Source organism: Neomonachus schauinslandi, chromosome X (assembly GCF_002201575.2).
Source record: "Neomonachus schauinslandi chromosome X, ASM220157v2, whole genome shotgun sequence".
Classification (NCBI taxonomy): domain Eukaryota; kingdom Metazoa; phylum Chordata; class Mammalia; order Carnivora; family Phocidae; genus Neomonachus; species Neomonachus schauinslandi.
The window spans coordinates 67951958-68096136 of NC_058419.1; the positions used below are offsets into that span (position 1 = coordinate 67951958).

The 144179-nt window shown below is 37.2% G+C and overlaps 1 protein-coding gene and 1 pseudogene across 3 annotated transcripts; one reads left to right on the forward strand and one right to left on the reverse strand.

Moving 5' to 3' along the window:
- Positions 1 to 35876: 35876 nt before the first annotated feature.
- CHIC1 (cysteine rich hydrophobic domain 1) lies at positions 35877 to 99281 on the reverse strand. Of its 3 annotated transcripts, XM_021685994.1 has the most exons (7): positions 99205 to 99281; positions 98995 to 99060; positions 83627 to 83681; positions 72559 to 72714; positions 38359 to 38415; positions 38044 to 38103; positions 36645 to 36695 (listed from the first exon to the last, which is right to left on the reverse strand). In XM_021685994.1, exons 1-7 carry the CDS (start codon positions 99279 to 99281, stop codon positions 36645 to 36647), a joined length of 522 nt encoding a protein of 173 aa, XP_021541669.1. The 3 variants fall into 3 exon arrangements, with proteins under 3 accessions (XP_021541554.1, XP_021541669.1, XP_021541610.1); XM_021685879.1 differs by having other exon boundaries at positions 35877 to 36695; positions 98995 to 99281; XM_021685935.1 differs by lacking the exon at positions 38044 to 38103 and having other exon boundaries at positions 98995 to 99281.
- Positions 70759 to 71028, forward strand: LOC110587769 (annotated as a pseudogene).
- Positions 99282 to 144179: the final 44898 nt, after the last annotated feature.

Consider the following 144179-nt stretch of genomic DNA (forward strand, 5'->3'; position numbering starts at 1 on the left):
AAATTGAAGATTTCCATGTCATTGTGGTCAATTACTGGAAGATTATTGTGATCCTTTATTGGTGTTATGTTTCCTTGATTTTACATGTTCCTTGAAGTCTTACATTGCTATCCTTGCATTTGAAGATTTTTTTTAATTTTTTTTATTTATTTCAGAGAGAGATAATGAGAGACAGAGAGCACAAGAGGGAAGAGGGCAGAGGGAGAAGCAGACCCCCTGCTGAGCAGGGAGCCCGATGTGGGACTCGATCCCGGGACTCCAGGATCATGACCTGAGCCGAAGGCAGTCGCTTAACCAACTGAGCCACCCAGGCGCCCCCTATCCTTGCATTTGAAGTAGTGGTCACCTCCTTCATTTTTTATTGACTGACTTCCTGAGAGAAATACCTTCTGTCAGTCTTGACAGAGATCCTGAGACCTTCTATGGATACAGCTCATACACACTTTTTGCTCCCTCTTGTGGCAGGATTCTTAAACTTGTACGCCTTCTCTCAGTTTTGCAATGCACCGGTCCAAGTTCTGGTTGCTTCCCTTTTGTTTTCCCATGGGTGGTGCTAAATGCCCAAATTTGTGGTCTCTCCTCAGCCTGCAGATTTGGGTCAGCTTTCTGCTTACTAGCCATCTGCCAAAACTCACTCTTGCTGCCATTTGGAGTATCCAGATGGTGCCAGCCACAAAGTGTGTGAGTGTGGCACATAGAATGCTGGGGTGCTCATGGAGGGATCTGCTCACTAGAAGTCACAAAGGGCACATTGATGGGCTTCCTGATGGAATCCATGATGTGGTTAGTAGGATCTTTGTCCCTTTGATACCTTCCAAGCCCTGGCTGCTGTTCTCTTAGCCACTCACCACCCTCCAGTTGTCCAGCTCATAATTCAGTACTCTAGGTGGAGTGAGAGAGAAATAGGCCTCTTTGGCAGTGTCCTGCACAGTGGTGAAAGCTGGACACTTATTCACCCACTTTCACTTTATCTTACAGGAGAAATCATGGGTCAAGGAGGGCACTCTTGGCATTGAACTGGGCCACCTTGGGTGAGGAGTGATGCTGATAGGTAAACTGAAGGGACTTCATTTTAGAAAAGTTCTATTTCTTCTGTTTCTCTGCTAAGTCCCTTTATTCATGTTCTATATTTTGCATCTGAGTAAACCAAAGAATCTATGTTCCCACTCCAAGAGGAGACAAGAAAATTAATCATTCTCCAGTTTTTGTCCTAGACCCCAATCACCTCATAATATCTAAGAAGGACCAGATGCCAAACATGTTCCAGGACATTAGCTTTGAAAAAACCATAGTCAAAACTGGCATCAACACCCACTACTTTTGGTGATTCATGGAATAACACTTATTGTTTACCTGACACTCACCTTTGATTGGACCTTACCCTGGATTCCTGACAGAACATGTATCCTGGACCTCTTTCCAATATAAACCCCTAACCCCAAGTGATGGGGAAACTCACATTTCCTTTTCTGAGTCTCCCAGACACTTTGTCTGCTATATGCAATCACTTATGCTAGTCAATAAATTGCTCTCACTTCCTCCTAGCTTGTGTTTGATTTCTATCATGCACAAAACCAAGGCTCATCTTGGCTGGTCCTGTGAGACCCCCTCTTGGTCCTAAGATGTGTCCTGCCTATGTCAGTGCAGGTAAAGTCAAACTGTTCCTCTTATCCTCTTCAACGCATCAAATGTCTGTTTTTCTTTTTTCTCCAACAGTGTGCTAGAACTTCTCTGCCGGACTCCTGGACTTCCACAGTCTCTCTCATCTGTGGATGATTGTACAACTCTCTTCTCCAGAGGTTTGCAGACCATGGTCTAGAGGGCCTGTGCCAGTTCACAGTACATTTCAGGGTCCAAAGCTGGGACTGAGGTCTGTATGCCTGTTACCTGACATATGGGTGGGTACAACTATTCTTGAGCCATCTGGCATATGGTGCTGGATCTCACAGGTCCTACAAAGGTACTTTTGTCCACGAATTGATGCCAAATTGCTGTTGTTGAAGGGGGTATACAAAAGAGGGACATCTTATTCAGCCATCATCCTGATATCACTCCCAGACCCTTCCCTTTAAATTACTTCGATGGGCTTTCTTTAATCCTAGATGACTTCTTTGTGTCTCTCTTTATTTTTTAAAAATATTTTATTTATTTATTTGACAGAGAGACACAGCGAGAGGGAACACAAGCAGGGGGAGTGGGAGAGGGAGAAGCAGGCTTCCCGCCAAGCAGGGAGCCCGATGCGGGGCTCAATCCCAGGACCCTGGGATCATGACCCAAGCCGAAGGCAGACGCTTAACGACTGAGCCACCCAGGCGCCCCTGTGTCTCTCTTTAAAGAATGACAGCTCCAACTGCTTGGTTTCTTACTTGGCCAAAAAGCTCTTGGATGTTTTACCAATACCACTAGCCACAGTGGTAAAAGGGAGGAATAAAAACATTAGCTTATGTCATATCTGCACTAGACATTAAGGTAATTGAATGATTCACTACGAGAATCAAAGATTTAGAACTACTTAAGATCTCTGACACCATCTTACTTAATTTTCACATTTGACTTATGAGAAAAAGAGGGGAAAGTATTCTCCTGGGTCTTCTGTCTCCAACCCAGGGCCCTTTTCATTATATTGCTTATATTTACCAAATACACACATGACAAGTATCTGGCTTCCATCTTGAAAAAGGAAAACCTTGGTTTTGGCACTGCTTTACCTAGGGGCTCCCACTGGGAACTTGCCCTATATTCTGGGATTTCCCTTTCCTCTCATCATTCATTAATATGTCCTTACCATGGGATCAGCTTTTCAGGGCTCTATTTGCTGCTTTTTCCAGGTGGAAAAGGTGTGTTAACAGTGCACCCTGTATTTATAATTGGTCTTCTGGCAGCAGTACCCTAAACTAGAAGAATGGTTAGTAGTATAAACTTCAGGCACTGTGACAGATCAGCAAGAGGGATATTTAGGGATAATGCTACCCTCTAATGGTTCTCAAATCATACTATGTGAGTGGTCTCATACTATGTGAGTTTTTACATCCAGGGCCAGAACTTATGAGGTAAAATAAAAAGATCTTTACAGTTGATAGTGAAATCATTCTCCAACCTTACCAGCCTTTCTCTCTCTTTAAATCTAGAGGCACATGAAGAATGAAAAATGATGCAGACTGTTTATCATATCTTGGGATGCCTCATGGACTTGTAGTTAAGTCACTTGATCTCAAATACCTTGCTTTCCTCAGCATGGTCTGATGGAAAGACCACTGGACTAGATGTTAGGAAACCTGGACTCTATTAATACTTCATTCATTAACTGATGTCATCACATTGGGCTCAAAACCTGACCCTCTTTAGGCCTGTTTTCTTACCTGCAAAATGAGGAAATTGGACAAGATAAGTGGTTATCAACCTTCTGTGAATCTGAATCACCTCACTTTAAAATACAGGTGAAACAATACAAATGCCTGATGACTACTTTCAAGAGATTCTAATTTTGGGGGGTGGGCTTAAGCATTGATATTTATTGTATTTACCAAGTAAATCTAAAAAGCTGAGGTTGAGAACCACTGCACTATATGTGATTCTGAGTTGACTCTCTCTCTCTCAAAAAAAGAAGTCATAAAGATAAGTGAAATATGTTCCAAAGTATTTCTAAAAGAAACACTAGGAACAGATTGTAAGGCAGAGGATAGAGCGAAAACAATGTGTGTATTATTTCAGTGGTGCTCCATTTTCCCTTCCTGTTATCTACTATGTGTCACACAACTTTCCTCACCTTCATTAAAATCTTCAACTCACCTTGTATGTAATATTTCATTTTCTAAACTCTAACTCTACTTTCCATATTGGCAAAATGGTAGATCTCTAAAACTTGAAAGTTAGGAGCAGAGCAGACTCTAGAGATAAAGTAAGGGAGGGGTCAGCTCACCTCTCAACAGCTTGCAGAATATTGCCACTTATGGCTCAGCATTTCCAGTCTCAGTCAGCCCTTCTTAAAATCCATTACAATCTCTCTTAGGTTCTAGATTCTATGCCAGACTGTGAAAGAGATCCAAGATCTCTGTGTAATATAAAGTAATAGGTATGAATTGACACATAATTTTATGAGTATGTACACATTGTGAAAATGCACAGAAATTTCCCAGTTTTCTTTTTTTCCCCTTCAGGCTTTCTTGCTTCTGCTGTGTACTGGCCCAGGATAAAAAACCAAAATGGAATGCTGGAGGCAAGGGAAACAAAAACAAAAATGAACTATTGGAACTTTTTCAAGATAAAAAGCTTCTTCACAGTGAAGGAAACAATCAGCAAAACTAAAAGGCAACCTGTAGAATGGGAAAAGATATTTGCAAGTGAAATATCTGATAAAGGGTTAGTATCCAAAATCTATAAAGAACTTATCAAACTCAACACACAAAAAACCAAATAATCCAGTTAAGAAATGGGCAGAAGAGATGAATACAGATTTTTCCAAAGAAGACATTCAGATAACTAAGAGACACATGAAAAGATGCTGAACATTATTCATCATCAGAGAAGTACAAATCAAAACCATGATGACATACTACTACACACCTGTCAAAATGGCTAAAATTAACAATACAAGAAACAACAGGTGTTGGCAAGGATGCAGAGAAAGGGAACCCTCTTACACTGTTGGTGGGAATGCAAACTGGTGCAGCCACTCTGGGATACAGTATGGAGGTTCCTTAAAAAATTAAAAATATAACTACCCTACTATCCAGCAACTGCACTAATAGGTATTTACCCAAAGGATACAAAAACACTGATTCAAAGGGGCACATGCACCCCAATGTTTATTGCAGAATTATCAACAATAGCCAAACTATGGAAAGAAGCCAAACATCCATCAACTGATGAATGGATAAAGAAGATGTGGTGTATGTATAGATAGATAGATAGATAGATAGATAGATAGATAGATAGATAGATAGATAGATATAGTGGAATATTACTCAGCCACCAAAAAGAATGAAATCTTGCCATTTGCAATGCCAAAGATAGAGCTAGAGTGTATTATGCTAAGAGAAATAAGTCAGTCGGAGAAAGACAAATACCATATGATTTCACCCATATGTGTAATTTAAGAAACAAAAGAGAAGAACATAGGGGAAAGAATGAAAAAAAAAGGAGAGGGAGGCAAACCATAAAAGAAACTTTTTAAAGACTATTTATATATTTGAGAAGAAGGGAGGGGGGAAGGGGCAGAGGGAAAGGGAAAGAAAGAATCTCAAGCAGGCTTCATGCTGAGCATGGAGACCATCGTAGGGTTCCATCTCATGACCTTGAGATCATGTCTTGAGCTGAAACCACCACCCAGGCACCCCAAGAAACTCTTAACTATAGAGAACTAACTGAAGGTTGTTGGAGGGTGGGGGAAGGTTGTTGGGGGGGTGATGGGTATTAAGGAGATCACTTGTTATGATGAGCACTGGGTGTTGTATGTAAGTGATGAATCACTGAATTCTACTTCTGAAACCAATATTGCACTATATGTTAAATAACTAGAATTTAAATAAAAATTTAAAAATTAAAAAAGGTAAATCAACACTAACATGAGCCTTACCTCTATCTCATCTGAATTTCTGTTGTGTCAATTTTAGAGCCCAAGGAGGCTGAAACAAGTCTGAAATTTGCTTGCAAAGATGTTAGGTGAATAGAGATAAGTAAGGGAGAACAAAGCAGCTGACTGGCCAATTAGAGGTTGCATAATTTTTTTTTTAAAGATCTTATTTATTTATTTTAGAGAGAGAAAGAGAGGATGAGTGGGGGAAAGAGCAGAGGAGGAGAGACAGGGAGGGAGAAAGAATCTCCAGCACACTTGGAGCTGGGTGTGGAACCTGACACAGGGCTTGATCTCACAACCCTGAGATCATGACCTGAGCCAAAACCAAGAGTTGGACGCTCAACCAACTGAGCCACCCAGGTGTGCCTTTTTTTTTTTTTTAAGATTTTATTTATATATTGGGCGCCTGGGTGGCTCAGTCGGTTAAGCGACTGCCTTCGGCTCAGGTCATGATCCTGGAGTCCCGGGATCGAGTCCCGCATCGGGCTCCCTGCTTGGCAGGGAGTCTGCTTCTCCCTCTGACCCTCCTCCCTCTCACGCTCTCTGTCTCTCATTCTCTCTCTCTCAAATAAATAAATAAAATCTTAAAAAAAAAAGATTTTATTTATATATTTATTTGAGAGAGAGAGTGAGCGAGCGAGTGGGGCTGGGGGGGAGGGGTAAGAGGGAGAGAAAGAATCCCAAGCAGACTCTGCACTGAATGCAAAGCCTGACATGGGGCTCGATATCATGACCCATAGATCATGACCTGAGCTGAAACCACGAGCTGGATGTTCAACTGACTGAGCCACCCAGGTGCCCCAGGGTTGCATAACTTTTTGACCCTGGGAAAGTGGCTTCACCATTCTAGTGTTTAGGGTTTTTTTGCTTGTAGAATGAGAGAGTGGGACTAGAGGATCTCTAAGGTTCCTCCTGGCTATAATACTCTAATTTCCAACATAAAGATAACCAGGATATTTCTGCCTTGTAAAAACCAGAGCTTCAGAATAGGGAAGGTAGCAAGGATTGAGAGCAGGAAATTCAGAACAGGTACACCAACGTGAGGTCAACATTAGTAGGAAGATCATGATTGTGGTGTGTGATCTTGGGTAAATCACTTTTCCTTTCAGGACTGATTTCCTCATCTTGATTTTTATTTTTATTTTTTTTTTAAGTTTTCATTTAAATTCCAGTTAGGTAAAATACAGTGTAATATTAGATTCAGGTGTACAATATAGTGATCCAACACTTCCATATAAGGCCTGGTGCGCATCACAAGTGCACTCCTTAATCCCCATCACCTATTTAACCTATCCCCCCACCACTTCTTTTCCGGTAACCATCAGTTTATTCTTTACAGTTAAGAGTCTTTCTTCCTTCCTTCCTTCCTTCCTTCCTTCCTTCCTTCCTTCCTTCCTTCCTTCCTTCCTTCCTTCCTTCCTTTCTTTCTTTCTTTCTTTCTTTCTTTCTTTCTTTCTTTCTTTCTTTCTTTCTTTCTTTCATAGGCTCCATGCCCAGTGTGGAGCCCAATGCAGGGCTTGAACTCATGAACCTGAGATCAAGACCTGAGCCGAAATCAAAAGCCAGACACTTAACCAACTGCGCCATCCAGGCACCGCAAGAGTCTGTTTCTTTGTCACTCTCTCCCTATTTTTTTTGCTTTCCTCATTTGTTCAGTTTCTTAAATTGCACATATGATTGAAATCATATGGTATTTGTCTTTCTCTGACTTACTGCATTTGGGAAAATACTCTCTAGCTCTATCTTGTTGCAAATGACAAGATTTCATTCTTTTTTATGATTGTGAGATATATCTGTCGAGGGACACATAGGCTGTTTGCATGATTTGGCTATTGTAGAAATGCTGCTATAAACATCGGGGTGCATGTGTCCTTTTGAATTAGTATTTTTGTATTCCTTGGGTAAGTGCCTAGTAGCACAAATGCTAGATATCAGGGTAGTTCTAATTTTAACTTTTTGAGGAACCTCCATATTGTTTTCCACAGTAGCCACACAGTTTGCATTCCCACCAACAGTGCAAGAGGCTTCCCCTTTCTCTGCATCTTTGTCAACACCTGTTGTTTCCTGTGCTGTTGATTTTCGCTATTCTGAGAGGTATGAGATGATATCTCATTGTAGTTTTGATTTGTATTTGCCTGATGATGAGTGATGTTGAGCATCTTTTCATGTGTCTGTTAGCCATCTGAATGTTTTTGGAAAAATGTTTATTCAGGTCTTCTGCCCATTTTTAATTGGATTATTCCTTTTTTGGATGTTGTTTTATAAATTCTTTATATATTTTGGATACTAACCTTTTATCAGATATGGCATTTGCAATTATCTTCTCCCATTCCATAGGTTGTCTTTTAGTTTTGTTGTTTCCTTCACCGTGCAGAAACCTTTCATTTTGGTGAAGTCCCAATAGTTTACTTCTGCTTTTGTTTCCCTTGCTTTGGGGCACCTATCTAGAAAGAAGTTGGTATGGCCAAAGTCAAAGAGGTTATTGCTGGGCGTCTGGGTGGCTCAGTTGGTTAAGCGACTGCCTTCGGCTCAGGTCATGATCCTGGAGTCCCGGGATCGAGTCCCACGTCGGGCTCCCTGCTCAGCAGGGAGTCTGCTTCTCTCTCTGACCCTCCCCCCTCTCACGCTCTATCTCATTCTCTCTCTCAAATAAATAAATAAAATCTTTTAAAAAAAAAGAGGTTATTGCTTTGTTCTCCTCTGGGATTTTTGTAGTTCCAGGTCTCATATTTAGGTCTTTCATCCATTTTGAATTTATTTTGGTGTAGGGTGTAAGAAAGTCCAGTTTCATTCTTTTGCATGTTGCAGTCCAGTTATCCCAACACCACTTGTTGAAAAAACTGTCTCTTTCCCACTGGATATTCTTTCCTCCTTTGTCAAAGATTACTTGACCATATAGTTTTTGTTGTTGTTGTTTGTTGTTTTTTTTTTTTTTTTTGAGAGGGAGAGAGAGTCGAGAGAGGGGGAGGAAGTATGAGAGAGAGAGGGAGAGAGAGGGATTCTCAAGCAGTTTCCACACCCAGCATTGAGACTGATGTGAGGCTCATCCCACAACCTTAGATCATGACCTGAGCCAAATCTAAGAATCGGCTGCTCAAATGAATGACTCACCCAGGCGCCCCTAGTTGTGGATTTATTTTTTCACTTTCTATTCTGTTCTCTTGACCTATGTTTCTATTTTTGTGCCAGTACCATACAGCTTTCTAATATAACTTGACGTCCAGAATTGTGATGCTTCCAGCTTTTCTTTTTTTTCCCCAAGGTTGCTTGGCTATTCAGGGTCTTTTTAGGATTGTTTGTTCTAGCTCCATGAAAAATGCTGCTGGTGTTTTGATAGGGAATGCATTAAATGTGTACATTGCTTTGGGTAGTATAGACATTTTGACAATATTTGTTCTTCCAATCCATGAGCATGGATTGTCTTTCCATTTCTTTGTATCATCTTCAGTTTCTTTCATCAGTGTTTTATGGTTTTCAGAGTAGAGTTGTTTCACCTCTTTGGTTAGGTTTACTCCTAGGTATATTATTGTTTTTGCTGCAATTGTAAATGGGATTGATTCCTTAATTTCTCTTTCTGTTACTTCATTATTGGTGTATAGAAATGAAACAGATTTCTGTATGTTGACTGTATATTCTATGACTTTCCTGAATTCGTTTATCAGTTCTAGCATTTTTTTTTTTTGTGGAATCTTTTGGATTTTTTATATAGAGGGTTATATCCTCTGCAAATAGTGAAAATTTGACTTCTTCCTTGCCTATTTGGATGCCTTTTATTTCTTTTTGTTGTCTAATTGCTGTGGCTAGGACTTCCAATACTATGTTAAATAACAGTGGTGAGTGTGGACATCCTTGTCTTGTTCTTGACCATAGAGGATATTGGCTGTGGGTTTTCCCATATATGGCCTTTATTATGTTGAGGAATGTTCCCTGTAAACCTACTTTGTTGAGGATTTTTCATCCAGAATGGGGCACCTGAGTGGCTTGGTCGGTTGGGTGGCTGCCTTTGGCTCGGGTCGTGTGGTCCTGGGGTCCTGGGATCGAGCCCCGTGTTGGGCTCCATGCTCAGTGAGGTGTCTGCTTTTCCCTCTGCCTCTGCCCCTCCCGCTTGTGCTCTCTCTCTCAAATAAATGGATGGAATCTTTTTTTTTTTTTAAAGAATGGATGTTGTAATTTGGCAAAACCTTTTTCTTTTTTAAAAAAAATTTCCTACATACAAGTATTTTTTAATATTTCAAGTTTTTACTTAAATTCTAGTTAACATATAGTGTAATGGTAGATTCAAGAGTAGAATTTAGTGATTCATCACCTGCATATAACACCCAGTGCTCATCACAAGTCCCCTCCTTAATACGCATCACCCATTTAGCTCATAGCCCTGCCCACCTCCCCTCCAGCAACCCTCAGTTTTTTCTCTATAGTTAAGAGTCTCTTTTATGGTTTGCCTCCCTCTCTTTTTTTCCCATTCTTTCCCCTATGTTCATCTTTTTTTTTGTTTCTTAGATTGCACATATGAGTGAAATCATATGGTATTTGTCTTTCTCTGACTGACTTAACTTTGCTTACCATAATACACTCTAGCTCCATCCATGTCATTGTAAATGGCAAGATTTCATTCTTTTTGGTGGCTAAGTAATATTCCTTTGTATATACATACCACATCTTGTTTATCAATTCATCAGTTGATGGATGTTTGGGCTCTTACCATTATTTGGTTATTGTTAATGATGCTGCTGTAAACACTGGGATACATGTGCCCCTTTGAATCAGTATTTTTTTATCCTTAGTGTAAATACCTAGTAGTGCATTTACTGGGTCATAGGGTAGCTCTATTTTTACTTTCTGAGGCACCTCCATACATATCCCAGAGAGGCTGAACCAGTTTGCATTCTTACCAACAGTGTAAGAGGGTCCCCCTTTCTCTGCATCCTTGCCAACACCTGTTGATTCCTGTGTTGTTAATTTTAGCCATTCTGACAGGTGTGAGGTGCTATGTCATCGTGGTTTTGATTTGCATTTCCCTAATGATAGTGATGTTGAGCATCTTTTCATGTGTCTGTTGTCCATCTGGATGTCTTCTTTGGAGAAATATCTACTCATGTCTTCCTTCCATTTCTTAACTGGATTATTTGTTTTGGGGGTGTTAAGTTTAATGAGTTCTTTATAGATTTTGGATGCTAACCCTTTATCAGATATTTCATTTGCAAATACCTTCTCCCTTTCTGTAGGCTGTTTTGTTGACTGTTTTGTTTGCTGTGCAGAAGGTTTTATCTTGATGAAGTCCCAATAGTTTATTTTTGCTTTTGTTTCCCTTTCCTCAGGAGACGTGTTGCTGAAGTTACTACAGCCCATGTCAAAGAGGTTGCTACCTGCATTCTCCTCTAGAACTTTGATGGTTTCCTGTCTCACATTTAGGTCTTTCATCCATTTTGAATTTATTTTTGTGTATGATGTAAGAAAGCAGTCCAGTTCATTCTTCTGCATATTGCTGTCCAGTTTTCCCAGCAGCATTTGTTGAAGAGACTGTTGAAGAGAGAATTGGATATTCTCTCTGCTTTGTCAAAGATTAGGTGACCATATAGTTGTGGGCCCATTTCTGGGTTTTTCATTCTGTTCATTAGTCTATGTGTCTGTTTTTGTGCCAATACCATACTGTTTTGATGATCACAGCTTTGTAATATAGCTTCAAGTCCAGAATTGTGATGCTCCCAGCTTTCCTTTTCTTCTTCAAGATTCTTTGGCTATTTGGGTTCTTTTGTCATTCCATACAAATTTTAGGATTGTTTATTCTAGCTCTGTGAGAAATGGGGGTGGTATTTTGATAAGGATTGTATTAAATATGTAGATTGCTTTGGGTATTATAAACATTTTAACAACATTTATTCTGCCAATCCATGAGCATGGAATGTTTTTCCATTACTTTGTGTGATCTTCAATTTCTTTCACAAGTATTCTACAGTTTTCAGAGTACAAATATTTTACCTCCTTTGCTAGGTTTATTCCTATGTACCTAATGGTTTTTGGTGCAATTGTTAATGGGATTGATTCTTTGACTTCTCTTTCTGCTGCTTCATTATTTGCTTGTAGAAATGCCATAGATTTCTGCCCATTTGTTTTGTATCATGCAAATTCACTGAATTTGTGTGCTAGTTCTAACAATTTTTTGGTGGAGTCTTTTGGGTTTTCTACATAGAGTATTATGTCATGTGCAAAGAGTAAAAGTTTGACTTCTTCCTTGCCGATTTGGATACCTTTTTTTTCTTTTTGTTGTCTGATTGCTGAGGGTAGGACTTCCAGTAGTATGTTAAATAATAATGGTGAGCATAGACGTCCCTACCTTGTTCCTGATCCTAGAGGAAAAGCTCTCAGGTTTTCCCCATTGAGGATGATATTAGCTGTGGGTCTTTCTATGTGGCCTTTATGATGTTGAGGTATATACCCTCTATTCCTACTTTGTTGAGGGTCTTTCATCAGTAATGGATGGTGTACTTTGTCAATGCTTTTTCTGCATCTATTGAGAGGATCAGTATTTGTTCTTCCAATCCATGAGTATGAAACGTTTTTTTCCATTTCTTTGTGTGATCCTCAATTTCTTTCATAACTGTTCTATAGTTTTCTGAGTACAGATCTTTTGCTTCTTTGGTTAGGTTTATTCCTAGGTATCTTATGGTTTTTGGTGCAATTGTAAATAGGATCGATTCCTTAATTTTTCTTGCTTTAGCCACATTGTTAGTGTATAGAAATGCAACTGATTTCTGTGCATTGATTTTATGTCCTGCCAAGTTGCTGAATTCTTGTATGAGTTCTAGCAATTTTGGGGTGGAGTCTTTTGGGTTTTCCATATACAGTATCATGTCATCTGTGAAGAGTGAGAGTTTGACTTCTTTGCCCATTCAGAAGATTTTATTTCTTTTTGTTGTTTGATTGCTGAGGCTAGGACTTCTAGTACTATGTTGAACAACAGTGGTGAGAGAGGGCATCCCTGCCATGTTCCTGACCTTAGGGGAAAGCTCTCAGTTTTTCCCCATTGGGAATTAATTTGCTGTGGGCTTTTCATAGATGGCTTTTATGATATTAGGGTATGTTCCCTCTGTCCCTACAATGTGAAGAGTTTTAATCAAGAGAGGATGTTGTACTTTGTCAAATGCTTTTTCTGTATCAATTGAGAGGATCATATGGTTCTTGTCTTTTCTTTTATTAATGTGATCTATCATATTGATTGATTTGCGATTGTTGAACCACCCTTGCAGCCCAGGAATAAATCCCACCTGGTCGTGGAGAATAATCTTTTAATGTACTGTTGGATCCTATTGGCTAGTATCTTGGTGAGTATTTCGGCATCCATGTTCATCAGGGATATTGGTCTGTAATTCTACTTTTTGATGGGGTCTTTTTCTGGTTTGGGGATCAAGGTAATGTTGGCTTCATAGAACGAGTTTGGAAGTTTTCCTTCCATTTCTATTTTTTGAAAAAGCTTCAAAAGAATAGATATTCTTTCTTTTTTAAATGTTTGGTAGAATCCCCCTGGGAAGCCATTTGGCCCTGGACTCTTGTTTTTTGGACGATTTTTGATTACTGCTTCAATTTCCTTGCTGGTTATTGGTCTGTTCAGATTTTCTATCTCTTCCTATTTCAGTCTTGGTAGTTTATAAATTTCCAAGAATGCATCCATTTCTTCCAGACTGGCCTAATTGTTGGCATATCGTTGCTCAGAGTATGTTCTTAAAATTATCTGTATTTCCTTGGTGTTGATCGTGATCTCTCCCCTTTCATTCATGATTTTATTAATTTAGGTCCTTTCTCTTTTCTTTTGGATAAGTCTGGCCAGAAGTTTATTGATCTTATTAATTCTTTCAAAGAACCAGCTTCTAGTTTCGTTTATCTGTTCTGTTCTGGTTTCTATTTCATTGATTTCTGCTCTAATCTTTATTCTTTCTCTTCTGCTTGGTTTAGGCTTTATTTGCTGTTGTTTTTCCAGGTGTAAGGTTCGTTTGTGTATTGGGGATTTTTTAAATTTTTCGAGAGAGGCTTGTATTGCTGTGTACTTCCCTATTAGGACCACTTTTGCTATATCCCAGAGGTTTTGAACGGATGTGTTTTCATTCTCATTAGTTTCCATGAATTTTTTAAAAAAGATTTTATTTATTTATTTGTCAGAAAGAGAGAGTGAGAAAGAGAGGGGGAGAGAGAGATTGGCTGAGCACAAGCAGGGGGTGGGGAGCAGCAGGCAGAGGGAGAAGCAGGCTCCCTTCTGAGCAAGGAGCTTGATTCGGGACTCAGTTCCAGGACCCTGGGATCATGACCTGAGCTGAGGGCAGACGCTTAGCCGACTGAGCCACCCAGGTGTCCCGGTTTCCATGACTTTTATTTCTTTAATTTCCTGGCTGACCATTCGTTCTTTAGCAGGATACTTTTTAACCTCCAAGTATTTGAGTTCCTTCTGAATTTCCTATTGTGATTGAGTTCCAGTTTCAAAGAATTGTGGTCTGAAAATATTCAGGGAATAATCTCAATATTTTGGTATCAGTTGAGACCTGGTTTGTGACCCAGTAGGTGGTCTATTTTGGAGAAAGTTCCGTGTGCACTTGAGAAGAATGAGTATTCTGTTGTTTTAGCATGGAATGTTCTGTATATATCTGTTAAGTCCATCTAGTCCAGTGTGTCATTCAAAGCTCTTGTTTCTTTGTTGATCTTCTGCTTAGATGATCTGTCCATTGCTGTGAGTGGGGTGTTGAAGTCCCCTACTATTAATGTATTTTTATCAATATGTTTCTTTACTTTGGTTATTAATTTGTTTATATAATTGGCGGCTCCCATGATGGGGGCATAAATATTTACAATTGTTAGATCTTGTTGGATAGACCCTTTAAGTATGATACAGTGTCCCTCTCCATCTCTTACTACAGTGTTTGGTTTAAAATCTAATTTGTCTGATATGAGGATTGCTATGCCAGCTTTCTTTTGAGGTCTGTTAACATGGTAAGTGGTTCTCCACCCCCTCACTTTCAGTCTGGAGGTGTCTTTAGGTCTAAAATGAGTCTCTTGTAGACAGCATATGGATGGTTTTTTTTTTTTTTTTTTTTTTTTATCCAAACTGATACCCTGTGTCTTTTGGTTGGAGCATTTAGCTCATTTACATTCAGAGTTAACTATTGAAACATATGAATTTAGTGCCATTGTATTGCTTGTAAAGTCCCTGTTTTTGTAGATTGACTTTGTTACTTTTGGTCTATGTTACTCTTGGGGTCTCTCTTCGCTTACAGTATCCTCCTCAATTTTTCTTGCAGGGCTGGCTTGGTGGTCACATATTCTTTCAGTTTCTGTCTGTCCTGGAAACTATTTATCTCTGCTTCCATTCTGAATGACAGCCTTACTGGATAAAGTATTCTTGGCTGCATGTTCTTCTCATTTAGTAACTTCAATATATCTTGCCACCCCTTTCTGGCCTGCAAGGTTTCTGTGGATAGGTCTCATGTTATTCTGATGTTGCTTCCTCTGTACATAAGGAACCTCCTCTCCCTAGATGTTCTCAGGCTAGCTTCTCTTTCTCTAAGATTTGCAAGCTTCACTATTATAAGTTGGGGTGTTGATCTATTTTTATTGATTTGGGGAGGGGTCCTCTCTGCCCCTTGGACATGAATGCTTATTTCCTTCACCAGATTAGGGAAGTTCTCAGCTATGGTTTGCTCAAATATACCTTCTAGCCCTCTCTCTATCTCTCCACCCCCTCAGGGATCCCAATAATTCTGATATTGGTTCACCTGAAGGCATCATTAAATTCTCGAAGCCTTTCTTCTTGGGCTATTGGTTGTCTTTCTCTCTTTTCCTCTACTTCCTTTCCATCAGCCTGTACTCTCCTCTAGATCACTTATTCTCTCTTCTGCCTCATTGACCCTAGTTGTTAGAGCATCCAGTTTAGACTGCATCTCATTCATAGCATTTTTAAGTTTGGCCCGGTTAGATTTCATTTCCGCCCTTAGAGATTCTGTACTGTCACTTTTGCTTTTTTCCAGCCTACCTATTAACTTTGTAATTGCTATCCTAAATTCCATCTCTGACATCTTACTTATATCCATATTGATTAGCTCTGTGGCAGAGAACATTGCCTCTGGTTCTTTCTTTTGTTGTGAATTCCTCTTTCTAGTTATTTTGCCCAGAGAAGGATGGGTGAGTGAATGAGCAGAGTCCAAAATATCAACCACGACCCAAACAAAATACACCCTAGAAAAATCTGAAGTGGTCAGAAGACCCAACAGAAAAGCAAACAAAACCAAAATGAAACAAAACAATAAAAAAAGGTAGGGGAGAGAGACTATAATCTCACAGGGTGGACAAAGCAGGGTGATCCACTTGTTCCTGATTGAATTTTGGTCTGTGTGTTAGAAGACACTACATCCCAAAATTGCAAAGAAAGCAAAACTTACATAGTTTATATAAGGGATATATATGTAATATATATTTTATATGTAATTTATATAATATATAAAAAATATATAATATATATAAAAATAAATATATATAAAAATATATATAAAATTGAATAGAGTGAAAAAAGGACTAAAATGAAGCCTATATCTATAAAATGTAGATGTAAAAAATAAGTTAAAAAACATCTTAGAAACATAATTTGGTAAAATAAGAATCTAGTTGAAATGGGAAAAAGGTAAAGAAAAAAAGAAATGGAATATTTTAGCCCGAAAGATAAACAAGTTGTGAGAAAACATCCATAGCTCAACATCCTATTTTCCCCTGGTGTTGGAGTTTTACAGTCTTGTGGAATCCATAAAGTTGTAATCCGCCTGTTCTTCCAGTCTGTCTTCTGGGGGAGGGGCCTGCTGTGCTGCTTCTCAGGTGTCTTTGCCTAGGCGGATTTGCCCCAACCCTTTTAGGAAGATAGGCTCAGTGGAAGCTGGGCCTCTGTGTGGCTTTTGTTCCCTGCAGGCTTTCTGCACCTCCTCAGAGGATCAGAGCAAAAATGGCTGAGCCCAGATCTCTAGCCCAGAGCTGAGACATCGTGGACCCCCTCTTCAATAAACCCTCTGGGACAAACAGTTTTCACTTTTGTGTGTGCCAAATTCTGCCGACTCTTGCAGTACGCACCCACTGCAATCCTTCCGTGGGGAGTCCCAGGGACCCGCCAGCGTTACTGCCCTTGGTGTGCCCTGGGACCATGAGTGGTTGCAGGCTCCTGCGTGCACCCTGCTCCACTGCTCCTGGGCCATGGATGGGTGCCCCTGTACTGTCCTTTCTGGGGCTGCTGCCACCCTGAGAGCTGTTGTCTTGTCATGGGCACAGCCATTTCACCCCTCCCAGGAAATGGTAAATAGCCTGTGCTTTCCAGTCCTTTTCAGGGTGCTCAGGCAAAGAGTGGACACCCGACTGGCCTGGTTCACGGTTTATGGCAGCCCAAGCTGAGAGTCCCTCCTGGGCTTGCTGACTATAACCAGTTTCGTTGCTCCACTGCTTGGGTACTCTATCAGTTCAGGCACCCCCATTCTTTCTGTGTCTCCTGAGATCCTGAGACCACAATGACTCACTTAGAATTCTGCCCTTTTCATCTCCAGATGTCTCTCACTGGAGCAGTTTTCTAAGGGTTCCAATTTTATGCTCTGGTGTTTTATTACTTTCCAGTGGCCAGCTTGTGGAGGCTTCCTCCCCCCTCCATTCATCTTCCAATATCTCCCTGAAAATTCACAACTCCGCACCTCCCACCTTGCAAAAAGCAATCGCTTTTCTACTTGCAGAGTTCCAGATATATTTTCTTAGATCTTAGGCTGAATTCATGGGTGTTCAGAATGGTTTGCTAGATATCCATCTAAATTCAAGGGACCAGATGAAATGAGGTCCCCTACTCTTCCGTCATCTTGCTGCACCTCTTGCATCTGTTAAGGTTTTATATTTCTTCCTGTTTCAGTTTTGGTAGTTTATACATCTCTAGGAATGCATCCATTGCTTCCAGATTGCCTAATTTGTTGGCCTATGGTTGCTCATAACATGTTCTTATCGTTTGTATTTCTTTGGTGTTGGCTATGATCTCTCCTCTTTCATTCATTATTTTATTTATTTGGGTCCTTTCTCTTTTCTTTTTGAGAGGATCACATGGTTCTTATCTTTTCTTTAAAGATTTTATTTATTTATTTGAGACAGAGAGAATGAGAGAGACAGAGAGCACATGAGAGGGGGGAGGGTCAGAGGGAGAAGCAGACTCCCTGCCGAGCAGGGAGCCCGATGCGGGACTCGATCCCGGGACTCCAGGATCATGACCTGAGCCGAAGGCAGTCGCTTAACCAACTGAGCCACCCAGGCGCCCTTATCTTTTCTTTATTAATGTGGTGTGTCACATTGATCTGTGAATATTGAACTACCCTTGCAGCCCAGGAATAAATCCCACTTCATCATGGTGAATGATTCTTTTAATGTATGTTGGATTCAAATTGCTAGTATTTTGTTGAGATTTTTTGCATCCATATTCATCAGGGATATTTGCCTGTAATTCTCCTTTTTAATGGGGTCTTTGTCTGGTTTTGGAATCAAGGTAATGCTAGCCTCATCGAATGAGTTTGGAAGTTTTTTCCTTCTATTTCTGTTGTTTGGAATAGTTTGAGAAGAATGGGTATTAACTCTTCATTATTTTTATTTTTTAAAGTTTTTTTTTTTAATTCTAGTTACTTAACATGTAGTGTAATATTGGTTTAAGGAGTAGAATTTAGTGATTTATCACTTACATATAACACCCAGTGCTCATCACAAGTGCCCTCCTTAATACCCATCACCCATTTAGCTCATCCCCCAAACACCTCCCTTCTAGCAACCCTCAGTTTGTTCTCTATATTTGAGACTCTTAGGTTTTGCATCCCTCTCTTTTTTCTCCCTTCCCCTATGTTCATCTGTTTTGTTTCTTAAGTTCCAATATGAGGGGAATCATATGGTATTACTCAGCAGAAAGAGAAATCAAAGAATCAATCCCATTATGTTTAGCATAATACACTCTAACTCCATGTACGTCATTGCAAAAGGCAAGATTTCATTCTTTTTGATGGCTGAGTAATATTTCATTGTAAATATATACCACATTTTCTCTATCCATTCATCAGTTGATGGATGTTTGGGCTCTTCCCATAATTTGGCTATTGTTGATAATGCTGCTGTAAACATCAAGGTGCATGTGCCCCTTGGAATCAGTATTTTTTTGTATCCTTATTATAAATACCAAGTAGTGCAATTGCTGGGTCATAGGGTAGTTCTAATTTTACCTTTTGAGGAACCTCCATAGTGTTTTCCAGAGTGGTTGCACCAGTTTGCATTCCCACCAACAGTGTAAGAGGTTCCCCTTTCTCTGCATCCTTGTCAACACTTGTTGTTTCCTGTGTTGTTAATTTTAGCCATTCTGACAGGTGTGAGGTGGTATGTCATCGTGGTTTTGATTTGCATTTCCCTGATGATGAGTGATGTTGAGCATCTTTTCATGTGTCTGGTATTAACTCTTTAAATGTTTGATATAATTCTGGGTAGCCATCTGGCCCTGTACTTTCATTTGTTGAGATATTTTTGATTACTGATTAAATTTCTTTGCTGGTTATCAGTCTGTTCAAATTTTTCTATTTCTTTCTGTTTCAGTTTTAGTAGTTTATATGTTTCTAGTAATTTCTCCATTTCTTCCACATTGCCCAATTTGTTGGCATATAATTTTCCATAATAGTCTCTTATAATGTTTTGCCTTTCTGTGGTGTTGGTTGTGATCTCTCCTCTCTCATTCATGATTTTATTTATTTGGGTCCTTTCTCTTTTCTTTTTGATAAGTGTGGCTAGGGGTTTATCAGTTTTATTAATTCCTTCAAAGAACCAGCTCTTAGTTTCGCTGATCTGTTCTACTGTTTTTGTTGTTGTTGTTGTTTGTTTGTTTCTATATCTTTTATTTCTGCTCTAATCTTTATTAATTCCCTGGCTGGCTTTAGGCTTCATTTGATGTTCCTTTTCTATCTCCTTTGGGTGTAATGTTACAGTGTGTATTTGAGACTTTTCTTGCTTCTTGAGGTAAGCCTGGATTGCAATATACTTCCCTCTCAGGATCATCTTTGTTGCATCCCAAAGGTTTTGGACTGTCATGTTTTCATTTTCATTTGCTTCCATGTATTTTTTTAATTTCTTCTTTAATTTCCTGGTTAACCCATTCATTCTTTAATAGGATGTTCTTTAACCTCCATGTATTTGTCATCTTTCTAAAATTTTTCTTAATAATCTATCCATTGATGTCTGTTAATAGATTGTTAATCCATTGATGGGGTGTTAAAGGCCCCTCCTATTATTGGATTATTATCAATTAGTTCCTTTATGTTTGTTATTGTTTTATGTATTTGTATGTTCCCATGTTTGGTGCATACATATTTACAATTGTTATATCTTCTTGTTGGAGTGTCTCCTTTTTGGTCATATAGTGCTTTTCTTTGTCTCTTTTTAGTCTTTGTTTTAAAGTCTAGTTTGTCCGATATAAGTATTCATACTCTGACTTTCTTTTGACATCCATTTGTATAAGAAATATTACTCTATCCCCTCACTTTAAATCTATGGTTGTCTTTAGGTTTAATATAAGTCTCTGGTAGGCAGCATACAGATGGGTCTTGATTTTTATCCATTCTGATATCTTATGTCTTTTGACTGGAGCATTTAGTCCATTTACGTTTAGTGTAATTATTGCCATGTATGTAGTGCCATTTTGTTACTTGTTTTTTGTTGTTGTTGTTGTTTCTGGAGATTTTTACTCTTTTTTTCTTGTCTTTGTCACTTTTGGCTTCTCCTTTGCACTCAGAGTCCCCTTTAGCATTTCTTGCAAGGTTGTTTTAGTGGTCATGAGCTCCTTTAGTTTTTATTTGCCTGGGAAACTCTTTATCTCCCCTTCTATTCTGTATGATATCTTGTTGGAGAGAGTATTCTTTGCTGTAGATTTTTCCCATTTAGCACGTTGAATATACCATGCCACTCTCTTCTGGCTTGTCAAATTTTTGTTGAGATGGGTCTTGTCTTAAGGACTTCTTTGGTCTTGCTGACTTTAATATTTTGTTCTTATCACTATATTTTGCAAATTTAATTACAATGTGTATTTGTGTTGGCCTGATTATGTTGATTATTGATATTACTATTATTTTAAAAGAGAGAGAGAGAGGCAGAGAGAATCCCAAGCAGGCCCCATAGCTAGTGCATGAGCCTGATGTGGGACTCAGTCTCACAATCCTGAGATCATGACCTGAGTCAAAATCAAGAGATAGATGCTTAACAGAGCCACCCAGCACCTCCCACTCCCAATTCTGTTGATTTTGATGTGAGTTCTCAGTATCTCCTGGACCTGGATGTCTGTTTCCTTCCCCAGATTAGGGAAATTTTCAACTATGATTTCCTCGAATAAATTCTCTGCCCCCTTTTCTCTCTCTTCTTCTTCTGGGACTCCTATAATAAGAATGTTATTACATTTGATGGAGTCACTGAGTTACCTAAGTCTGTTCTTGTGTTGTATAATTGTTCTTTCTTTCTTTTGTTTAGCTTCATTTTTTTCCATTATTTTGTCTTCTATGTCATAAATTCATTCTTCTGCTTTTTCCAGTCTACTGTTCATTGCTTCAAGCCTGTTTCCCATCTTGTTTATTGCATTCTTCATCTCTGATTCATTCTTTTTTAGCTCTTTTATCTGTGTAGTAAGCATCTCACTGATGTCTTCCATGCTTTTCTCAAGCCCAGTGAATCTCCCTATGATTGTTGCTTTAAGTACTCCACTAAGCATTTTAGTTATATCTTTTTCCCTTAGATCTCTGGCTGTGGCCTTATCTTGTTCTTTAAATTGGGATAAATTCCTCCATCTTGGCATTTTGTTCAAGTCTCTGTTTTTTTCTGGGTGTCAGAAAAGCCAATTACGTCTCCTACTCCTGATAGGAAAGAAGAGGTGATGTCATGCCCAAGGCCTGGCACTTCAGAGAGTGTCTCCATTGGGTGCTGCATGTCCTCTGGTGTTGTGTTTTGGCTGCCCTATCCTTCAGACCAGTTTTCTGTAGAGGCTCTCCTTGTCTGCAGTGGGCAGTGTTTGGTCCCTGGCCTGAGTATGGCAAGTTTTAACTGGGTATGCTCTGGTCTGCTTGTGAAATGAGACCTGACACCACTTCCCTGCAGAACTCTCTGGTTGGAAGGCACTGTGTGCAGGGGTTTGTGTTGTCTTTTGAGGGAGGGGCCTGACATGCTGGAACAGAGTAACCCGAGAAGGGCTGTCCTGCCAGAGGGTGGGTGGGGTTGTGGAGGTGGGTGGGTGGGTGGGGTGGGGTGGGGCCTGGTGTAAGCAACGTAGACAGCCAGGGTCAGCAATCTCCTGCTTCCTGCAGGTTCCTCTGTGCTTAAATTGAGGCTCAGGGGAGGAAAATGGCACAACCAGCTCCTTTGTTCCCCGAGAGGGGTCTCCATGAGTTATGCCTGTCAGGGTGCGCTCTGAGAAGAGCAAATAATCTCTCCGCTGTGTGTCCCAAGCATTTTTCAGATGGCTGTGTCCATGTTGTCTGCCCCTGGGTTGTTTGCCTGCCTTCTCTACAGGAGCAGGGCAGTGTCCTTCAGGCTCTATCCCAGCCAAGGCTGCTGACCTTTAAAACTCCAGGCTTTAATCTTGTTGGTTGCAAGAACTCAGGAAATTCAACCCCTTTCATTTTCCAAGCCATTGGCTTTGGGGAAACCTCCTTGTGCATTCCCCTGTGTGTTCCTCTCTCTTTCACCCTTCCCTGCAACCAGGGCTTCCCCTCCATAGCACCTGTGATCTGTTTCTCCCTATATCACATATCCGTCCTTCCTACCTTCTTAGATGTTGCCTCTTCTTTCTCTTTACTTGTGGAGTTTGTTCTGTCAGTCTTCAGGTAAATTTCTGTGTTATTTAGGGTGATTTGATAGCTACCTAGTTGTGTTTGTGGTATGAGATGAGCCCAGGGTCCTCCTACTCAGCTGCCATCTTCCCTCTCCTGATTTCCTTATCTTTAAGGTGGAGATAATAATGTCTGATTTACTTATCTAGACATCGTTTTGTGAGAATTGAGAGAAATTAGTAAAGAGAACTAATTTGAGAGAAGAGAAAAATCTGTAAAAGTGTTAAAAGTCCTTTAGATATGAAAGTGGTCGTTAAATATATAAAGTCCTGGTTAGATCACTCTAGTAAAGGGAAAGGAGTGAAAGCAAATGGGATTACAGAGCATTTTTGCTGTGTATTATGTATCCACTGCTTACAACCTATATACAAGTTATCTGTAGAGTAGCATTCTTAGATTCAAGGACATTTAGCATATCCCACATCTGGGAGTCTGCTTATTTCCAGGAAATGTGTACATTTAATTGGCCCATACTGACCCAACTATTGATCAATCTCCCTTATCTAATGCCTACTCTGTTCCCAATTCTGTACTAGGGACCTGAAATAGAAGAATTTCAAAATCTCAAATGTGCCTCCTTCCCTTGATGACATCATATTTTAACTATGGGGACAAGATACACTATTCCTATTTTTCATATAAAAAATTTGGATTTGTGGTGAAGTATACATGTTCCTATGGAGACATTGGAATAACTTTTTAAAATCTGTACTGTAATAAAAGAATCAGGATGTTTGGTTATAATACATGCAGAAATAGCATATGCTATATACTACTTAAGTGTGAAAGGAGTGAGAGAGTGCTACAAGGAAGATTTCTTTGATATAGGGTGGTCAAGAAAGTTTTCATTGAAGAAGCAAGATATATAAGCTTATGAAAAAGAGGGAGAGGGCATACTAAACATGAACACAGTGATTGTCAGAATAGCAATTGTTTCATATTGGAGGGAATCCAGTATTGGGCAAGAATTATTATATTCTTCCCATTTCATAAGTATATCAAAGACTTTAATTGATCTCAAAGTTAGAAAAGGGTAGAGCCAGCATTTGAATCCAAATAATCTGATTCGAAGTTCAGTGTTCTTTCCGCAAGGCCACTTTTCCTCTACTTCAGGTGCAAGATCTCATAGCAGTCTCCAAAGGCCGCCTATTCCTTCTTTTTCTACTCACTAGTCCATCATCTCTTTTAATCTTTATCTATAGTTTTGTTTTCCATTCTGTTGTAGTGCAACAGACTAGAAAGTGGAAAAGACCCATTGTATACCTAGAAAACAGATTTTAAAGTAGACTGTGAGTGTGCTGTAGGCTTAGTTGTTGGCATGTCTTGAGGAACTATTCATTTTCACAAGTTACAAATCATTTTTTTTTTACAAGAGAGAACATCTTAAAACCTCTTTACATGCCATGTCCCATTACCAATCTTTTCTATTAAACAACTAGACAATATGAGCATAAATTGTCTCTGTCAGATACTACTGATCTGAGGAGAAACTGGAACATAGGTGACACTGTTACTTATTTGGATCCAACAACACATATCCCTCCATTTGCCCTGTTCTTTATGGTAAGTCTTGACCTCATTTCTATCTTCATTACAACTTCTAGAGTCAGCCTAGGCCTGCTATGAGTGATCAAACCATTTCTCTTAATCTCATGGTATGGCATTCTGATATCTTTTAACCAGGTACTCATTCCTCCCAATTGAGACTTAATTCTGACTTGGTCCCTGAAATACACCAAAGCACATTATTCTTAGAGGCCAAGCCAACACTAACATGACTCAGATGAACTCAGTGGGGTGGCCAGTAGAATTCCCATTCTCATTTGTGGGCACAGATTTATTTGTTGACTGTTTCTATCACTTTGAGCAAACAAAAGTTTGAGACAGAGATGAATAAAAGCCAAGGTTGAGATAAAAGCCAAACTGAAAGACAAATAAAATTAAGGATTGTAAAACACAATAATTGATTACTCATTAAGCTCTTTATAGAGTAGCAGACTAACAGAGATATCGTGGAAAATGGGGCTCTGCATGCAGAGGTGTTCCCCTTCAAATATGGATGTTATGAGCATCCAGTTGAAAGGTTGGTTTATTCAAATTTTCCCCTTCTCTAGTCACTTCAAATAATCAGCTGGAGGAAAAAAGGTCCCAGAAAATTTCTTCTACATCCAAGTTTCAAGTCCTTGTTTATAATTCGTCACTCTTGCTCTTTGGCCCCCTTTATGTACATCCTATCTTAGCTTGTTGAAAATTCACTAATCCTTGGAGATTTCTCTTTTGAAAGCATTTGGAGTTCTCCTTTGATCTTCCTCTACCTTTCATTCTGATCATCTATGCCACTCTGATTATCTGCATTGCTGCCTACTTTTCATCTGTGAAAACCCTGATCAAACTCTAAGTACAGTTGGTCCTTGAACAACATGGGTTTGAACTGCACAGGTCTGCTTATAGATTTTTTTACAGTACAATACTATAAATGTATTTTCCTTATGATTTTCTTAATAACCTTTTCTCTAGTTTATTGTAAGAATACAGTATATAATACATGTAATGTACAAAATATGTGTTGTTTATGTTATCAGTAAGGCTTTCGGTCAACAGTAGGCTATTAGTAAAGTTTTTGGGGAGTCCAATTTATATGTGGAGTTTTGGCTGCATGGGGGGTTGGTGCTGGTACCTCTAACCCCTATGTTGTTCAAGGGTCAGCTGTATTTCAGGATGTTTTTTCAGAAAAGAGAAATGAGACATGACAGGGGCCATGCACATAATGGGTGTACAAAGAATGCCAAAAGAACTTGAGGAGTGACCCCAAGTAAAAAAGAACTGAGAAAGGACAACTACTTCTACATTGGCAGAGTTTCGAATGATCAACATTTTTTTTGACATAAGCAGCAGTAGACAATCCTGATGGAAGAATTAGATTAATTTATTCACCTATCAGAAGGCATAGATTGTGAAATTACTCTTCCACAGAAACAAAAGTACTGTGATTTGATATCTTCCCAGCCCTTTCACATGTTACCTTACTTAATCCTAACAATTCTGTTAGGTGTAACTATTTCTGTTTTACAAAAGAAACAAAAGCTAAGAGTTAAACTGCTTTCTCAGATTTGTCTAGTGGGGAATAGCAGGCAGGAAGCATACAGCCAGATTTACAATAAATGTAATATAGATACAGTGCTTCTTTCCCTGAACCATGGCTGCCTTTCCAGAATTGGTAAAGCAGGTAAGAGGCAGCCATTTTAGCAGAGTGAGAAATAATCCTGTAGGGACACAGAATATGGCATATAGTATGTTAGGAAGGGCCTTTTTCATAAGGTGAAATTTTAAAAGCTATCAAGGGAAGCAGTATATCTGACTGCTAAAAGATGAGAGGGTAATTACAGACTGACACAAATTGTATTTGCTGTTTTTTTACTGAGCTATCAGAGCTCTGTAAATCATAGAATTTGAAAGTCAGTGGTTTTCAAGGGATGAGGTGTCTAACACTGACTTTTTAAAAATTTTTATTTTTTTAAATTTAAATTCAATTAATTAACATATTATGTATTATTTGTTTCAGGGGTACAGGTCTATGATTCGTCAGTCTTATATAATACCCAGTGTACATTACAACACATACCTTCCCCAAAGTCCATTAACCAGTTACCCCATCCCTCTACCTTCCTCCCCTCCAGCAACCCTCAGTTTGTTTCCTGTGATTAAGAGTCTTGGGCGCCTGGGTGGCTCAGTTGGTTAAGCGACTGCCTTCGGCTCAGGTCATGATCCTGGAGTCCCGGGATCGAGTCCTGCATCGGGCTCCCTGCTCGGCAGGGAGTCTGCTTCTCCCTCTGACCCTCCTCCCTCTCATGCTCTCTGTCTCTCACTCTCTCTGTCTCAAATAAATAAATAAAATCTTTAAAAAAAAAAAAAGAGTCTCTTGTGGTTTGTTTCCCTCTCTGGTTTCGTCTTGTTTCATTTATTCCTCTCTTCCCCTATGATCCTCTGCCTTGTTTCTTAAATTCTACGTATCAGTGAGATCATACGGGAATTGTCTTTCTCTGATTGACTTATTTCACTTAGCATAATACCCTCCACTTCCATCCATGTTGTTGCAAATGGCAAGATTTCATTTTTTTTGAAGGCTGTGTAATATTACATTGTGTGTGTGTGTGTATACCACATCTTTATCCATTCATCTGTCGATGGACATCTGGGTTCTTTCCATCGTTTGGCTATTGTGGACATTGCTGCTATAAACATTGGGGTGCAGGTGCCCCTTCAGATCACTACATTTGTATCTTTGGGGTAAATATACAGTAGTGCAATTGCTGGGTCATAGGGTAGCTCTATTTTTAACATCTTGTGGAACTTCCATACAGCCACTCCACATACAGAGTGGCTATACCAGCTTGCATTTCCACCAACAGTGTAGAAGGGTTCCCCTCTCTGCTTCTGCACCAACATCGGTTGTTTCCTGACTTCTTAGTTTTAGCCATTCTGACTGGTGTGAGGTGGTATAGCACTGACTTTTAAGGACAGATCTGCAGAGCTGAGGATGGTGTCCTCATGCCCTTAAGTGGAGAAGCAAGGACCCTCTGTTCTATTCTTAGCTGCTGGGAATGCCAGTTTGAGCCTTCCAATTTTTGCCAGTATCCCACCCCAATTAGCATCTCTAAATAGTGTGTCTGTATTAATTCTTACTCTTAATTCTTCCCATCTATCCAGAGGAAGACAGAAATACTTTTTCTGAGTGTCATATCTCCCATGCCTCTCTTAAAGCAATTTTGGAATATACATCAAGAGCTATAAAGACTTCATATCCTTTCACCTAATAATTTATAGGAATCTTTCTGAAGGAAATGACCAGATTCAGGTGAAGATTTATGCATAAAAATGCTCATGAAGTCATTATTTGTAATAGTAAAACCCTGAAAACAGACTAAAGACCAAACAGTGGGAAGTTAGGGCATATTCAAACATTGTATTTCTATAACACCATAATTTAGTTTCAAAGACTACACATTAATATGGGAAAATATGAAACTGTAAAAGCAGCATACAATATGCACTCTAATTAAAACTTTAAAAAAATGCATTTACACATACACATAAAAACTTTATGTTGTAACATTTAAAACATTAGAATGGTTGTAGATGGTGGGTTATGGGAAACTTTTATTTTCTTCTTCATACTTATATTTTCTAGTGGAAGCCAATATTTTTATAATAAGGAAAAAATGATCTTAATGGCCATACTTTTCATCCATCAAACCATAATACAGATCCTAGTAAAGTAAAAACTTAGTTCTGGTTGTAGAATCTAAACATATTGAGTCTAACCTATTTTTAAAAAATGTTTTATTTGAGTATAGTTGACACACAATGTTAGTTTCAGGTGTACAACATACTGATTCAACTTCTTTATATGTTATGCTATGCTTACCACAAGTGTATCTACCATCTGTCACCATACAATGCTATTACAATATTATTGACTATGTTCCCTATGTTGTGCCTTTTATTCTAGTGACTTGTTCATTCCATAACTGGAAGCCTATATCTCCCATTCTTCACTCATTTTGCCCACTCCCCCAAACCCCTTCCCTCTGTCAACCATCAGTTTGTTCTCTGTATTTATAGGTCTGATTATTTTTATTTATTCATTTTTTTTGATTCTACATATGAGTGAAATAGTATTAACCTAATTTTTGTATTTTTTACAGAAGGGAAAAATAATAAATAGCCTAATTTTGAAATGTCTAAATTTTATTTTTTTATTTACTTAAAAGATTTTACTTATTTGTCAGAGAGAGAGAAAGAGAGCACAAGCCCGGGGAGCAGCAGGCAGAGGGAGAGGGAAAAGCAGGCTCCCTGCTGAGCAAGGAGCCTGATGAGTGACTCGATCCCAGGATCCCAGGATCATGACCTGAGTCAAGGGTAGATGCTTAACTGACTGAGCCACTCAGGCATCCCCTAAATTTTCTTTTTGATCAATATCATCTCGGTTCAACATATTGTGAAAAAAGAGAAACAATTACTAGTCCTATGTGAATAACAAAACATAGGATAGGTTTTACAGATTCCTACCTAGAATTCTTACCATGGTAGTGTCATCTTGGGCAGTATTACCCTTGGGAGATAACAAGGTAGGTGCTGCTTTGGATGTTTGACCAAACCTTTGTTGAAAAGCTATAAAGCAAAGATTAGTTCTGAAGTAATGTTTATCCTCCCTGCTTGTGGCTTGTTTCACTAGGTGGTCTTTGATGCCACTATTCTATTTGGAAGCCTGACCAGTTTCATAAACACTATCCATTTATCATACACAGACCTTCAAAGGCATAACAATTTGAAATACAATGTTATAGAATCATCTCATGGAAACTTAAAATGTCAGAATTAAATGAGGCTTTAGAGATCATTTGGCTCAGGAATTATGAAATCAGTAGGTCATTTGTTAAGAAAACAGTTCCCCTCCACCAAAAAAACTAACACCACCAAAAGCCCAAACAGCTCTCCCCACCCCCCCAACAATTTTTTAAAAAGAGTATATGGAGCTATCATGGTTAGTATTTTTTATCAATTTTGAAAGAGGCATGGGTTCAAGAAATATTTTGCTTTCTTTTTATCTGTATCATAACATAACCTGAGTTTTAGGGAGACAAGAGAAAATAGTAATGACCATGGCAAAACAAAGAGTAAATGCTCCCTCCAAAAGGGGCTGGCAGCTACTCAGCTCTAGCTAATTGTTCACATATGAAATTTATATGCAAACAATGAATCATGGAACACTACATCAAAAACTAATGATGTAATGTATGGTGATTAACATAATAAAAAAAACAAAAAAAAATAAGAAATTTCTCAAAAGAAGCCAGAAATCTGGATTTCTATGTGAAATCTCTTAATTTTAATTGCTGGCAACTAATTCAAAATGTGTGAAAAAAAGTTCTGCAAGTCAAGAAGACATGTCTGTTGGAGGAGTGGCTATATCTTAGTTTGCAACCTTGTTCTAACTCAACCTACCTGGGGATGATGTATAAAATCAAGCTGAGTGTCCTGATTTTTGCTAGAAGTCACTCAGGCAACAGAACAGGGATCACAATTCAGATTTATGGTAATTACAGCTGGAGAATTCTAGTATTCCCCAGATAATTTCCTACATTTAGGTAGGTAAATATCCTATACTGTGTTAAATATTATTTAATGACAGATACAAAGGCATGTGGCTTCAGCCCCCAAATTAGAAAATGTAATGTAAAAGTATTTTCCACATAGCACATCCTACTCCACACCTAAATAATTATCAATAAAAAGTATAGATTTTGCTCATCCATAAAGTTTCAAAAAATAATTTTAAAACAAAACATGAAACTTCCCCATAGGTTTAAGTCTGTCATCTCTGCTTTAACAGTTCAAAATTTAAAGTCTTTAAAAAATACTCAGTATAATTATCAAAGAAGATGGGAAACATTGTTTTTCTTATGTTACATTTTCCTGCTTTGCTGAATTTGCAAAAGTTTGGCATAATTTAAAAAAATCTAATATTGCATGCTAATCAGCTTGAGTAGTAAATCAAGTAGAAGATGTTAACACTTGAATTCTTTTAATAACAAACTGTTGACAAGAGAGTCAAAACTTTTGCCAAGTAGCTTCACATTTCAACATTTCTTTCACTAAAAAACTATGCTTATTAAGGTGGAATGCCACTTGACTTTACTTTTAATTTTATAGTTCACAGGAAGGCATGCAAAGTAGTTTAGAAACAAATTCCTACTTAGGCAAATACCAAACAATGGGCACCACAAAGGCCCCCAAAGCTAATACATAGCATGAATTATAGGATCAGGTACAATACTAGCAAATGAACAAAGAGGCAATATGCAAAATACAATTTTTTAAAGGAAGCCTTAAGTAACTACCTTAGAATGATGAGAAGGAAGAAAGGAAGATGCACCAAAGAACACACAATTCATTAACATAGATTTGCACTTTATTGTAATTTTGCATCCTGAGATAATAAAATTTTATATCTGACAAGTGAACAACAGAAGCAGCAGTGAAAGTTTCAGAGAGGCAGGTGTCCTTCATTTTGGCACAGCTGTATATAGGTTGAGTTCTTTCAGGGGAGTCACTCTCAAACTTGGGAGAAAAATAAATTCATTCCACAGGCTATGTAACAATACAAGATGCACGAATGTTCTTGGTTTGAATGGACATATCCACTTTTATTCTTTTCTGGTAAAGCTGTCCCAATAGGAATCCTCTGCCAAAAAGTAAAAATCCTAGGCTTTTCAATCAGGTGTTTTGATCAATGCCCATTTTCCAGCTACAAGCATTTCCTGTTTTTGCAGCTGAGATTCGTATTTGTATGTGGTTAGTCATGGAGGGCAAACTAGCTTGTAGATTATATAATTTCAGACATTTGTAATTTGTTCAAAGTTCAGGCATTAAAATAATTTTACAGTATCTGCTTACTAGAAAAATGGAAAATTAAGAAAATTAAGCCAAGATAAAAGCAACAAAATAAGCAGGAATAAAAGAGACATTTGAGAAATTATTGCCTAGACTCATAATGAGTTTATACACAGAACTACTTTAAGACTCAGAAGTTGATATTTACTCCAATGCTAGAACATATAACACTTTCCGCATTTGCAATCCTATGTGTGTATATGTAATTTACAAATACACACTCAAATAAATTAACTCAGTTATCCTGAAACAGAAGAGAACAGAAGGCAAATTCTAACCTGAAGTTATATAGCCCAATCTAGCCAAAACACAGACACACACAGACACAGACACACAGACACACACACACACACACACACAGTCTGGCATTTCATTATTTAGGGACTGGGTAAGTAACTTGTGGAGAAGGTCAAATAATCTTAGTTCCTTTATAAAAGTGGCTTCCAACATTTTCACCATAAGGATCCCTTTATTATTCCTTTTCCATGTTTTAAAGAATTTTATTTACTAAACTGCATGTGATAATAGGCTTTTTCATTCTTTTATTAATCAAAAGCAGAACTGTCATTCACAACTTCTGATCAGTGTGTGATAACCAGTGTTATGTTAGGCAGGACTGAAAAAATATCAACAAAATGCATGGAAATTCAATGTCTTAGTTGGTTTATGTGGCAGGAATGTGGGTAAATGTATGATTTCTAGTATATGTTTTGAAATATTAAAAACAGGTTCAAGGATGCCCCCACTGCTATCTTTATCTGTCCCAAGTCGGGAACCACTGGTTTACATCCACCTGCTTTTCCTCCCTAAGTCAAGTATTAACATAACACAATTACTCATGTTAACATATAGGGCATTAATAACAAAATTTACTACTGATAAAATAGATTAAATACAACACTCATTCTGTAGGGTTTGAAAAAGAAAACATAACAACATAGACTTAAAGGAATCTATTTAGAAATTACAAAATTATGATATCCAGTATATCTTTCAGTCAGCTTCAAAAGCACATTAATATATGAAAAAAATCCTCAATTCCCCTGTGAGGTAGGTCCAGATTATTGTCCCCACTTCCACAATGAGGACATGAGGTACAGAGGAATTAAGCAGCAGAGCTAAGAATTAAACCAGAAGTGATTTGGGTTTGAATTCCATACCACTTTTCTTTCCATCTAATATCAATTTTTTCCAACAGATCTTTTGAGGATATGGAACCTAGTAAGACACTGAAGCAGATATTGGATAGGATATGAAAACTTTTCACATCAATGTCAAAGTGGGTCCTCCCATATCTCCATTGTTGTCACAGTTATAATTCTTGCCTCGATACCAAATGCATAGTCAGATTTCACATATGCAAAGCCCACAGATCTTAGCCTTTAGTTCCTAGGGAAACTAAATTTATTTTTATTACCATAGAGGGGCTGAGGTCTAGCAGGTATCAGGTTCTTTGAGTCTGTGTGACATGAACACACATCAGCTAGGAGCCAGTTGGCAAATCAAACATTTACTGTGTGCAAGGCACTGTGAGAATTTCCACCAAGGGTAGTAGATCTGAGAAAAATCATTCTGGGATTCTGTAGACTAAAAATTTCCTAAGGATTCCTAGAATCACAGAATGTTAGTTTATCTCTAATTTTCTGTCCAGCCCTAGGTTCAACCCCATGATTTTACAGATGAAGAGACTGACATGTAATTTAAGTGGCTTGCCCAAAACCCATAATATTATTAGATCATTTCCTCATATAGTAAGAATTTGACAAAGTCCACAGGAAATGGAATATATTCTCAGGTTGCCATCATCAAAATGAAAAGCCGGCTCAGAATCAAAAAAGAGAAATTTGGGGCAAGATAAGGATATACATATCCTTTCTTTTTTTAGTCTCCATGTTACATGAACAAGTATTATTAATAAAATCTATTCCTTTTCTACGGAAAATTTCCCAATAGTTCACCATTTAAAGGAACCCAAACAATTGGACAACTGTTGCAAAATGAATTTTTTAAAGCAGAATTTTATAGCATAAAGAGGACTTAACTTCAATGAATTTAGGCATGTTATAATCAAATTAGCAAAATACATTTCCATATGTGAAACTGCTCCAATTAAACGAGTGTATATAATTTCTATATCCTCTTGGGTCAACATAGTTAATTCTGATGACATGTTTGGGGCTTTATGTTCAAGTAGTGAGGTTTGATTTTAAGTGGTGGTTTATTTGTAAACAAAATTAAAATGCTAATAATTTTTGAAAGCTCTAACACATTTGGAAAAACCCTATTTGTTCTCAGCCTTAAAAATGTTATGAACACATAACTTCATTCAAATTATGAAAAAATAAGAATACATTAAAAATGGTAGAGTGCTAAATGTTAACACAGATAAACACGTATTAGTGTTTATAGATCATAATAATATAAATAGTATGTACATTAAATACTTAAGTGGGTTTTGGTAGGGCTTCAATCAAAGACCATTGTTCTTCCAGAACCATGTTAAATTACATATTCACTAGCATTAGAATTATACCAGTTTTGTAAGTGATAGTCCTGTTCTGTAATATTTTATCACTAACATATATGATTGGGGGAAAACAAGGAAACAGTCTTTAAATAATAAATAGAAGAAATATAATATGCTAATGAAATAAATGAAATATTCTTGTACTTGAAAAGGATAGTTTTAAATCTAATGATCTGTCAGTTCATCCATTCTGTTTCCTTCAACATAAAATGTTATCTTTGTTCAAAAAAGACAAGGCACTTCTCCATCTACTTCTAATGTTTGACTACAATGATCTCTTTCTTAAATTAATATCGTGGGTAGGAGGGAACAAAAAGTAGTCGAAAAAGGTTAGGCCTTAATTTCATTTTATACATAATTTAGGTGTTTAAAGGGGCACTGGGGATGGACATGTGTAATGGAAAGTTAGAGAAGGAACAGTTTTAACTTGTAACTTCAAAGCTTTGTGAGATTTATACACTTTGGCAAATACATGTTATTTTCTCTGGAACCTACCACAGCAGGTTTCATAAAAGAATATCATGTAACAAAGAAATTCACAATTAGTTTCTTCAACCTAAAAACAGCTTTCATAAAAATATTCTACTAACTTGATAGAAATATCCAAGTATGTTCTATCCTAAGGATAAAAGAAAAAAAGGTCAATGGGGGAGGAATTAATGACCACACAGTGTGCTTTGTCATTTCATCATTCACTGCTGCCAATTTCACTGAAAACACCCCCTCCAAAGCACTCCAGAATACCCAACTGCTAAATAGCCCCTTACATAGGAAAATAGTTTGAAAAAGCAGTCATATAAGAAAGAAAAAAGAAAATTGGGTATTATCTGAGTGGTTCAAGAAAATAAGATGAGTCAACCAGCATAATGAACAATAAAATAATAAATTTAAAAGCAATTAGAGTAGGCTTTTAAATTAAGTTTACAAATGCTGGCAAATTATTTTTATGACAAATACTACTGTAACTTAAGTTATGTTCTGTCACCTTCAGATACACACTATTTTTGTCTCAATATTTGTTTCATGGAAACAATTCACCACTTCTTGCTGTTCTTTGAGCAAAACCAAGTGTGATTTATACATGCAGAAAAAGTTACAATGAACAAATTTTAAATACACATGGCCAAATTCTAAATATATAGAAAAAGATGAGATGTTAAGGACTGACACTTAAAATTGTTCTATCACTGCTAATTAGAAATTTTGTATTATTCTGGAAATCAATTTTGGTATTAAACAGTCACAGTTTGAAGCATAAACCTGATGATATTAGCTGGAGCATAAACCACAGATACAATTTTTCCCTGACCTTAGCTATAAAACAAGACATTTGGTATGCATTTTCAGAGGTTTCCACCTTGTCTATAAAAATACATATTTAATTTTGCAGCAGACAGACAAATGGTATTTGCAGGCACACATATTAAAAGTTAGAGATTCCGGGTGGCTTGGTGGCATGGGGGTAATGGGACTCTACAGAGGGAGGTGGAAAAGTGTGCGAACAATTATAGTCATATATCAAATAGTGTCTCTTTTTTCCCTCTTCTTTTACTTGTCCAGGACTATGGATTTCAAATTCGGCATAAATTTTAAAAGTGACTTTTAAAATACTGGATTTTGTATGAAGAAATGACTATTCTCTTCACTGGGATAAATGTTTATCTAAAAAATTTTTACTAAAAGTAGTAAGATGACAAATAGGGTATTATTGAGTCTCAGATTCTTTTAATTTATTTTTAGCAACAGGAATTACAAATTATGCCTATATACAGGCATACATTTGCAGTTGAATTAACACAACATAAAGCTTTATAATTATGTTAAAAATTCAAACTAAGTGTGGTATTCTCACTCATCTTGTGAAGAGAAAAAGAAAAAATAGGTACATATAAATGAAACGGCTACATGTGTGGGGAATTTTTAAACTAAAATACTTTAGTCTAAGTACTTGTCTGTCTAAGTACTTGTCTTTCTTCATTAATAATACCCAAATATTTAAAAAAGATTCTCAAAAAATAAAGAATATTTTTTATCAATTATGAACCAGCCACTATATATTCTTTAGGTACAGCTTCTCAATTAGCTCTCTCTCTTTCCCAGAGCAGAATATCAGAACTCCAAAAAGGGATTAGCAGTGGCTTTCATGAGGATCTAGACACCTCCCAAGACATGTGAAATCTTCAAACACTCCTTAAAGATCATAATTGTGTGTATTTTCAAATGAGGGAAAGGATACATAAAGGGAAATAAATAAGGACAGTGAAGCTGTGAAATGTGTCGGATGTCAAATGAATTTTTTGGAGGGTGGGAGTGGAGGACAACATGGGAATTACTGAATTAAATGAAAAACTAAGGTTCTTGGTTTCAGGTGCAATGCAGAATATCTCAGACAATGATTTCAATTTTAATCCACTCATTACAAAGGGCAATCCTGCCCTCCACCTGAAATTTTTAACAAACTCATTATGGCTCTGCCATAAAATAGCATGTTAACAGTCTATACATTCAAAAGGATGCTTGCAAACTTCATTCATATTAAAATCTATGCAGATTTGTTGGCAATACAGTAAGAGTAATATTACATTCTGTAAACCATGGCATATCACATTTTATGTTATGCAAAGAGACAATATTTACAAGTCTTTTAAGAGTTTAAATATTTTATCCACTAACATAAGTGATAATTTAGCAAAGTGCAGGACAAAACCAGTGCTATTAATTGCATGTCCTTTAAAAGCAAGTAAGAGTAAAACCATTTCTAAAAGCTACCAAAAGCTTATTTACTTATATCCAGGAAGGGATTACAGAGCATTAAGTAGCCTAGAAAAATGATGCATATTTAGAAACAGTGAGTATGAAAATAATAAGGCAGCATGCTCAGAACAAAATTTTGTTTTTGTTTTTTAAACACCGGCACTGATGTTTTATCTTTAGTGGCAACTATATATATACATACACGTCTCTGTGTATTTATTTAAAAATTGAGAGTGCAAAACACAAGCCTCATTTAACAAAAAAAAGATGTGCAAATTTTCTTCTTAAACCAACACAAATAAAAGAGTAAGGAGAATATTCTAAAGAATAATAATAAGAAATAAAGAATAAGTTGAACACAGCAAAGGAGACCATCTTCATTCCAAAATCATCTACAAGGCACTAAGGGTAGGAAATGACAAGTAACACAGAAGTGACTGAATAAAATTCCTCAGTCAGGTCGGAATATGGGATATTTTGGTAAGAATTCTATTAGTATTACCTGTAAAATAAAAACAAACAAGAATATATTGATAAAATAATTTTCATTTACTAGAACATATATAACCCAGAAAGTCTATGATCATTTTTCATAGGACTCTACTTTGGTCCTCTAGTATTAAGTAAGTGAAATATATAAAACAGTTACAAAGAGAATTTACTACAAGTTATCATTAGATTGGCAATTAAATCAAACTGGCAAACATAACTACTTATTGTAGCTAACAGTTTCTATGACCTAATCTATAATAATTATTTGTTTAGGTGCAGAAAAGCAAGCCCTCTTACATTATTATCTCCCTCTACACCCCTTCTCCCCTGCCCCTTTTTTTTTTGACAAAGTAGAAGGGATTAAAACTGTATTATACAGATTAGAAAAAATACCTTTATCTATATATTTTTCAGTTAAAGCAGCTGATATTGGTTATTACTATCTTTTACAAGTTATTTGTAAAAAATAATCAAACATCCAAATGAATTGATTAAAACATTTTAATTAAAGACGAAATATAATAATAAAAACCTAAGATATTTACAAACTTATACAAATTTATATACTAAATTTATATTTAATATTTTATTTATAAATTTAATATGTAAATTTATAATATATTTATAATAAATTTATAATACTCTATATAAGGTTTTATCTATAGTGGATTTTAGATTTGTGGTCATTTGCACATTCTTTCCCCTACCTATTCAAAGTGGAGAAAAATAACATAATAATCCTTATTTATGATATAGAAATGGAATGTTTATATAGTAAATCTATATATGTCAGCAATTTCAAGCTTAGATAAATTTCATATTCTTTTGAATGTTTATGATGCTGAAGTTATCACATTGGTTATATGTAAATTTGTGTTTTGTGATTAAGACTGCATAGCTTTCAGTAAAAAAAAAAAATAGAGCCTATCATTTCTTTATTGAAAATTAAGTGTTAGCTAAGACAAAAAGCCAGGAACATGAATTCAGAATTCAATTCCTATTTTATGCAAGTTTTGTCAAGATCACATTTAGAAATATTTTGTTCAACAGCAGCTGTGCTCATTACCATATGTGCTGGTCTGCACCTATGTGAAAAGAAGATTAAGGTTGTGCAATGTTTTCATTGCAGCATACTAGCTGAGATTTTTCTCAGATCTAAGTAATTACTAGCTTTCAAGATATTTTATGTTGGCTACAAATCTAAGGAAGATGGAAGGAAACCTCTATGTTCCAAAACTGACAGAAGTTTAGGCTGAGGAGAAAAAAACTGAGAAAGAACTGACAAATGATAAGCATAGTAAAATATAACATTTAGAATGGAATCCAAAGAAAGTAACTAAAAACAACTGCATACTTACATACTCCATCATATTGCTAGTTTCGCATTTCCTTTTAGTCAACTTCCAGTGCAAAGCAAGCTAAGAAAGTACAGTTAGGAATTTCGATATCAATTTATATTAATTATTACCTATAACATTTGAATAAATCACTGAGAACCATCCAGGAATAAGCATAAGACACATAAAATAGCGTTTAAAAGTAACTTGTAAAGAATATACATTAAAATTGAATATTCTCTAATCCATTCTTTCATGGCCTGAAAAATTCCCATTTTTTAAAATTTAATAATGCAAATATATAAGTGGGGCACTTATTTGCTTAAACTTTCTTACCTTGTGATATAATCTGTTATTTTCCCATTCTAATAACTTCTGAATTGATCTTCTGGTCTAAGAGGAAGAATCAAGACTTTGTTACAAGATGAAGAACTTTGTAAACTATGTGTATATTTTTCTGCTTGTTTGTAAAATCCAATTATTTTCTCTTCTTGTTTTTCCATTAGAAATCAGATAAAAAGCAATGTAACTGACAGAAACTGCGAAAAGAAGAGTAATATTTTGAGCAATTATTATACTGTTATTATAAGATCTCTCTTTCTCCCTCTTCACACACCCACATCCATGTATATGGGATTTTAATATATGCTTTTCAAAATGAAATATGTACAAATTGTTCTGTGTTGTGAGTCCGTGCACTGGACTACTGTAAAATCATTACCGATACAGCTAGTAGTCCACTTATGGACCTAATCTTGACTTTCACATGTCTTTTCATAGGGTTACTTTTTCAATATACATGTAATATGCTAAGTTAATCTGAGTCCTCACAGGATGTCTTCCTATAAGAGCTCCTAGCACAAATGCCTGGCATATAGTACTCAAGGTCTATAAGTTGAATAAAGCAAGCCAACATATATCAGAATTTCCACTGAGAAGAACATGTTAAAAACAGCTAGTCAGAAAACTTTATTTAGAGGAAAAAAAATATAAATGAGAAGCAGCACTGTCCTAAACAAGGGGACAGAGACTGAATTTCTCTATTTTGTAGGGAGGAAGAAAAGGTTGCAAAACTTTCAAAAAATTAAAGTAAAAGATAACTATGCATTTTCAACTCTTATTTGGAAGAGTTTTATTAGGCTTCTGATAAAGAAGGCACTGTTAAATTTTAAAATTACTCCTCAAAATTGAATGATTTACCAACCCGTATCTGAAATGATTTCCAAAGCACCAACCTAAGAAACTATTCTATTTGTTTAACTATGTTAGTTAACAATCAATGGCAATTGTATTCAGTTCATTCACAGTGGGCCAGAAAACAGCAACAATGCCAGCTAGAGTATCCCGTGGGGTTACTGTACTTGATAGAATCTCTAAACAAAATCAGATGGGTAACAAAGAGACTGAATTAGTAATTATAAATCTTTTCCCAAAGAAAAACTCAGGCCCAGATGGTTTCAATAATGAGATCTACCAAACAGTTAAAGAAGAAATAATACCATTAATATAAACACAAAATCAACAAAATACTAGCAAACTGAATCTAACAACATATGAAAAAGATTATACATCATGACCAAGTGTAATTTATCTGAGGAACACAAAAATAAATTGCTGCAATACATCATATTAATAGAATAAAGGACAAAAATGATGTGATCATCTTAATAGATTTAGAAAAAAGCCTTGGACAAAACCCAATATCCATTCATGATAAAAATCCTTAAAAAACTAGGAATATATGTGAACTTCCTCAACCTGATAAAGGGCATCTATGAAAAAACTACAGCTAATATACTTAATGAAGAAAGACTGTTTTCCTCTTAAGATCAGGAAAAAGACAAGAATGTCTCCTTCCACTACTTTTATTCAACATTGTACTAGAAAGAATAGTGTGGGCAATTAGACAAAAATAAGAACTAAAAGGCATCCAGCTTGGAAATGAAAAAATGAAACTGTCTTCATTTGCAGACATGATCTTGCATAGAGAAAACCCTAAGGAATCTGAAACCATGCTCCATAGGGTTAATGAAGCTAAAACTGTCACCAGCAAGACCCTCACTGACTATCCCTTCTTCACAAGAATGTTAGCCTTATCTTTTAGAGGCAAACAACAGGAAGAGCTCAGGTAGGCTTAGACCAGTTTGAGCTTGACTACGGACTCACACCTGTGCAGATGGACCATGGAGTGTCTGACAGTAACTTCTACCTCATTATAATATCTGCCCAAGGAGGAATACAAACCTCATTAGCATAACATACAATGCATGTACAGGCATATTTCCTAAATATGTGTATATGACCTTACACCTCTACATGCAATGACAAATCCCTCCCCCCCTTTCCGAATATTCATCCTATCCCTAAATAAAAGAAATCTATTTACCCCCACTCAGGTGTCATAGCTTTGGAAGTTATTCCCCATGATTTCCTTATTTGTTGAAGTAAAGTTTTGTGTGACAACTCCACCTGATGTAGTCTCTATCTGTAATTTACCAAGGAGTGAACTCACTTTAGTTATTAGGTTACAAATCCACTAAAACATTACTAGAATAAGTTCAGCAAGTTTGCAGGAAACAAGATTTTGATAGGTAGAATTCTGGCTCCCATGATCCTCACCTCCTGGAGTTACACCTATGAATGTTACATTATGTTGCAAAAGGGATGTTGCAGATGTAATTAAAGTTACTAATTATTTGGCTTTAAAATAGGGGGAGATTATCCTGGATTGCTTTGGTGGACCCAATGTAATCTCAAGGGCCCTTAAAAGTAGAGAACTTTTTCTGGCAGATGGAAGGACAGTCAGAGGGATCTGAAGCAAAAGAAGAACTCAAACCACCATTGCTAGCTTTAAGACAGGAAGGGCCACATAGAAAGTATAAGAAAGAAATGATTTCTGCAAAAATCTGAGGGAGTTTGGAAGCAAATTCTTTCCCAGAATCTCTAGAAAGGAATACAGACAGCCCTGCCAGCACCTTGATTTTGGCCTTGTGAGATCCTAATATGAGAACCCAAGTGAGCCATGCCCAGACTTCTGACTGTGAAATAATAAAAGTTATTGTTTTAAACCATTAAGTTTGTTACACTAGATAGAAAAATAATATGAGGCTCAACCCATAAAAAATCAATTGTATTTGTATACGCTAGTAATGAACAATCTGAAAATGAGAGTAACAGACCATTTACAATAGAATTAAAATATTTAGAAATAAATTTAACAAACGTATAGACTTGTAAAGTGAAAACTAAAAAAAAAAAACTGCTAAAATACATTAAAGAAGAGGTAAATAAATGGAGAGATATCCTATGTTCATTTATCAGAAGACTCATGAAATAGCATTCACAACAATGGTGCTAGGACAACTAGATATCCAAAAGAAAAATTATGAACTCAGACACCTATCTCACACCATGCACAAAAATTAACTCAAAATGGATCAAAGACCTAACCATAAGAGGTGAAATTTTAAAAACAATTATAAGAAAACATAGGAGTAAATCTTTGTGATCTTGAGTTGGGCAAAGCCCTCTTAGATTTGATGCAAAAAGTACAAGCAAGAAAAACTTAAAAGTGATAAATACAACCTAATCAAAATTAAAAATTTTTGTGTGTCAAAGATACCATTGAGAAAGTGAGAGCCCTTACAGAATGGCCATGTGAGGACCTTAGGGAAATCTCTTCCTTGTAGAAACAACTATTAAATTGATCACGTATTAGCAAAGGATACTCAATCAAATGTTCCTGAGATTGATCAAAAGGATTATAACAGACTGAGAAGTATTTATTCAACAAAGTTATGGACAATAGCTAAGAACATTAAGAGGCCTTGGTAATGAAGTTAGGTAATACTCCCACATCTCCATTGCTCTGCCTCGCAGAAGAACTATTTTAACAAGCTTGGGAGCTGTGTGGCAGGTGGTTCCTGATAGCTCCCAGCTCCCTGGAGTGAAACTGCTTTCCTGGGTAAGGGCAGCATCCACTCTCCTACTGCCAACTTCTGCAAAATAGGCAAAACAGTTGGTGAAGGGTGCAGTCCCCCTTTCTGGCACATATCTGTATTGTGGGAAAGCTGATATACTTGGCTTGACAACTGAGTGGCAGTTCCCATCTTCTCAGCTTCCTAGGGCAGACATATTCTGCATTGATTTGACAGATGGTGAATATTAGCAGATCCTACACTCCATGGCTCTGGGCTAAAAAAAAATCCACAGCTAATATTATACTAAATAAGAAAAAAATCATAAATCATAAAATTATACCAAAAACTGAAAGCTTTTCCTCTAAGACAGGAAAAAGACAATGATGCCCACATTTGCCACTTCTATTTAACACACTACTGGAAATTCTAGACAGGTCAGTTAGGCAAGAAAAGCAATAAAAGGTATCTAAATTAAAAAGGAAGAAGTAAAATTATCTCTATTTGCAGGTGATATTATCTCATGTGTAGAAAACCCAAAAGAATGTACAAAAAAATCTGTTAGAGTTAAACAAATTCAGCAGTGTTTCAGGATACTAAATCAACATTCAAAATTCAGTTGCATTTCTACTTTTTAAAAGATTTTATTTATTTATTTGAGAGAGAGAGAGAGAGAATGGGCCAGGGGGAAAGGCAGAGGGAGAGGGAGAACCAGACTCCTTGCTGAGCAGAGAGCCTAATATGGGGCTCGATCCAGGAACCCTGTGATCATGACCCGAGCTGAAGACAGATGCTTAACTGACTGAGTCACCCAGTTGTCCCCCAAATTCAGTTGCATTTCTATATGATAATGGTAAACAATTCAAAAAAGAAATTAAGAAAATAATTACATTTACAGTAGCACCAAAAAGAATAAAATAATTAATAATAAACTTAAGCAAAGAGGTGAAAGACGTGTGCACAGAAAACCACAAAGCATTGCTAAAAGAATTTAAAAACCTAGGGGCACCTGGGTGGCTCAGTCATTAAGCACCTGCCTTCGGCTCAGGTCATGATCCCAGGGTCCTGGGATCGAGCCCTGCATCGGGCTCCCTGCCTGGCGGAGAGCCTGCTTCTCCCTCTCCCTCTGTCTGCTGCTCTTCCTACTTGTGCTCTCTATCTCTGTTAAATAAATAAATAAAAATCTTTAAAAAAAAGAATTTAAAAATGTAAATAAATGTAAAGACATCCTGCATTCATGGATTAGAAGACTTAATATTGCTAAGATGACAATATTATCCAAAATGATCTATAGATTCAATGCAATCCTTATCAGAATCCCAGTGACTTTTTTGTAGAAATAGAAAAACATCCTAAAATTCGTATGGAATCAAGAAACCACGATTTAGACAGCAATCTTGAAAATGAAGAATATGAAGGACTCACATCTCCTGATTTCATAACTTAATACAAAGCAATGGTAACAAAAAAAATGGTGCTGGAATAAAGACAGATATGTAGACCAAAGGAATAGAATAGAGCCCAGAAATAAACTTCTGAATGTATATGGTCAACTGTTTTTCAACAAGAGTGCCAACCATTCAATGGGGAAAAGGAATAGTCTTCAATAAATGCTACAAGAAAAACTGGATATCCACATGCAAAAGTATTAAGTTGGACCCTAAACCTACACCATATACGAAAATTAACTCAAAATGGATCAAAGAACCAAACAGAAGAGTGAAAACTGTAAAAGTTTGTGAAGAAAACATTGGAGACAATCTTCATGACATTGGATTTTGCAGTAATTTCTTGGCCCTTGACACTGAAAGCACAGGCAAAAAAGGGGAAAATAGCTCAATTTGACTTCATAAAAAATAACATCTTTTATGCATCAAATGACACTATCAAGAGAGTGAAAAGATTATCTACAGAATGGAAGAAAATATTTGCAAATAATCAGAATATATAAAAACTCCCCCAACTCAACAACAAATAAACAACTCAGTTGCAAAATGAACAAAGTACCTAATACTAGAAATGGCCAACAGTACATGTAAAAATGCTTAACACAAGTCATTAGAGAAATGCAAAGCAAAATCACAGATACCACTTCACATCTACTAGAATGGCTATTATCAATAAGATGGAATATAGCTAATGTTGGTGAGGATCTGCAGAAATTGGAATCTTTATGCATTACTGATGGGAATGTAAAATGGTGCAGCTCCAGTGGAAAAGTTTGGCAGTTTTTCAAAAAGCTAAACAATTACCATATGTTTACATACTCTATTCCTAGGTATACTTCCCAAAAGAACTGAAAGTTTGGACTTGAACAGATATTTATATGGCAATGTTAAATGCAGTGTTATTCACGATAGACAAAAGGTGGAAAGAATTCAGGTGTCCATCAACTGATGAGTGAATAAACAATGTGGACTATGCATAGAATGGACTGTTATTCAGCCATATAAAGGAATGAAGTTCTAAAACATGCTATGACATGGATGAACCTTGAAGACATTAACCTAAGAGAAATAGTGCCAGGACAAATATGGAATTACCCTATTTATAAGAGATACCCTAGGATAGGCAAATTTGTAGACACAGAAAGTACATTAGAGGTTACCAGGGTCTGAGGGGAAGGGGAATGGGGAATTATTATTTAATGGCTACAGAGTTTCTGTTAAGGTAATGAAAAATTTGGCAATAGATAATGGTAATGGTTATACAACATTGTGAATGTAGTTAATGCCACTGAATGCTTAAAATGGTAAACTTTATGTTATGTGTATTTTACCACTATAACACATTTTCAGAAAAATCCAGTAAACACAGTAGAGACCAAGAAAGGATATCATTAACTGACCAAAATACAGGGAATTTCTGTATGATATAGATGACCCCGCCCTCAAAAAGAAAAACTGAACTTTAAAAAATTATTGCCTGACTGCAGACAGCTTGGTATGAAAGTATAGGAGTCTGAAAAAGAGACAGAGATGAATTTGAAGTAACTTTAAATATGCACAGCAAGGAGGACATATGCACCAAAAAAGGAATTAAGATTCTTACAATAAAGGAATATAATATGCCATGTTATGACCAGAAATAAAAAAAATGAAATTACGATGACAATGGCTCATTAAGTAGAAAATATCTACAAGGAGACAAATTATTAAGAAGAACCAAATGGAATTCTGGAGTTGAGGAATACAAAACTGAAATAAAAGAACACAAAGTAGATTTGAACTAGAAGAATGATCAGTGAACTTGAAGACAGATCAAAAGATAATATGTAATCTCGGGGCACCTGGGTGGCTCAGTCATTAAGCATCTGCCTTCGGCTCAGGTCATGATCCCAGGGTCCTGGGATCGAGCCCCGCATCAGGCTGCCTGCTCAGCAGGAAGCTTGCTTCTCCCTCTCCCACTCCCCCTGCTTGTGTTCCCTCTCTTGCTGTCTCTCTGTCAAATAAATAAATAAAATCTTAAAAAAAAAAAAAGATAATATGTAATCTCAAAGCACAGAAAAAGAGAATGAAGGAAAATGAATACAGCCTCAGAGAAATGTTATACATCATTAAGGGCACCAATATACATAGACTGGGAGTACCATAAGACAAGAGCAAAACAAAAGAAATATTTAATGCAATAATGGTGAAAACTTCTAAATTTAATGAAAAATATTTATCTACATATCTAGGAAGCTCAAGAGCTCCATGTAGGAATAAACCACAAGGAGAGCCATAGCAGATACATAATAGTATAATGTTGAAAAATAGAAAAATTGAAAATCATGAAAGCAGCAAGATGAAATGACTCATTACTTACAAGGAAACTATAGTAAGATAAGTAGCTGACTTCTGATTTGAAACAACGTAGGGCAGAAGGCAGTTGGATAACAGATTGAAAATGATGAAAGAAAAAAAGACTGTCAACCAAGAATCCCATATGCATCAAAATTAACTTTAGAAAATCAAGGTAATCCATTTAGGCATGTAAAGGCTTGGAAGTTAACTCTCCTGCCCACATATCAAGAAGAAAAAAAAAAACCCAAAACAACCTGAAACCAACTCCTCTTAGATTCATCAGAGAAGAGAGGTCATAAGACTGGAGAGATACACAGATGGATACAAATAAGCACAATTTACCAGGGTAGAAACACAGGAGAGGAAAACTCTGTGGGAACCAGGACTAGGGTAGCAGGACCTGAATTTGATGAATTGCTGGAAGCTCAGTGGGGACAAGTTTGAGAGTTAAAAATTCCCAAGAGGCCCAGTCTTGGGGAGGACCCCCACACTTTGAGTTTTATTACCAGGAACCTTATCAGGTTCTCACAGTGATTGGAGAAAAATCTCTTCAGCCTTCCAGTAGGGAAAGGGAAAGAACAGCCACTTTTAAATATGCCCAGAAGGGACACCTGGGTGGCTCAGTGAGTTAAGCATCTGCCTTCAGCTCAGGTCATGATCCCAGCGTCCTGGGATCGAGTCCCGCATCGGGCTCTTTGCTCAGTGGGGAACCTGCTTCTTCCTCTGCCTGCCGCTCCCCCTGCTTGTGCTCTCTCACTCTCTCTGACAAATAAATAAATAAATCTTTAAAAAATACGCCCAGAACATTCTGTTCTTAAAGACTGGTCTTAAGAGAAGCTATTGTACCAGAACCTGACCAATCTTGGGGAAGGGAAAGACCCAACTCCAGCACCCTCTAGCCTTCCTGTCTCACCTAAAGGGGAAAACAAAACAAAACAAAAACTGGGAAGCCCTTGTGAAGGGCACAGCTCAGGGGCACAGAGTCACTAAAAAACTTAGGCCAAATCATAGTACCACAGAGTAATTCCAAGTCTTCCAACACCTTACCACTACATCAATAAGTTTTCTTATAATACGGGAATACAACTGAAAGAACTGTCCATCTCAGACAATATCCAAAATAAATAAGTCCTATTGGATGAAAAGTATAGCATAAGAAATATAGTCAATAATATTGTAGTAACTTTGTATGATGACAGATGGTAAATATACTTATTGTGGTAATAAGCATTGTGCAATGTAGAGAATTGTTGAATCACTATGTTGTACACTTGAAACTAATATAACATTGTATGCCAACTATACTTCAAAAAACAAAAAATAAAAACAGGCAGAAAGTGAAGATAATTTCCCTACACTAGGGAATTTGTTAAATAAATTATGTTAGATTAAAAAACAAAAAAAGAAATCTCTAGGGAAATCTAAGGAAAAGAGGCCAGACAAAAACAAGGACAGTGGGGAAAGTTTAGCTGCCAACATTGACAACTACAGCAAACAGTAAATATAGCCAAATGCTTAGCCTGATAACATAAAATCTTATTTAAAGGCCTATTTACCTCAGTTTCTTTTACCTAGGACATATGTGTGGCTTTCAAAGAAAAAGTAGAAGTCATACTAAAAGATACCACAAGCATCAGAACCAGACATAGAAGTGGCAGAAATGTTGAAATTATCAGACTGGGAATATCAATCAACCAAGACTAATAAGCCACATGTAATGCAAAAGTGGACAACATGAAAGAACAGATATGGATAATGTTAGCAGAGAAATGGACAGATATAGATAATGTTAGTAGAGAAACGGCAACTGTAAGACAAATTCAGAAGGAAATGGTAGGAAGCCAAAATACCATAACAGAAATAAAGAATGCCTTTGATGGGCTCATCAATAGACTGGACATGCTTGAGGTATCAGTAAAGATTGAAGATATACCAACAGAAACTTTCAAAACTAAAATAAAAGGAAAAAAAAAGAAAAAATAAATTGAATATCCCAGAACTAGGGGCCAATTATAAAAGGAGCAATAGACATATAATAGAAATACCAGAAGGTAAAGAGGGAAAGGAACAGAGGAAGTATTTAAAGTAATAGTGACAAGATAATTTCCCCAAATTAACAAAAGGCATCAAACCATAGGTTGAGGAAGCTCAGAGAGTACAAAGCTAGAAACTCAAAAATCTATACCTAGTAATCTCATATTTAAACTGCAGAAAATCAAGGAAAAGTCTTGAACAAAAGCCAGAGGGAAAAATGCCTTACATATAAAGGAGCAAAATAAGAGTTATACAGACATCTCTTTAGAAATCATGGGAGATAAGAAGAGAGTTGAATGAAATAAAGTGTTAAAAGTATCCCCAACCTGGATTTCCACACCCAGCAAAGAAATAGACTTTTTCAGACAAAAATTTGAGGGAACTTGTCACCAATAGGAATGTCTTGCAAGAAATGTTAAAAGTTCTTCAGAGAGAAGGAAAATGCTATATTTAAGACACTTAGATCTTCAAGAAGGGTTAGAAAAGGAAAAAAATGAAGGTAAAATAAAAGTTTATTTCTTTTATTCTTGTTTTTTTAGTAAAAGTTTTTATGCTTCCCAATTTAAGGGTTAAATTGGGGTATTTCTCTTATTCTTAATTGATCTAGCAGGTAATAATTTGTTCAATAATAACAATGTATTCAATGATTATAGCTTATGGATAAGTAAAACAAATGGAAGCAATGTTATAAGGGATGGGAAGGAGGAATTGGAAATACTCTGCAAATAAGGTACTTCTACTACCTGGGAAATGGTATGGTGTTATTTGAAAGTGGTCTTATATATATATATATATATATATAACAAACTCACTTTAGTTGGCAACCCCCCAAAAAAAGATTAAAAAGTAGGATTATTGATATTCTAAGGGAAGATAAAAAAAATGATATCATACAAAATACTCACTTAAAACCAGACAAGACAGAAAAAGACTAGGAGACAAAAACAGGAACAAAGAACAAGAGCAATGAATAGAAAACATTAACGAACATGGTAAATATTAATCCAACTATATCAATAATCACTTTAAACATCAATGGTCTAAATACACTAATTAAAGATTGTTAGGGGATCAAAAAAAAAAGATTCAACTATGTATTGTCTATGAGAAACCCACTTTAAATTTAAATGTAAAGTCATACAGAAACTAAAAGTGAAGGGATGGAGAAAGATATACCACAGTAACACTAATCAAAGGAAAGCCGGAGGTACTTTAGTAATTTCAGACAAAGCAGACTTAAGAGTGGGGAAAATTATCAAATACAATGATAAAAAGATCAATTCTTAATATGTTATGGGCATATCAAAAGAGCATCAAACTATGTGAGGCAAAAACTGATGGAACTGCAAGGAGAAATAGAGGAGTCCACTCTTTTTTTTTTTTAAGATTTTATTTATTTGACAGAGAGAGACACAGAGAGAGAGTGAACACAAGCAGGGGGAGTGGGAGAGGGAGAAGCAGGCTTCCTGCTGAGCAGGGAGCCCGACTCGGGGCTCGATCCCAGAACCCTAGGATCATGACCTGAGCCGAAGGCAGACGCTTAACAATTGAGCCACCCAGGCACACCGAGGAATCCACCCTTGAACAAGTTGGAGACTACAACAGCCCTGTATCAGTAATGAATAGATCAAGCAGGCAGAAAGTCAGTAAAGACATAACTAAACTCAATAGCACCACTGATGAGCTGGATATAATTGACATCTACAGATTACTTCATCAAACAATAGCAAACAATTTTAGGATCCATTCTGGGTCCTAAAACACAACATATTTCAAAAAACAGAAATCATACAATACATACTCTCAGATAGTGGAATTAAACTAGAAATCAACAACGGAAAGGTAGCTGGAAAATTCCCACTTAAGAGATTAAATGGCACATTTCTTTTTTTGGGGGGGGAGGGGCAAAGGGGGAGACTCCCACGCAGGTTCCATACCCAAGCACGGAGCCCGATGCAGGGCTTGATCTCACAACCCCAAGATCATGACCTGAGCTGAAATCAAGAGTCAGATGCTTAAATGACTAAGCCACCCAGGTGTCCCTAAACAGCACACTTCTTTTTTTTTTTAATTTAAATTCAATTAGCCAACATCATTAGTTTCCAATATAGAGTTCAGTAATACATCAGTTGCATGTAACACCCAGTGCTTATCACATCACATGCCATCCTTAATGCCCATCACCCAGTTACCCCATCCCCCCACCCACCTTCCCTCCAGCAACCCTCAGTTTGTTTCCTATAGTTAAGAATCTCTCATGGTTTGTCTCCCTCTCTGATTACTTCCCAGTTTTCCCTCCCTTCCCCTATGATCCTGTGCGCTATTTCTTATATTCCGCATATGAGTGAAACCATATGATAATTGTCTTTCTCTGATTGACTTATTTCGCTCAGCATAATACCCTCCAGTTCTATCCACATAGATGAAAATGGTAAGATTTCAACCTTTTTGATGGCTGAGTAATATTCCTTTGTATATATACCACATCTTCTTTATCCATCTGTCGATGGACATCTGGGTTCCCTCCACAGTTTGGCTATTGTGGACATTGCTGCTATAATAAATATTGGGGTGCATGTGCCCCTTTGGATCATTACACTTGTATTTTTGGGGTAAATACCTAGTAGTGCCAATTGCTGGGTTGTAGGGTAGTTCTATTTTTAACTTCTTGAGGAAACTCCATACTGTTTTCCAGAGTGGCTAAACAGCACATTTATAAATAGTACATAGGTCAAGAAAGAATCTCAGGAGAAACTTAAAAATATTTAAAACTAAATACAAATGAAAACACAACTAATCAAAATCTGTGGGATGCAGTGAAAGCAGTGCTTAGAGGGAAATTCACAGCATCGAATGCATACAGTAGAAAAGAAGACCTAAAATCAATCATGTAAGCTTGTACTTTAGAAAAAGAACAAGTTAAATCCAAAGTAAAAAGAAAGAGGTAATACAAACTAGAGCAGAAATCAGTGAAATTGATAATAGGACTTCAACAGGGGAAATCAACAAAATCAAAAACTGGTTCTTTGAAAGATCAGTAAAAATAGTAAATTTCTAGCCAGGTTAACTAAGAAAAAAGAAGACAAAAGTTACTAATATCAGAAATGAAATGGGTTATCATTAATGATGCCATGAGTATTAAAAGGCTAATAAAAGGGGTGCCTGGGTGGCTCAGTTGTTAAGCGTCTGCCTTTGGCTCAGGTCATGGTCCCAGGGTCCTGGGATCGAGCCCTGTGTCGGGCTCCCTGCTCCGCGGGAAGCCTGCTTCTCCCTCTCCCATGCCCCCTGCTTGTGTTCCTGCTGTTGCTATCTCTCTGTCAAATAAATAAATAAAATCTTTTAAAAAAAGGCTAATAAAAGAATATTATTAACAACTCCATGCCCATGAATTTGATAGGCAAGATGAAATGGACCAATTACTTGAAAGATACAATTTACTAAAACTCACACAAGGAGAAATAGACAATTTGAATAGGCCTATATTTATTAAAGAAACTGAATCAATAATTAAAAACCTTTCCAAATAGAAACTCCCATGGCCAGGTGGGTTCATGGGTGAATTCTACCAAACATTTAAAGAAGAAATTATACCAATTCTTTACAATCTCTTCCATGAAACAGAAGCAGAGGGAATACTTCTTAACTCATTCTATAAGGCCAATATTACCCTAGTGCCAAAACTAGACAAAGATATTACATGAAAGGAAAACTGCAGATCAATATTTCTCATGAACATTGATGCAAAATTCCTGAATAAGACATTAGCAAACAAATACAACAACGTATATACCACAATAAGTGACCTTCGGTTTGGCAGTGAATTCTTAGCTACAACCCAAAGCACAAGGAATAAAAGAAAAAACTGGTAAGCAGGACTTCATCAAAATTAAAAACATCTATTCTGCAAAAGATGTTGTTAAGAGAATGAAAAGACAAGACACAGGCTGGAAGAAAATATTTTGAAAACAAATACCTGATAAAGGACTGGTATCCAAAATATATAAATAGTGTTTAAAACTTCACAATAATGAAACAGAATCCCAATTAAGATATGGGCATATGTCTGAAAAGAAAAATCTCAAAGAAGATATATAGATGACAAATCAGTACATAGAAAGATGCTCAATATCATATAACTTTAGGGAATTGCAAATTAAAAAAAAAGTGAGATACCACTACACACTTTTTAGAATGGTCAAAATCCAAAATACTGTTAACACCAAACGTTGACAAGGACAAGGAGCAACAGAAAGTCTTTTTTTTTTTTAGATTTTTATTTATTTATTTGAGAGACAGAGAGCAAGCGTGTGAGAGAGAGAGAGAGAGAGTGCACAAGCAGGGTAAAGGGCAGAGGGAGAATCAGACTCCCTGCTGAGCGGGGAGCCCAATGTGGGGCTCCATCTGGAGATTCCAGGATCATGACCTGAGCCAAAGGCAGATGCTTAACTGACTGAGCCCCCAGGTGCCCTGCAACAAAAAGTCTTATGCATTGCTAGTGGGAATGTAAAATAGTATAGACACTTTGGAAGAGGACTTGGCAGTTTCTTACAAAACTAAGCATAATCTTACTATATGATCCAGAAATTATACTCCTTGTTTTTTTACCCAAATTACTTGAAGTTTGCTGACACAAAAACCTGTACATAGAATGTTTGTAGCAGCCTAATTTATAATTGCCAAACCTTGAATGCAATGAAGACATCCTTCACTAGGTGGATGGGTAAACAAACTGTAGTACATCCAAACAACAGAATATTATTCAGTAGGGGCACCTGGGTGGCTCAGTTGGTTAAGTGGCCAACTCTTGATTTTGGCTCAGGTCATGATCTCAGGGTCCTGGGATCGAGCCCTGTGTTGGGCCCCATGCTCAGTGGGGAGTCTGCTTGAGGATTCTCTCTCCCCCTCTGCCCCTCCCCCCACTCATGCCTGCTTCTCTCTCTCAAACAAATAAGTCTTTAAAAAAGAATATTATCCAGCAAAAAAGGACCTATCAAGCCACAAAAAGACATGGAGAAACTTTAAATGCATATGGCAAGTGAAAGAAGCCAATCTGAAAAGACTACATCTAATATGATTTAAACTATATGACATTCTGGAAAAGGCAAAACTATGGAGACAGTTAAAAGTTCAGTGATTTTCGAGACTCAGAGCAAGATGGCAGAGGAGTAGGAGACCTGGATTTTGTCTCCTCTCAGGAATTCAGCTGGATGGGGATCAAACCAATCTGAACACGTACGAACTCAACAGGAGATTGAAGAAAAGAATAGCAGCAACTCTGAACAGAAAAGCGACCACTTTCTGGAAGGTAGGACGTGCGGAGAAGTGAATCCGAGGCGATATTCGGGAGGATAGACGGAGGGGAAGGGGGCCTCCGTTGGCCACTTCTGGCAAGTGATAGAGCCGTGGGGCACAAAATCGGAACTTTTAGAAGTCTGCTCCTCTGAGGGACATCACTCCGGTGGCTAAGCGGGGGGTGGAACCCTCGTGGGACAGTGTGGTCTCAGGACCCTCGGGGTCACAGAAAGACCGGGGGTGCCTGAATGCAGCAGAGCTCCCAGGTATCAGAGCGGGGAAGCCGGCTGCAGAGACGGAGCCCAGGCGCGGGCTCTCAGCTCGGGGTTGCCATAAACTGTGATCTGGGACACAGTCGGGCCCCTGCTCCTCCAGCAGGGACCCAACAAGCAGCAGATCCGGGGAGACTCACCTTCCTCCCCCGGGAGGAGAGGTGCGGGAGCACACCGCAGGATTCTGATGGGTTTGGAGACTCCACACGGGGTTGGGTGCCAGAGATAGAAACGCATGGTCACAGGCCGGGTGAGCACGGAGTGTGGCCGGAGACCAGGGAAACGGGAGTGACTGGCGGCTTTTCTCTGGGGGCTCACTGAGGAGCGGGGCCCAAGTTCTCGGCTCCTCTGAGGCAGAGATTGGGAGGCCGCCATTTTCACTCTCCGCCTCCAAACCTGTACGGAAAGCTTGAAGGGAACAAAAGCTCCGGAGAGCAAACCCGAGCAGATTACTTAGTCCGGACCCGGCAAGGGCGGGGCAATTCCGCCTCCGGCAAAGACATTTGGAAACCACGGCAACAGGCCCCTCCCCAGAAGATCAGCGAGAACAGCCAGCCAAGACCAAGTTTACCGATCAATGAGAACGGCAGAACTCCAGCGCTAGGGGAATACTGCACATAGAATTCATGGCTTTTTTTACCATGATTCTTTAGTCTTTCAAAGTTAATTTTTTTTTAACTGTCTTTTTTCTTTTTTCTTTTTTGAAGTTTTCGTTTTCCCTTTTTCAACCAACATCTTATCAATCCCTTTTTAAAAAAAAAATTTTATTTTTCATTTTTAGAGTCATATTCTATCCCTTCATAGTAGTTACCCGTATTTTTGGCATATATATATATAAGTTGTTCTCTCTTTAAAATTTTGAGATCGTTTCTTCTAACAGATCAAAATATACCCTAAATCTCTATTGTATGGTTTTTTTCTACTCCCCTGCCTGATCACATTCTCTCCCTTTTTTTTCTTTTTTTAAAATCCTCTTCTTTCTTTTTTCAAACAACTTCTTATCAATTCCTTTTATAAAATTTTTTATAATTTCCATCTTTACAGTCATATTCCATCCCTTCATCATATCAACCCTTACTTTTGTACATATATAAGTTTTTCTTTCTTTAAAATTTTGGGAGGCCCTTTCTTCTAACAGACCAAATACACCCAAAATCTACTGTGTGGCACTGATCTATATACCAGCCTGATCATATTTGATCACATTCTGTTTTTTTGTTTTGTTTTGTTTTGTTTTTGTTTGTTTTTATCTTTATCTTTTTCTTTTCCTCTTTTCTGTTCTTTTTTTCTTTTTCTTTTTTCTCTCTTTCCCTTTCTTTTCCCACTGCTTCAGGTCTTTTCTGATTTGTTTAGAGTATATTTTCTGGGAACGTTGTTACCCTGTTAGCATTTTGTTCTCTCATTAATCTATTCTCCTCTGGGCAAAATGACAAGACGGAAAAAATCACCTCAACAAAAAGAACAAGAGGTAGTACCGACTGCCAGGGACCTACTCAATACGGATATTAGTACGATGTCAGATCTAGAGTTCAGAATCATCACTTTAAAGATACTAGCTGGGCTTGAAAAAAGCATGGAAGTTATTAGAGAAACCCTTTCTGGAGAACTAAAAGAACTAAAATCTAACCAAGTCGAAGTCAAAAAGGCTATTAATGAGGTGCCATCAAATATGGGGGTGCTAACTGCTAGGATAAATGAGGCAGAAGAAAGAATCAGTGATATAGAAGACCAAATGATGGAAAATAAAGAAGCTGAGAAAAAGAGAGATAAACAACTACTGGATCACGAGGGCAGAATTCGAGAGATAAGCGATACCATAAGACAAAACAACATTAGAATAATTGGGATCCCAGAAGAACAAGAAAGAGAGAGAGGGGCAGAAGGTATAATGGAGCAAATTATAGCAGAGAACTTCCCTAATTTGGGGAAGGAAACAGGCATCAAAATCCAGGAAGCACAGAGAACCCCCCTCAAAATCAATAAAAATAAGTCCACACCCTGACATCTAATAGTAAAACTTATGAGTCTGAGAGACAAAGAGAAAATCCTGAAAGCAGCTCAGGAGAAGAGATATGTAACCTACAATGGTAGAAACATTAGATTGGCAACAGACCTATCCACAGAGACCTGGCAGGCCAGAAAGGACTGGCAGGATATCTTCAGAGCACTAAATGAGAAAAATATGCAGCCAAGAAGACTATATCCAGCTAGGCTGTCATTTAAAATAGAAGGAGAGGGGTGCCTGGGTGGCTCAGTCGTTGAGCGTCTGCCTTCGGCTCGGGTTGTGATCCCAGGGTCCTGGGATCGAGCCCCGCATCGGGCTCCCTGCTCGGCAGGAAGCCTGTTTCTCCCTCTCCCACTCCCCCTGCTTGTGTTCCTGCTCTCGCTGTGTCTCTCTCTGTCAAATAAATAAATAAATAAATAAATTAAAAAAAATAAATAAATAAAATAGAAGGAGAGATCAAAAGCTTCCAGGACAAACAAAAACTAAAGGAATTTGCAAACACGAAACCAGCCCTACAAGAAATATTGAAAGGGGTCCTCTAAGCAAAGAGAGACCCTAAAAGCAACATAGACCAGAAAGGAACACAGACAATATACAGTAACAGTCATCTTACAGGCAATACAATGGCACTAAATTCCTATCTTTCAATAGTTACCCTGAATGTAAATGGGCTAAATGCCCCAATCAAAAGACACAGGCTATCAGATTGGATAAAAAAACAAGACCCATCGATATGCTGTCTGCAAGAGACTCATTTTAGACCCAAAGACACCCCCAGGTTGAAAGTGAGGGGGTGGAAAACCATTTACCATGCTAATGGACACCAAAAGAAAGCTGGGGTGGCAATCCTTATATCAGACACATTAGATTTTAAACTAAAGACTGTAATAAGAGATGAGGAAGGACACTATATCCTACTTAAAGGGTCTATCCAACAAGAAGATCTAACAACTGTAAATATCTATGCCCCTAACATGGGAGCAGCCAATTATATAAGGCAATTAATAACAAAAGCAAAGAAACACATCGACAACAATACAATAATAGTGGGGGACTTTAACACCCCCCTCACTGAAATGGACAGATCGTCTAAGCAAAAGATCAACAAGGAAATAAAGACTTTAAATGACACACTGGACCAAATGGACTTCACAGACATACTCAGAACATTCCATCCCAAAGCAACAGAATACACATTCTTCTCTAGTGCCCATGGAACATTCTCCAGAATAGATCACATCCTAGGTCATAAATCAGGTCTCAACCGGTACCAAAAGATTGGGATCATTCCCTGCCTATTTTCAGACCACAATGCTTTGAAACTAGAACTCAATCACAAGAGGAAAGTCGGAAAGAACTCAAATACATGGAGGCTAAAGAGCATCCTACTAAGGAATGAATGGGTCAACCAGGAAATTAAAGAAGAATTTAAAAAATTCATGGAAACCAATGAAAATGAAAACACAACTATTCAAAATCTTTGGGATGCAGCAAAGGCAGTCCTAAGAGGAAAGTATATAGCAATACAAGCCTTTCTCAAGAAACAAGAAAGGTCCCAAGTACACAACCTGACCCTACACCTAAAGGAGCTGGAGAAAGAACAGCAAATAAAACCTAAACCCAGCAGGAGAAGAGAAATAATAAAGATCAGAGCAGAAATCAATGAAATAGAAACTAAAAGAACAGTAGAACAGATCAACGAAACTAGGAGCTGGTTCTTTGAAAGAATTAACAAGATTGATAAACCCCTGGCCAGACTTATCAAAAAGAAAAGAGAAATGACCCAAATCAACAAAATCATGAATGAAAGGAGAGATCACAACCAACACCAAAGAAATACAAACAATTATAAGAACATATGAGCAACTCTATGCCAGCAAATTAAATAACCTGGAAGAAATGGGTGCATTCCTAGAGATGTATCAACTACCAAAACTGAACCAGGAAGAAACAGAAAATCTGAACAGACCTATAACCACTAAGGAAATTGAAGCAGTCATCAAAAATCTCCCAAAAAACAAAAGCCCAGGGCCAGATGGCTTCCCAGGGGAATTCTACCAAACATTTAAAGAAGAATTAATACCTATTCTGAAACTGTTCCAAAAAATAGAAATGGAAGGAAAACTTCCAAACTCATTTTATGAGGCCACCATTACCTTGATCCCAAAACAAGACAAAGACCCCATCAAAAAGGAGAACTACAGACCAATATCCCTGATGAACATGGATGCAAAAATTCTCACCAAAATACTAGCCAATAGGATCCAACAGTACATTAAAAAGATTATTCACCACGACAGAAATACATGCAGAAAAAGCATTTGACAAAGTACAGCATCCTTTCTTGATCAAAACTCTTCAGAGTATAGGCATAGAGGGTACATACCTCAATATCATAAAAGCCATCTATGAAAAACCTACAGCAAATACCATTCTCAAGGGGAAAAACTGAGAGCTTTTCCCCTAAGGTCAGGAACGCGGCAGGGATGCCCACTATCACCACTGCTATTCAACATAGTATTGGAAGTCCTAGCCACAGCAATCAGACAACAAAAAGAAATAAAAGGCATCCAAATCAGCATCCAAATGGGAGAAGTCAAACTCTCACTCTCTGCAGATGATATGATACTTTATGTGGAAAACCCCGAAGACTCCACCCCAAAACTGCTAGAACTCATACAGGAATTCAGTAAAGTGGCAGGATATAAAATCAATGCACAGAAGTCAGTGGCATTCCTATACACCAACAACAAGACAGAAGAAAGAGAAATTAAGGAGTCGATTCCATTTACAATTGCACCCAAAACCATAATATACCTAGGCATAAATCTAACCAAAGAGGCAAAGGATCTGTACTCAGAATATTATAAAATACTCATGAAAGAAATTGAGGAAGACACAAAGAAATGGAAAAATGTTCCATGCTCATGGATTGGAAGAACAAATATTGTGAAGATGTCAATGCTACCTAGAGCAATCTACACATTCAATGCAATCCCCATCAAAATACCATCCACTTTTTTCAAAGAAATGGAACAAATCATCCTAAAATTTGTATGGAACCAGAAAAGACCCCGCATAGCCAGAGGAATGTTGAAAAAGAAAAGCAAAGCTGGCGGCATCACAATTCCAGACTTCCAGCTCTATTACAAAGCTGTCATCATGAAGACAGCATGGTACTGGCACAAAAAGAGACACATAGATCAATGGAACAGAATAGAGAGCCCAGAAATGGACCCTCAACTCTATGGCCAACTAATCTTTGACAAAGCAGGAAAGAATGTCCAATGGAAAAAAGACAGTCTCTTCAACAAATGGTGTTGGGAAAATTGGACAGCCACATGCAGAAGAATGAAACTGGACCATTTCCTTACACCACACACAAAAATAGACTCCAAATGGTTGAAAGACCTCAATGTGAGACAGGAGTCCATCCAAATCCTAAAGGAGAACACAGGCAGCAACCCCTTCGACTTCAGCTGAAGCAACTTCTTCTTAGAAACTTCGCCAAAGGCAAGGGAAGCAAGGGCAAAAATGAACTATTGGGACTTCATCAAGATAAAAAGCTGTTGCAAAGCAAAGGAAACAGTCAAAACCAAAAGACAACTGACAGAATGGGAGAAGATATTTGCAAATGACATATCAGATAAAGGGCTAGTATCCAAAATCTATAAAGAACTTATCAAACTCAACACCCAAAGAACAAAGAATCGAATCAAGAAATGGGCAGAAGACATGAACAGACATTTTTCCAAAGAAGACATCCAAATGGCCAACAGACACATGAAAAAGAGCTCAATATCGCTCGGCATCAGGGAAATCCAAATCAAAACCTCAATGAGATACCACCTCACACCAGTCAGAATGGCTAAAATTAACAAGTCAGGAAATGACAGATGTTGGCGGGGATGCGGAGAAAGGGGAACTGTCCTACACTGTTGGTGGGAACGCAAGCTGGTGCAGCCACTCTGGAAAACTGTATGGAGGTTCCTCAAAAAGTTGAAAATAGAGCTGCCATATGATCCAGCAATTGCACTACTGGGTATTTACCCCAAAGATACAAAAGTAGGGATCCGAAGGGGTACGTGCACCCCGATGTTTATAGCAGCAATGTCCACAATAGCCAAACTGTGGAAAGAGCCAAGATGTCCATCGACAGATGAATGGATAAAGAAGATGTGGTATATATATACAATGGAATATTATGCAGCCATCAAAAGGAATGAGATCTTGCCATTTGCAATGACGTGGATGGAACTGGAGGGTATTATGCTGAGCGAAATAAGTCAAACAGAGAAAGACATGTATCATATGACCTCACTGATACAAGGAATTCTTAATCTCAGGAAACAAACTGAGGGTTGCTGGAGTGGGGGGTGGGGTGGGAGGGATCGGGTGACTGGGTGATAGACACTGGGTTGGGTATGTGCTCTAGTGAGCGCTGTGAATTGTGCAAGAGTGTTGAATCTCAGATCTGTACCTCTGAAACAAATAATGCAATATATGTTAAGAAAAAAAAAAGAAGAAGAAGATAGCAGGAGGGGAAGAATGAAGGGGGGGAAATCGGAGGGGTATATGAACCATGAGAGATGATGGACTCTGAAAAACAAACTCAGGGTTCTAGAGGGGAGGGTGGTGGGAGGATGGGTTAGCCTGGTGATGGGTATTGAGGAGGGCACGTTCTGCATGGAGCACTGGGTGTTATGCACAAAGAATGAATCATGGAACACTACATCTAAAACTAATGATGTAATGTATGGGGATTAACATAACAATAAAGAAATAATAAAAATATCAAACACTAAAAAAAAAAAGTTCAGTGATTCTCAAAAAACAAATAATCAAGTCAAAAATGGGCAGAAGACATGAACAGACACTTCTCCAAAGAAGACATACAAATGGCTAACAGACACATGAAAAGATGTTCATCATCATAAGCCATCAGGGAAATTCAAATCAAAACCTCACTGAGGTGAGATACCACCTTACACCAGTTAGAATGGCAAAAATTGACAAGGCAAGAAACAACAAATGTTGGAGAGGTTGTGGAGAAAGGGGAACCCTCTTACACTGTTGGTGGGAATGCATGTTCGTACAGCCACTTTGGAAAACAGTGTGGAGGTGCCCCCAAAAATTAAAAATAGAGCTACCCTATGACCCAGCAATTGCACTCCTGCGTATTTACCCCAAAGACACAGATGTAGTGAATAGAAGGGCCATATGCACCCCAATGTTCATAGCAGCAATGTCCACAATAGCCAAACTGTGGAAAGAGCCGAGATGCTCTTCAACAGACGAATGGATAAAGAAGATGTGGTCCATATATACAGTGGAATATTACTCAGCCATCAGAAAGGATGAATACCCAACTTTTACATCAACATGGATGGGACTGGAGGAGATTACGCTAAGTGAAATAAGTCAGGCAGAGAAAGTCAATTATCATATGGTTTCACTTATTTGTGGAACATAAGGAATAGCATGGAGGACATTAGGAGAAGGACGGGAAAAATGAAGGGGGGTGGAAATTGGAGGGAGAGATGAACCAAGAGAGACTATGGACTCTGAGAAACAAACTGAGGGTTTTTGAGGGGAGGGGGTTGGGGGGATGGGTTAGCCCGGTGATGGGTATTAAGGAGGGCACATATTGCATGGAGCACTGGATGCTATACAAAAACAATGGATCATGGAACTCAACATCAAAAACTAATGATGTGGGGCGCCTGGGTGGCTCAGTCGGTTAAGCGTCTGCCTTCGGCTCAGGTCATGATCCCAGGGTCCTGGGATCGAGCCCCGCATCGGGCTCCCTGCTCCGCGGGAAGCCTGCTTCTCCCTCTCCCACTCCCCCTACTTGTGTTCCCTCTCTCGCTGTGTCTCTCTCTGTCAAATAAATAAATAAAATCTTTAAAAACAAAACAAAACAAAACAAAAAAAAAACTAATGATGTACTGTATGGTAACTAACATAACATAATAAAATAAAATTTAAAAAAAGTTCAGTGATTGCTTGGGATTTTGGGGTGGGAGGGAGAATGAATAGGTGTAGCATGGTGGATTTTTCAAGCAGTTAAATTATTATTCCATGATACTGTAATGATGGATACATGTCATTATACATTTGTCAAAATCCATAGAATGTACAACACAGAGTGAACTCTAATGTAAATCAAGCACTTTAGTTAATAATAATGTGTCAGTATTGGCCTCATCAGTTTTAACAACTATACTTCAATAGTACAAGATGTTAATAATAGGGGAAATTGAGAGTTGGGTGAGGAGGGTATACGGGAACTCTGGACCTTTTTCTCATTTTTTTCCCCATAAACCTAAAATTGCTCAAAAATAGTATGTTAATTAATTTTATACATTAAAAAGTGGAGATGAAATGAGGATATTCATAGATAAAAACTGACAGCATCTGTTGCCTGCAGACCTACTGTACAAGAAATACTATGGGAAATTCTTCAGGCTGAAATCAAGGGACACCAGATATTAATTTGAGTCCACATACAGAAAAAGGAAAATTCTGGGGCACCTGGGTGGCTCAGTAGGTTATGCATCTGACTTCTGGCTCAGGTCATGATCTCAGGATCCTGGGATTGAGCCCCGTGTTGGGCCCTGGGCTCAGCTCAGAATCTGCTTGTCTCTCTTCCTCTGCCCCTCCTCCTCCTCACGCTCTCTCTGCCTCTCTCTCAAATAAATAAATAAATAAATAAATAAATAAATAAATAAATAAATAAGTATATTTTTAAAAGAAAGAAAAAGGAAAATTCTAAGAAGCTCAAAAGAATTCCGACTAGGATAAACTCAGAGAGATACATTCTAAGAGAAACTATAATCAAACCTGAAAGCCAAAAACAAGGAGAGAAATCTTGAAAGCAGCAAAAGAGGAGTGACTTGTTATATTCAAGGGATCCTCACTAAGATTAACTGCTGTTTTCACATCAGAAACCATGAGGTTCAGAAGCAGTGGAATGGCGTATTTCAAGTGCTAAAAGAAAAACTGTCATCCGAGAATTCTAGATTTCACAAAACTATCCTTCAAAAAAAAAGGGAGGGGTGCCTGGGCGGCTCAGTCATTAAGTGTCTGCCTTCGGCTCAGGTCATGATCCCAGGGTCCTGGGATCAAGCCCCACATAGGGCTCCCTGCTCTGTGGGAAGCCTGCTTCTCCCTCCCCCACTCCCCCTGCTTGTGTTCCCTCTCTCACTGTCTCTCTCTCTGTCAAATAAAAAAATAAAAACTTTTAAAAAAGGAGAAATTAAGACATTCTCAGATAAATAAGCACTAAGGGAGTTCATTCCTATGAGAATTATCTGTAAGAGATGCTAAAGAGAGTCCTTCAGGCTGAAATAAAAGAACATTAGATAATAACTCAAGCCATATGAGGACATAATGCCAGTAAAAGTAACTCAATAAACAAATGTAAAAGACAATATTGTTCTGTTTTTGTTTTGGAACTCCTCTTTTCTTCCTATGTGATTTAAAAAAATGCATAAAATAATAATTATAAATCTATGCCAATGACATAAATATATAAGATATAATTTGTGATAACATATAAGGGGAAGTATGGATATGTACAGGAGCAGAGTTTGTGTATTATCAAAGCTAAGGTGATATTAATTCAAACTAGTGTGTTATAAGTTTACGATGTTAATTACAATCCCCAAGAAACAACTAAGAAAATAACTAAGAAATATACTCAAAAAAAGGACATGAGAAGGTACATGGTACATTACAAAAATCAGTTAAATGTAAAATAAGGAAGCAATGGAGTAATTGAGTTAAAAAATATATGACATATAGAAAACAAATAGCAAAATGGTAGAAGTCCTTCCTTATCTGTTACAGACTGAATTACTTTCCCCCAATTCATTATATTGAAGTCACAACTGCCAGTACCTCAGAATGTGACCATATTTGGATATCGGGTTTTTAAAGAGGTAATTAAGTTAAAGTGAGATAATTAGGGTGAGCTGTAATCCAATATGACTGATCACTTCTGGTAAGGATACAGACCTGTTTAGAGGGAAGACCAGGTAAAAGACTCAGACAGAAAATGGCCATCTACAAGTCAAGGAGAGAAACTTCAGAGAAAAAATGAACTCTCCCAACATCTTGATCTCAGACTTATAGTGTCCAGAAGTGTGAGAAAATAAATTTGTTGTCTAAGCCACCTAGTCTGGGGTACTTTATTAAGGTAGTGCTAGGAAACTAATATGTTACCATTAATCACTTTAAATGTAAGTAGACTGAACTCTCAATTCAAAGGCAGAGATTTGCAAAATTAATTTAAAAACATAATCCACCTGGGGCGCCTGGGTGGCTCAGTTGGTTAAGTGTCCAACTCTTTATTTTAGCTCAGGTCTTGGTCTCAGGGTCATGAGTTCAAGCCCTGCACTGGGCTCCATGCTGGGCGTGGAGCCTACTTAAAAAACAACAAAACATAATCTATCTATATCCTGTCTACATAAGAATTCATTCAGATTCAAAGACAGAAATAGTTTGAAAGTGAGAGGATGGAAAAAGCTATTCCATGTAAATAGTAACAACAACAACAAAGAGAGCTGAGGTGGCTATAATGATATGAGACAAATAGATTTTAAGTAAAAAAATGTTACAAGAGAAAGAGATGGACAGTGTATATCTTTTTTTTTTTTTTTTAAAGATTTTATTTATTTATTTGACAGAGAGAGACACAGCGAAAGAGGGAACACAAGCAGAGGGAGTGGGAGAGGGAGAAGCAGGCTTCCTACAGAGCAGGGAGCCCGATGTGGGACTCGATCCCAGGACCCTGGGATCACGACCTGAGCCGAAGGCAGACACCTAACCATCTGAGCCACCCAGGCGCCCCGGACAGTGTATATCTTAATATGCTCAGGATGCTATAACAAAATACAATAGACTCAGTTGCTTAAATAGCAGAAATCTATTTCTCACAGTTCTAACAGATGGGAAGTCTTAGATGAGATGGTTTGTGGAGTTCAGGTGAGAGCCCTCTTCCTTGGCTTCCTTGGCCCCTGGCTTGCAGATAGCTGCCTTACTGCTTGACCTCACATGGTAGTGAAAGAGCAAGCTCTGGTCTTTTCCTATAAAGGCACTAATTCCACCATGAGGACCCCACCCTCACGACTCCATCTATACCTAATTACCTCTCAAAGATCAAAATATCATCCACTGCCAAATATCATTCAATTAGTGGGGAGAGTTTCAACATATAAATTTTGGGGGCAAACAAACATTAATTCCATACCAGCATATTTGATAAAAACAAACCAATCAATAAGAAATTACAATTATAAGCACAAACATAACTAAACACACACCTACAAAATGTGTGAAGTAAAATGGACCAAACTGAAGAGAGAAATAGATAGTTCTACAATAATAGAGACTTCAATACCCCACATTCAATAATGAGTAGAACAACTACAAAGAAGATCAGTAAAGAAATATAGGGCTTGGACAACACTGTCAACCAACTATACCTAACATATATATGGAATACTCTGTCCCACAACAATATAATACAAATTCTTCTGAAGTGTACATGGAGAATTCTCCAGGATAGGCCACATGTTATGCCACTAAGCAAGTCTCAATAAATTTAAAAAGAGTTAAGTCCTACAAAGTATGAAACTAGAAATCATAAGGGAAGGAAAACAACATCATATTCATGTTGCAAGACTGAGAGAACAGTCCCTTTCCTCTGAACATCCCTCTCAATTTAGCAAATATTACAGCAAAAAGGGGTAAAACTTATTTAAAAATGGTGGCATGAATAGGCCTGAAGGTTGACTTATAATATCACAGTTGTTTCAGTGGTAAATGTAAGAATGGGTAAATGAAAACCTTCATTTCATATATCATGTAGCCATAGAATCCTATTAGAGCCGAGAGTGACTATGAGGAGCTCAGGGCACCCTCATTTGTATTTCTTTTCTTTTACCTAATTTGCTATAAAATATATTCATGAAGTATACTGGCTAAAAAAAATGTTCATAAGGCAGACAGTTTACAAAGAAGTTCTTTTCTTGGAAACATTTTACAATCAGTTTACATTGCAACCTTGTGACATAGGGCAGTGTAACCACATTATTTCCATTTTATTTTGTGGGTAAGACATATATGACTTTCATAAAGCTAGATACCCCATTAGAGTTGGCCAGAGCAGGATGGCAAACAATAGCTCACAGGCAAAATCTGGCCTGCTGCCTGTTTTTGTAAATAAAATTTTACTGGAACACAGCAATGCTCACTCGTTTGCATATTGCTTGTGGCTCCTTTCATACTAAAACCAGAGAGCTGGGTAGTTGCAACAGAGACTTTTGGCCCACAAAGCCTGAAGTATTTACTACTTCATCCTTTAAGAGATATCTGTCTGCTAGAGAATTAAAACTCATTGGGCTGTTTATCATACCACTTATCCTAATGTTTCTTGTCCCAGCAATAGGAAATACAACCTAGGAAACATGATATAGTCAAGAGAATACAGTGTTACAAGAGACAGAAACCAAACAAAACAGAAAAAAAATTTTTTTCTGGATGTGTCATTTACTATGTGACACTGGGAAACTCACTTTATCTCTCTGGATCTGTTTCCACACCTGTAAAATAAGGGATTTGGACTACATTAATGCTAATCATCTTTCCAATTAAACTATTAGAGTTTATACAACTTAGTTTAGATTAGGAAGCAGTAGTGAAGACATAAAAGTTCTTAAATTATTGTATTTTATTTTTAAAAATTTCTCCATGTGGACAAAAAAGCAGGGAGGCACCTTAAATTTCCGTATCATCACACCACCTTAAAAGTAAGTAGTACTGAGGCACCTGGGTGGCTCAGTTGGTTAGGTGCCATGATCCCAGGGGCCTGGAATCAAGCCCCTCACTGGGCTCCCTGCTCAGCTGGGAGCCTGCCTCTCCCTCTCCCTCTGCCATCCCCCCTACTTGTGCTCTCTGGCTTTCTCTCTCTGTCAAATAAATAAATAAAATCTTTAAAAAAGTAAGTAGTATTGTCCCAATTCTATCAGTGAGGAAAACTGAAGCTCCAGAAAGGGCAGTATCTTACACAAAGTTACCAACATGTGCTTAGTGTTTTGTCTAGTGTGTTAATAGCATAGCATGTACAAAATCAAGGGCCATAAAAAGTGTACAGAGCAAGGCAGATAATGTAAATGCTGGGTGGTTCTGGGGTGAACCAGAGACCTCACGTCCTATTTAAAGGCAGAAGCCACCACTCAGCTAGGGCCAATTGCTGAAATATAGGCATGTGGGTCCAATATTGCCAGATGTTTAGATTTTAAGAGAGGCTGGCTATCTCAAATTTTATTTTAAATATTCCAATTTTTAAATGTTGGTAATTCATTCAAATGTTTAAAAAACAGAATGGTCTAGATTTGGCCCAGAGGATGACAATTTGAAAATTTGTATTAAAAAAACCTTTTTATTTTATTATTTTTTAAAAGATTTTATTTATTTATTTGACAAAGAGAAAGAGAACACAAGCAGGGGGAGTGGCAGGCAGAGGGAGAGGGAGAAGCAGGCTCCCCATTGAGCAGGGAGCCCGATGTGGGGCTTGATCCCAGGACCCTGAGATCACGACCCAAGCCAAAGACAGATGCCTAACCGACTGAGCCCCCCCAGGCACCCCTAAATAAACATTTTTAATTTGAGAGATTAGTGATCTAAGACTACAGATGGCCCCTGACCATTAATGGTTCTACTTATGATTTTTTCAACTTCTTGAAGGTATGAAAGCTATATGCATTCAGTAGAAACCGTACTTCCAATTTTGGATTATGATCTTTTCCTGGGCTTGTAATATGCAGTATAACACTCTCTTGTGATGCTGGACAGTGGCAACAAACCACAGCTCCCAGTCCTCTATGCCATCATGAGGGTAAACAACTGATACACTTACAACCATTTTGTACCTATGCAACCATTCTGTTTTTCACTTTCAGTATAGTATCCAATAAATTACATGAGCTGTTCAACCTTTATTATAAAATATGCTTTGTGTTAGATGATTTTGTCCAACTATAGGCTAATGTAAGTGCTGTGAACACATTTAAGGTAGTCTAGGTTAATCTATCATGTTTGGTAGGTTACATGTATTAAATGCATTTTCAATTTGTGATATTTCTTTTTATTTTCTTTTATTTTTTTTAAAGATTTTATTTATTTGAGAGAGAGAATGAAAGAGAGCACAAGAGCGGGGAGGGTCAGAGGGAGAAGCAGACTCCCCGCTGAGCAGGGAGCCTGATGCGGGACTCGATCCTGGGACTCCAGGATCATGACCTGAGCCGAAGGCAGTCGCTCAACCAACTGAGCCACCCAGGCGCCCTTTTTTATTTTTTAAAGATTTTATTTGAGAGAGAGAGCACACGCATGCGTGTGTGCATGAGAGGGACAGAGAGAGGGGGAGAAGCAGACTCCCTGCTGAGCAGAGAGCCCCACGTAGGGCTTGATCCCAGGGTCCTGGGATCATGACCTGAGCCAAAGGCAGACGCTTAACTGACTGAGCCACCCAGGCGCCCCCCAGCTCATGATATTTTCAATTTACAATGGATTTATCTGGATGTAATCCCATCATAAGTGCAGGAAGATCTGTATACTGACTAATACCTCAACTTCATTTTTTTAAAAAAATTATTTATTTATTTAAAGATTTTATTCATTTATTTGAGAGAAAGCGAAAGCAAGAGAGATCGCAGAGGGAGAGGGAGAAGCAGACTCGCTGCTGAGCTGAAAGCCCGATATGGGGCTTAATCCCAGGACCCTGAGATCATGACCTGAGCCAAAGGCAGATGCTTAACTGACTGAGCCACCCAGGTGCCCTGATACCTCAACTTCAATGTGAATAATTAACTAACCAAAGTAATGGGGGCAAGGGTGAAATCACAGCATCAGTATTAATATCATATTCTATTAGAAGTTTGCATAGTAAAGTCACATGATTGAAAAAACTGCTTCTATTTCAGGCCATGTGGTGAAAGTATCGACAAATAGAGTAAACAGGTCATCAGTTAAAACGATAGATCCCAGATAATATTAAAACCTAAAATTCTGTTCTTAAGTAATTAAAATTGGCTGAATTTGTGTGATTGAAAATCTAAATCATAATTAATTCACACTGAGTCTTTAAAAACAATGGGAATGGATAGGAGTTATTGATTTGTAATTGTTAAAAATGACAACTAGAGAAATTTATGCTGTCAATTTTTTTTAACTTATAGAAAACCATCTGAAAATATTGTACATGCTTTGATAAATAATAAACTAAGCTTTACTTAAAATTAAGCTTTGACCTACTGGTAGTTACCAAGGGAATCAAAAAAATGTTTAACTTTTTCATTCAAAAAGTCATACAGATGGCAGTGTTTCATTGTTTTCCTTTTGAAGTACACATTAAGAAAGGCAGGAGAAGGATGGAGATGGAAAATGAATGACTATTTCTTGGGAATATTTTTGGCCTTTATCAAACAACTGTACCATTTATTATAGCTGCACAAGGTGCTATGATTCTAAAGACAGTTTAGTAGGCTAATTATTATTTAAAAGTTTAAATGAAACCATCAGTGTGGTACAGGGTGGCTTCAATCTTTCCACTGGGAAATAAAAACATTCCAAAGACTAAAAGTTTTAAAGATGAGATTAAGATAGTAGTCTTAAATCCATGATGTAACTAGTAATGTCTTGTTATAATAATGTTATTTCAACATGTTCAAAACTAAGGATTTCCTCCCAACTATGTAGGTTACTCTCACTTTTGCTTTTCTCCAGAGCAGAAGAAACTCTTCCATATAGTTATAGCTTAGAAATACTTTATTTTTTTAAAGATTCTATTCATTTATTTGAGACAGAGAGCCAGAGAGAGGGCATGAACAGAAGGGAGGGGCAGAGGCAAAAGCAGATGCCCAATAAGCAGGGAGCCCAACATGGGGCTCGATCCCAGGACCCTGGGACCATCACCTGAGCCAAAGGCATATGCCTAACCAACTGAACCATCCAGGCACCCTGCTTAGAAATACTTTAAATTACAGGTTTGGGTTTTGAGAAAAGAATTAAGTAGCCTAGTTACATTTATATTTACTCCAGTACTCCATTTATATTTCACTTATTTAAAATGATGAGAACTGAAAACCAAAGACCCCACCTAAAAGGAGAATTACAGACCAATATCCCTGATGAACATGGATGCAAAAATTCTCACCAAGATACTAGCTAATAGGATCCAATAGTACATTAAAAGGATTATTCACCACAACTAAGTGGGATTTATTCCTGGGCTGCCAGGGTGGTTCAACATCTGCAAATCAACCAATGTGATACACCACATTAATAAAAGAAAGGACAAGAACCATATGATCCTCTCAACAGATGCAGAAAAAGCATTTGACAAAATACAGCATCTTTTCTTGATAAAAACTCTTAGCAGTGTAGGGGTAGAAGGAACATACCTCAAGATCATCAAAGCTATATAGAAGGACCCACAGCTAATATCATCCTCAATGGGGAAAAACTGAGAGCTTTTTCCCTAAGGCCAGGAACATGACAGGGATGTCCACTCTCACCACTGTTGTTCAACATAGTACTAGAAGTCCTAGCCTCAGCAATCAGACAACAAAAAGAAATAAAAGAATAAAAGGCATCCAAATCGGCAAAGAAGTCAAACTCTCACTCTTAGCAGACAACATGATCCTCTTTGTAGAAAACCCAAAGACTCCACTCAAAAATTGCTAGAACTCATACAGGAATTCAGAAAAGTTGCAGAATATAAAATCAATGCACTGAAGTCAATTGCATTTCTATATACTAACAATGAGGCAGAAGAAAGAGAAATCAAGGAATTGATCCCATTTACAATTGCACCAAAAACCATAAGATACCTAGGAATAGGTATTCCTAACCAAAGAGGTAAAGGATCTGTACTCTGAAAATTATAGAACACTTATGAAAGAAACTGAGGGAGACACAAGAAATGGAAAAACTTTCCATGCTCATGGATTGGAAGAACAAATATTGTTAAAATGTCTATGCTAACCAGAGCAATCTGCACATTCAAAGCAACCCCTATCAAAACACCATCAGCCTTTTTCATGGAGCTGGAACAAATAACCCTAAACTTTGTATGGAACCAGAAAAGACCCTGAATAGCCAGAGGAATGTTGAAAAAGAAAAGTAAAGCTGGCGGCATCACAATTCCGGACTTCCAGCTCTATTACAAAGTGGTAATCATCAAGACAGTATGGTACTGGCACAAAAACAGACACACAGATCAATGGAACAGGATAGAGAATCCAGAAATGGACCCTCAACACCATCATCAACTAATCTTTGACAAAGCAAGAAAGAATACCCAATGGAGGAAAGCAGATGGAGTGCTGGGTCCAGCACAGGTCTGACAAAATCAAAGCTGCAAGAGAATGGACAGTGAGCTACAGAGAGATGGAAGGATCTTGGACTTGACTGATGATGCTTGGCAAGAAGACAAGCTGCCATATGAGGATGTTGCAATACCACTGAATGAGCTTCCTGAACCTGAACAGGACAACGGTGGCACCACAGAATTTGTTAAAGAACAATAAATGAAGTGGACCGACTTGGCCTTACAGTATCTCCATGAGAATATTCCCCCTATAAGGAAACTAACACCCGGCTCCTTCTTCATGGACAGATTTTTGAAAAATATATAGATACAAAATGTTAAAAAAAAAAAAAAGAATATCTAATGGAAAAAAGACAGTCTCTTCAACAAATGGTGTTGGGAAAAATTGGACAGCCACATGCAGAAGAATGAAACTAGACCGCTTTCTTAAACCTTACATAAAAATAAACTCAAAATGGATGAAAGACCTAAATGTGAGAGTGGAATCCATCAAAATCCTAGAGAAGAACACAGGCAGAAATCTCTTTGACCTTGGCCGCAGCAACTTCTTGCTAGACACGCCTCCAAAGGAAGGGAAACAAAAACAAAAATGAACTTTTAGGACCTCATCAAAATAAAAAGCTTTGCACAGCAAAGGAAACAGTCAACAAAACTAAAAGACAACCTACAGAATGGGAGAAGATATTTGCAAATGTCTTATCAGATAAAGGGCTAGTAACCAAAATCTATAAAGAACTTATCAAACTCAACCACCAAAAACCAAATAATCCAGTCAAGAAATGGGCAGAAGACGTGAACATACAAATGGCCAACAGGCACATGAAAAGATGTTCAACATCACTCAGTATCAGGGAAATACAAATCAAAACGACAATGAGATACCACCTCACACCGGTCAGAATGGCTAAAATTAACAAGTCAGGAAACAACAGATGTTGACAAGGATGTGGAGAAAGGGGAACCCTCTTACACTGTTAGTGGGAACGCAAGCTGGTATAGCCACTATGGAAAACAGTATGGAGGTTCCTCAAGAAGTTAAAAATAGAGCTACCCTATAACCCAGCATGTGCACTACTACATATCTTTCCAAAGGATACAAACATAGTGATTCGAAGGGGCACCTGCACCTGATGTTTATAGCAGCAATGTCCACAATAGCCAAAATATTGAAAGAGCCCAGATGTCTATCAACAGATGTATGGATAAAGATGTGGTATACATATACAATGGAATATTACTCAGTCATCAAAAAGAATGAAATCTTGCCATTTGCAACGATGTGGATGGAACTAGAGGATATCATGCTAAGCGAAATAAGTCAGTCACAGAAAGACAAATACTGTATGATTTCACTCATATGTAGAACTTAAGAAACAAAACAAATGAACACAGATGAAGAGAAGGAAAAATTAAATAAGATGAAAATTGAAAGTGAGGCAAACCATAAGAGATGCTGAACTCTAGGAAATAAACTGAGGGTTGCTGGAGGGAGGGTGGGTGGGGGGAAGGGATAACTGGGTGATGGGCATGAAGGAGGGCACTTGATGAAATGAACACTGAGTGTTATATGCAACTGATGGATCACTAAATTCTTTCCCTGAAACTAATAAAAAAATAATAGTAAAAAAAATAAAATAAAATTATGGGAACTCATATTAAGTGACAAAGTGTTAATAAAGGCTGGACAAATCACTTTATCTCTCTGTCCCCAAGCTTGTCTCCAGAATGAGGCTAACACTGAAGAGAATTTTTAAAAATCATGTAACATACTTGGTACATATAAGTATTCAATAAATGTTAGTTAGCTCTATGGTTATACAATAAAATGGTTACTCACTCTTTTGTTGAGACAAATAACAGGCCACAGGCTGCAACCCAGGGTGCAACAGCAGCAGAGACAACCACATAGCAGCCATTTCACATTGACTGGGAGAGCCTTTTTCAAACATGCATTCACACGGCCAATGCTGGTCTTAAATTCTTCTGGGGCCACCTATAACAAGGGTGCAATCTTTATTTAACAGTTTGTGGGCAGCTTTCCACTATTTATCTCTAAACCTAAAGAAAATGTTTGTCTTTTACAAATACTTCAAGGAATTACACGTCTAAATAGATTTCCTCCTTTTATGTATTACATACTCTTGGATGACATTAGAAAGCAAAACAATATAATTTCATGTTTACAGAACTTATTCTGATGTTCAAAAATAATCTTCTGAAATTACCAGCATTAAAAGGACAACAAAATTGGTGGTAAAGAATACCCGTCAAGCAGTTTTTCTACCAAATATTCTCATTATTCAGGCAATATTATAGTCTCCAATCATTCTGACTAGTAAGACTAGAAGCATAGTGTAACAATAAAAACCTAAATACTATCAGAGGAAATGGAATTAAAATTAGGCTTTGGCAATATTCCTGGATTACTTTTAAATAGGTAACTCTTGACACTTTTCTCCCTGGCAAATTTGCGGTGTAACAATTTTAACACTTGCCATTGTTTGTAGGGAAAAGCTATACTAATAAGACAGTGAGGAGTAATTACATTTTAAAAAAAGGGTCTTAATATTCAGCATAAAATGGACTCAAAAAACTGCTGTAAATTTTGAAATTTGAAAGGTCCTTAAATATACAAATTTAATATTTTAATTACTACTTCCATTCCTGGAAGTGGCTGCTTGTGCCTCTCTGTAAACAACGACAAAGTCAGTTCAAAGGCAAGAGCATGACAGGCACAATTAGATTTATACCGAAAACTCTTGCTTGAAGGTTATACAATTCAAAGGCATACTAAAAATCATTTGCTTTCGGTGAAATCACATTTCTGGATCACTAAAATTATTCCTTTTCATTTAGAAAGCTGTCAGACTGCAAAATCTATGGGAAAAAAATTCCAGCATCTGGCTGTGAAAATAAAAATTATGAAAATATTAGAAAAAATAAGCTGCTATAAAATAAAAACCCCATTAACATGTTCGGTATATAAAATATGGAGCTTTACAACTCTTCCATTAATATGTTTGGCACATAAAATATGGAGCTTTACAACTCTTCCAAGTAAAAACTGTACTAGAGGATTTCAATTTATTACATATCTTAGAATCAACACTACAAAACATATACCTATTAGCAGATGTTATAAAGATACATGACCAAAGAATTCAGCCCCATCATGAATAAAACATTACTTATACTAGCTTTATTAGAATTGTTCATGCCACCCAATAAAGTTAATTGCTTAACCCATAAATTTGATTTTCTTCCCAATATGTTAACCAACAAATAGTTGTAAAATTGCAAGCTCAAAACTGTTTTTACATGGGTATGTAACTAATCTATTCTCCAACTAAATTGTTGGCAATATGACCTAAAGACAATCACGGAGTAAAAAGAATTCCAATTAAATGACTAACTTCCTGGGGTAAATATGAAAATAAATTCAGAGAACCACGCCTTATAACTGAAAAACAGAAAATGCTAACAGGCTAAGCATATTAGACAATAAATGAAGATTTTGATTCTAGTTACTTATTAGCTATGAAAAATCATAGGCAAGTTCATTTAATTTTTCTGAGTTTCAGTTTCCCATGTATAAAATGAGAATAATAATCTTTGCCTTATATATCTCACAGAAAATGGAAATCGTATCTTAAAAAGAACCTCATTAATAACAAGAATGCTTTGAAAAAGGAAGCCAGTGAATCCTATCTCTTGATGAGCTTTGAAGAAAGAAAAGCAAAGCTCTCTTTTGCCTGGTCTCACCTGAAGGCAAGGCATTTGATCAGGTAACCATTAATAATCCATGGCCTTGCTATACATTCTATTATAAACAAAAGGCTAAATAGCTACATTTTGTTTTTTAATTTTTCATTTTAATTCCAGTATGTTAACATACAGTGATATATTAGTTTCAGGTGTACAACAGAGTATTTCAACAGTTCCATACTTCACCCTGTGCTCACAGAGACAAGTGCACTCCTTAATCCCCATCACTATTTCACCCATCTTCCCCTTAACCATCAGATTGTTCTCTATAATTAACAGTCTGCTTCTTGCTTTGTCTTATTTTTTCCCCTTTGCTTGTTTTGTATCTAAAATTCCACATATGAGTGAAATCATATGGTGTCTTTCTCTGACTGACTTATTTCACTTAGCAATATATATACTCTCTAGCTCCATCCATGTTGTTGCAAATGGCAATATTCCATCCTTTTTATGGCTGAATAATATTCCATTGTGTGGATATATCTATATCTGTATCACATATCACATTTTCTTTATCCATTCATCAATCCATGGACACTTACACGGCTTCCATACCTTGGCTATTGTAAATAATGCTGCTATAAACATTGAGGGGCATAAATCCCTTTGAAATAGTGTTTTTGTATTCTTTGGTAAATACCCAGCAGTGCAATTGCTTGATGATAGAGCAGTTCTATTTTTAACTTTTTTGAGGAACTTCCATATTGTTTTCCATAGTGGTTGCACCAGTTTGCATTTCCCACAGTACATGAGTGTTCTTTTGTCTCCACATCGTTTTTATACTAGTACCATACTGTTTTGGTAACTATGGCTTTGAAATATAACTTGAAGTCTGGAATTTGATGCCTTCAGCTTTGCTTTTTTTTTTTTTTTCCCCCAAGATTGCTTTGGTTATTTGGGGTCTTTTGTGGTTCCAGACAAATTTTAGGATTGTTGGTTCTAGTTACGTGAAAAATGCTTCTGTAGATTGCAATAAATCTGTAGACTGCTTTGGGTAACACAGACATTTTAACAATATTGGTTTTTCCAATCCGTGAGCATGGAATGTCTTTCCATTTCTTTGTGTTGTCTTGAATTTCTTTCATCAGTGATTTATAGTTTTCAGAGTACAGGTCTTTCACCTCTTTGGTTAGATTTATTCTTAGGTGTCTTATTTTGGATGTAATTGTAAATGGGACTGTTTTCTTAATTTCTTGTCACTTCATTATTGTATAGAAATGCAGCAGATTTCTGTACGTTGATTTTGTATCCTGTGACTTCACTAGATTTACCAGTTCTAGCAATTTTTTGTTGGAGCCTTTAGGATTTTCTATATATAGTATCATGTCATCTGCAACTAGTGAAACTTTTACTTCTTCCTTGCTGATTTGGATGCCTTTTATTTCTTTTTGTTGTCTGATTACTGTGGCTAGGACTTACAGTACTATGTTGAATACAAGTGGTGAGAGTAGACATCCTTGTCTTGTTCTCAGTTTTTCCCCATTAAGGATGATGTTAGCTGTGGGTTTTTCATAGGTGGCCTTTATTATGTTGAGGTATGTTCCCTCTAAACTTATTTTGTTAAGGGTTTTTAATCATGAATGTGCATTTGAAAAGAATGTGTATTCTCCTGTTCTAGGAGGGAATGTTCTGAATATATCTGTTAAATCTTTCTGTTCCAGTGTGTCATTCAAAGCCATTGTTTCCTTGTTCATGTTCTGTTTAGATGATCTGTCCACTTGATGTGTGGTGTTAAAGTCCCTTACTATTATTATATTATTATGGAGTAGTTCCTTTATGTTTGTTATTAACTGTTTTATGTATTTGGGTGCTCCTATGTTGGGTGCATACATATTTACAATTGTTATATCTTCATGTTGGATTATCCCCTTTACTATTATATATTGTCCTTTTTTGCTTCTTGTTACAGTCTTTGTTTTAAAGTCTATTTTGTCTGATATAAATGTTGCTATTCTGGCTTTCTTTTGACATCCATTTGCATGTTAAATGTTTCTCAATCCTCTCACTTTCAATCTGTAGGTGTCATTAGGTCTAAAATGGGCCTCTTGCAGGCAGCAAATAGATGGCTCTTTTTTTTTTATCCATTCTGTCACCCTGTGTCTTTTGATTGCAGCATTTAGCTCATTTACATTCAAAGCAATTACTGATAGATACATATTTATTGCCATTTTATTACTTGTTTTGTGGTTGTTTCTGAAGCTCTTCTCTGATCCTTTCTTGTCTTTTTTCATGTTTTGCTTATTTTCTTTAATGATATATTTGGATTTCTTTCTCTTTATTCTTTGTATATCTATTAGTGGCTTTTGATATGTGGTTACCATTAGGTTTGCATATAACCCCTTCTGCATATAGCAGTCTATATTTTTGATGGTCATTTAAGTTTGAACACATTCTTTTCTCCTGTCCCCCACACCTTTTAGGTATACGTTATTGTATTCTATATACTTTTTTTGTGAGTTCCTTGACTTTTTTGCAGAAAAATTCATTTTTACTGCTTTTGTGTTTCCTACTTCTATACTGTCACTTTTGGTTTCTCTACTCAAAGAGTCCCTTTTAATATTTCTTGCAGAGCTGGTTTAATGGTCATGAACTCCTTTAGTTTTTGCTTGTCTGGAAAACTCTCTCTCTCCTTGTATTCTGAATGATAGCCTAGCTGGGTAGAGTATTCTTGGCTGCAAATTCTTCCCATTCAGCACTTTGAATATATCACGCTACTCCTTTCTGGCTTGCAAAGTTTCTGTTGAAAAATCTCCTGCTAGCCTTATGGGATTTCCCTTGTAATTTAATGACTTCTCTTGTCTTGCTGCTTTTAAAATTTTTTATCACTATATTTTGCAAATTTAAGTACAATATGTCTGTGCGTTGGTCTGCTTTTGTTAATTCTGTTGGGGGTTCTCTGTGCCTCCTGGATCTAGATATCTCTTTCTTTCCCAAGATTGGGGGAATTTTCAGCTCTTATTTCTTTAAATAAATTTTCTGCCCCCCCTTTCTCTCTCTCTTTTTTTCCTGGGATTCCTATAATATGAATGCTATTACATTTGATGGAGTCACTGAGCTCCCTCAGTATATTCTCATTTTGCATAATTCTTTTCTCCCCCTTGTTCAGCTTGATTACTTTCCATTACTTTGTCTTCTAGGTCACTAATTCATTTCTCTGCTTCTTCCAACCTCTGTTCATTCCATCAAGCATGTTTCTCATTTCTTTTTTATTATTATTATTTAAAGATTTTATTTATTTGACAGACACAGAGAGAGGGAGAGATCACAAGTAGGCATAGCTACAGGCAGAGGGAGAGGGAGTAGGCTCCCTGCTGAGCAGAGAACCCAATGTGGGGCTCGATCCCAGGACCCTGAGATCATGACCTGAGCCAAAGGCAGATGCTCAACCAACTGAGCCACCCAGGAACCCTGCATGTTTCTCATTTCATTTATATTGTGCCCTTTATCTCTGCTATGTTATTCCTTTCTCTGTGTTAAGGGTCTCACTCATGTCTTCCACTTTTTTCTTAAGTCCAGTGAGTATCCTTATGACCACTGCTTATATTCTCTATCAGGCATGTTACTTACATCTGTTTGACTTAGGTCTCTGGCTATGGCCTTGTCCTCTTCTTTCATTTGGGATAAATTTCTCTGTCTCATTTTGTCTGCCTCTCTGTGTCTCTTTCCGTATGTAAAGAAAGTCAGTTGTTTCTTCTGTTCTTAAAAGTAGTGATTTTTATGAAGAAGAGGTCCTGGAGAGCCCTGGAGTGCAGTGTCCCCTGTTCACCAGAACCTAGCCCTTCAGTAGAGTATCCTATGTGTGTTTTTATGCCCTGCTATTTCATCTGATTCAATTTTCCTTTTAGTGCAGTCATCTGCACTGACTCTCTGCCTGTTGTGGCCATGCTTGCTCTCTGTGGGACCCAGCAGGCAAACTCTGGGGGGGGGGGGTTCCCCACTGGGGGACTTGGGAGTAGAGGGGTAGTGTTAGCAAAATTTGTGCTAGGTCACTAGTCCTATGTTGGATCCCCCGAAGCACTATGGCAACTGGGGGCTTCAGGCTGGGTTGACCAAGGGCACAAGGCTGGGCATGGTGTGTGATGGTGGCTGAGGGTGTGTGGTTGGGCATGGCCCATGAGGGCTGCTAGGGGTGTGCAACTGAGTGCAGTGTGCAAAGGCACCTGTGGGCATCTGGCTGGGCAGGCGCGTGATGGCACCTGGGGACAGTGGAAGGTGTCCAGAGAGGTGCACAGGTGGGCGTGGCCTGTGATGGTCAATCAGCTACAGTTTTAATGCAAATTCAATGCTCTTCAGTTCTTCAATTCTTTAGAGGAAAAAAAGAGATGTCCTTTTAAAAAAACAGATGCCAGGGGCGCCCGAGTGGCTCAGTCGTTAAGCATCTGCCTTCGGCTCATGGGTCCTGGGATCGAGCCCCACATGGGGCTCCCTGCTCCACGGGAAGCCTGCTTCTCCCTCTCCCACTCCCTCTGTTTGTGTTCCCTCTTTCACTGTGTCTCTCTCTGTCAAATAAATAAATAAAATCTTTAAAAAAAAAAACCAGATGCCAAGTTGCTATCTTAAGATTTACCTCTTAGACAGTGATACTCAACTTCTTTTCCCTAGTCAATCACTGAGCAAGGAAATAGAAATTAAAATAAGGAAAATATATTTAGCTCTAATTTGTAATATAACATTACTACCAATTCTCTTTAAATTGTGTATCTAGAAACACTAACACATTTTTAAAATCTGGTAAATGTAAATCATAAAATTATTAAATCTGTGCACTTACAAATTTAAGTGCTTATAATTAGAATTTAAATTTTTATTTAAAAAGTAAAATTTTTACTTAGAATATTTAGTTGGAAGCCAGAAACTAATCAGTCCAAAAATGTAAAACTTGCTTTTTGTTTAAAATATTGTGAATAAAATATATGCCAAGATATATAAAATTTGTTATAAAATTTTTCTTTTATTACATCCTTCTGGAAATAAATTAACCAAAACTTTAAAAAAAAATGTAACAATTTTCCTTCTTTCCTGCCAATACTTTCCACCTTTAACACATAATCCTGTCAATTAGTACTCTCTTACCATGGGCAAACTAAAAACTACAATACTGATGTTACTAAAAATGAGAATTCAGATTTTTTGAAGTCATAAGATAAATATATTGGAAGGAAAACTACTAGAATTTCAAACAATAAAATAAAATCTGTGTTTTGCCTTTAAAAGGGGGACAGGATTTTCTTTGGGAAAAAAATCTGTATTTGAATGACAGTAAAAGTCATAAAACAGATGATAAAGACATAGGAAATAAGAATTCGTTAACTCCCGATTTAAACATTGTGAAAAAATGTTTAGTTAACTGTGTGGAGTCAGAATTTTACTCATTTACTTCCATATAACTGAGTATCTTTAGTAATGAAAGTTAGATGGAAGCCTTTTACTTTCTAGCTGAAGGGCAGGTTGTAAAGAAACATTTAATTCCTTTTGACTTTCTTGTAAAGAAAAAAGAAAGCCACATCATAAAGGTGGGGGAAAGGGTCATAATATTTTATAACAGGATGCAAGAGACTCTGCAAACAGAAGAAAATATAAGCAAAACCCAGCAAGACTGTTTTTCCTCCTTCAATCATGGGGAACACAACCCTATCAATCACTTGTCATATTGGATCACAATAGTAATGGTCGATTTTATGGCTTAGGTTTCCCCCAACACTGCACACTAATCTCCCCATAACACCATTTAATTGTTTCAAGCTGAGGGCCAGAAGCTTTCATTTCTTTTCTAAAGTCCAGTGGTTCTTTCATTTTCTGGTCACCAGAATCTGTGTGTATGTACCTGCTTGATATATCCTATCATGAGAGGAAGACTTATCCTTAGTGAAATGGGGGAAACAATCTTTTCTGCACTTAATATAAAAGGTTAGCTTTTTATTTGTATTAAAAGCATTAACACATAGGCACAAAATTAGTACTGAACCATGAAGCTTGTCAAAATGGCTTTTTGTTTTCAGAATTAACTCTATGCAATTTTGTTTAGTTTAGGCATAAAAGCTATTTAGAATCCCATTCATGCCAGAAGACTGATTTTGTAAAAGGTAAATTTATTTTTCTATTTTAGAGATTACATTTATTCATTTAAAAATATTTTACACAAAGGCTGCTAAGTTTGGAATTCAGACCTTCCTTTTAGTTTTTTTTTCTTCCTGGCTAATGTAATTCTTCTTGCCTATTCCCCCAGTTATCAGAGAAGCATTTTGATAATTCATAATAACCTATACAAATATAACAGTGCCTACTGGGCAAAAATTGTCTCATTAAAGAGAAAAATGAATAAAACTCATGTTATCACCATGTGACTTTTAAAAATCAGACTTTCGGAATTCCTGTTAGTGTTGTTTTCATCACTAAAAACTAAACTAAGAAAAAAAATCACAGTATCATTTATGCCTCATTTCTTTAAATAATGCACACTAGAATAAACACCCAATCATTGATATGTGCTATAGAAATGGTCACCTGAAAAGAAAGGATATCTTTAAGAACAGCTCATATTCAGATCATATATGTTTTGTAAATGCATACCAAAAGCAGCTTAACATTCTTACTCTAGTTTAAAAAAAAAACTGTACTATCTTTTTCAATGGTGGAGTTTTTAGTTTTAGAAGGTTTGGAAAGAAATGAAGAAGTATGAAGAAATATTCTAAATATTCCTTGAGCATATAAAACTGGCCAATTTCAAAGATGGATACATTTGTGCCTGGAAACTCTGTTCTCTGACTTTTTTTTTTTTTTTGATTATTCATTTTCTAGAATTCCTTGGACTTGTAATTCAAACTTTTAAAAAACAAACCAGTAATAAAACTGAATGTAACTGCCCAGACAACACATGCAGCAACACCAGGGAAACACAAAGAACAAGTTTTCCATTGGAGATGTTTTAATTCACATTCCCTTTAATTTAATATTGAATTTGTCATCTTTCCACAAACACATTATTATTCAAGGGATTTTTCCACAGCTATTTTTTTCTTTTGGAGAAAACATTTATGATTAATTCATATAAAACCAATCTAAGTTTGAACTGCTGCTTCAATTGGCAAATTATTCTAAATGATCAGGATAAGAAGGTAAAACATTCTAGAGAGTGAGGCCAAAACATCAAACCAAAGGGCTCTTTGTATCCTAAAAAGGTAAATGGACACATATTTTCTGTTAACTTAGCCAGGGACTATTTCCACTTGCTTATTATATGGAATGACTTCACATTATACATCAGGAGAGACAGAAAAGGTCAACAGTTAAAAGGATAGATTATTGATGGGACCAGTGAATAAACTGTTTCTCAGTAAAGAATGTAAAAGTAGCAAAAGCAGTTAAAAATTGAAAGCTAGTCAGAAAAAAACTGGAGAATTAAATAATCAGGATGAAACTAGGATACACTGGCGGGAAAAAAAACAACAACAACAACTTACACTGGGAAGCTAATAAGTACCTGACAATATACTCGAAATTTTATACATGCTCTTTCATTTAATCCTTACAACAAGAAGTGAGGTACTATTCACATAAGAACTGAGGCTCAAAGAAGTGGCTTGCTCAAGGCCACAAAGCCAAGTGATAGACCTTGTATTCCAACCCAGATCGGATTTCAAAGTTTAACTACACTATACTGTCTCTAGCTAGCTTCCATTTTTCAGGGGGTAAAGGAATCAAATAAAGTATAAAATACCTTTCAGGGTTAAATCAAATAGAATTTCTTATAATTTTAAGTGATAACCCTTGTGAAAAGAAATAACTCTGCTGTCTTTCTCTCCCTCCCTCTGAATAAAGCTGGGGAAAAGATTGCAATTAGGCCAAAAGTGAAAAGCAAGCGGCTAGAAAATGTATCATGACAAAAAGGAGCCAATATTAGATGCATTTTATCCCATTCTCAGAGAGTTTAGAACAAGAGGACAAATTAAAGTAAATTAAGGTTTGAATAGGTAACATAGTGACATGGTTCAAAAATCAAAATAATACTAAATACCAAAATACCAAAAATGATCTCATCCTTACCCTTGCCTCCATCCATCTCTCTCCTCTTCTCCCATCAAGGTAACCACTTTTATTTAGTTCCATGTGTAGCCTTCTAGAATTTCTTTATACAATTATTAATGTGCTTATTTTTCCCCCTTTATTACACATATTGTAGACACGGATTTGTACTTTGCTTTTCTCACTAACATTATGAGAAAATTTAACAGTAAATTACATAAAAGCCCTTTAGGGAATGGAATGATTTTCAAATATGACCAAATAAATACTGACAAGTAGCATTGTTCTAGTACTAAAATTGAGCAGAATACTACTAAATTACAGGCTTAAAAATAAAAAAAGTTCATTTCTTTTAACCCCAAATCATCATTTCACCTATCTAGCATTCAGCTATTAACAATTTGGAAATTTTTGAGTATGTTTTAATATAATGGCTTTTCTCTTTCTTCTATATTTCCTCAAGTGACAAACATGTGTAAGTAACTTTTTGCCTTAGTCAAAGCCTTTTTCTTTGGGCCTAGAAGTTAGCATTCCTATTGTAAGAGGATTTTCCAAACATAGTTTCAAATCCTAAGAAGTCTCTGAATACTGAACCTCAAGCATGAAGATACTACTGAATGTAGAGGAACCAGGGAATAGAAAGGTACTAATTTATTGCAGCGAGTCCAATTTTAGAAACTCAAACTATCTAAAAGGTAGAAAAATGTCTGACCAAACATTTGATTCTTTCGATGTATAACAAATCATACTGCAGGACACTTTAAAAATAATAGAGTGATACAAAGTTAAACAATGATAACTTTGTTAACTCTAAAGACATTGGGATTACGGACCTAAATGAAAACAATTATAGCTACTAGTGCTGAGAATAAAGGGCAAAACTGGAAAAACTGAACAGATAAGCAAATAATGGCTGGCATTAATGTACAATGAGCAAGATAACTGGTCATAGGCTGGTAGTCATGGTGACAGCTTTCAGTCATTAATGACACAGCTTCCAAGTACCCTGGCTTCTTGTTACCATCATTACCGGGGAGCCAAAGCATTTGTCATAATACTGAATAAGCTATAAAACAATGCTTTTAGAATTGAAAAGTTCAAAGCAAACTCTCACTTACCTTCCCTGTTAGAACTGAGGGAAATTCAGTATCAAACTTGTTGCTCAAGCCAAACCTTAAAAACAAAGAACAAAATATATTCTACCCAGCATATTTAACTCTTTACCCCCTCCCTTTTTAAGTAACAAAGCCATGCATTTTTCATTTGATGTTGTGATTTAAAAATGTGTCCTAAAAATAATTTTATGATATTTACAGAAAACAAATCTTTGACTATTAATCTGAATTAATAGTAAAAGAAACTTATGGTGCAAATGTTAAAGTAGTATTCTAATTACATCCATGCATGATATGGGATTAAATAATAACAAATTAGAGTTGGAAATAAGATTTTTGACTGAAATGTTTCTGTTAAAACCCATTTTAGTTGATAACTATTCGAACTGGCTAATTGGTAGTATGTAGGAGTGGATAATATTATTCTTTCTACTTTTATGTATATATGAAAATTTTTCTAATAAAAAACTAATATAACCTTTGGAGCTGTAGTTCAAAAACTTATGATCAGTTAGTATTCAGATACTCAAAGTTTGATCTTTATGAATGGCTTTCACGTATATGCTCAATTTGTTTTCAGAAAACAGGTCTCAGCCTTGAAAGCTCTGACTCAAGTAAGCTCATTGAAATCTGAGCCCTTAAAGAGACAGTATAACAAACAACCCTGCTGAGATAAAGAAGTTTGAAAAGCACCTGGATATACAGAAAGGAGATTTATTTACTAATCTCAGAATGTGTGCTGGAGGGGCAGGGATCTTTAGGAGACTTCTTCAAGAACAAAAGAGCTGGAGGGTGCCATCCCCACCTCCACCCTATCCCCAGCCCAGATACCAGGACACCTGCAGGAACCAGTGAGAACACTCTCCACCTACCTTGCTAACACCACACACCCTGCCTCTGTGTTCTCCTGTGGATCTACCCCATCCAACCTACCCCACTAGGCACACATCTGTCCAAAGCAGCTCCTGGCACATTTTATCCTGCCAGCAGCCCTGGCAAGGACCAGCACCACTCCAAAATGACTCCTGCCTGAGGAGAGGGGAAGATAAACCACACACCAGTTCAACTGCAGCCCCAGCAGCCAAACCTTATAACTGGCAGGAAAGAGAGAGTACCCTGTTGATCAGTACCTATGCAGCCCCAGCAGATGAGCTGGGGGTAAGCATCTGATCTGCTGGCCCTGCCCACCGACAAAAACCTCTCAGGTTTACAGAGAGCCCTGTAGTTTGGGGTCACTGCAGCCCCAACACATGGACTAGAATAGGCATTTGGTTTGAATGCAGGCCCCACCTACCAACAAAAGTCTCTCCAGGGATAACACAGGGAGAGTGCCCTGGAGTTTGGTGTGACCACAATACCAGCAAACAAGCAGAGGGCAGACATCTAGTCTGACTGTTGATACCCCCCAACTATCAACCCAGAGTAGCTCCAGACTAGCCCCTTAACAGCACAGAGACCAAACCCTGCCCAGAGCACCCACAACAGGCAAAATGGGCCATTGTGGCCAAGTGGACTGAAGGCAAATGCTGCCCACCCAGCCACAACAGTAGGGCACACACAACCCACACAGGAGACACCCCTGAAATATTTGGTTCTGGTGAACAGGGGACATTGTGCTACAAGGCACAACAGGACCTCTTCTTCACAAGGCCACTACCTTCAAGATCAGGAGACGTAACTAACTTTCCTAATGCATAGAAACAAACACAGAGAGACAAAATGAAGAACCAGAGGAATATGTCCCAAGTGAAAGAACAGGACAAAACCACAGCAAAATAGCTAAATGAAAGGAGATAAGCAATAAGCCTGATAAACAATTCAATGTAATGGCTATAAAAATATTTACTGGACTTGAGAAAAGAGTGGAGGGTCTCAGTGAGATCTTCAACAAAGAGATAGAAAATATAGAAAAGAACCAATCAGAAATGAAAAACTCAATAACTGAAATAAAAATACACTAGAGGAAATCAACAGCAGATCAGAGGCAGGAGAATTTATCATCTACCTAGAAGACAGAATAATGGAAAGCAACCAAGCTGGACAGCAAAACGAAAAAAAAAAAATTAAAACTGACAGTAGATTAAGAGAACTCAGTGACATCATCTAGTATAATAACATTCATATTATAGGGATCCCCAAAGGAGAAGAGAGAGAAAAGGGAGCAGAAAATTTATTTGAAGAAATAAGCTGAAAAATTCCTTCATCTGGGGAAGGAAACAGATATCCAGATACCCAGATCCAGGAGGCACAGAAAGTCCCCAACAAAATCAACCAAAGGAGGTGCACATCAAGACACATAATAATTAAAATGTCAAAAAGTAGTGATAAAGAGAGAACTTTAAATGAAACAGAAAAGGAAAGAGTTACACACAAGGGGAACCCCATAAGGCTATAAGCTGATTGTTCAGCAGAAACTTTATAGGCCAGAAGACAGTGGCATGATATATTCAAAGTGCTGAAAAGAAAAAATGTGCAACCAAGAATACTTTACCCAGCAAGGATATCATTCAGAATAGAAGGAGAGGTAGTTTTCCAAACAAAACTTAAAGGTGTTCACCATAACTAAACCAGCCTTACAAGAAACATTAAAGGGAATTCTCTGAATGGAAAGAAAAGGCCATTATCAGGAAAGAAAATTGTGAAAGGAAAAATTTCACAGGTAAATACCAACATAATAAAAGTAGTTGATTAATCAGTTATAAAACCAGTATGGAGATTAAAGCACAAAAGCAGTAAAATCAATATTATCAATAAAAAATCAGGGAAAGGTTTTATAAAATCAAAGGATGTAAAGTATGATATCATATAGCTAAAACATGAGGGGAGGAGTAAAAATTTAGTGCTTTTAAAATGGCTTCAAACTTAAGCAAACATCAACTTAATATAGATTGCCATGTGCATGTTATGTATGAACCTAACAGTAACCACAAATCAAACATCTGTAATAGATATGCAAAAAATAAAGAGAAAAGAATCTAAGCACATCACTAAAGAAAGCCACCAAACCACAAGAGAAGAGAGCAAGACAAGAAAGGAACAGAGAAGGGGTGCCTGAGTGGCTCAGTTTGTGAAGCATCTGCCTTTGGCTCAGGTCATGATCTCAGGGTCTTGGGATGGAGCCCTGCATCAGACTTTCTGCTCAGTACAGAGCCTGTTACTCCCTCTTCCTCTGCCCCCCCCACTTGTGCTCGTGTTCTCTCTCACTCTCTATCTCAAATATATATATATGTATATATAAAGAAAGGAACAGAGAAGAACTATAAAAACAATAACACAAGTAATAAAATGGCAATAAGTACATATTTATCAATAACTACTTTGAATGTAAATAGACTAACTGCTCCAATCAAAAGACACAGGGTGACTGAATGGATAAAAAAGCAAGACCCATCCATATGCTGCTTACCAGAGACTCACTTCAGACCTAGAGACACATGCAGATTGAACATGGAGGAATGGAAACACATTCACCATGCAAATGGAAGTGAAAAGAAAGCTGGGGTAGCAATACTTATATTGAACAAAATAGGTATTAAAACAGGCTGTAACAAGTGACAAAAAAGGAAACTACATAATGATAAAGGGAACAAAGCAACAAGGTAATATAACAACTGTAAATATTTTTGCACCCAATGCGGGAGCACCTAAATTCATGAGGCAACAACTATCAACAGACACAAAGGAAGAAATTGACAGTGATACAATACTGGGGGACTATAATACCCCCTTACATTAATAGATAGATCATCCAGACAGAAAATCAATAGGGAAACAGTGACTTTGAATGACACATTGGACCAGATGGACCTAACAGATATATTCAGAACATTCCACCCAAAAACAGTAGAATACACATTCTTTTCAAGTGCATATGGAACATTCTCCAGAAAAGATTATGTTAGGCCACAAAACAGTCTCAATAAATTAAAAAAGATTAAAATATCATGCATCTTTTCTGACCACAGGATATGAAACTAGAAATCAATCACAAGAAAAAATCTGGAAAGAATACAAATATATGGAGGCCAAATAACATGCTACTAAACACTGAATGGATCAACCAAGAAATCAGAGGAAATAAAAAAATACACTGAGAAAATGAAAATGAAAATGTAAGGGTGGGATGCAGCAAAAGCTGGTCTAAGAGGGAAGTTTATAGCAATACAGGCCTACTTCAAGAAGCAAGGAAATCTCAAATAAACAATGTAACCGTACACCTAAAGGATCTGGAAAAATAAGAACAAAGCTCAAGGTCAGTAGAAGGAAGGAAATGATACAGTGTAGAGCAGAAGTGAAAAAAAAAGAATAGAGTTTAGGGCACCTGGGTGGCTCAGTTGGTTAAGCATCTGCCTTTGGCTGAGGTCATGATCCCAGAGTCCAGGGATTGAGCCCCATGTCGGGCTCCCTGCTCAATGGGGAGCCTGCTTCTTCCTCTCCCTCTGCCCCTCCCCCCATTCATGTGCTCTCTCTCTCACTCTGTTCTCACTCTTAAATAAATAAATAAAACCTTAAAAAAATAGAGTCTTAAAAAAATAATGGAAGCAATCATTGGAACCAGGGGTTGATTCTTTGAAAAGATCAAGAAAATTGATAAATCTTTAGCCATATTCATAGAAAAAGGAAGAGAGAGGGCATAATTAAATAAAATCAGAAATGAAGGGGAGAAATAACAACTGACACCACAGAAATACAAAGGATTATAAGAGAATATTATGAAAAATTATTTGCCAACAAATTGGACAAGCTAGAAGAAATGGATAAATTCCTAGAAACATGTAACCTTCCAAAACTGAAGCAGAAAGAAACAGAAAATTTGACAAACCAATTACTAACAATGAAATTGATTCAGTAATAATAACCCCAACACACAAAAATCTGGAACCAGATGTATTCACAAGTGAATTCTACCAAAAATTTAAAGAAAAGTTAATACCTATTCTTTACAAAGTATTACAAAAGATAGAAGAGGAAGGAAAGTTTCCAAATTTATTCTACAAGGCAAGCATTACTCTGATACCAAAAACAGATAAAGACACTACAAAAAAAGAGAGAAAACTACAGGCCAATATCTGATAAACACAGATGCAAAAATCCTTGATAAAATAATAGCAAACTGAATCCAACAATACCTTAAAAAAATCATTCACCACAATCAATTGGGATTTATTCCAGGGATGTTTAAATGTGGTTCAATGTTTGCAAATCAATCAATGTGCTATATCACATCAGCAAGAGAAAGGATAAAAACTATACGATTATCCCAATAAATGCAAAAAAAGCATCTGATTAAGTACATTTCCTCATGATAAAAATTCTCAACAAAGTAGGTTTAGAGGAACACACCTCAACATCATAAAGGCCATGTATGAAAAACTCACAGCAAACATCATACTCAATGGTGAAACACTGACAGCTTTTCCTCTCAGATCAGGAACAAGAAAGAGATGTCCACTCTCATCTCCTTTATTCAATATAGTACTAGAAGTTCTAGCCACAGCAATCAGACAAGAAACAAAAGGCATCCATATTGGTAAGCGAGACTTAAAACTTTCCCTATTTGCAGATGATATGATACTATATATAGAAAACCCTAAAGATGTCACCAAAAACCTACTATAACTGCTTAATGAATTCAATAAAATCACAGAATACAAAATTAATATACAGAAATCTGTTGCATGTATACACTAATAATGAAAGTAACAGAAAGAGAGATTAAGAAAATAATCCCAATTACTATACACCAAAAAGAATAAAATAGCTAGGAATAAACTGAACCCAGGAGGTGAATGACCCATACTCAGAGAACTGATACACTGAGGAAAGAAATTTGAAGAGGTCATAAACAAATGGAAATATATTTCATACTCACAGCTTGGAAGAACCAATATGGTTAGAATATCCATACTACCCAAAACAATCTACAGATTTAATGCAATCCCTATTAAAATACCAATAACATTTTCCCACAGAACTAGAACAATTAATTTTAAGATTTGTATGGAACCACAAAAGACCCTGAAAAAAAAAGAAGAAAAAAGAAAAAGAAGAACAAAACTGGAGTCATCACAATCCCAGATTTCAAGATATAATACAAAGTTGTAGTAATCAAAATGGTATGTTACTGACATAAAAATAGACACATAGATCAATGGTAAAGAATAAGAGCCCAGAAATAAACCATGATTTTATGGTCAATTAATCTCCAACAAAAGAGGCAGGAATATACAATGAGAAAAAGACTCTTCAACAAATGGTGCTGGGAAAACTGGAGAGCTACATGCAAAAGAATGAAACTGGACCATTTTCTTACACCAGATCAAAAACAAACTCAAAATGGATTAAAGACCTAAATGTGAGATGCAAAACCATAAAATTCCTGGGAGAAAACACTGGCAGTAATTTTTTTTGACACTGGTCATAGAAACATTTTTCTAGATATGTCTCTTCTGGTAATGGAAACAAAAGCAAAAGCAAAATTAAACTACTGGGACTACACAAATAAAAAGCTTTTGCACAGTGAAGGAAATCATCAACAAAATTAAAAGGCAACCTAATGAATGGGAGAAGATATTTTCAAATGATACATCCAATGAAGGGTTAATATCCAAAATATGTAAAGAACTTATACAATTCAACACCAGGAAAACAAATCTGATTAAAAATGGGCAGAAGACCTGAACAGACATTTTTCCCAAGAAGACATATAGATGGCCAACAGACACATGAAAAGATGGTCAACATCACTAATCTCCAGGGAAATGCAAATTAAACTACAATGAAATATTACTTTACCCTTGTCAGAATGGCTAAAATCAAAGTGACAAGAAATAAAAAGTGTTGGCGAGGATGTGGAGAAAAAGGAACCCTCATGCACTGTTGGTGGGAATGCAGACTGGTGGCAGCCATTGTGGAAAACAGTGTGGAGGTTCCTCACAAAATTAAAAATAGAATTACCATATGATCCAGTAATTCCACTACTGTGTATTTAACCAAAGAAAACAAAACCACTAATTTGAAAAGATATATACACTCCATGTTTATTGTAGAATTATTTATAAGAACCAAGAGATGGAAACAACCCAAGTATCCAGCAATAAGTGAATGGCTAAGAAAGAACTCTCTCTCTCTCTCTCTCTCCCCCCCCCCCCACACACACACACTGGAATATTACTCAGCCGTAAGAAAGAATGAAATCTTGTCATTTGCAACAACATGGATGGACCTAGACGGTATAATGCTAAGTGAAATAAGTCAGCCAGAGAAAGACAAATAACATGATTTCACTCATATGTGGAATTTAAGAAACATCACAAATGAACAAACAAAGGAAAAAGGAGACAAACCAAAAATAGACTGCTAAATACAGAGAATAAACTGGTGGTGGCCAGAGGGGAGGTGGGTGGGGAGTAGGTAAAATGAATAAAGGGGATTAAGAGTACACTTATCTTGATGAGGTATGAGAATGTATAGAATTGTTGAGCACTGTATTATACACCTGAAACTAATATAACATTGTATGATAATTATATGTCAATAAAAAAACCATGTTCTTACCTCCATCAGAGATTGCTGCCATTATAGATTTTCCAAGTTGCCCTTCTTTTACTACTTGAAATACTTGAAAGATGTATCTTTCAAGATATATGGAATATTTTTATTATTTTAAAAATTCTGAGCTTTGCTATTCTCTTTGCATTTACCACTGAGCAAGTGAACTTTCCTGTTTCCATTTCCTTAATATTCCCTCCTTTCTTAACGGTTTAGAATTTCCCTTATGATGCTGTCACTTTAGTGAAAATAATCTCTGAGTAAATTTATTCAGAAAGACAAGTTCATCATGTTTTATTTATTGCCAATTTTATGTTCTCTTCCTAGAACTTTTTCCCTTTACTTTGCAGCTTTGTCACACTGTTGATCACTCCCTAACACTCTCCCATCCTTTCACTCTCCTCTAACATTCTTGCCTTTTCCAAAAGTTTAGCTTTTAGTCATCTGCTTGTCTTTCTAAGTGAACTTTAACTGTCCATCTATGTTTAGTAGCTTTGATATCACTTCTATGCTGATGACCATCAAATCTATATCTCTAGTTCTGCATTTTCCAACATTCTTTGGTCTCTAATTGCATACTAAAAATTTTGATTTAGATAAATGCTAAAAACAATATACCACCTCAAGTAAAACATGTCTAAAATTAAATGTTATCTTTTTATGGGAAACTAGCCCCCCTTTCAAATTTTTCATCTCTATCAATGACACATTGACTCTCTTTAACCTAGACCTTGGTATTGGTTTTGCACCTTCCTGCTCCTATTTTTTTGCACCTTGCTTGCTCTAAGGTGGCTCCAAATCCTGTTATTTGTTCCTTTGAAATCATTCTCATAATGATTCCTTCCCTTCCACTGCAACTGCTGTATTGGCTGTTGTCTTTGCTCAGGTGGTTCCTCTTGCTTCCCCTCCCTAGGTTAAATCCTATGCAACCTTCAAGGCTCAAGTCAAGTACCAACCCCTGCTGTAATACCTTGAATGTTCAAGCTTTTATGGATTTCCCCTTTCTCTGAATGTTCACAGCTGCTTCTAATCTGTACTATACAATTCGATAGTTAATAAAATATTTTTATTTTATTTTACTTTTTAAAATACTCCTTTAGAGCATATATATTTTTTAAATACTCCTACAGATTTCTAAAGGTATAAATATAGGCAAATTAGGCTTGATACAGTCTCAAAATTTTGGCTAAAAGGCAGTAGCAATCCTATTCTTGCCTACCAGGGATTTCTTCTACCTTTCTTCATTAGAGACTCAGCACTTAAAAAGAATACTTAACTCAAATAACCTTAGGCATAACATTTCTCTTGATAGCTACTAGGAAAATGTTGAAATGGCTGCTGCTGAATAAACACTTCAGCTCTGTTTCATAAACAAACTATTAAGAACTGTGAGTCCACAGAGGATAGACAAGATCATCTACCCATTACTGATTAGTGATAGGCATTAGCCAAGATGTGGGGTTTTTCAGCATTAGACAAATGGGCACTTGGGAACTTCTCACACTGTCCATTTTATCAGCTTCATTAAATATAGAGCCTATTATGTGTTTGAAGCTGTCCTAGCTGGTGGTTCCTAATGACTGTATTTTATCTGTCAAGTGTCTTCAGTACTGGGCGCCTGGGTGGCTCAGTTGGTTAAGCGACTGCCTTCGGCTCAGGTCATGATCCTGGAGTCCCTGGATTGAGTCCCGCATCGGGCTCCCTGCTTGGCAGGGAGCCTGCTTCTCCCTCTCCCGCTCCCCCCTCTTGTGCTCTCTCTCTCTCTCTCACTCTCTCTCTCAAATAAATAAATAAATAAAATCTTTAAAAAAAAAAGTGTCTTCAGTACTTAAAATTTTTAATTTCTTGGATGATTCTTTGGAGTAAAGGAAACTGAGGCAAAGAAGAATGGGTCCTCTTAGTTGCTCTTCCCTCCTCTCTCCCTCCCACACCCTTCACTGTTTTTAATCCTTTTGGAAATGGCTACACACCAGCCTTTGAAAACCTATACAAATTAAACTTTATGTGTTCAGGTTGTTTAAGAAAACAGATCAAACAAATAAAATTCTGCCAACAAGAAACATGATTTCACTAGAAAACTATGTATTTATAGTAACAATTCTGAAGTGTATACATTGAACTTTATTTACTATATCATGAAAAAGAGAAGTCTATGCCATAAAATTCAAACATCTTTTCAAAAACATTATAGTTAAATCTCTCTAATATTTTATATGAAAATAATCATGTCTTGCCACACTGTAAAATGGCAAGTTACCATAGCTTCAGTATTCTAAAATCTTATAAAATATTTACCTTATACAAACACATATTAACAATGCATCACTATAATTCCTCAAAGACAACTGTTTATAGAAAAGGCATTCCATTAACTGACTTGAGAAGTATCAATAATTGTAGTCTAAGTATAATAATTGCTGTCCAAGTTTTTGGAGAAATGCACTGTTTGGCAATTTGGCCATCTTTTTCAGTTCTATATGGAATAATTTTAGCTCTTATAGATTAATTTTAGTGAGACAATTTTATAAGAATTGGTAACCTATCATCTCTACTAACTTCTATACAGATCTACTATCAAGGGTACATATCTATATGTTGGTTTTTAAAAAGATTTTATTTATTTATTTGAGAGAGAGAGAGAATGTGTACATGGGCAGGGGCAGGGGGGGTGAAGGGGCAGAAGGAGAGGGAGAAGCAGACTCCCTGCTGAGCAAGGAGCCAGATGTGGGGCTTGATCCCAGGACCCCAGGATCATGACCTTAGTCAAAGGCAGATGCTTAACTGACTGAGCCACCCAGGTGCCCTTGTATGTTTTAAGTACTATAAAGAGTGTGATAATGCCTATAAATAAAAGATCTCAAGAGATACAATTACCCTTGTTTATCAGTACATTGGATCCAAATACTTACCCTAGAAATATCAAGAAGAAAAGTAGTAGATACTAAGTTATATCACTCAGATGTATAGTATTTCTAAAACACTTAATATTTCCAAGAGGCATTTCATTATGTCTGTTTCTCTAAACTCAAATCTGTGGAGTTAATTTTGTCACATATTTTTTTAATTTGGAAAAAAATCCCCAAATACCCATTCATCTTCATCATCTTAGAATTAGAATTACAATTAGTGGGGTTATCTCATTCTACTTCTTAAAAAATTATAATTAATTCCATGTTAAAAGATTAGTATCTTTTAAAAGTAACTAGAAAGCCAATATGTTAAGATGATACAAATACACAGGGGTATTCTGATGTCTTAACAAAGATTTCAGAGGTAAGGCCACGCCATAACCCCCATCACTGGGACTGGTGATATTACTATACCCATATAGATCTTTGCTCAGAATCAGAAGTACTCTCCACAGCATGATTCAAGAAGCTAGTATTTGTTGAGGGCCTAAAATATAGCATACATTATGGTAGGAATATTGAGTGTTACTAAAGTGAACCAATATTCCTTCAACTCACTTTTATTGATTGTCTGCTTCATGGCAAGTAGTGTGCTAGGCCATGATGACTCAGAGGGAACTACAACTTGTTCCTGCAATTGCAGCTTACAGTTTAGTGGGGGCAGAGAAGACTTGCAGGAGGTGGTGACATATGGAGAGCTGGGGCAAGGGCAGTGGATACTGGAATTCTAGATGGAGGTCCCAGCTTGAGCAGAGGCAAAGAGATAAGAAAGAGCATGCTATGAACAGGAAAATATAAGCCATAAGGGGAAATGTCAGCAGATTAGGCTGATAGACAGGCAGGGTCCAGTTCTATATACCATGTTATGGAGCTTAGATTCTATCCTGTGGGTTAAGGGAAAATCACAGAATAGTCTTAGGCAGTAAAGTGGCATCTCAATCTAGCAGCAAGCTGGGGAATGGATGTGAAGGTGACAAGGATGAAGGCAAGATGATTGGTTAGGGTGGTGAAACGGGCCTGAATCAGGGAAGTGCTGGTAGGGAGGAAAAGAAGAAATTTTTAGGTCATATATTATTAATACTTGCTGCTAAGTGTAAGTGAGAAAGAGGAACCAAAGATCAACAATGAGATAGGTGGAGATATATTTAACTGAGATGGAAAACACAGAAATAGGAGGGATTTTTCTGAGGGGTTGGGATGGAGGTGTAAGGGGGTGAGGGGTAGATAAATTCTGTTTTGAATATGCTGAACTTAGGATGACGGTGGGCTATCAGGTGAGGAAGCCCAGGTGAAAGTCTAAGCAAAATGTGGTACAGAGATAAATATTTGGGAGATGTCAGATAATTGAAACCATGAGAATCTAGATGAGATCATCCAGGCAGAATAGGGAATGAGAAGAGTAGCAGGTTGAGAACAAAACCTCAGAGACCACTGGTATTCAAGGGCCAAGAGAGTAAGAGAAGCCCACGAATGAGAGAGTTGAAGAATCACCAGAAAAATACAAGGAGACCCAGGAGAGTGAAGTGGCCAAGGAATTCCCAGGTTTGTTTGACTGGCAAAATGATTTTACAAAATCAGAATTTGAATGCCTTTAGGCAAAACATATACCACCTTCCAGTTCAACAAAGACCCCATCATTACTCCTGGTGCACCATTTTCTGTGACCTCTATTACCTCTGAAGGCTTGTGTATTTGTGACCCCTAGAATAGAAGCCTCCAAAAAAGAGGGAGTCATTATAAGTGTCATATACAGCAGAGAGGACCAGAAAGACAGGGAATGAAAAATGCCCACTAATGTAGTAACAAGAGGGTCATGGTGATCTTAACAAGGCTAGTTCTTCCCCGCCCCTTAGGCTGTGGTCATGATGGCAGAATCCAGGTTACAGAGGGGTGAAAAGGAAATAGATATGGTGAATGTAGCTATTCTTAAGAAATCTGGAGAGGGAAGGAAGAAAGACAAGACAGTAGCTAAAGGGGAACATAGGCCTAGGAAAGCTTTGTTTTATTTTGTTTTTAAAGAAAGAGAAAAACTGTGAATATGTTTATAGGTTGATGCAGAGAGAGGTAATATTAGAGGGATGGGGCTGCCTGATGGAGGAAGATTTGGGAGGAGGCTGGAAGAGAAGGGTACAGAAGGCACAAGTGAAGTGGTAAGCTTTGGACAAGTGAAGGAACTCCTTGACCTCTGAGGCTAGAAGAAGAGAGCATAAGAATTCAGATCTAATTAAGATCTAGTGCAGGTTTTTCAGCAGGAAAGCAACATGATTAAACTGTGTTTTAAGAAAATTAGTTTGGCACAAGCATGCGGAATGTATTGGGGTGGAGAGAGGTGGCAGACTGTTGCAATAATCCAAGCAGGAGTTGATGGCAACCTAAACTAGAGTGGTGCCAGTAGAAATGGAGGAAATGAAAAATCCAATAGACATTTCAAATATATGAGGACATAATTCTGGGACAGAGTGGCACTAGACAAGTCAAGGAAAAGGAAGAGTTAAAATGAGTCAAGGATTTGACATACTACCCCAGAAGATTAGAGTGGTGGGATCATGATCAGAAATGAGGCAACTGGAATGCACAGCCAATGTGGGGAGGGAAAATGATGGCTTAAGAAATACTGAGTTTGAAGCAATGGTTCTCAAATTTTAAACTTTGAAAAGAAACAAAGTCCTCTATAGAATAGACAACCGCACAGAGAATGGAAAAAATAAGAGGTAGGAGAGAGTAAGAAATATTTCATTCAGATAGGACAACTCTAACACTCACATGCCAGAAAAAAATTTAACAGGAGCTGATTATTTTAATGTTTCAGAATTAGATTAACTGTTTCATAAGAATCATACTTTACCTGATAGAGGGGAAAGTTTCACTACCATAGAAAGGCCAGTTTCTCAGATTCAGTAAAACTTTCTCCTAAATATTTAATTTATTTTTCAGATCTCAGACATTTAAGATCAAATGTGCTTTTCAGTTGAGAGAATGTGTACAATACAACTAAATAATTTTTCCAAACGATATACGTTGGTTAGCGGTTCAAGTACTGGTTTGCTGCTTTTCAGGTTTTGGCTTCAATTAATACTGACAGTTACTTCCAGCACCACTACTTTGTACTCCTAATTCCAGAATTTTTAAGCTGGGAGGGACATTATACCTATCACAAAGCCCTGGATATGGCAAGTGTCAGTGCTTTGCTTTTAATTGAAAATAGGTTGATAAGTACTTCACCATGATTGTGTGAAGAGTAGAATGGAACCACAAATAAGTTTCTGGTAACTTAAATTCTGTTTCCTTGCTCCTCCTCTGTTTTCTGAATGTTAGAAAATAAGGAGGGGGAGGAATGTTGGGAATATAAAGTTATAGACTGGAATAAAAAACCTTTTTCTGTTCAGTCATGTGAAATAATCTGCATGAAAGTAACCTTTGGTGCCAGAATCATAATTAGTTTGAGTAATAAATTGTCGCCCTAGTGATGAAAGGAATAAAAGTAAAACAGCGCAGTAAGCTGGCATCTGATCATTGTAGGCTAGCTGCAAAATTCTTGGGCCAAGAAAAATTGTATTAAAATAATTCCCTAACCAAAAAGTAGGTCTAAAAATCTTCCCAAACTCTTCCACAATTTCAAAATCTTCCTTAATATATTTTATGCAAAGATCACAAAAGTATATTACAATCAAAATATTTAACATGTTAAAATTAAAAGCTAACATGATGGGGGGAGGTGTTGTGTATTATAATACATGATTTCTGATAATTTGAACTCAATTGAAAGTCAAAGGGACTAGATGAGCTATTATCAAAATTAGAGGCAGTGATATGAAAATGCAGGAAAAGACAGCATAGTTAAGAGGATGAACACGACACACACTCAAACTTCCAAGCATTTACAGCCCAAGCACATAAAAAAGAAAAGGCACTCTTCAAAGCCCAGAGAGCCATTAAAATTTTCTTTTGCTTTGCAACTACTATGCTATGAGGTCTCTCCTCCTTTTATTTTCTCAAATATGATCCGATATTTCAATTTTTTAAAAAAGTCACTCTGCATAGGTTTTCAAAAAAAATCAACCTCAGCTCCTGGGGGAATAATTTCCATAAGTATTTCATGTCTGCATATTTAATGTTTGGGCATACAAAATCTCCTATAGGTATCTTAACTTATCTCAGAGCTGAAAGGCTTTGGAAACCATCTACCCCACACCCCTCATTTTTACAGATGGAGAAATTAAGGCCCAGAAATAGGAAGTAACCTGAGCAAGGTCACAGGGCCAGTAAGAAGCAAAGCTGGGACCAACTTCCAAGAGCCCTCACTCTCAATCTATTGCTCCCTTACTTTTCACAACTGCCTCTTAATCTGAACTTCTAATTGTGTGATATTTAATGAATGTCAGAATGAGTTATCAAGACACGGAAAGGATTATTATATTCATTCATATAAGCATTAGATAAGAAGAATGGAGGAATGAATATGTGGGTGGGTGGGTATTCTATAATATTATTCACAAAACATATCATGTTTCTGTTTTGGAGAATCCAAGCCTAGGTCTTGTCACATGTCACAGCAGTCACCGTGTTCCACTACACACCAGTCTTAGCAGCAAAGAATCCTCTGGTACATCCTGCAGTTTAAAGCATACACAGAAGCAAGGAGACTCACCTCTACTCCAATCCCTCTGGCTCTCAAACCTCTAACCTCCCTGTCCTATACGCACTCTTTACTTGATGTTGGTGCATCACATTTGCATTCTCCTCACTTCCTTTACACCTATCTCCCTCGGTTTCTCCATTTAGACCAGGTGTCCTTTTCTAACTGCATGCCTCAGTCAGCCCTCCCCCACCCCATAGGCCCCTCGACCACCTTCTCATTCCTCTGTCGACAAATCTCAGCGTTTTCAAACCCCATGGCCCCCTCTTGCTTACACAGTGATGTGGCCGGCGCCCCGCACCAATACAGGATCGGGGGCATATCTCCGCAGATGCTCCTCACTCACCACCCGAGGCGGGGGCGGCGTCTCTTCCTCCTCCTCTTCTTCTTCTTCCTCATCCTCCTCTTCTTCCTCGTCCTCCTCATCTTCCTCGTCGTCGTCGGGCCCCGATACCGACGACGACGACGACGGCGACGACGACGACGTTGCCGCTTCTTCTTCCTCCTCCTCCAGTTCCGAGATGGTGTCGAACTCCGCCATGTTGGGCAGCAGGATGCTCATCACGTGACCTCTCGATCGCCGCCACCCTCACGGAGAAGAGTTTGAACCTGCCGAGGTGCTGGAAGAGGAGGGGGAACGAAATGAAGAGAAAGAGGACCCGGGTAGGGACAGGATTTGAAGAGATGCGCCTGCGTGTTGGGGCAGACGGGGGAGGGGGGGGTTGGAGGCGGGGGCACGAGGGAGAGAGGAGCAAAATCAGTCTACGCTTGCGCGGCTCTAAAGGCAGGGGGGCGTTAGAGGTGAACTCCAGGGAATTATCGAGACCCGGTCTGCGGGTTCTGTGTTTAATACTGCTCTTTGGGCTTGAGCTGCTTGGGGCCGGGGGACATATCTTCTGGCTTTATTTCCTATTAATTAGTCGTGGGTATTATTAACCACACACCCCCACGCAGTGCGGGGAATGCATATTCTATAACATGAGGTTAGAACTTTGCCCCAGATATCACAAGGTATATACGAATCCCTTGCGTTTGTTTGTTCAGCATTACAGTTTAAAAGACTTTTGCATCAGAATTTTGCCACCCTGGGTGGCATTTTTATTAACATTTTACTGAAGAGGAAACTTTCTATTACTACTTCTCCTACTGTAATACTTAATAAAAGACTTAGTGTCTGGGACTGTGCTAAGCACTCTTTGTGTATATCCCATTTAATACTTCACAACTGCATGGGATGTGTACCAGAATGATCTCGCTTTACAGATGGGAGACCTAGATGCACGGAAGATAAGTAACGTGCCCAAGGTCATGGAGTTACTAAATGGCAGACCTGGTTTTAAACTTGGGAATCTCTTCTGATTTCAAAAGCCCGGTACTCTTAACCAAAGGGCTACACTGCCTGAAGTTGTTTGGAAAGGTTTTGTAGAGTGGTGCCTTTGGGCTGTTTCTTGAAAGATGTTTGAAGTTTGGAGGTTTTTTTTTTTGTTTGTTTTTTTGTTTTTTTTTTTACAGGGGAGAAGGGCATGGAGGGGGTGGAGGGAGTATTCCAACCCAAGGAATGATTAATTAATATCATCCATCTTCCAGACACTGATCTAGTCTCTTTCATGTACAGTATCTCAGTTAACCCTTAAACAATCCTGTGAGGTAAGCATCATCATATCTATTTTATAGCTGGCAAAACTGAATCTCAGGAAGTTTAAGTAATTTATTAAGGTCTGTGGTAAGATTTTGTCCAAAATTTTCCATTTCAAATATTTTTTCCTATCTTCTTCACACCAACTCAAATGTTGTAGAGATCACATATTTTGAGTTTCCAATCCATGTGTCAAACTAATACTTAGCAGCAGCACAGAAATCCTTGTCATAATTCAGGGATCATTAAGACAGTAAAGTCATGTAGCTGCTAATTAATAAAACAAATCCTGTAATCCAGGTATTTTAATATCAGCTTCACTGCTCTTTATGCTACACTACAGCTCCATCCCAATTCGTTGGTGAGACTGAGGAAACAGATATAACTGCGCTTTATTTTTCTAAAGATTTATTCATTTATTAGAGAGAGAGAGCAGGGGGAGGGGCAGAGGGAAAGAATCTTCAGGCAGACTCCAAGTTAAGTATGGAGCCGGCATGGGGCTCGATCCCATGACCCATGAGATCATGACCTGAGCCGAAACCAAGAGTCAGTCCCTTAACCGACTGAGCCACCCAGGCACCCCATAACTGTACTTTAATTTAATATGAGTATTATGCTAGCAGTACAGCAATATAAACAAAGCATTTAGGATGCATGAGGGAAGAAGAAATTAGTTTTGTAAGTGGTACTGTTCAAACCATTATTATTATCAATAAGTTTGTGTTATTAAGGTGAAAAAATGTTTTGTACTCAATACCTTAATTATTTAGAAACTTTAAAAATAGTGCTATGGTGAGCGCTGTGAATTGTGTTAAGACTGATGAATCACAGATCTGTACCTGTGAAACAAATAATACATTATATGTTAATAAAAAAATATGTTGCAACACTATCAATAAGCAACAAAATTTAGTTTTTATAGTATAGAGAAATTTACTAGTCTAAAAATATTTTACAAGAGCCTTCTGATAAGACAGATACAATATATCTGCTTTTCTTGGATATTAATAAAAACGTGTCATATGTCATTTATGGGAGTGAAATACTTTAGACTTAAGATCAAATCAATATTTCACACCAGTTCTTCCCTTTCAAAAAGCAAAAAAGTCATAGGCAATACTAAAAATCTTCCAAACATGTTATATTATCCATAAAAGTCCACTAAGTCACTGACTAGAGGGAAGTATTTTGCTGATTACTACTTAAATGGTAGTTTCTCCTTTTCACCAGTCAGGATTAGGCTAAGAAGGGATATTTGAAGGAGATAAAGGGAAAGGAGTATAAAGGGCGAACTTTGTGATAAGTGCAAGTGAGATACTGGAACTATGGTAAAAGTGGAGAAATGATGGCTGTGGAGGATGGGTGAGGAGGAGAGGGAGGGGCAAATTATACTGCCAAAATGGAGAGTGGTCTCTGACATTTAGATGTCAAAAAAAGAACAAAGCAATGCTATTGCTTGGAGAAACTCACAAGTATGGTCTGCTTTCTTGCATATACACTGTGCTGAAAATGCATATATAATTCCAAAAGTAATTTTTTTTGCTGATCCATAGGAGAATTTGGAATTGGGCAAACCAAGAAAAACACCTTTTGTCAGTAAACACAAGGAGTGACATGATTTTTATTTTTTTTAAAGATTTTATTTATTTATTTGACAGAGAGAGACAGAGCGAGAGAGGGAACACAAGCATGGGGAGTGGGAGAGGAAGAGGGAGAAGCAGGCCTCCCGCTGAGCAGGGAGCCCGATGTGGGGCTTGATCCCAGGACCCTGGGATCATGACCTGAGCCGAAGAAGGCAGACGCTTAACGACTGAGCCGTGATTTTTAAATGATAGTTTAGCAACCATCAAGAATACTAAGGCTAGGAGTGGGTGCAGAAGAAAGCAGGCCATATAACTTTCTGTCTAATGAGCTAAGCAGGGCATGGGGGTAATTACCCTGTCTGATGGATGGGGACCTGAGGCAAGGGGTTGCAGGTTTAACCATCTGTTCAATCTTAGAACAGCTGAAAAGAAATGTAACTTTTAAAAGAATCCTCCCTCCCTTCCTTCTTTCCTTCCTTCCTTTCCTCTCTCTCTAAGTGTACAATTCAGTGATTTTAGTAAATTTACAGAATTGTGCACCTATCACTACAAACTAATTTTAGAACATTTCTGTCACACCCAAAAGAAATCACTATCTCATTTTCAGTCATTCCCCATTCTGACCCTTAGCCCCAGGCAATAATTAATCTACTTTCTGTCTCTATAGATTTCTTTTCTGGACATTTCAAATAAATTGGATTATACAATACGTGGTCTTTTGTATCTAGTTTCTTTTGCTTAGGATAATATTTTTGAGGTTTATCCATGTTGTATCTTGTATAAGTACTTCATTCCTTTTAATTGAAAAATAGTATGCCATTGTAAAGATATATCACATTTTGTTTATCCATTCACCAATTGATGATATTTGGGTTGCTTCCACATTTTGGATATTATGAAAATAATGCTATGAAAATTCACATACATGTCCTTGTGTGAACATAGGTTTTAATTTCTCAAGGGTGGATACCTATGAGTGGAATTACTGGGTCATATGGTAAGAATGTTGATTTTAAGATAACTGCCAAACTATTTTTCAAGGTGGATCAATCAATTTGCATTCCCACTAGCAAGGTATGAGAGTTCCATTTTCTCCACATTCTCTCCAACATCTGTTATTTTCTTTTTGATTAGAGCTATTCTTGTGGGAATGAAGTGTATCACATTGTAGGTTTATTTTATATTTCTCTAATGACTAATGATGTTGAACATCTTTTCATGTGCTTGTTTTTCATTTATATACCTTCTTTGATGAAATGTCTATTCAAATCTTTTGCCCCATTTATTAAATTAAACTTTTTTTCAAGATAATTAGAGATTCACATATAATTGTAGGAGCTAATACAGACAGGTCCTGTTTACACTTTACTCAGTATTTCCCAGTGATAACATCTTGCGTAACTATAGTTCACTATCACAACCACAAAATTGACATGATACAATCTATCCATCTTACTCAGAGTTCCACAGTCATACATGGATTCATTTGTATGTATGTGTGTGTGTGTGTGTGTGTGTGTGTGAATTTAGTTCTATGCAATTTTACCACAGGCATAGATTCATATGACTACCACCATAGACAAGATAAAGAACGGTTACTTCACCACAAGGATTCATCCTATTATCTTTTTTTTTATAAAGATTTTATTTATTTATTTGAGAGGGAGAGAGAGAGAGCAAGCAAGCGAGAGCACAAGAGCAGGGGGAGGGAGAAGCAGACTCCCCGCTGAGCAGAGACCCAGGACTCTGGGTCTGTGTGTGTCTGTGCCTGTGTCTGTAAAATTCTTAGGGTTTTCTACATATAAATTTATGTAATCTGTGAATGAACAGTTTTATCTGTTTCTTTCTAATCTGGATCTTCTCCCTCCCTCCCTTTTATCTTCTTCTTCTACTTCTCCTTCTCTTCTTTTTGCTTCTCTTTCTCCCTCCCCCCATCTCTGTCTGTTCCTTTTTAAAGGATTTCCAAAATTTAAATTAATTTTCAATTAAAAAATTTCAATTTCAATTTGAATTAAATTTTCTTCTGTTGTAGATTTCTAATTTAATTCCAGTGTGGTTTGAGGACATAAATTGTATGATATAAATCCTTTTAAATTTCCAGAGACTTGTTTTGTTGCTTTACCATATCATTTATTTTGAGAAAGTTTTATGTACATTTGAGAAGAATTTATATTCTGTTGTTATTGGTTGGATTCTAAAAATATCAGTTACGTCTACCTTATAGTTCTGTTTATGTCTTCTATATCCTTTTTGATATTCTGTCTCATTTTGCTGTCCATTACTTAGAATGGATCACTGAAATCTCCAACTATTATTGTTGAATTTTCCATTTTTTATTCATTTTTGTTAATTTTTGCTTCATGTAGTATGGGGCTCCTTTGTTAGGTACAGATATGTTTGCAGTAATTATATTTTCCTGATGAATTAATCCTTAGTCATTATGAAATATCCGTCTTTAGCTCAAGTAATAATGTTGGTTTATATTCTTATATTAATATGGACACTCCAGCTCTCTTATTGTTATTGTTGGCATCATGCTTTTTCTGTTCCTTTATTTTATTAAAAATATTTTATTAAGATATAATTGACATATAACATGGTGTAAGTTTAAGGTGTACAACATATTGACTTGATAAATTTATATCTCAATAAGATTGCCACTGTAGCATTAGGTAATACCTCTATCATGCCACATAACTGTCATTTCTTCTAGTGGTGGGAACAATTAAAATCTAGTCCCTTAGAAATTTCAATGTTTATAATACAGTTTTGTCACTGTACTGTGTGTTAGATCTAATACACAGTCACAGTCTGTGTATTAGATCTCCAGATCTTACTTATTTATCAGTTGCAAGTATGTACCCTTAAGCAATATTTCTCCCATTTCCCCACTCCCAGCCCCTCATAACCATCAATCCACTCTCTGTGTTTTCAAGTTCAGTTTTTTTTTTAAAGATTTCATGTATAAGAGATACCATACAGTATTTGTTTTTCTCTGTCTGACTTATCTCACACAGCATAATGTCTTCAAGGTCCATCTCCGTTGTAGCAAATGGCAGAATTTCCTTTTTTCTCCTGGTTGAATAGTATTCCATTGTGTATACACCACATCTTCTTAATCCACTTGTCCATTGATGGACACATGTTTTCATATCTTTGCTATTTTGAATAATACTACAATAAACTACATATATTTATTCAATAACCTGTTTTCATTTCCTTTTGATGTATACCCAGAAGTGGGATTACTGGATCATATGCTATTTCTATTTTTAATTTTTTTGAGGAATTACCATACTATTCTCTATAGTGGCTGAACAAATTTTATAATCCCACCAACAGTACAAGGGTTCCCTTTTCTCCACTTCCTCACCAATACTTGTTGGTTCTAGCGTTCTTGATGACCATTATTCTGACAGGTGTAAGGTAATACCTCACTGTGGTTTTGATTTGTATTTTCCTGATGATTAGTGATGTTGAGTACTTTTTCATGTACCTGTTGACCTTTTGGATGTCTTATTTGGAGAAAAAATATCTGTGTAGTTTCTCTGCCCATTCTTCAGTTAGAATTTTGTTTTTTATTAAGTTGTATGAGTTCTTGAAAAATTTTGGATGTTTGCATAATTTGATACATAATTTACTTTTTGATAGCTTACTTTTTGATACATAATTGGCAAATACTTTCTTCCATCAGTAGGTTGCCTTTTCATCTTGTTGATTATTTTTTTTCAATGCAGAAACTTTTAAGTTTGATCTAGTCTTACTTGTTTATTTTTCTTTTATTGCCTGTGCTTTTGGTGTCATATAAAAAAAAAAAATGCCAAGACCAATATCATGAGATTCTTCCCTATGTTATCTAGAAGTTTTATGGTTTTAAATTTATGTTTAAGTCTTTAATCCATTCCAAGCCAATTTTTCTGAGTCATGTAATATAGGGGTCCAATTTCACATTTCTGTATGTGGTTATCCAATTTTCCCAGCACCATTTTTTGAAGACACTGTCTTTTCCACATTGGATATTCTTGGCTCCCTTATTAAATATTAGTTTACCATGCATGTGGGGGTTTAATTCTGGTCTCTTTATTCTATTCTATTGATCTATGTGTCTATTTTTATGCCAGTACCATATGTTTTAATTACTGTAGCTTTGTAATATAGTTTGAAATCAGGAAGTGTGATGACTCCAGTTTTGTTCTTTCTCATTATTGCTTTGGCTATTTTGGGTCTTCTATAGTTCCACAAATTTTAGGATTGTTTGTTCTATCTCTGTGAAAAATGCCATTGGGATTTTGATAGAGATTGTTTTGGATTTATAGATGGCTGTGGGTAACATGGATGTTTTAATAATATTAATGCTTCCAATCCATGAACACAGGATGTCCTTCCATTTCTGTGTGTTTTCTTTGATTTCTTTCAGCAAAGTTTTGTAGTTTTCATTGTACAGATTTTTAATTTTCTTGTTTAAATTTATTCCTAAGTATTTTATTGTTTTTGATGCTATTGTGAAAGTACTGCTTTCATTTTGGGGGGGTATATATCCAGAAGAGAAATTGCTGGGTCATATGGTAGTTTTATTTTTAGATTTTTTTTGAGGAATTTCCATAGTATTGTTCATGATTGTTATACCATATATATATATATGTATGTATAAAAGGTATGTATGTATATATAATTTATATATGCAGAATTTATGTGTATATATATATTCTTTTCATTCTTAGTTTGATCACCATAGATTTGTGAGTATATATAAAATATTTAATATAAAATAATAATATATAATTATATATAAATATATATAAAATATATGTATTTATATATTATTATTATATAAATATATAATATATAGATATTATATATAATCACAAATCTATGGTAATCAAAATAATATAGTACTGGCATAAAAACAGACACACAAACTAATGAAACAGAAAGGAGAGCCAAGAAATAAATCCAAGAATATATGCATATATGGTCAACTAATTTTTGACAAAGGCAAAGCTTTCAATTTCACCAAGTATGATGTTATCTATGGGTTTTTCATATATGGCCTTATTATCTTGAGATAATTTCCTTTCATTCTTAGTTTGTTGATAATTTTGTATCATGAAATAATGATAGATTTTTGTCACATGATGTTTCTGCATCAGTTGAGATGATCATGTGTATATTTTCATTCTGTTAATGTAGGATAAAACATTGATTGACTTCTGTATGCTGAACCATGCTTGTATTTGATCATAATTTATGATCATGTTAACATGTTGTTAAATGAGGTTTGCTAGTATTTTGTAGAAGATTTTTGTATCAATATTCATAGGGATTATTGATTTCTAGTTCCTTTCTTTTAATGTTTTTGTCTACCTTTGTTCTCATGATAATGCTACCCTTATAGAATGAGGTAGGAAGTCTTTGCTCTTTCTCAATGTTTTATAAGAGTTTGAGAAGGTTTAATGTTAATTCTTCTTTAAATGTTTGATGTAGTTTACTCAAGGAAGCCATCTGATGCAGGGCTTTTCTTTCTTGAGAGGTTTTTGGGGTTTTTTTGTATTTTTTAAAAATTTTTAATTGTTATGCTAATCACCATACATTACATCATTAGTTTTTGATATAGTGTTCCATGATTCATTGTTTGTGCATAACACCCAGTGCTCCATACAGAACGTGCCCTCTTTAATACCCATCACCAGGCTAACCCATCTCCACCCCCCTCCCCTCTAGAACCCTCAGTTTGTTTTTCAGAGTCTATCGTCTCTCATGGTTCGTTTCCCCCTCCGATTTCCCCCCCTTCATTCTTCCCCTCCTGCTATCTTCTTCTTCTTTTTTTTTTCTTAACATATATTGCATTATTTGTTTCAGAGGTACAGATCTGTGATTCAACAGTCTTGCACAATTCACAGCACTCACCATAGCACATACCCTCCCCAATGTCTATCACCCAGCCACCCCATCCCTCCCACCCCACCCCCCACTACAGCAACCCTCAGTGTGTTTCCTGAGATTAAGAATTCCTCATATCAGTGAGGTCATATGATACATGTCCAAGTCAGGAAACAACAGATGTTGGCAGGGATGCAGAGAAAGGGGAACCCTCCTACACTGTTGGTGGGAATGCAAGCTGGTGCAACCACTCTGGAAAACAGTATGGAGGTTCCTTAAAAAGTTGAAGATAGAGCTACCATATGATCCAGCAATTGCACTACTGGGTATTTACCACAAAGATACAAATGTAGGGATCCGAAGGGGTACGTGCACCCCGATGTTTATAGCAGCAATGTCCACAATAGCCAAACTGTGGAAAGAGCCAAGATGTCCATCAACAGATGAATGGATAAAGAAGAAGTGGTACATATATACAATGGAATATTATGCAGCCATCAAAAGGAATGAGATCTTGCCATTTGCAACGATGTGGATGGAACTGGAGGGTGTTATCTTGAGAGGTTTTTGATTACTGATTCCATCTCCATACTAGTTATAGGTCTATTCAGATTTTCTATTTCTTCATGAATCAGCGTTGGTGGATAGTGTGTTTCTAAAAATTTGTCCATTTCATCTAGGTTATCCAGTTTCTTGGTGGACAACTTTTCATAGTACTCTTCTAGAATCTTTCTATTTCTGAAAAATCAGTAGTAAGGTTCCACTTCATTGCTGATTTAACAATTTTAATTTTTTTCTCTTCTTACTTAGTCAACATAGGTAAAGGTTTGTCAAATTTGTTGATCTTCTCAAAGAACCAATTTTTGATTTTGTTGATTTACTTGTTTTTTTTTCCTATCATGTATTTCCCTTGTCTCTAATTCACTTTTTATCATTTTCTTTATTCTGCTAGATTTGGGTTATTTTTCTTTTTTTCCTAGTTACTTAACATGTAAATTTGAGTTGTTGATTTAAGATCTTTCTTCTTTTTTAATATAAGCACTTACATCTATTAATTTCCATCTTAGCACTGCTTTCACTGCATCCTCTAAGTTTGTTTTATGTGTTTTGTTTTGATACTCTCAAAATATTTTTGATATTTTCCTTGTGCTTTCTTTTTTGAGTGTTGTTTAATTTCCATATATTAGAGAATTTTCTGGGTTTTTTTTTTTACTATTGATTTCTAGTATCATCCCTTTGTGACCAGAATAATACTTTGCATGATTTCAGTCTTCTTAAATGTGTTAATATTGTTTTGTAGACTTACAAGTCATCTATCCTGGAGATGTTCCATGTGCACATGAGAAGAATGTGTGTTCTGCTGTTGTTTCATGGACTGTTATGTATATGCCAGGTCTAGTAGATGTATTGTGCAGTTCAAGACTTCTGTCTTCTTACTTATACAATGTCTGAGTATTCTATGCATTCTGAATGTGGGGTATTAAAATCTCCAACTATTATTGAAGGGCTATGTATTTCTTCTTTCAATTCTGTCAATGTTTGCCTCATATATTTTGAGCCCTGATATTTGGTGTTTATGTTTTTAATTGTTATATCTCCTTGACAAATTGAATACTGGCAATATATTATGTCCTTTTTGTCTCTTGCAACAGTGTTTGACTTATTTTCTGTTATTATTATAGCCACCTCCACTCTCTTTGGGTTACAATTTATATGGTATATATGTTTTTAAAATTTTTATTCAAGTATAATTAACACACAGTGTTATATTAATTTTAGGTATGCATATGATTCCATAATTCTATACATATCTCGGTGCTCAGTAAGATAAGTGTACTCTTAATCCTCTTTATTTTACCCATGCTTCCCAATTTTTAAAATCTATTATTGAAGTATAATTAACATACAGTGTTATATGAGTTTCCAGTGTATAATGTATTGATCTGACAATTCTATACATTACTCACCAAGATAAGTGTAGTTACCATTTGTCATCATACAACGTTATTACAATATTACTGATTATATTCCCTATGCTGTCCTTTCCAATTCCATGACTTATTTTATAACTGGAAATTTGTACCTCCTAATCCCCTTCATCTGTTTTGCCCATCACCCCACCCACTACCCTTCTGGCAACCACAAATTTGTTCTCTGTATTTAAGACTCTGTTTGTTCATTTATTTTGTTTTTTAGATTCCTTCCACCTGTAAGTGAAATCATATGGTATTTGTCTTTCTCTATCTTATTTCACTTAACATAATACACTCTAGGTCCATCCATGTTATTGCAAATGGCAAGATTTCATTCTTTTTTATAACTTAGTATTATTCCATTATTTGGTGTGTGTGTGTGTGTGTGTGTGTGTGTGTGTATGTGTGTGCCAAATCTTTTTTATCCATTCATCTATCAGTGGACACTTGGGTTTTTTCCATATCTTGATTATCATAAATAATGCTGCAATGAACATAGGGGTGACTATATCTCTTCAGATTTTCTTTGGAAAAATACCCAGGAGTGGAATTGCTTGATCATATGGTATTTCTATTTTTTAATTTTTTGAGGAACCTCTTTGCGGCTTTCCACAGTGGTTGCATGAATTCGCATTCCCACCAACAGTGCATAAATGTTCCCTTTTCTCCATATCCTCACCAACTTGTCATTTTAATAATAGCCATCCTAAAAGGTGTGAGGTGATATGTCATTGTGGTTTTGATTTGCATTTCCCTAATGATAAGTGATGTTGACCATCTTTTAATGTGTCTGTTGGCCATCTGTATGTCTTTTTTTTTTTTTTTTTAAATGTCTATTCAGGTCCTCTGCACATTTTTAAATCAAATTGGTTGTTTTGTGGGGTTTTTTTGGTGTTGAGTTGTATAAATTCTGTATATATTTGGATATTAACCCCTTATAGGATATATCATTTGCAAGTATCTTCTCCCTTTCAGTAGGTTGCCTTTTTTTTTCTTTTTTGTGGATGGTTTTCCTTGTTGTGTGAAGGTTTTTTGTTTTGGTGTAGTCCCAATAGTTTAATTTTACTTTCATTTCCCTTGCCTGTGGAGACATATCCATAAATATGTTGCTAAGGCCGATGTCCAAGAGATTACAGCCTATATTTTCTTTTGGGAGTTTTATGGTTTCAGGTCTCACACTTAGGTCTTTAATCCATTTTGAGTTGATTTTTGTATATGGTATAAGAAAGTGTTCCAGTTTCATTCTTTTGTATGTAGCTATCCAGTTTTCACAATACCATTTATTAGACTGTTTTTTTCCCATTGTATATTCTTGCCTCCTTTGTCATATATTAATTGACCATATGGGTGTTTACTTCTGGGCTCTCTATCCTGTTCCTTTGATCTATATGTTCATTTTTGTGCTAGTACCATTCTGTTTTGATTACTATAACTTTGTATTATATCTTGAAATCTGGGATTGTGATATATCCAGTTTTGTTCTTTCTCAAGATTTCTTTGGCTATTTGAGGTCTTTTGCAGTTACAGGCAAATTTTAGGAATAGTTGTTCTAGTTCTGTGAAAAAAAAGTGCTATTGGTATTTTGGTAGGGGTTCCACTGAAACTGTAGATTGATTTGGGTAATATGAACACTTTACCCATTTTTATTTGGGTTATTTATTTTATTTTATGTTATTTTTGGCTATGGAATAGTTTAAGTTTCTTATATATTTTAGATATTAACCCCTTATCAGATGTATGATTTGCAAATATTTCTCCCATTCCAAATGTTATCTCTATTTTGTTAATTATTTCCAGGTTGTGCAGAGGCTTTTAGTTTGATGCAACCCTGCTCGTCTATTTTTTTTTTTTTTGACTGTGCTTCTAGAGCCAAATCCGAAAAATCATTGCCCAGATCAATGTCAAGTTTTTTTCCTGTTTTCTTCTAGGAGTTTTATAGTTTTGGATCTTACATTTAAGCCTTAATCCATTTTCAGTAGATTTTTGTGTATGACATGAGAAAAAGGTCTAATTTTGTTCTTTTTCATGTGGTTATCCAGCTTCACAACACCATTTACTGAACAGAATATGCTGTTTCCATGTTCTTGGCAACTGTGTTGAAGATCAGATGACCATAAATCCATGAATTCATTTTTGGGCTCTCTTTTCTGTTTTATTGCTCTATATGTCTGGGATTTTTTTTTTTTTTTTGCCAGTACCATACTGTTTTGATTACTACAGCTATCTAGTATATTTTGAAATCAGCAGTGTAATGGCTGAAACTTTGTTCCTCTTGTTCAAGATTGCTGTGGCTATTCAGGGTCTATTGTGGTTCCATATAAATTTTAGGATTTTTTTTATTTTTATGAAAAATGTCATTGAGATTTTGATAGGAATTGCATTGAATCTGTATTATCACTTTGTGTATTGTGGATATATGAATAAACTTAATTTTTCCAAACCAGGAACACAGGATATATTTCCATTTACTTGTGTCTTCAGTTTCTTTCACCAGCGTTTTATACTTTTCAGTATGCTGATTTTTCACCTCCTTGGCTACATTTATTCCTAAATATTTTGTTGTTTCAGATGCTATAGTAAATGGGATTATTTCTTTCACTTCTTTTCCAGATAGTTTGTTGTCAGTGTATATAGAAAAATAGCTGATTTTTGTATATTGATTTTGTATCCTGCAACTTTACTGAAATTATTTATTAATATTAAATTATTAAATTTTTTCTCCATTTTTAATTTTAATTCTAGTATATTTAAGATACAGTGTTATATTGGTTTCAGGTGTACAATGTAGTGATTCAGCAATTCCATACATCACTGTGTGTTCATCACAACTGTAGTCCTTAATCCCCATCACCTATTTAAGCCATCTACCCACACATCTTTCCTTTGGTAACCATCAGTTTGTTCTCTATAGTTAAAAGTCTGTTTCTTGGTTTGTCTTCTCTTTCTCTTTTTTTCTTTTGCTCATTTGTTTTGCTTTTTAAATTCCACATTGAGTGAGGTCATATGTTATTTGTCTTTCTCTGACTGACTTATTTTGCTTAGCATTATACTCTCTAGCTCCATACATGTTATTGCAAATGGCAAGATTTCATTCATTTTTATGGCTGAATAATATTCTATTGTATACATATACCACATCTTCTTTACCCATTCATCAATTGATGGACACTTGGGATGCTTCCATAATTTGGCTATTGTAAATAATGCTGCTATACAGATAGGGGTGCATGTATCTCTTTGAGTTAGCTTTTTGTATTTTGGGGGGTAAATACCTAGTAGTGTGATTGCTAGATGCTAGAGTAGTTCTGTTTTTAACTTTTTGTGAAACCTCCATACTGTTTTCCAGAGTGGCTGCACCAATTTGCATTCCCACCACCAGTGCAAGAGGGTTCCTTTTTTTCTACATCCTTGCCAACACTTGTTGTTTCTTGTGTTTTTGATTTTTGCCATTCTGACAGATGTGAGGTACTATCTCATTGTGGTTTTTATTTGCATTTCCCTGATAATGAGTGATATTGAGCATCTTTTCATGTGTCTATTGGCCATCTGTATGTCTCCTTTGGAGAAATGTCTGTTCATGTTTTCTGCCCATTTCTTAGTTGGATTATTTGGTTTTGGGGTGTTTAGTTATATCAGTTCTTTATATATTTTGGATACTAACCATTTATTGGATGTGTCATTTGCAGATATCTTCTCCCATTCAGTAGGTTGCCATTTAGTTTTGCTAATTGTCTCCTTTGCTGTGTTGAAGCCTTTTATTTTGATGTAGTCCCAATAGTTTATTTTTGCTTTTATTTCCCTTGGATCAGGAGACATATCTAGAAAGGTGTTGCTATGACCAATGTCTGAGAAATTTCTGCTTGTGCTCTATTCTAGGATTTTTATGGTTTGAGGCCTCATGTTTACGTTTTAATTCATTTTGAGTTTATTTTTGTGTATGGTGAAAGAAAGTGTTCCAGTTTCTTTTTTTTTTCAAAGATTTTATTTTATTTATTTGAAACAGAGAGAGAGAGAAAGAGAGCACAAGAGGGGGTAGGGTAAAAGGGAGAAACAGACTCCCTGCTGAGCAGGGAGCCCGATGTGGGACTCGATCCCAGGACTCTGGGATCATGACCTGAGCTGAAGGCAGTCGCTTAACCAACTGAGCCACCCAGGTGCCCGAAAGTGTTCCAGTTTCATTCTTTTGCATGTTGCTGTCCAGTTTTGCCAAAACCATTTGTTGAAAGGAATGTCTTTTTCCCATTAGATATTCTTTCCTGCTTTGTTGAAGATTAGTTGACCATATAGTTGTAGGTTCATTTCTGGATTTTCTATTCTGTTCTGTTGATCTCTGTGTCTATTTTTATGCCAGTACCATCCTGTCTTGATCATTATAGCTTTGTAATATAACCTGAAGTCTGGAATTGTGATACCTCCAGTTTTTGTTTTCTTTTTCAAGATTTTTTGGGTATTCAGGGTCTTTTCTGGCTCTATACATATTTTAGGATAGTTCTAGCTCTGTAAAAAATGCTGGTGGTATGTTGATAGGAATTGCAGTAAATCAGTAGATTGCTTTGGGTAGTGTAGATGTCTTAATATTTGTTCTTCTGACCCATGATCATGGAATATCTTTCTATTTCTCTACATCATCTTGAATTTCTTTCATCAATGTTTTATGATTTTCAGACAACAGGTCTTTCACCTCTTTGGTTAAGCTTATTACTAGGTATTTTATTGTTTTGGTGTAATTTTAAATGGGATTGTTTTATTAATTTCACTTCCTGCTGCTTCATTAATATTGTATAGGAATGCAACAGATTTCTGTACATTGATTTTGTATGCTGCAACTTTACTGAATTCATTTATCAGTTTTAGTAGTATTTTGGTGGAATCTTTAGAGTTTTCTATATAGAATATGATATCATCTTCAAATAGTGAGAGTTTTACTTCTTCCTTACCAATTTGGATGCCTTTTGTTTCTTTTTGTTGTCTAATAGCTGTGTTGAGGACTTCCAGTACTAGGTTGAATATCGGTGGTGAGAATGGACATCCTTTTCTGGTTCCTGACCTTAAGGGGAAAGCTCTTAGTTTTTCCCCATTGAGTATGATATTGGCTGTGGGTTTTCCGTATAAGGTCCTTAATATGTTGAGGTATGTTCCCTCTAGATGTTCTTTGTTGAAGGATTTTATCATGAATGGCTGTTGTACTTTGTCAAATGCTTTTCTGCAGCCATTGAAAGGATCATATGGTTTTTATTTTTCATTATTGATGTTCTGTATCATGTTGATTGTTTTGTAAATGTTGAACCACCTTTACATCTCTGGGAGAAAGTCCATTTGATCATGGTGTATTTTTTAAAATGTATTTTTGGATTCAGTTTGCTAGTAATTTTTTGAGGATTTTTGCATCTATGTTCATCAGAGATACTAGACTGTAGTCTCCCCCCGTTCCTTTATGGTGTCTTTATTTGGTTTTGGTACCAGGGTGATACTAACCTCATAGAATGAATTTGGAAGGTTTCCTTCCTCTTTAATTTTTTTGAATAGTTTGGGAAGAATAGGTATTAACTCTTCTTTAAATGTTTGGTAGAATTTGCCTGTGAAGTCATCTGGTCCTGGACTTTTGTTTGTTGGGAGATTTTTGATTACTAATTCAATTTCACTGCTGGTAAATGGTCTCCTCATATTTTCTATATATTCCCACTTCAGCTTTGGTAGGTTATATGTTTGTAGGAATTTATCCATTTATTCTAGGTTGTCTAATTTGTTGGCATGTAATTTTTCATAATATCCTCTTACAATTGTTTGTATTTATATGGTGTTAGTTGTTGTTTCTTGTCTTTCATTTGTGATATTGTTTATTTGTGTCCTTTCTCATTTTTTTTACAATGAATTGTCTAGAGGTTTATCAATTTTGTTGATATTTTCAAAGAACCAGTTCTTGGTTTCATTGATCTAATGTATTTTTTTTTTTTTTTTTTTAGTTTCTGGATCATTTATTTCTGCTCTAATCTTTATTATTTCCTTCCTTCTACTGGTTTTGTGTAATATTTGTTCTGTTTTTAGCTCCCTTAGGTGTAAGGTTAGGTTGTTTATTTGAGATTTTTCTTGCTCTTGAGTTAGGCCTGTATTGCTATGCACTTCCCTCTTAGAACCACTAGAATGTTCCATGTGCACTTAAAAAGAATGTGTATTCTGCTATTTTAGGATGGAATGATCTGAATATATCTGTTAAACCCATCTGGTCCAGTGTGTCATTCAAAGACATGGTTTCCTGGTTGATTTTCTGCTTAGATGATCTTTTCATTGATGTAAGTGGATGTTAATGGCCCCTTCTATTATTGTGTTATCAATGAGTTCTTTCATGTTTGTAATTAATTGTTGTATATTTGGTTGTCCATGTTGGATGCATAAATGTTTACAGTTGTTAGATCTTCTCTTTTGATTGTCCCCTTTATTATGGTATAGTGCTCTTCTTTGTCTCTTATTACAGTCTTTGTTTTAAAGTCCAGCTTGTCCAATATAAGTATTGCTATTCTGGCTTTACTTTGATATTCATTTGCATGATAAATGTTTCTCTTTCCCCTCACTTTCAACCTGTAGGTGTCTTTAAGTCTAAAATGATTCTTGTATAGGCTGCATATAGATGGTTGGGCTTTTTTTTATCCATTCTGGCACCCTATATCTTTTGATTTGAGCATTTAGTCCATTTACATTCAATGTAATTATTGATAGATATGTATGTAGTGCCATTTTATTACTTGTTTTACCATGTTTCTCGAGATTTCTCTGATCCTTTCTTATCTTTGTCATTTTTGGTCTCTCCTTTGTACTCAGAGTCACTTTTAATGTTTCATGCAGGGCTGGTTAGTGGCCACTAACTCCTTTAGTTTTTGTTTGCCTGGGAAACTTTTTATCTCCTTCTATTCTGAACGATAACCTTACTGGAGAGAGTATTCTTTTTTTTTTTGGAGAGAGTATTCTTGACTGCTGATTCTTCCGATTCAGCATTTTGAATATATCATGTCACTTACTTCTGGCTTGCCAAGTTTCTGTTGAGAAATCCCAGCTAACTTTATGGGTCTTCCCTTATATGTTAAGGAATTACTATGTCTTGTTGCTTGTGCGATTTTTTCTTTATCATTATATTTTGCAAATTTAATTACAATATGTCTTGGTGTTAGCCTGATTTTGTTGATTTGGTTGGGCATTGTCTGTGCCTCATGGATCTGGATGTCTTTTTCTCTCCCTAGATTAGGGAAGTTTTCAGCTATTATTTCTTCAAATAAATTTTCTGCCTCCTTTTCTCTCTCTTTTTCTTCTGTGACTCCTATAATACAAATGTTATTACATTTGATTGAGTCACTGCGTTCCCTAAGTCTATTTTTGTGTTGCATAATTCTTTCTCTCTTTTGGTGAGCTTCATTATATTCCATCATTTTGTCTTCTATGTCACTAATTTACTCCTCTGCTTCTTCCAGCATGCTGTGCATTATACCAAGACTTTCCCAATCTTGTTTATTGCATTCTTCTTCTCTGATTAATTCTTTTATCTCTCTGGTAAGTGTCTCACTGATGTCTTCTTTTCTCAAGCCCAGTGAATATTATGATTTTTGCTTTAAAGTCTCCATCAGGCATGTTACTTACATCTGTTTTGCTTAGATCTCTATCTGTGGCCTTTTCTTATTGTTTTATTTGGGGGAAATTCCTCCATCTTGGCATTTTGTCTAAGTCTCTGCCTTCTTCTGTGTGTTAAAAAAGTGAGTTATGTCTCCTGATCCTGAAAGTAATGGCCTTATAAAGAAGAGGTCAGGAAATGCCCACAGCTTGGCACTTCAGTGATTGTCTCTAGTGTGTGTTGCATGCATTCTGTTGTTGTGTTTTTGCTTTTCTATCCTTCAGGTCTGCAGAGACTCTCCTTGTTTGCTGTGGGTAATGTTTGGTCCCTGTCCTGAATGTGGCTAGTTTTAACTAGGTGTGTTCTGGTCTGTTTGTTAAATGAGACCTCATACTATTTCCACCAGAACTGAGGCCCTGTAGAACTCTCTGACTGGGAGATGGGGTTTGAGTAGGGGATTGTACTGGTATTCTGGGGGAGGGGCCAACTGCACTGAGGAAAGTTTGGCTGAAAAGGGCAGTCCCAGGAGAGCATGGGGAGGGGTGTGGCTTGGTGTAAGCAAGTTAGGTAGTCAGTGAGAGTGCTGTGCTGCTTCCCACACGTGGCTCTGTGTTTATATTGAGTGGTGGGGGAAAGAAATGGTGCCAGCCAGCTCCTTTGTTCCTGAAGATGCATCTCCATGAATGCTGCCTCTCAAGGATGCAATCCAAGAGCATGGAATAATCTCCTTGCTGTGTGCCCCAGGTGTTCTTCAGATCACTGTTTCCATGCTGTCTGTCTCTGGGTTTTTTGCCTGCCTTCTTTCCAAGAGCAGTGCAGTGCCCTCCTAGTTCTACCCCTGCCAAGTCTGTTGACTCCAGGCTTTAAGTCTCACTGGTTGTACAAACTAATGTTTCCCCTGTCATTTTCCAAGCCAGTGGGTTTGGGGAAACATTCTCCTTGTTCATTCCCCTGTGTGCTCCTCTCTCTCTCTTGCTCCTCTCAGCAACCATGGCTCCCTCCCCTCCACCACACCTGTGATTCATTTCTCCCCTAAACCATGTGTCTGCACTTCTTACCTTCTTTGATGTGGCCTCTTCTCTGCCTTTAGTTGTGGAGTTTGTTATGTTAGTCTTCAGGTTGATTTCTGGGGTATTTAGGATGATTTGATAGTTATCTAGTTGTGTTCGTGGGAGGAGATGAGCGTAGGGTCCTCCTATTCTACTGCTGTCTTCCTCTCTTCCCATTCATTTTTTATTCCTTTTTCTTTTTGTTCCTTTGACTGAATAGTTTCAAATTATCTGTCTTTGAGCTCATTAATTCTTTCTTTTGCTTGGTCTAGTCTGCAGTTAAAGCTCTCTTTTAATTCTTTAGTCATTGTATTATTCAGCTATAAAATTTTTGTTTTTAAAAATGTTTTCTATGTCCTTGTTGAAGTTCTCATTTTGTTCTTGTATTGTTTTCCTGATTTCATTAAAATACTTTATCTGTGTTCTCTTGTAACTCTCTGCAAATCTTTAGAACAATTGTTTTGAATTATCTGTCTGGCACTTCACATATCTCTAGTCCTTTGGGGTTAGTTACTGAAAGCTTACTGTGTCCCTTTGGTATTGTCATATTTCTGTGATTTTTCTTGATCCCTGGAGTCTTGTATAGTTGTCTGAAAACTTGAAGAAGCAGTCACTTCATCCAACCTTTATGGACTGATTTCAATAAGAAAAGACCTTCACCTGTGGGTGGTGGCATGCTGGAGTGTGCTGTGGCCCTGGGTCTAGGGATGCAGAGTACCAAGTGCAGGGGAGTGTTGCAGCTCCAGGTCTCAGTGTGACTCATTTGTTCAGGCCATTGGGGTCTACATTTTTGACAATGACAATGGAGGCATGTATTGGGAGTCTGGTCACAGGCATGCAGGTGCACAGCTGGAGGGCTTAGTTGCAAGTGAGCACAGTGACAGGAGATAGGTCCAAATCAGCCTACGAGCAGCTACCTGGGCCAGCCCTGGCCATCAACATGCACTCCTGTGGATGCATGGTCATTCTGCAGGCATGCACATGGCAGTGGATGCTGTTAATGGGGATCAGGCTGGCGGCATATAAGTACATAGCTGGAAGGGCTAACTTTAGGTGAGCCCATTGGTGCAAGTCAGTGACAGAAGACAGGGCTGGATCTGGGCCCCAAACCAGGTGCATGAGTTCTGGCTATTGGCATGCAGTACTTTGGCTAAACTGTCTCCCCATAGGTATGTGAATGGCTATTGGCAGTGGAAGCCAGTGATGGGGGTTGAACCAGAGGCATGCAGGTTTCGGGTTAGCCCAATGGCGTAGGCGAGTAACAGTATATAGAATCAAATTCAGTCCCAGAGAAAGCTGTCAACTTGAATACCAGTGGGGCAAAACCTCATGAAATCTACGGGGCGGGGGGGGGGGGTCACGTTGGCTGTGCTGGCTGTTGCTTTCTTTAGTGGCAAAAACTGTTGTGGTTGTCTGCAGAGTAGGTCATTGGTAACCAGTCACTCCTGCTGTGTGACTGTTATTGGTAGCCCTTCTTTGTTCCTGGTCATCTCTATACATCTCAGCTTTGCCAGTCTCTGGGTGGGGTGAAAATGAAATGGATTCTCTGTGAAGTGCTCTGAAAGGCTGGGGAAGCTGGTTGTTCACTCCACTCTCCCTTTCCCACTGAGGTTACTCTTTCAAATGGGAGAGTTCCCTCTTGGGGCTGAGCACTGCTGGCATGGTGGAAGGGATGATGCTGGCAATGCAAAGGTCTGGTTCCACACTTTTTATGTGGTTATTTTCAGGTTTTTGATCAACTGGGTTGCTGAAGCTTCTTAAGTGGACTCTTGACCTATTTCAGAGTTGTTTTTTTTTTTTTTTTTTTTGTGGATAGCTATCTAATTATTGATCTTTGTTGGGGGAATGGAGGCTGGGTCATCTTGGTGATATCCTGATTGATTTTTAAATATTATACCAGCCCTGCATCCTTGGAATTAACCCAACTTGGTCATGATGTATGATTCTTTTTTATATATTACTGAATTCTATTTGCCAATATTTTGCTAAGGATTTTTTACATTTATATTTGTAGGGATATTGTTTTATAGTTTTCTTTTTCTGTCATGTTTGGTCTTAGTATCAGGATTCTAGCTTTGTAAAATAAATTAAGAAGTGTTATCTCCTCTTCTGTTTTCTGGACGGTATTATGTGGAATTAGTTTTAATTCTTTAAACCTTTGCTAGTATTCTCCAGTGAAACTATCTGTGCTTGGAGACTTTTGGGGGGCATTTCAAAGTATGAACTCAATTACATTAAAAGCTATAGAGCTATTCAAATAATATTTCATTTGGGGTGAATTGTGGTTTGTATTTTTTGAGGAATTGATCTACTTCATCTAAGTGTTTAGATTCCTATGTGCAGTGTTGTTTGTATTATATCTTTATTATTTTGATATCTGTGGAGCCTGTAATGATAGTCCCTTGTTTCATTCTAATATTGGTAAATTGTGTGTTCTCTCTTTTCTTTGTCAGAGTTTTTAGAGGTTTGTCAATTTTATTGACATTTTTCAGAGTGAGCTCTTTATTTTTTTGTGGTTTCAGTTTCATTGATTTCTGTTTTTATTATTTTATCTTTTCTGTATGCTTTGAGTTTATGTTGCTCTTCTTTTTCTTGTTTCTTGAGGTAGAAATTTAGATTATTGATTTGTTATTTTTCTCATATACTGTATACATTTAGTGCTATTGGATTTACCCCTCACCACTGCTTTAACTTTGTGTCATGAATTTTAATATGGAATATTTTCTTTTCTATGCAGTTTACTATATTTTTATTTCTCTAGAGACTTCCTTTTTGACCCATTGATTATTTAGAAGTGTATTTTTCAGATTCCAAGTATTTGAAGTTTTTCCTCTTAAGTTTTTGTTATTAATTTCCAGTTTTCTTCCATTGTAGTTGGAGAACACACTCTATAGGATTACTTTCAATTTGTTGAGGTTTGATTTATGACCTTGGCTATAGTCTATTTTGGTATATATTATGTAGGCAGTTGAAAATAATACTCATTTTGCTATTGTTTAAAGTGTTGTGGAAATGTTGATTAGATACTGTTGTTGAATTCTATATCCTCCCTTGTTGATTTTCTTTCTAGTTGTTATATCAATTTTTGAGAGAGGGCTACTGAAATCTCCAACTGTTGGTTTGTAGACTGGCCCCTATACCTGGAGGGCAAAGAGAGATCAAAGAAAGAGGTAGACCATTCCATATTGGTAGGTGGCATTTTCAATAACAAGGAACTTACATATAAGTTTTGTCTTGGGTGGCCACAAGAAGAATAGATCACTGCATCCACCTGCTAGAATTTTAGAAGTTTATATAGAGGCCTTAACAGGGTTTGGCACATATACTGTCCAGATGATCTCAATAACACATTGCTCTCTCAAGGCTGTGTCCTTGATGATGACTCCCACCATGAGAACAGTGAGCCAAAGGTACATTCCAGACAGGGGAGGGAAGAGGAATCTCTGTTTGCCTGGGTCTCCCTGTGGTTCAACTGGTGGCCATGCTCTCTTGATGACCTCCTCCAACTCTGCACCCCTTGTGACAGGCTCTTACAATCTTACATGTCCTTCCTCTTCCACAATGTGCCCTGAGTGGTCAGCAAGGTTCACTAGTATGGAGTTGGCTCATTTTATGGCTCTCTGGCTGCATGAGAGGCATATACCATAGCACCAGTATGGGAACGTTCAAGAGAAAACATAGATTAAGATAATGATTCCCAAAATAAGTAATATTTTTTTTCCACCAAGAGCCCCATCATCTAATCCATTGATTTGATTTATTAAGTCCCCTTGTCTGGGGATCATATTACTCATGGCATTCACTTGTGTCCTCATATGATTTAATAATGATAATACATTAGCAGACTCACCAAGTATGAACATACAACATTCTTTTTGGATAATGGCAGATTCCTCCTTTCAGAGTAGTTACAATGCCCAAGGTCACCCTATTTTGGAGGACAGCTTTTCTCATTAGGGACATTTCAGTGTTCATTCAAGACAGGGTTTTCTGGCTATCATTTAAGGCTTGCTTGTTGGGTGAATTTAGTAATGACTTCTATTGTAGGCCAATGGAGGGAAAGGAGATGATAGCCAAATGACTGTACCAGTGGAAAACAGCATATATCCACCTGGGCTTAAAGTTGGCAGCTTTAGGAACTTGACCTTGTTGTGCATACCATACTCATTGGCTGGGGAAAACAACACTGTCAGGTGTGAGAAGATGGACTTGGGGTAAGATATGCTAGATCAGGACCCCTAAATCCTCCCCTCTTTCAGTGGCATGTGTTTCATTCCAAGTATAGTATGTTTCAACAGATCTGACTTGCAGCAGGACAATGGGATCCCAGTGGAAATTGAGTGGTTCCCCTACCCACCCAGGGATGTGAAGTAATCACCCATTCCGGTAGGACATTTCAGTGCAAATCCCAGTAGATAATGCCTTTCCCAGGTATGATGGGGCCTGGTGTTCTCAGCAACAAAGAACATTGATCTGTGGTGAGAGTTGGGACAGTGACTGTTTCCTGTGACTTCCATACCTTTATGATAGTGGGTATCTTTGCAGGGGTCCCCAGTTTGGCATATGGGGCAATGGGATCTACTGGTTGATTATTCAAATGTATTAAAGGTTGGGGTGGTACTTTAGTTCACCGGGCCAAGGTGGTTTTACCTGTTAGTAATTTAATCTACTGCTTTACTATTCCATTTTTCCTTTCTATTAACCTTGCTACTTGCAGGTTATAAGGGGATGGAACCTCCATTAATGTCATGTTCTTTTGCCTAGTCTTGAACATAATGACCCTTACAATGTGAGCATATTTCTACATAGTACTCAGTTTCTCTAATGCCCTAATGGTAATAGCCTGGCTTATGCAGTGATGGGAAGGCTTAGGTTAGGTCAGATGTGGTGTCCACACAAACAGAGGCATATTTCAAACCCTCACTTGGAGGGATAGGGCTGATATAACCAATTTGCCAGTCTCTCACTGGTTGAGTTCTGGTGGATGTCTCCAGACTCCTTTGGCAGTTGCCTTGGGCATTGTTTAGAATATACAGGAATGCTGTTATTGCATTAACCAAATCACTGTCTTTCTTTTTTTTTTTTTTTAAAGATTTTATTTATTTATTTACTTGAGAGAGAGAGAGAGAGAAACAGCATGAGAGGGGATAGGGTCAGAGGGAGAAGCAGGCTCTCCGCGGAGCCGGGAGCCCGATGTGGGACTCGATCCCAGGACTCCGGGATCATGATCTGAGCCGAAGGCAGTCGCTTAACCAACTGAGCCACCCAGGCGCCCCAAATCACTGTCTTTCAAGGGCAATCCACTATTCTTGGCAATATGCCATTCCACCTGAACACTATGATGACCGACCACTCTTCCTATGCACCCAATCTGCTGTGTGTACTGAAGGGTCAGTTGCTAGGGGGTATACCTGGGCTAGGGGGTATCAGTGCCTTTTAAGCTGTGATATGGAAGACAGTGAGGACTGCCTCAGGCTCTTGCAGGCAAACCCAAATGTCTTTTCCACATATACAACCCTACAAGGGATTATTCATGATTATCCACCCCTCAGCTTCCCATTATCCAAGAAATTGGTTTAATCCTTTTAGATCAACCCAACTGTCAGTTAGGGTTAATGGCCAAGGCCCATGAACAATGACCAACCAAACTTCTCTGAGTTCAGCCTGCTGGCTGCTGTGATTTGTTTCTGTTTCCATCCAGATGGTGTCAGTGTTGGGCTGAATAGTGACTGCAGCCCATGTGGAGGATGCCCTGACTAGATCTATCTGTATGTCAGGCATCAGCAGGAATTTCCCCCACTCCTCTCTACAGGACGCAGGGGCCACCACAGGACTGTGTGAGGGTATTTGGAGAATCTATATGCTCTACATGGCCTAGTAGCTCCTGCATTTCTAGAGACAGTGGGCTGGTGAACATGGTGCTCCTTTGCTGCAAATAAGCATGCCATTTAGTCAAGTGGGAGTTTAAGCCATGGCAGAGGTGGGTTGATGACACATATTCTCAACCCACCCCATAATAGGAAGTGAAGTTCTTACTATGATATATTGTTCCTTCATGAGAGGCTCTACCTGAAGGAGTTCTGTGTACACTGCTAAAAGCTGTGACTCTATGGGGGTGCCTGGGTGGTGCAGTTGGTTAAGCGTCTGACTTGTTTCAGCTCAGGCTGTGATCTCAGGATTGTGATCTCAAGGGTCGTGAGATTGAGCCCCGTGTTGGGCTCCGCCCTTGGTGCAGAGTCTGCTTGGAGTTCTCTCTCCCTCTACGTTTGCCCCTCCCCCTCAAATAAATAAATCTTTTTAAAAAAAAGCTGTTGCTCTATGGGGGTGTATTGGGTTTCTGCCCCCTTCCAGAGCTGTGACCAAAATCCTAGAGGTACTCTCCTTCTGTTGTCTCTGCCAAAGTGCCCAGTTGATACCTTCTGGAGTCACAGATACATTTTATTCAAATGATAACCCTGCTCGGGAGATTCCCAGAGCCTTAATTGGCTTCACTAGTATTTTTGTATTCTCTAAGGTGGATTTTTACTCTGATCCCCAGACCGTTCTTCATCAAGTGGTATAAGGGGTGGAGGCACTGCGCCAGGTTGGGAATAAAAGTCCTTCAAAGCCTCAAAATCCCTACAAAAGCTTGCACCTCTTTCACATTCTTAGGGGTCATATAGGCTTGCATCTTGTCAATTACAGCTTCAGGACAATGCATATCTTCGCCAATGATACAACTCCCAAAAACTTTATGGATGTGCTTGAGCCTTGCATTTTCTGTGGGTTTACTGTCCATTCTCTCCCTTGCAGATGTTCCAGCAAAGCTTGCAGAGTGTCCTGCAGCACAGGCAAGACTTCACATGTTAACATTATACCATCAATGTAATGGGTCCATTTTACTGATATGGGGAAGGAGAATGGAGACAAATCTCAAGCTACCATCACATAACATATTGTGGGTATGTGCAGTAGCCTTGGGGAAGCAGCTGAAAGATTTATTGTTGCCCCTCTTACATGAAGGCAAATTGATCTTGTGGCCAGGGGTATACTGAAAAAAAGCATCTGCTAAGTCCAGGACAACATGGTACACTCCTAGGACCATGGCCAAAGTATCTAAGGTGATGGCAGTATTGGGCATAGCCACATGGATGTGGGGGCACTCCCTTGTTCAGTTCTTCATAGTCCATGGTTATGGACTTTTAGCTTTTTTTAACCGGCCATACCAGGCTGTTGAAAGCACCGTTGACATGTATTAGAGTATAGTTGGCTCCAGTGCCAAACAGAGCTGTAACCTTTTGTTTATTTCTGGAGACCAGTGAATAGTGAGTTTAATGTGAGGTCTCCCATCACCTCCAATGGCCCATACCTGGATGCAGTCTTGGTCTGTATCCTGTATCTGGGGCAAGTGAAGCACCCACCTAGAATAGGACTGTATCCCTGAGGTCTCTGCTGGAGCAGGTGGGGCATCAGAGATGGTAGGGGCAGGTGGGGCAGGTCTGAACTCTTGTTCAGGTTTAAAGGCTTTCCAGAAACTAACCAACACAGTGTTGGGTCCCTGATCTATCTTTTCAGGTGAGGTTCTGGTAGCAAGGAAGTCAAATCCCATTTGCTTCTGGGTTATTTTACTGGACAGCTTTACAGTTGATTGGAATAGCCTTTTGGCTTTCCAAGCTCCCTTTCTGTCTCAGGTCTTTCCCATAGCCCATACCCATTCCTGGAATTTGTCAGTTTCCCCCAGGTCAGTAGTTGATTACCCAACATCATAAATGTCTTGTCTCATGACTGGGCTAACATGGATATTGGTATCCTATACCAGGCGCTGGAGTGGACTGGAGTATCTTGCCTTTCATTTCTGCAGTAAATGTGGCCCAATCAGGGCCTTCAAAGATAGGAGCACAGCTTGTTTCATTCTCAACTCCCTAAGAATTTGTTGTAACTCCTCTATAGATTGTGCTCGGGAGATTCCCCTTATTGAGTCAAGCCTCCCTGCAGGCTAGAATAATCCAATCTGTAAGGGAGTAAGTACCTTAAATCCCCTGAGCACCATGCACATGCTGCCAGAGGGCAGGGTATGTGGTGATGTTGTTCATTTTCTCTGCTTCCTGACCTGTCAGAGAAATGTCATTGCATTTCTTTTTTTTTTTTTAATTTTTATTTTTTTTATTCTTATGTTAATCCCCATACATTACATCATTAGTTTTAGATGAAGTGTTCCATGATTCATTGTTTGTGCATAACACCCAGTGCTCCATGCAGAATGTGCCCTCCTCAATACCCACCACCAGGCTAACCCATCCTCCCACCCCCCTCCCCTCTAGAACCCTGTTTGTTTTTCAGAGTCCATCGTCTCTCGTGGTTCGTCTACCCCTCCGATTTCCCCCGCTTCATTCTTCCCCTCCCGCTACCTTCTTCTTCTTTTTTTTTTTTCTTAACATATATTGCATTATTTGCTTCAGAGGTACAGATCTGAGATTCAACAGTCTTGCACAATTCACAGTGCTTACCAGCGCACATACCCTCCCCAGTGTCTATCACCCAGTCACCCCATCCCTCCCACCACACCCCCTGCTCCAGCAACCCTCAGTTTGTTTCCTACAATTAAGAATTTCTCATATCAGTGAGATCATATGATACATGTCTTTCTCTGTTTGACTTATTTCGCTCAGCATAATACCCTCCAGTTCCATCCACGTCGTTGCAAATGGCAAGATCTCATTCCTTTTGATGGCTGCATAATATTCCATTGTATATATATACCACCTCTTCTTTATCCATTCATCTGTTGATGGACATCTTGGCTCTTTCCACAGTTTGGCTATTGTGGACATTGCTGCTATAAACATTGGGGTGCACGTACCCCTTCGGATCCCTACTTTTGTATCTTTGGGGTAAATACCCACTAGTGCAATTGCTGGATCATATGGTAGCTCTATTTTCAACTTTTTGAGGAACCTCCATACAGTTTTCCAGAGTGGCTGCACCAGCTTGCGTTCCCACCAACAGTGTAGGATGGTTCCCCTTTCTCCGCATCCCCGCCAACATCTGTCATTTCCTGACTTGTTAATTTTAGCCATTCTGACTGGTGTGAGGTGGTATCTCATTGAGGTTTTGATTTGGATTTCCCTGATGCCGAGCGATATTGAACTCTTTTTCATGTGTCTGTTGGCCATTTGGATGTCTTCTTTGGAAAAATGTCTGTTCATGTCTTCTGCCCATTTCTTGATTGGATTCTTTGTTCTTTGGGTGTTGAGTTTGATGAGTTCTTTATAGATTTTGGATACTAGCCCTTTATCTGATATGTCATTTGCAAATATCTTCTCCCATTCTATCGGTTGTCTTTTGGTTTTGTTGACTGTTTCCTTTGCTTTGCAAAAGCTTTTTATCTTGATGAAGTCCCAATAGTTCATTTTTGCCCTTGCTTCCCTTGCCTTTGGCGATGTTTCTAGGAAGAAGTTGCTTCGGCTGAGGTCAAAGAAGTTGCTGCCTGTGTTCTCCTTTAGGATTTGGATGGACTCCTGTCTCACATTGAGGTCTTTCAACCATTTGGAGTCTATTTTTGTGTGTGGTGTAAGGAAATGGTCCAGTTTCATTCTTCTGCATGTGGCTATCCAATTTTCCCAACACCATTTGTTGAAGAGACTGTCTTTGTTCCATTGGACATTCTTTCCTGCTTTGTCAAAAATGAGTTGACCATAGAGTTGAGGGTCCATTTCTGGGCTCTCTATTCTGTTCCATTGATCTATGTGTCTGTTTTTGTGCCAGTACCATGCTGTCTTGATGATGACAGCTTTGTAATAGAGCTGGAAGTCCGGAATTGTGATGCCGCCAGCTTTGCTTTTCTTTTTCAACATTCCTCTGGCTATGCAGGGTCTTTTTTGGTTCCATACAAATTTTAGGATGATTTGTTCCATTTCTTTGAAAAAAGTGGATGGTATTTTGATGGGAATTGCATTGAATGTGTAGATTGCTCTAGGTAGCATTGACATCTTCACAATATTTGTTCTTCCAATCCATGAGCATGGAACGTTTTTCCATTTCTTTGTGTCTTCCTCAATTTCTTTCATGAGTATTTTATAGTTTTCTGAGTAAAGATCCTTTGTCTCTTTGGTTAGATTTATTCCTAGGTATCTTATGGTTTTGGGTGCAATTGTAAATGGGATCGACTCCTTAATTTCTCTTTCTTCTGTCTTGTTGTTGGTGTATAGGAATGCCACTGACTTCTGTGCATTGATTTTGTATCCTGCCACTTTACTGAATTCCTGTATGAGTTCTAGCAGTTTTAGGGTGGAGTCTTTTGGGTTTTCCACATAAAGTATCATATCATCTGCAAAGAGTGAGAATTTGACTTCTTCTTTGCCAATTTGGATGCCTTTGATTTCTTTTTGTTGTCTGATTGCTGTGGCTAGGACTTCCAATACTATGTTGAATAGCAGTGGTGATAGTGGACATCCCTGCCGCGTTCCTGACCTTAGGGGGAAAGCTCTCAGTTTTTCCCCATTGAGAATGGTATTCGCTGTAGGTTTTTCATAGATGGCTTTTATGATATTGAGGTATGTACCCTCGATCCCTATACTCTGAAGAGTTTTGATCAAGAAAGGATGCTGTACTTTGTCAAAAGCTTTTTCTGCATCTATTGAGAGGATCATATGATTCTTGTTCTTTCTTTTGTTTCTGACCCCCTGACCCCTGAATCCCATAGCTGCACTAACCATGCTTGGATATTTTCCCTGGCCTTTTGCTGCAATGTGGCAGCTATATCAATAAGCTCAGTAGAGGTATATTCTCTCATGAACATTTCCTGAATTGGGGGCTGCACTGTTGGTTGGGGTTGTTGCTGTGCTTTTGCTTTCCTTTGTATTAGGGCTTGAACAACAGGGGAATTTTGTGTGTTTCACTCTCAATCACAACATCCTCCCCTTCACTCTCCTCCCTTCCCCAGAGATTCCACTTGTTAGTATCCCAATCAGGCTTTGTCACAAGCTCTCAGACCTTACTCTGAAGTAGCTGGATATAGGTTTTCTGCATTGACTTTTTTGAACTTGAAAAATGTACCACTTCTTAAGCCTGGCTTCCATAGTTTCTGATGAGAAATGGTGTTCATGTGAATTGTTTTCCCTGTATAGATGAGGTGAAATTTCACTCATTGATTTTAAGATTTTTATTATGATTTTATTTAATTTTATTTACCTTTAATCATTGGAAGTTTAACTATAATGTGTTTTGTTGTGGACTTCAACAAAGTCCTACCTGAGTTAATCAGCTTCTTGAGTTTGTAGGTTTGGATATTTTCCCTAATTTATGAACATTTCATAATTTGATTACTTTTGCAGCCCTATGCTCTCTCTTCTCTCCTTCCAGAACTCTGGTAACACAAATATTATGTCTCACTGGTCCCTGAGAATCTATTTCTTTTTAAGTCTATTTCCTCTTTGCTGTTCAAATTAGTAATTTCTATTGTTCTATCTTCCAGTTTACATATGCTTTCCTCTGTCTCATTCACTATGCTCTTGAGTTTATACATTGTATTTTAAATTTTGATTATATTTTTCAGTTCTAAAATTTCAGTCTGGTTGTTTTTTATGTCTTGTATTTCTTTTTTTCCTTTTCTTTTCCAGAAGTTTCTATTTAAATTCCAGTTAGTTAATATACAGTGTTATGTTAGTTTTAGGTGTACAATATAGTGATTCAACACTTCCATACAAGCCCCAATGCTTATCACAAGTGCCCTCCTTAATCCCCATTATCTATTTAACCCATCCCCCCACCCCATAACCATCAGTTTGTTCTCTGTAGTTAAGAGTGTGTTTCTTGGTTTGCTTCTCTCTCTCTCTCTTTTCCCTTTACTCAACTTTCTATTTATTTGCAGGTACTTTTGTTTTTTTACTTTTCTCAGGCATGTTCCTGATTGCTCATTGGAATATTTTGGTGCTGTATGTAAGTGATGAATCACTAAATTGTACACCTGAAGCTAATATTATACTGTATATTAATTAACTGGAATTTAAATAAAAACAAAAACAAAATAAAACTTTAAAAAAATAATATTTTGATAATGCCTTGTTTAAAATTACTATCAGATAATTCTAACATCACTGTCATTTTGGTGGTGCAATCTTTTTATTTAAAATGTAATTGAGATTTAAATGGAATACAAAAAACTGATTTTAGGTGTACAACATGTTGATTTGATACACTTATATATTGAAAATGATTTGATACACTTAAATATTGAAAAATGATTCATCACAGTGGTAGCTAACACCATCATCCTGTCACATAATTATCATTTTTTTTTGTGGTGAGATCATTTAAGATCTACTTTCTTAGCAACTTTAAGGTATATAACATTGTTAACGATAATCACCATGTTGTACATTAGATCTGGCTTTATTTATCTTGTAACTGGAACTTTGTAACTTTTGACCAATATCTCACCATTTCTCTCAACCTTCAACCCCCTAGTAACTACCATTCTACTCTGTATGAGTTCAGCTTTTTTAGACTTCACATGCAAGTGGTATAATACATTGTCTTTCTCTGTCTGACTTATTTCACATAGCATAATACCCTAAAGGTCCATCCATGTTGTTGCAAATGGTGGAATTTCCTTATTTTTTATGGCTGAATAATAATTCATTGAATCTCACATCTTTATCAACTCATCGTTGGACAGACACTTAGGATGTTTTTAGATCTTAACTGTTGTGAATAATGCTTCAATGAACATGGGAGTGCATATATCATTTTAAATCCTGTTTTCATTTCCTTTGGATTTATACCCAGAAACTGGATCATATGGTAGTTCTATTTTTAATTATTTGAGGAATTTTCATACTGCTATCCATAGTGGTTGTACCAATTTAAATTCCCACCAACAGTGCACAATGGTTCTTTTCCCTCCATATCCTCCCCAACATTTATTATTTCTTGCCTTTTTGATAATAGCTATTCTAACAGGTGTGAGGTAATAGTTCATTGTGGTTTTGATTCGCATTTCCATGATAATTAGTGATGTAGAGCACCTTTTCATGTACCCATTGTCCATTTGTATGTCTTCATTGGAAAAATGTGTATTAAAGTCTTCTGCTCATTTGAAAATGGGTTTGTTTGGTTTTTGCTATTGAGCTGTATGAGGTTTTAATATATTTTAGATATTAAACATGTATAAGGTACATAATTAGCAAATATTTTTTTCCCTTTCCATAGGTTGACTTGTCATCTTTTTGATTGTTTCTTTTGCTGTGCAGAAGCATTTTGGTTTGATGTAGTCCTACTAATTAATTTTACTTTTGTTGCTTGTGGTTTTTGTGTCCTATCCAAAAAATTGTTGCCAAGGGGTGCCTGGGTGACTCAGTCATTAAGCATCTGCCTTCAGCTCAGGTCATGGTCCCAGGGTCCTGGAATCGAGCCCCGCATCGGGCTCCCTGCTCCGCGGGAAGCCTGCTTCTCCCTCTCCTACTCCCCCTGCTTGTGTTCCCTCTCGCTGTGTCTCTTTCTGTCAAATAAATAAATAAAATCTTATAAAAAAATTGTTGCCAAGACCAATCTCAAGATTTTTTTCTCTTCTTCTAGGAGTTTTAGTTTCATGTCTTATGTTCAAGACTTTAACCTACTTCAGGTCAATGTTCGTGAGTGGTAATATAGGAATTCAATTTCATTTTTATGCATGTGGTTATCTACTTTTTGTAACACAATTTATTGAAGAGACTATCTTTTCACCATTGAGTATTTTTGGCTCCACTATCAAATATTAGTTGATCGAATATGTAGGGGTTTATTTCTGGGTTCGTGATTCTATTTCATTGTTCTATTTTTATACCACAACCATAATATATTAATTACTATAACTTTGTAGTACAGTTTGAATCAGGAAGTCTGATGCCTCCTGCTTTGTTCTTTTTTGGGATTGCTTTGGTTATTCAAGGTCTTTTATGGTTCCATATAAATTTGTAAGATTTTGTTTTCTATTTCTGTGAAGAATGCCATTTGAATTTTGATAAAGGTTACATTGAATCTATAGATGGCTTTGGGTAGTATGGATATTTTAACAATATTAATTCCTCTGATCTATGAACAGAGGATATCTTTTCATTTGTTTTGTCTTCTTCAATTTCTTTTATCAAGGTCTCATAGTTTCCACATACAGATCTTTCACTTCTCAATTAATTTATTTCTGAGTATATTATTGTTTTTAATGATATTATGAAGGGTTGGTTTTCTTTATTTCTTGTTCAGATATTTCCTTATTAGTGGATAGAAACACAACTGATTTCTGTGTTTTCATTTTATACTACATAAATTTGCTGAATTTATTGATTACTTCAAATGGTTTGTTTGGTTGAGTCTTTAGGATTTTCTCTATATGAGATTGTATCATTTGCAAAAATATAATTTCACTTTTTTTCTTTTCTACTTGGATAAATTTTATTTCTTCATCTTGACAGACTGCTCAAACTAGGACTTCCAGTACTATATTGAATAAGAGTGGTGAGAATGGGCACCCTTGTCTTGTTCCTGATTTAGAGGAAAAGTTATAAACCCTTCACCTTTGAGTCTGATGTTAGCTGTGTGTTTGTTGACATGGCCTTTATTATGTTGAGGTATGTACCTTCTATACCAAATTTGTTGAAGGTTTCTTATCATTAAAGGATGTTACATATATCCTATTTTTAAAAATTTTATTGGGAATTAATTGATGTATAACATTGTGTAATTTTAAGGTATACAATATAATGATTTTTTTTTAAAGATTTTATTTATTTGACAGAGAGAGATACAGTGAGAGAGGGAACACAAGCAGGGGGAGTGGGAGAGGGAGAAGCAGGCTTCCCGCTGAGCGGGGAGCCCGATGCGGGGCTTGATCCCAGGACCCTGGGATCATGACCTGAGCCAAAGGCAGACGCTTAACGACTGAGCCACCCAGGCGCCCCACAATATAATGATTTAATATATGTATATATTGAAAAATGATTGCCACAATAAGATTAGGTAACATTCATCACCTCACATAATTACAATTTTTCTCTTGAGTTGAGAAATTTTAAGATCTACTCTCTTAACAACATTCAAATATACAATACAGTATTAACTATAGTCACCATGTTGTACATTACACTCCCAGAACTTATTTATATTATAAGTAGAAGTTTGTACCTTTTGACAATTTTCACCTAATTTCCCCACCCACTACTCCTGCCTTGGCAACCAAGAACCTGTTCTCTATATCTATGGTTTTTAATTTTTTTTTTTTTTTAGATTTCACATATAAGGGAGATTATATAGTATTTGTCTTTCTCTGTCTGACTTATTTCACTTGGCATATTGACTTCAGGGGCTATCCATGTTGTCACAAATGGCAGTATTTCCTTTTTATGGCTGAATAGTATTCCACTGCATATATATATCACAGTATTTTATCCATTCATCCATCAGTGGATGCTTAGGCTGTTTACATATCTAGGCTATTGAAAATAATGTTGCAATGAACATGTAAGTGTAGGTATCTCTTTAGGACACTGATTTTGTTCCCTTTGGATATATATCCAGAAGTGGGATTGCTGGATCATATGGCAGATCTATTTTTAATTTTTTGAGGAAACTGCATACTGTTTTTGTCTTCCACTATGGCTGCACCAATTTACATTCCCAGCAACAATGTACAAGGATTCCCTTTTCTCCACATTCTTGCCAGTATTTGTTATCATTTGTCTTTTTGGTGGTAGCCATTCTAACAGCTGTAGGTGATATCTCATTTTGGTTTTGATTTGCATTTCTCAGATGATTAGTAATGTTAAACATGTTTGCATGCACCCATTGGCCATTTGAATATCTTCTTTGGAGAAATGTTTATTCAGGTTCTTTGCACATTTTTAAATTGGATAATTTTTTTGTTTGTTTTTGCTATTGAGTTACATGAGTTCTTTATATACTTTGGATATTAATCCCTTATCAGATATGTGGTTTGCAATATTTTGTCCCATTCCATAGTTTGCCTTTTCATTTTATTGATTGTTTCTTTTGCTGTGTAGAAGCTTCTTAGTTTGATATATTCCCACTTATTTTTTTTGCTCCTTGTGTTTTAGGTATCATATCCAAGAATCTATTGTGAAGATCCATGTCAAGTATATTTTCCTTGTTTTCTCCTACGAGTTTTATGGTTTCAGGTCATACATTTAAGTCTTCAATTTGTTTCAAGTTAACTGTTGTGAATTTCATTCTTTTGTATGTAAATTTCCAATTTTCCCAACACCATTTATTGAAGAGACCTTTTTGTTCTCCATCAAGTATTCTTGGCTTCCTTGTCAGATATTAGTTGACCATATATGGATGGTTTACTTCTGGGCTCTTAATTCTGTTCCATTGGTCTATATGTCTGTTTTTATGGCAGTACTACACTGTTTTAATTACTATGGCTTTGTAATATAGTTTGAAACCATGAAGTGTAATTGCCTTGTTCTTCTCAAAATTGTTTTGGCTATTTGGGGCTTGTGATTCCATATGAATTTTAGGATTATTTCTTCTTTTTTAAATTTTTGTTTAAATTCTAGTTAGTTAACATAGAGTGCAATATTGGTTTCAGGAGTACAATTCAGTGATTCATCACTTACATACAACACCCAGTGCTCATCATAACAAGTGCCCTCCTTAATACCCATCACCCACCTAGCCCATCCCCTCCCACCTCCCTCCATCAACTCTCAGTTTATTCTCTATAGTTAAGAGTCTTTTATGGTTCATTTCCCTCTCTTTCTCTTTTTTTCCTCTTCACATATGTTCATCTGTTTCATTTCTTAAATTTCACATATGAGTGAAATCATATGGTATTTGTTTTTCTCTGAATGACTTATTTTGCTTAGCATAATACATTTTAGCTCTATCCACGTCATTGCAAATTGCAAGATTTCATTCTTTTCTTTGGCTGAGTAGTATTCCATTGTATGTATATACCACTTCTTCTTTATCCATTCATCAGTCAATGGACATTTGGGCTCTTTCCATATTTTGGCTATTGTTGGTAATGCTGCTATCAACATTGGGGTGCATGTACTCCTTCGAATCTGTATTTTTGTATCCTTTGGGTAAATAACTAGTAGTGCAATTGCTGGATCATAAGGTAGTTCTATTTTTAACTTATTGAGGAACCTCCATACTGTTTTCCATAGTGACTGCACCAGTTTGCATTCCCACCATCAGTACAGGAGAGTTCTCCTTTCTCCACATAAGATTTCTTCTATTTCTGTAAAAAATGCCACTAGTATCTTGATAAGGATTATGTTGAATCCACATATGGCTTGGGGTAGCATGGACATTTTAACAATATTAATTCTTTTAATCCATGAATGTGGGATATCCTTCCATTTATTTGTGTCATTTTTCAATTTCTTTTATCAATATCTTTTAGTTTTTAGTGAGTGTAAAAATCTTTCACCTCCTTGATTAAATTTATTCCTATATTATTTTTTTGATGTTATTATAAATTGGATTATCTATATTTTTTCAAATGGTTTATTGTTAGTGTATAGAAACACTACTAATTTTGTATGTTGATTTTGTATCCTGTAACTTTATTGAATTTGTTTTTTAGATTTAATTTAATTTTATTATATTATGTTAGTCACCATGCAATACATCATTAGTTTTTTGATGTAGTGATCCATGATTCATTGTTTTCGTATAACAACCAGTGCACCATGCAGTACGTGCCCTCCTTAATACCCATCACCAGGCTAACCCATCCCCCCAGCCCCCTCCTGTCTAAAACCCTCAGTTTGTTTCTCAGAGTCCATAGTCTCTCATGGTTCATCTCTCCCTCCAATTGCCCCACCCCCATTTTTCCCTTCCTTCTACTAACGTCCTCCATGCTATTCCTTATGTTCCACAAATAAGTGAAACCATATGATAATTGACTTTCTCTGCTTGACTTGTTTCACTTAACATAATCTCCTCCAGTCCCATCCATGATGATGTAAAAGTTCGGTATTCATCCTTTCTGATGGCTGAGTAATATTCCACTGTATATGTGGACCACATCTTCTTTATCCATTCATCTGTTGAAGGGCATCTTGGTTCTTTGCACAGTTTGGCTATTGCGGACATTGCTGCTATGAACATTGGGGTGCATATGGCCCTTCTTTTCACTACATCTGTGTCTTTGGGGTAAATACCCAGGAGTGTAATTGCTGGGTCATAGGGTAGCTCTATTTTTAATTTTTTGAGGAACTCCACACTGTTTTCCAAAGTGGCTGTACCAACTTGCATTCCCACCAACAGTATAGGAGGGTTCCTCTTTCTCCACAACCTCTCCAACATTTGTTGTTTCTTGCCTTGTCCATTTTTGCCATTCTAACTGGTGTAAGGTGGTATCTCAGTGTGGTTTTGATTTGAATTTCCCTGATGGCTAATGATGATGAACATTTTTTCATGTGTCTGTTAGCCATTTGTATGTTTTCTTTGGAGAAGTGTCAGTTCATGTCTTCTGCCCATTTTTTGACTTGATTATTTGTTTTTTGGGTGTTGAATTTGAGAAATTCTTTATAGATCTTGGATACCAGCCCTTTATCTGTAGTGTCATTTGTAAATATCTTCTCCCATTCTGTGGGTTGCCTCTTTGTTTTGTTGACTGTTTCCTTTGCTGTGCAGAAGCTTTTTATTTTGATGAAGTCCCAATAGTTTATTTTTGCTTTTATTTCCCTTGCCACAGGAGATATATCTAGAAAATTGTTGCTATGGCCAATATCAGAGAAATTACTGCCTGTGCTCTCTTCTAAAATGTTTATGGTTTCAAGTCTCACATTTAGGTCTTTAATCCATTTTTTTTTTTGTTTCAAGTTTTTATTTAAATTCCAGTTAGTTAACACATAGTGTAATATTCTTTCAGGAGTAGAGTTTAGTGATTCATCACTTACATATAACACGCAGTGCTCGTCACAAGTGCCCTCCTTAATACACATCACCCATTTAACCCATCTCCCTGCCCACCTCCCCTCCATAAACTTTCAGTTTTTTCTCTGTAGTTAAGTGTCTGTTTTATGGCTTGCCTCTCTCTCTTCCCCCTCATGTTCATCTGTTTCATTTCTTAGGTTCCACATATGTGTGAAATCATATGGTATTTGTCTTTCTCTGACTGACTTATTTTGCTTAGCATAAAACAGTCTGGCTCCATCCATGTCATTGCCTATGGCAAGATTTCATTCTTTTCTTTGGCCGAGTAGTATTCCATTGTATGTATATACCACCTCTTCTTTATCCATTCATCAGTCAGTGGACATTTGGGCACTTTCCATATTTTGGCTATTGTTGATAATGCTGCTATAAACATAGGGGTGTATGTGTCCCTTTGAATCAGTATTTTTTAACCTTTGGGTAAATACCTAGTAGTGCAATTCCTGGATTGTAGGGTAGTCCTATTTTTAACTTTTTTTTTTTACATGATCCCAATCTTTTGATACTGGTTGAGACCTGATTTATGACCTAGGATGTGATTGATTCTGGAGAATGTTCCATGGGCACTAGAGAAGAATGTGTATTCTGTTGCTTTGGGATGGAATGTTCTGAATATATCTGTGAAGTCCATGTGGTCCAGTGTGTCATTTAAAGTCTTTATTTCCTTGTTGATCTTTTGCTTAGATGATCTGTCCATTTCAGTGAGGGGGATGTTGAAGTCCCCCACTATCATTGTATTGTTGTCGATGTGTTTCTTTGCTTTTGTTATTAATTGCCTTATACAATTGGCTGCTCCCATGTTAGGGGCGTAGATATTTACGATTGTTAGATCTTCTTGTTGGATAGACCCTTTAAGTAGGATATAGTGTCCTTCCTCATCTCTTATTATAGTCTTTGGTTTAAAATCCAATTTGTCTGATATAAGGATTGCCACCCCAGCTTTCTTTTGGTGTCCATTAACATGGTAAATAGTTTTCCACCCCCTCACTTTCAATCTGGGGGTGTCTTTGGGTCTAAAATGAGTCTCTTGCAGACAGCATATCGATGGGTCTTGTTTTTTTTATCCAATCTGATACCCTGTGACTTTTGATTGGGGCATTTAGCCCATTTCCATTCAGAGTAACTATTGAAAGATATGAATTTAGTGCCATTGTATTGCCTGTAAGGTGACTGTTACTGTATATTGTCTGTGTTCCTTTCTGGTCTATGTTACTTTTAGGGTCTCTCTGTGCTTAGAGGACCCCTTTCAATATTTCTTGTAGGGCTGGTTTCGTGTTTGCAAATTCCTTTAGTTTTTGTTTGTCCTGGAAGTTTTTTTATCTCTCCTTCTGTTTTCAATGACAGCGTAGCTGGATATAGTATTCTTGGCTGCATATTTTTCTCATTTAGTGCTCTGAATATATCCTGCCAGTCCTTTCTGGCCTGCCAGGTCTCTGTGGATAAGTCTGTTGCCAATCCAATGTTTCTACCATTGTAGGTTACAGATCTCTTATCCCAAGCTGCTTTCAGGATTTTCTCTGTCTCTGAGACTCATAAGTTTTACTATTAGATGTCGGGGTGTTGACCTGTTTTTATTGATTTTGAGGGGGATTCTTTGTGCCTCCTGGATTTTGATGCCTGTTTCCTTCCCCAAATTAAGGAAGTTCTCTGCTATAATTTGCTCCAATATAACTTCTGCCCCTCTCTCTCTTTCTTCTTCTTCTAGGATCCCAATTATTCTAATATTGTTTCATCTTATGGTATCACTTATCTCTCAAATTCTGCCCTCGTGATCCAGTAGTTGTTTATCTCTCTTTTTCTCAGCTTCTTTGTTTTCCATCATTTGGTCTTCTACATCACTAATTCTCTCTTCTGCCTCATTCATCCTAGCAGTTAGAGCCTCCATTTTTTATTGCACCTCATTAATAGCCTTTTTGATTTTGATTTGGTTAGATTTTAATTCTTTTATTTCTCCAGAAAGGGTTTCTCTAATATCTTCCATGCTTTTTTCAAGCCCAGCTAGTATCTTTAAAATCGTCATTTGAACTCTAGTTTTGACATCTTACTAAGTCCATATTGATTAGGTCCCTGGCAGTCAGTACTGCCTCTTGTTCTTTTTTTTGAGGTGATTTTTTCCATCTTGTCATTTTGTCTAGAGGAGAAGAGATGAATGAGAGAACAAAATGCTAACAGGGTAACAATGACCCCAGAAAAATATACACTAAACAAATCAGAAGAGACCTGAAACCAGGGGGAAAGAAAGGGAAAGAAAGAAAAAAGAAAAAAAAAGAAAAAGAAAAAGATAAACAAACAAAAAAAACCAGAATATGATCAAATATGATCTGGCTGGTGCATAGATCAGTGCCACACGCTAGATTTTTGGCGAATTTGGGCTGGTTAGAAGAAAGTGCCTCCCAAAATTTTAAAGAAAGAAAAACTTATATATGTACAAAAATAAGGGTAAATACGATAAGGGATGGAATATGACTGCAAAGATGAAAATTATAAAAGATTATATAAAAGGAATTGATAAGAAGTTGGTTGAAAAAAGAAAGATGAATATTTAAAAAAAAAGGGAGAGAATGTGATCAGGCAGGAGACTAGAACAAAGCCATACACTAGAGATTTAGGGTATATTTTGGTCTATTACAAGAAACTGTATCCCAAAATTTTAAAGAGAGAACAACTATATATATATATATATATATATACCAAAAATAAGGTTAACTACTATGAAGGGATAAAATATGACTCTAAAAATGAAAAATAAAAAAGATCTTTTAAAAAAGGGATTGATAAGATGTTGGTTGAAAAAGGGAAAAGAAAAATTGAAAAAAAAATCAAAAAAAGAAAATTAAAAAAATTAACTTTGAAAGACTAAAGAATCATGGTAAAAAAGCCATGAATTCTATGTGCAGTATTTTCCTAGTGCTGGCGTTCTGCTATTCTCATTGATTGGTAAACTTGGTCTTGGCTGGCTGTTCCTGCTGATCTTCTGGGGGAGGGGCCTGTTGCAGAGGTTCTCAAATGTGTTTGTCGGAGGCAGAATTGCCCCACTCTTGCTGGGTCTGGGCTAAGTAATCTGCTCGGGTTTGCTCTCGGGAGCTTTTGTTCCCTGCAAGCTTTCCATACAGCTTCGGAAGACGAGAGTGAAAATGGCGGCCACCCAATCTCTGCCCCAGAGGAGCCGAGAACTCGGGTCCCCACTCCTCAGTCTGCCCCCCAGAGAAAAGCAGTCAATCATTCCTGTCTCCCTGGTCTCCAGCTGCACTCCATGCTCACCTGGCCTGTGACCGAGTGTTTCTATCTCTGGCATATGACCCCGTTTGGAGTCTCCAAACTCATCAGATCCCTGTGGTGCACTCCCGCACCGCTCCTCCCGAGGGAGGAAGGGGAGTCTCCCCGGATCTGCCGCTTGTTGGGTCCCTGCTGGAAGAGCAGTGGCCCAACTGTGCTGCGGATCACGGTTTATGGCAACCCTGAGCTGAGAGCCCACTCCTCGGCTCCGTCTCTGCAGCTGGCTTCCCTGCTCCGATACCTGGGATCTCTGCTGCAGTCAGGCATTCCCGGTCTTTCTGTGATCCTGAGGGTCCTGAGACCACACTGTCCCAGCGAGGGTTCCACCCCCCGCTTAGCCACTGGAGCGACATCCCTCAGCAGAGTCGACTTCTAAAGTTTACGATTTTGTGCTCTGCTGCTCTTTCACTTGTCAGTAGCCGGCTGATGTAGGCCCCCTCCCCCGCTGTCTGTCTTCCCGAATATTGCCTCGGATTCACTTCTCCGCACGTCCTACCTTCCAGAAAGTGGTCACATTTCTGTTCAGAGAGTTGCTGCTATTCTTTTCTTCGATCTCCTTTTGAGTTCGTAGGTGTTCAGAATGGTTTGATCCCTATCTAGCTGAATTCCTAGGACCAGATGAAATTTAGGTCTCCTACTCCTCTGCTATCTTGCTCCTCCCTGGATTTTGGCCTTTCTAATAGGTGTACAATGGTATCTCATTGCTGTTTTAATTTGCGTTTCCCTAATGACATATGATGTGGAACATTTTTTCCTATGCTTATTTGCCATCTGTATATCTTCTTGGTATATCTTCTTTTCAGGTGTTTAGCCCATTTTTCAGTCAGGTTGTTTGGTTTCTTATTGGTGAGTTTCTAGAATTCTTTGAATATTTTGGATAACATTTCTTTACCAGATGTGTCTTTTGCAAGTATTTTCTGTTGGTCTGTGGCTGTCTTCTCATTCTTTGGACATTATGATTTGCAGAGCAGAAGTTTTTAATTATGAAGCCCAATTTATTGATTTTTTTTTTCATGGATAGTGTCTTTGATATTCTGTCTAAAAAGTCATCTATACCCAAGTTCAGCTAGGCTTTTTCCTATGTTATCCTCCAGGAGTTTTATACTTTTGCATTTTACGTTTAGGTATATGATCCATTTTGAGTTAATTTTTGTGAAGAATATATATGGTCTGTGTTCAGATTCATCGTTCTGCATGTGGATGTCCAGTTGTTCCAGCACCATTTGTTGAAAAGACTACCTTTGTTCCATATTATTGCCTTTGCTCCTTTGTCAAAGAACAGTTGTCTATATTTATTTGGATCTATTTCTAGGCTCTAGTCAGTTCCATTGATCTCTTTGTCTATCCTTTCGCCAATACCACACTGTCTTAATTACTGTAGCTTTATAGTAAGTCTTGAAGTTGGGTAGTGTCAGTTCTTCAACTTAATGAGATTTTGATTAGGATTGCATTGAATCTGTAGATCAAGTTGGGAAAAACTATCATCTTGACAATATTGAGTCTTCCTATACATGAACATGGAATATTTCTCCATTCACTTAGTTTTTTAATTTCATTCATCACTGTTTTGGCATTTTCCTCATATAGATTTCATACATATTTTATTAGATTTATACCTAAGTATTTTAATTTGGGGGTGTCTATGTAAATAGTATTGTTTTTAATTTCAAATTCCACTTTTCATTGCTGGTATATAGGAAAACAATTAACTTTTGCATATTAACCTGTATCCTGAAGGCTTGCTATAATCACTTATTAGTTCCAAGAGATTTTTTTGTTGATTCTTTATGATTTTCTACATAAGCAATTATGTAATCTATGAACAAAAACAGCTCTGTGTCTTACTTCTCAATCTCTATGCATTTAATTTTCTTTTCTAGCCCTATTGCATTAGTAGGGATTTCCAGTATGCTGTTAAAAAGGAGTTGTGAGAAGGAACATCTTTGCTTTGTACCTGATCTTAGTGAGAAAGCTTCTAGTTTATCATGATTAAGTATGATGTTAGTTGTGTGGTTTTTTTGTAGATGTTCTTTATCAAGCTGAGGAAGTTGCCCTTTATTCCTAGTTTACCAAGAGTTTCTATCATCCATGGGTGTTGGATTTTGTCAAATGCTTTTTCTGCATCTATTACTACATTCATGTCATTTTTCTTCTGTCTGTTGATACGATGGATTACATTAGTTGATTGTTGAATTTTTTTAAACACCTTGAATACCTAGAATAAATCCCACTTGGTCATGGTGTATAATTTTTTTATACATTGTTAGATTTGATTTGCTAATATTTTTGTTAGGATTTTTGTATCTGTACTCATGAGAGATATTGGTGTGTAGCTTTTGTTTGTTGTAATGTCATTTTCTGGCATTGGTTTTAGGGTAATGATGACTTCATAAAATGAATTAGAAAGTATTCCCACAACTTCTATTTTCTGAAAGAAACTGTAGAGAATTTAGTATAATTTCTTTCTTATATGTTTGGTAGAATTCCCCACTAAATCCATCTGGACCAGGATGCCTGGGTGGCTCAATTGGTTAAGCATCTGCCTTTTGCTCAGATCATGATCCCAGGGTCCTGGGATTGAGTCCCACATCAGGCTTCCTGCTCTGGGGAGCCTGGTTCTCCCTCTGCCTGCTGCTCCCCCTGCTTGTGCTCTCTCTCTCGTTATCTCTCTCTGACAAATAAATAAAATCTTTTAAAAAATCTGTTAAAAAAATCCATCTGGGCCTGGGTGCTTTTTGTTTCGGAAGGTTCTAATTGTTGATTCAACTTCTTTAATAGATACATGCCTATTTATATTTTTGTAAGTTTTGGCAGATTGTGTCTTTCAAGGAATTGGACCATTTATTGTAGGTTGTCAAATTTGTAGGCATTGAGTTGTTCATATTTCTCTTTTGTCCGTTTAATGTTCATGTGACCTGCAGTTATGTCCCTCTTTCATTTTTGATATTAGTAATTTGTGTCCTCATCTATTTATTTCTTAGTTAGCCTGGGTAGAGATTTATCCTTTTTTTTTTTTTTTCTTTTTGGTCATTTCAAAGAACCAGCTTTTGGTTTCATTGATCTTTCTCTATTGATTTTATGTTTCAAATTTCATTTATTCTTGCTCTAATTCTTATTATTTCTGCTATTCTTTTGATTTAACTTGCTCTTCTTTTCCTACTTCCCTAAGGTAGAAACTTAGATTGATTTTAGGTCTTTATTGTTTTCTAATATACACATCTAATACTATAAAATTTCCTCTAAGCACTGCTTTTATTACATCACACAAATTTTGGTAAGTTGCAATTTTGTTTTCAATTCTAAATACTTCCTAATTTCTCTTGAGATTTCTTCTTTGACCTATGTGTTATTTAGAAGTGTATTTAATCTTCATATATTTGGGGATTTTCCAGTTATCTTTGTTATTGATATCAAATTTAATTCCACTATGATCTGACTACAAATATTGCGTATTTTGTATTCTTTTAAATTTGTTCAGGTGTGCTTTTTATGGACCAGAATGGGTCTATCTTGGTGAGCGTTCCCTGTGAGCTGGAGAAGAA

Bases quoted from the DNA above. Each gene is read 5' to 3' on its own strand.
- CHIC1 (XM_021685879.1), bottom strand. From the start codon at position 99,281: ATGAGCATCCTGCTGCCCAACATGGCGGAGTTCGACACCATCTCGGAA. The intron at 38,416-72,558 runs GTGAGTAACCAT...TCTTCCTCTTAG, and splicing joins TTATTTGTCTCAACAAAAGA to ACCAGAAGATCAATTCAGAA. The intron at 38,104-38,358 runs GTAAGAAAGTTT...GTACTTTCTTAG, and splicing joins ATAACAGATTATATCACAAG to CTTGCTTTGCACTGGAAGTT.